Source organism: Neovison vison, chromosome 8 (assembly GCF_020171115.1).
Source record: "Neovison vison isolate M4711 chromosome 8, ASM_NN_V1, whole genome shotgun sequence".
In the NCBI taxonomy this organism is placed as follows: Eukaryota; Metazoa; Chordata; class Mammalia; order Carnivora; family Mustelidae; genus Neogale; species Neogale vison.
Genome location: NC_058098.1, coordinates 31674342 through 31813244, shown reverse-complemented (window position 1 = coordinate 31813244; position 138903 = coordinate 31674342). Strand labels below are relative to the sequence as shown.

The window sequence follows — 138903 nt, the reverse complement described above, 5'->3', positions numbered from 1 at the left end:
GGCAATGACAAAAAGCCATCACTGTTAGAATACTTAACATACCAAGTCTCTGAACTTACTATTTTGTACCTTCTTTTCTTCTCAGCCCACCTCACCACCTACCCTCAGCTGATGATTTGCAACCTGTACAAATTTGTGACCTGTACATTATAGAGCACAGTGATGTCATCAGATGGGAAGAGCCTCATCTTTTCACTCTTCATCTGTCTTCACAATGTCTTTCTTCCCTCCTGCCCCAGTTGGAAAAGCGCCTAATCCCCAGCCTTCTGGGTATTGTCCCCTCGTGACCTCCAAAGGACTTGATTCCTGAAGTTTTCCTTCTCTCTTTGGCATCATTCACTTCTCTCCATCTCCTGGGACATACCCAACCAGATTGCAAACACCTTTTCTATCTGTGGAGCTTTTAAAACATAGCTACAAATTCTTTGAGTGGCTTCCCATCAAGAGATGGGATCTATGTCCCCCTCCTCTTAAATCTGAGTAGGCTTATGGCCTTATTGGCTGATAGAGTACAGCTAAAGTAATGCTATGTGACTTATAACCTTAGGTCATAAAAAGCCATGTAGCTTCTGTTTTGTTCACAGGGTACTCCCTCTTGGAGCCCTGAGGCCACCATGCTAGGGAGGACACGTGTAGGCACTCCAACTGACCGTCTTAACAGAGCCCAGTCCTCTAGTTAGCCCATCCAGGTGCCAGACCCATGAGTAAAGCCATCCTGAAGCCTCAAAACCAGCCCATTCAACAGCTGAATATTACCAGGGATGCCAGTCAATGCATTTGGAACAAAGGAATCATCCAGCCACAGTAGGACCAAATTCCTAACCCTCAAAAATCACAGAATAGAATATAATAACCTTTTCTTTAAGCCACTAAGTTTCAGAGGTACTGATTGGGTAGCCATAGATAACTACAACAATATTTTCCACATTATAAAAGGTTCACGCTCTACTTTTCCCCATTTTCTGCTCCCACTCACAGCAAAAGTTCTCCAAATAGTTAGGAAGGCTAGTACCTATTTTCTCATGCTCTTAATTCACTCCTTTCTGGCTTCTGTCCCTCCCCCCATTAAACCCTACTCTTGTCCCCGTCATAAATATCCTCCATTACTCACTCTGTCAAAACCTGGTTGGCTGAGGTGCCTGGGTGGCTCCATAGTTAGATGTCTGCCTTCAGCTCAGGTCATGATCCCAGTGTCCTGGGATCGAGCCCCGCATTGGGCTCCCTGCTCAGCAGGAAGCCTGCTTTTCCCTCTCCCACTCCCCTGCTTGTGTTCCCTCTCTCAATGTGTCTCTCTCTGTCAAATAAATAAATAAAATCTTTAAAAACAAAACAAACAAACAAACAAAAAACCAACAACAGCCTGGTTAGCTGTGCCCTCCTTAATACAATATTGTTCTCTCCCAACTTTCATGGTTTCAAATTCTCCTGATTTTCCTCCCACCTCCCTGGCTGCTACTTCTCAGCCTGCTAGGCTGACTCCTCTTCCTCTGTTTCACCTTCAGATGCTGGTTTGGTCCTCTTCTCTTCTGTCTCTGCACACCTGCCATACGGAGTCTCAACCAGTCTGCTGGCTTTAAGCACCATCTCTGTGGGGATGCCTTCCAAATGTCACTCTCCCGTGCTAACCTCTGCCCAGAATTCCACAGTTGGATGTCCTATTATCTCCCTCAGCATCTCCCTAGGTCTAACAAACATCTCAAACTTCACATGACCAAGACAGAGTCTGTGATTTTCCTCCCCCAAATCTGTTGCTCTCTTAGGCTTCTCTTTCTGAGTAAATGGCATCTCAATCCATCCAGTCCTCAGCTCTGAGAGCCTAGGGATCATCCTTGATACCTTTTCTCTCATCCCTCATGTATTGGTTTCCTACGATCGCTATAACTAATCACCACAAATTTGGTGGCTTAAAACAACAAACAATATTATTCAGCCTTAAAAAGGAATGAGATTTTGATGAATGCTAAAACATGTTGGACCTTGGCATAAACATCATACCTAATGAAATAAGCCAACCCAGGACAAATACCACACAATTCCCCTGACAGGAAGTATCTAAAATAGATAAATATAGAGACAGAAAGTAGAAAAGAGGTTAGCAAGGGGCACCTAGTTGGCTCAGTGGGTTAAAGCCTCTGCCTTCAGCTCAGGTCATGATCCCAGGGTTCTGGGTTCAAGCCCTACATCGGGCTCTCTGCTCAGCAGGGAGCCTGCTTCCTCCTCTCTCTGCCTGCCTCTCTGCCTACTTGTGATCTCTGTCTGTCAAATAAATAAAATCTTAAAAAAAAAAAAAAAGAGGTTAGCGGGAGTTGGGGAGGGGGATTATTATTATTTAATGGGTTATTATTTAATGGGTAGAGTTTTTGTTGTGATGATGAAAATGTTTCAGGCATAGATAACAGTGATGCTTACACAACATTATGAATGTATTTAGTGTCCCTGAATCGTTCACCTAAGAAGTGGTTCAAGTAATACGGTTGTTCTTTATGTTTTACCACAATAAAAGCACCAACGATGTACCCATTTATTCTCTCAGAGTTCTGGAGGTGAGAATTCTGAAATCAGTTTCCCTGAGCCAACTACAAAGTGCCAGGAGGGCCATACTAACTCGGGAGGGGTTGGGGACAACCCCTGTGCTTGCCTTTCCAGCTCCCACACTGCATTCCTTGCATTCCCAGGCCCCTCCCTCTATCTTCAAAGCCAACGACATAGCATCTTCCTTCAGTCTCCCCATGGCCTTCTCTGTTGTAAACTCTCCCTCTGCCTTCATCTCATAAAGACACCTGTTGTGCTAGCGGGGAGCCCAACCAGATAATCCAGGATAATCTCCCCATCTCAAAATCTTCACCTTAATCCCATATGCAAATTCCTTTTGCCATATTAGTTTCTAGGAATTGAGCTATGTGTATCTCTGGGGGCCCTGATTCAGCCTACCACACCTCACTTCCAATCCATTAATGAGTCTTACAGATTCACAACATATTTCAGATGGGAACGCTTATCTACACTTTCACCATCATCACTCTTGAACTGGCATCATCTTCTCCCCCAGGGACACTTTCAACATCTCCCTCATGGAGCAGTCTAGCTTTGCTCTGGCCTACAACAGACAAAGCAACTAGAGTGACCTTTAACACAACCCACTTGTGTAATCACATCCCTGCCCTGCTATCCTCCAGCCACAAAGATCTGCTTTGTGGCTCTTTCCCTTCCAAATCTTTGCTCATGCTATTCCCTGGAACATCAGTCCCCTGGCCCTTTGCACGTCAGCTCCATCTCATCCTCAGGCCTCAGTGCAAATGAAGCAACCCTTCCCCACCACCACCCCTATACTCCTCCCCAATTCCTTTATATGACATCAGCCTTTTGATTTCTTTTATAATTCTTTTTTTTTAAAGATTTTTTATTTATTTATTTGACAGAGAAATCACAAGTAGGCAAAGAGGCAGGCAGAGAGAGAGGGAGAAGCAGGCTCCCTGCCAAGGAGAGAGCCCCACGTGAGGCTCGATTCCAGGACCCTGGGATCATGACCCAAGCTGAAGGCAAAGGCCCAACCCACTAAGCCACCCAGGCACCCCTGATTTCTTTTATAATTCTTAATTGCAATCTGTAATTATCTTATTCACTGACTTCTTGTCCATTCCCCAATACAGGCACAGCAGCAACAAGGGAGCTCCAGTCTTCCCAGGGACCCAGGCTGATACAGCAACCACCTTCCCAGATATTGCCAATGCCCAAGGGGATTGCCCTGGAGGGTCTCACACCAGCAATTAAATGCATTGTTTGAAAGTGACGCACATAGCTTCCTGTTACCACTCATTAAGCAGAACAAAATATGGAAACATTCAACAATAAGGAATCAGGAAGCACAATTCTACTGAGTGACCAGAGAGAGAAAGGTTGACATAAGTGGCAGATAGCTCTAATAACCACCACAGGGTCTTTTACAAAATAAGCCCAAGTAATGTTTCCAATGTCTTCTCCCTACACTACTCCACCATGGCCCCCACTAGCCTCCTGCCATATTGAACTGCCTGTTCCTTCAACCCACCATGTCTTGTCTGGACCATTGTACTTGGGATGCTCTTCAAAAATAACCACTGTTCTGACCATGGATTAGTTTTGCCTGTTCTTGAACTTCACATAAATGGAACCATACAGAATGTATTCTTGCGCATGCCTTCTGTTGTCCATGAGATTCATCTGGCTGGTGGTGGTTGTTGTTTTGTGACTGTGTAGTAGTCCATTGTGTGACTCTGCCACACTTTTTGTATTTACAGCCCTTTGGGTTATTTTCAGTTTGGGGCTTTTTTGAATGAAGTTGTTACAAACATTCTTTCAGTGGATTATATGCTCCTTTCTCTTGACTATAAAGAGTACATCTGGGGCGCCTGGGTGGCTCCGTGGGTTAAAGCCTCTGCCTTCAGCTCAGGTCATGATCCCAGGGTCCTGGGATCAAGCCCAGAATCGGGCTCTCTGCTCAGTGGGGAGCCTGCTTCCTCATCTCTCTCTCTGCCTACCTCTCTGCCTATTTGTGATCTCTGTCTGTCAAATAAATAAGTGAAATCTTAAAAAAAAAAAAAAAAAAAAAGAGTGCATCTGCTGAGTCATTACATAGACATATGCTTAGACATATGCTTTGGAAAACGGACAGTTTTCCAAAGTAGTTGTACCATTTGACACTGCCACCAGCCCTGTAGTTGCTCCACACCCTTCCCAAAACTTGGTACGGTCAGTCTTTTTAATTTTGGCCATTTTGGCAGGTGCATAGCAGTGTTTCACTGTGGTTTGAATTTGCGTTTCCACGGTAAGTAGCGCATGCCCATACGCTCATTGGACAGCAGGCATTTTCCTTTTCAACAAAGTCTTACCATGTGTGTAGGTCACTGCGGCAATGGGAAATAAACATCACCCAAGCTCTGCAAGATTAACTTGAACGCTTTTGCTTTGGGAAGGATTTTCTTTAACGTACTAAAAATCTACATAAATATGCAGGCAAACCATTGCTGCTCTGTGCAAAATCCTGATCAAGGAACTATAGCTGATCGGAAACCAAAGAAGGGGAGGACACAGTTAATAAACATTCATTCACTCAGCAAATATTTCTTAAAAACACGCATTGTATCCAGGCACTGCCAGGTGCTGAGGTTCAGCAGAGAACAAGCTAGACACTGAGTCAGCCTAGGCCAGAGCTTGCATCTCAGCCTCTCAGGACAAGACAGCATGCTCACGCTGCTGGTGGCCCTTCTGTCTTTGCCCGTCCTAGCCTGAGAACTGCCCATTCTAGTCCAGGTCCCGTTCATCTCTGAGTCCCCATTTCATACACTGTGTACCTGGGGCATGCTCGGTAGCTGAACCCGTCTGTTGACTTTATAGATGAAAAATAGGAGATAGAAGCTTCAGAGTACAGATACTGTACCCGATTTTAAAAGTGGCAGCATTCAAATGCTAACCCGGCATCTGGTCCCAGTTTTAGGACCTTTCCCCTCATGTGCTGCCTCAGGCTGTAATAAATTCCAGAATGTGTTTTATAATAAAGCCCAGGTACTGCCTTGTTCCACGTGCTACCTGCCAAATAAAGCGGCAGATTCAAGTCTGACCTCTCATTTCAGGCGGGATTTTTACCACTGTGGATTTTTCCAGAATCACAAATGATATATATATTTCTAATTCTAAGCATTCTACTAGTCGTTATGCTAAAAATCTAACTGCTCTTGAGGGTTGCCTCAATAGGAAAATACCATGAGTCTCAACCCATGACTATTTTTCCCTGAAGATCATTTCCTCATAGGCAGGTGGGCCACGTCAGTGGAGTCCACACGGACATCTTGGTCCCCACCACCTAAAGGCCTCTTTTCTGCATACCATTCCCTGAGAGCTGGCTGCCCCGGAGACTCAATAACCTGGTACCGACTCCTCCCTCAAGCCCCCTCCCATTCCTCCAGCTTATCTCTGCTGTCAGAGAAGAATGCAGCCTCCAGAGCTCGTAAGGGCCCTTAGCAGAGCCGTCTGGCATCTGGAAAGCGGGGCAAGGGTGGCTGGCTGAACAGTCACCTGCTGCCCAGACCAGGCCCCCTTGGGCCATCCCAGGCTGCTGCCGCTGCGAACAGAGCTGAACAGGACCCCTGGGGAAGCACCAGTTCTGGATCTCAGGGCCAACGTATATTATTGGGCTTTATTTCTGGAGTTCTGGGGATGGGAAGGGGGAGAGCAGGATCAGAACGTCCAGAAACTCTGCCTAGCAACCTGGCACTCATCAGGTGTGTTCACTTAGCCATACCTTTGAAAAGGTGAGAAAGACCCACAGTGCTAATGCCAGGGCTGGTGAGACCTGGTCCACTATGCAAATGAGCCCAGAGCCCGGTCTAGAATAATGAGAATCAGGCCACCCTTCCTTCTCACTGGATTACTGGGATTCACCTCTATGACCTCAGGCAAATCAATTGCCCTCCCTAGGGCCCAGTTTCCTCCCTCTAAAATGGACAGGGAAGAGTGGAACCAGACAAGTTGTAAAGGCACTTTTAAGGCCAAGAATCCACATGTCTGATTTTGAACTAAGTCCAGAAAACAAGTGTAGCCAAGTGTATAATTAATTGCTGGCTCTTTTCTTTTTTTTTCCCCCTGCAGGATTTGGTTTCACTAACACTCTGACCTTGTGATCTACTTCCATGAGATCTTTCCTCCCCAAATCCATAAGCGTGTGGGGAATCTGGGTTGGAAAATTCTTTATGACTCAGCTCTCTCCCTCCACCCCCATCCCACCCACCAGACCCCTTGTCCACCCTAACCTGAGATCTTTTGATGCTGGGGGGGCCTGGGAATTCAGTGTTTACTGTTTGGAGTCCTGTCCCATCCTCTCCTGGTCACTGCAGAGGACACTGTGACTCGCTGAGTAGTCTTCCTACGCATTTGTGCAATGTTTCTCACACGTGCCAGGTTCAACCCTGGGCACCAGGGCTACTGAGAAAACGTGGCTCAAGTCTCAGGAAGTTTAATGCCTATATTAAGGAGACTTGCCAACCCACCTGATGGCAGCTAGCCTGGGTCACCTGGGAGAGGCCCACCAAGGGAGAGCCTGCCTGGGCAAAATCATGAAGGGTGCTGTTGCTGACGTTGTAGACGCCCACTCCTATCAGATTTGTTCGACTCGTGCTCAGGACAAACTAGGAGTGTCAGGGACTTAAAGCCACAAGACAGAACCCTTGAGCCAACAAGAAGCAGAAGCTAGTGAGTAAATAGCCCCAATTTCTCACCACTTCCTCCTGCGGGGTGCTTCCCCTCATGTCTCTCAGGGGTTCCCAGTGGGATTGACTAAGCTGTTCATTAACACAGCTGAAGTGCCTTCCCTTCCCTGTCTCACTTCCTGCTCCCCTCCATGCTCCTCCGGATCACCTCCCAAATAAACTACCTGCCCCCAGGTCCTTATCTCAAAATCAACTCTTTTCTCTCTCTTTTTGGAAGATTTTATTTATTTATTTGAGAGAAAGGGAGAGGGAGCAAGCACTGAGGGAGAGGGAGAAGCAGACACCCCTTGGAACAGAGAGCCCCTACATGGGGCTCAATCCTAGGACCCTGCGATCATGACCTGAGCCAAAGGCAAACACTCAACTGACTGAGCCAACCAGGTGCCGCTTAAGGTCAACTCTCAAGAGAACCCACAGTAGATATAGAAGAGTAAGCTTATATGGGGAGTCAGGTGGTCAAGGAGGAGAGTATCTCGGCAGAGGGAGCCACCTGGGTAAAGTGATGGAGGACAGGACATGGCGTGGCATTTGGCATGGCATGGCAAACTTGTTGGTCTCAGGACTTTGTTTGGGACCTTAGCATCCTTGTCCGGGGGGGACGAACTCTTCAGTCATCTTTTCCTAACCTCCCAGAGGTGCTAGAAGAGAAGGGGTTGAAGAAGAAGGCCGGGGCATCCTGAGAGGTACCCAGAGCCCCTGGCCAGATGTCTGCCTCTGTCCTGGGCCCTTGAGGGTGCAAGAATCTGGCTCTGTTTCTTCTGAAAATGAGCTGCTCACCTATGAAAAGGAATTTCCCAACTGTCCTGGCTTCTTGCATGATTTGGGGCTATCTAAATATTTGGAAAATGTTCTCTTGTGCTTACAGGGCATATTACATTGTCAAATGCTGAGGCCTATGGAAGTCAATATAAAGCAGTGGTTAAGCCAGACAGACTAGGTAGTTGTGTGCTCCAGAACCTAGGCAGCACCTGTGAACCTCAGTTTCCTTATCTGTACCATGGGAATAATAGTACATGCATATGGCACTAGACTCTGACTATAGTAGATGCCGGATTTTTTTTTTTTTTTAGATGCTGGATTTTTAAAAGATGGCTGTGGTGACAAGCTGAGTGTACCCACTGGGGCAAAGCCAACTGGCCACCTGGGCAAGACCAGGAAGCAAACTCTGCCATGGAGAGTCTGCCACCAACCTCCCTAGCCCACCAAGGGTGTGTTTGCTTGGGTTGGCTATGACAAGAGCAAACCAGATGGCCAAGCTCGGACATCAAGTCATCCTGCCCAGGCCGGGCCTTTGCCACCATGGGTGAGCTAGCCAGCAAGCAGCAGGGAGAAGACATTGGCTCAGAAGGCCTGGGGTTCTGGGCAAGTACGGGGAAATTACCTCAGTGGGGTTCCTCAGCTCCCTTGGCCCACTGGTGTGCAGAGGAGGACGCAGCATTGCTCCCTGGGATCCTCTTTTATAGGCTTATGGTGGGGAGCAGCTTCCTTTCTCTTCAGGGTCTCTGTTTCAGGGTCTCAGTTTGACCCCTCTCGTCTCTCATCTGAGAGCCTTGTCTGTGCTCCCCAAACCCCTCCTGGTCTAGAGGGTTGACCTGGCTGGTTTAACTGAAAGAAGGTTGGCAGGGAGGGGCTCTGGGGCCTGGACCCTGGACTTGCATTGCCTCAGGCAGTGTTGTGTAGAACAGGCCTCTCCCCTTCCCCACCTAGGGCAGATGAAGGAATGCTTCTGAGCAGCAAGACCCGGGCTGGCACTTAGGCTGGTATTTTGAGGCTTTTAGTAGAGAAGTCCTCAAAGGAGATCCCAGGGGACTTGCAATTATCCAATTAGCACAACATGCCAGTTTCCGAAGTGTCCTGGAGTTCCTCAGGGCTGCTCAGATAAGGACTGACAGGCGGAAAGATCTATGAAGTTCTGGTCCTTGTCTGTGTACACAATGCTGGGGATGATTAACCACCGGCTGGGGCAGGGGCGGGGGTGGGGAAGGTGCAAGGAGAGAGGTCAGAAAAAGAGATGGGGGATGGAGCTCAAAGGCTCTCAGACAAAAATGACCAGTCTTGGATCTCTGGGGAAGGAGGGCTCTGTCTGCACTAAACAAAGCATATTTAACATCAGCACTGCTTTGAGGAGACCTGGGTAGCCTGGGAGACCTCTTGGTAGCCAGAATCAATCGCCCCAGCCAGGCACAGGGCAGCAACCTTCTTTCTGCATTTCCGCCATCTTTATTTCTCTTCACAAGATAAACAGAGAAACGCACATCCATGCTCTCACCAAACTGGGGCCCAGAGAAACCAATCTAACGATTCCTGGGAACGCCTGATCTGGTTTAGTTGGCGGGATTTCTCTGCCTTTAGAGTCCATGGTTCTTGGTCCCACTGCTTTGAAGAATGACGAGTTCGACCAGATGAAGTGTAGTGGGCAGCAAAGCTTACCGAGCGATAGTACAAAGCTCCCAGAGAGGGAGGGGCGGCGCCAGTGGAGTTTCCCCTTGGGGTTCCTAAGTTGAGGGGTTTTCATCAGCTGTGTTAGGGCAGGAAGATCAGATTCCTCTCCCTCACTGCACCCCTTAGCACCCTCTCCTTGGCCAGGGAGAGCTGCCTCCCCCGCTTTGTCAGGCTCTGGAAAGGCAGTGTAGGGAAAGGTAAAGATGGGGGAGGGCGGGAAGGAAGTGCCAGGCCTAGAAAGGGGCAGGCCCAGGCCCAGCGCAGGGGAGGAGGGAAACAGGCCTTGAAAGTGTTGGCTAAGAACCACAGTCTTGGTGGGGAAGGAGGAGCTGCAGGGACTGGAGTATCTCAGGCCCTCTCAGTGGGTGGGGCCCGGAGCAGGGGTACCTGGGAAACAGGCCTCCCTCTGGAATTCGGAGCAGAGCTGCTGTCTAAGTCACGGACCTCTGGAATCTATAAGACAGAGGACTGCAAAGGGGTGCAACACTCCAAAAGGACAGCTTAGGGTGAGTATGACATATTGCCAGACGCATGGACTCCTGGCCCCAGCTTCCAGGATCCTTCTCATTGCCTGGACCCGCAACTAGCAAGAAAGAAGCCCCTCCCCTGGGTGGTTGCTCAGAAACCTGGAGGTCGGCAGAGACAGTGGTAGAGGACACACACCTGCAGAGATGGGGCCATGTGAAAGGGTTTTTGATCTACCCCTACCTGATCTCCCAACTGCCCTAAGAAATTCTGAGGACTCTAGAAACTCCACACCCAGAAGGCTTCACCCACCCCTCCAGGGCAAGGGTGAGCTCAGGGGCTCTGGCTTTTGTTGCTATGACCATTGAACCCAGGTTTCCAAGCCTCCCAGCTTTCTGGGGGCTCTTTTCCTCCCAAAAGGCAACTCGGAGTACCATCTCAAGAAAGAGCCCTCTGAAGAGAAAGTTCTGCCCTCAGAACTCATTTTAAACCATGACCTGCAAACCAGGTCAAACGCAAATCCGACTCACCTGTGGCTGGCCCATTAGTTCTAAGGGGGAAAAACTGAGGCAACTGAGTTTTGTTGGAATTGACAAAATCTTCCGTAAGTCCCATGTTCCTGTTCCAGCAGAGCTTCTCCTGACTGGAACATTATTAATAGACGTTTTTGGGGCAGCATCTGTGCACCTGGGGAAAGTTTACTGCAATAAAGGACACAGTCTCTTCCCTCAAGAAGCTCATGCAATGAGGACAAGGGAGGAGGTTACCTGGAAGTTCGGGCCCGAGGGGACAGACGTAGGAGGCCTTCTGCAAGAAGTCACTCGTGGATGCTAACCCACAAGTGAATTAGAGGGAAAGGCATCTGGGAGAGGGAAAGGCATCTGGGAGCGGGAAGGGCACGAGGTGCCACAGGAGCTCCCCGCCATCCCTGCCCCGTCCTTCAGGGAACAGCCAGCCCTTGTGCTTCTCCGCAGAGCAGGAGGGTAGAGCGCCACGTCTGCCCCTTCGTTCGGGGTTTCTGCGCATTGAAGGGACTGTCTCGCTGTTCTCTCCGCAGACACGCACCATGTGGTGGGCCCTGCTGGCCCTGCCGTTTCTGCTGCCCACGGCGCTGCGCCTCTGCTTGGCAGGGCCTCCCCCGGAGAGGGGCCCTCTTTTCTGGCTGACTCGGCAGGACTCTCGGGAAAGCGGGGCCGCCAACGCCACGGTCTCGCCCTGCGAGGGGCTGCCCTCTGCGGGAGCGTCGACCTTGACCCTGGCGAACCGCAGCCTGGAGCGCCTGCCCAACTGCCTGCCGCCCGCGCTGCGTAGCCTAGACGCCAGCCACAACCTGCTGCGCGCCCTGAGCGCTCCAGAGCTCGGCGCCCTGCCGCGGCTGCAGGCGCTGACGCTGCGCCACAACCGCATCGCCGAGCTGCGCTGGGGCCCCGGAGGGCCGGCGGCGCTGCACACGCTGGACCTCAGCTACAACCAGCTGGCCACGCTGCCGCCATGCGCCGGGCCCGCGCTGCCCGGCCTCCGCTCGCTGGCGCTCGCCGGGAACCCGCTGCAGGCGCTGCAGCCCGGGGCCTTCGCCTGCCTCCCGGCGCTGCGCCTCCTCAACCTCTCCGGCACCGCGCTGGGCCGCGACCTGGGAGCGGGCATCGCCGACGGGGCCTTCGCGGGAGCGGGCGGCGCGCTCGAGGTCCTGGACCTCAGCGGCACGTTCCTGGAGCGCGGTGAGTACGGGCGGCGCCGGGAGTTGGGAGCCGGGCTGGGCGGGCGCTCCCGGGGCTGGGCCATGAGCTTCCTCCGGGGTGGGGGGTGGGACGGCGACCAGGGCACCGAGCTCCCGGTGCGGCTCAGAAAGGGCCCCACCTCGGTTTGCGGAGCGCAACAGCCCGGTTCGAAGGGCACAGGGTGGTTAACTTCTGGAGGCCCGAGAGGTGGGGAGTGTTGGTAGGGATCTCCGCTTTCCTTAGGAGGGAACCAAGGCGCGGACAGCGGAATAAGGGGCCCGCGGTTTAAGTGGTGACTCCAAATCTGAGCCCGGGCATTCGGGCCCAAAGCCCAGCCTTAGCCACTCTGATTACTGCTACCTAGCGGAGCTGACAAATGTTTGTAGGATGGGGAAGTGGGATCGCTTCGAGGCTGAGTAATGAATGAAGTTAGCACCAAACACGCAGTTAACCTGAGCATGAATTCCTTGATCTTTCTACTTCGTTTGGCTCAAGTGGTTTCTGTGAACGTTGAATCTTCAAACAAGACACATGCACTTGGCATGTTTTAATTGATTCACTAGGGTGGTTTTATTTAACAACAACAACAACACTATATATGCCTATAATCACCTATTCCACTGTGGACAGAAAAAAAAGAGCGAGAATGGAAAACAGGGAAAGTAGCACATTCTCCATTTGTTAGGGGAGCCACACAATTAGGTTTCGGCCTTGATCTCCTCTCCCCCTTCCTTACCCCTCTTAAAAACATCCCCATTTCTGGTAGCCCTCAGAGTGAAATCTGGGGTAGTTCCCTGTGAAGTTTAACAAGAGGATGGGCAACAGCGGCCTTGGAGACAGTGTCCTGGGTTCAAGTCCTCACGCCATCCCTCCCCTGCTGAGTGGCCCTGGGCCTGTCCTCCTCCTCTCTGACTTTAGCTGCCCCAGGGCTGGAAGGCAGGCAGGCAGGCAGGCAGCCTAGTGAGTGTCTAAGGGCTCTTCCAACTGAAACGGTCTATGCTTCTGAGATTCCCAAAGCTGTTAATTGTCCATGCTCATCAATGACCTTTATGACTCAGCTCGTCCGTCTCCTTCTTTCCTTAATGCTGTGCTGGCCTCACGGGTTTGTGCCTTCCTGGGTAGTGGGCAGTTTCCCCCTCTGTATTTCAGTTCGGTCAGGGTGGATCAGAGACCTGCCGAAACTCACCTCTCTCCACCTGAGGAAGATGCCCAGGCTGCGGATCCTGGAGGCGGCCGTTTTCAAGATGACCCCCAACCTGCAGCAGCTGGATTGTCAGGACTCGTCCGCCCTGACTTCTGTCCACACACAGCTCTTCCAAGACACTCCTCGCCTACAGGTCCTTCTATTCCAGAAGTAAGTGTTTTCTTTCTTCTTCTTCTTTTTTAAAAAAATATTTTATTTATTTATTTGACAGACGGAGATCACAAGTAGGCAGAAAGGCAGGCAGAGAGAGAGGAGGAAGCAGGCTCCCTGCTGAGCAGAGAGCCTGATGCGGGGCTTGGTCCTAGGACCCTGATATCATGACTTGGTCCAAAAACAGAGGCTTCACCCACTGAGCCACCTAGGCATTTCCCCAGAAGTGTTTTAGTTCTAAGACACATGTGAATTCCGTAACTGATTTCTGCCCACTACTCTAAACTGAACACATGTAACCATTTATAGTGCTAAACAGACCTTCATTCCTCTCCCTCTTCTCCTTTGCATCCTTGCTGGACTTCTGTTCTTCCTCCTCCTTTGGGTGATATCTCGGTCAGGTACCAGATAGTCCATTGGCCTAATAGCCATGCAACTCAGTCTTGTCCAGAGTAAGAGTAAAACTCCAAGCTCTCATGCGTGTAAAGTTTCCTTTAAGCCCAGGTTGAGAAACTTGCTGTGGGAAGAGGCCAGGAGGCATCAGGGTCTTCCGTTACTGGATCCATCTGCTTCCCCCCACCCACCTGCAAGGGTTTATGCAATTCGGCCCTTCCGAGGTTTGAATGGGTCTAGGGAGGAAAGGTGAGAGAATAGAAGCGTCCTACTTGCAGTTGGGACCCAGGGTCTGTCCTTTCAGGCCTGGTTGTCCAAAGTGTCACTGTATTCCCCCTCCTGACCTGACTTCCACAGGAAGGGCAGCATACATACCTTTGAAGGTGAGCCCAGACCACCTCCTTTCCTAGGGGCCCACATCTGGACCCATGAAGCACCTTTGCCCCTCATCACTTTCAAAGTAGCCACTTTTCTCTTTTCTCTGCTAGCACCAGCCATAACCGGAGTATTCACTTTGGGGTTTGGCGTGGGAACAAAGGAAACAGAACACGCAGAGCACTTAGCTCAGTGCCTGACATATTATGGTACTTGCTGTACCATTCGTGAAGTTGATATGGTGGTGAAGAAGGTGATGGGGATGATGGCCATGACAGTGATGGTGGTGACGGTGATGTTGTTGGTATTGATGGTGAATTGGGGACAGTGAGGGTAATCGTGATGGTAGTGATGTTGGTGAAAGGGATATTAGCCTCTTGGGCTCCAACTCCTCTTCTGAGCCTCAGACTCATATGGAAGGTATCAGATGTGGAGCCATGCTGCCCCGGCTCAAATCCTGACCCCATCCCTGGTCACAACACCCCGCCTTCGCAGACCCCAAGGTAAGAACACTTACACCATCCAGTCACCACATTCAGCCAAGGGGTCTGTCTAAATTATAATCTGATTGAGTCTCCTGCCAAATGAAAACCTTGTGGTGCCTTCTGTGGCCTGAAGGAGGAGGTTTAATCCCTTCTGGCTCATCTTAGGCTCCCCCACCCCCACTGTAACACCTGTGTTCCAGCCAGGGCGTGAGGAAGGAGCCAGACACTTGCTTTCTTGGTGCTCTCAAGTGTTTCCATCTGCCCTGCTGGACCCTCTCCCCCCTTTTAGCCTGGCCTACTCTCTGCTCTCCTTAGCTCACCCACAGCCTTCCCTGGGGGGCCTGTGTTAAATAGTCATATTGGGTTCCCTGGCATGGCCACCTCCCACCAGTGAGGGGATGGCCACCTTCCTGGCTGTTCTGCCCACCCAGTGTGCCCAAAGCCTTCCACGGTCCCCTCTGACATGCAGGAGGGAGGGGCAATAGTTCAGCAAAGAAGTGAAAAGAGGGGGCACCTGAGTGGCTCAGTTGGTTAAGCATCTGCCTTCAACTCAGGTCATGATCCCAGCAATCCTGGGATTGAGCCCCATGTTGGGCTCTCTGCTCGGCGGGGAGTCTGCTTCTCCCAATCCCTGCTGCCCCCCCTGCTTTTTCTCACTCTCTTTGCCAAATAAATAAATAAAATCTTAAAAGGAGGGGCACCTGGGTGACTCAGTGGGTTAAAGCCTCTGCCTTCTGCTTAGGTCATGATCCCAGGGTCCTGGGATCGAGTCCCACATCGGGCTCTCTGCTCAGCAGGGAGCCTGCTTCCTCCCCGCCCCCCCGCCTGCCTCTGCCTACTTGTGATCTCTGTCAAATAAATAAATAAAATCTAAAAAAAAAAATCAAAAATAGGTTATTTAGGAGAACAAATGAACCTTCTTTCACACTAGGGCTCTGTAAGTTACAATGTGACCCACACCAGAATGTGAGCCAGGCCCTCCTGTACCTCCATGTAGGTGGTGATTCGAATTGATTTCATCACATGCAAGCTACACTGCTGGCAGAAAGGGATGCCGGATAAGGAAAGGATTCATTTTCCTTATCTGTAGAATGAGCAGAATATCATTCTCTCACTGATTTGTCACTGAGATAATGATTGTAAAGCCCTGGGGAACCTTACCTGCTCAAAAAGATGACAATCCTTTTCCCCTCTCCCCCTTCAGGCAAAATGAAAAATATTTCCTTGGGATGCTGAAGTGCTAAGTGATCTCTGATTCTAAGATTTCCACTCTGGCTCTGTGAAATCGGCTGAAAGCAAGCATGCATATATGTATATATTCATATGTGCTTTACATTTCCATGTGGACACACCTCTTTGCAATGTGACTTGGCAGCTCCTCCCATCAAGAACTGGAGTCTATCCTCCACCTCTTGAAGCTGCACTTGGCCATGTGACTTGCTTAGGCAAGTGGGACATTAGCAAAAGTGATCCAAGCAGAGGCTTGAAAGCAGTTGAGGATTGGAGCTTTTCCCTTCCTGGGAAGCCCACCTGGGAGCCCGCCTCCCTCCCCGCCCTCCACCACCCTGTGCACTAGGCTGGGCTAGCCTCCTGAATGATGAGTATATGGAGGGAGGCCCCAGCAAACCTAGCTGAGGCTCCATATATGTGAGGCTATCCTAGATCTTCCAGCCCCAGCTGAGCTGGCTTGGACCACAAGAACCACAGAATCAGGAGAAAGAACAGATCTTTGTTGTTTTAAGCTTCTAAGTTTTGGGGAAATTTCTACTCAGCAAGAGCTTGATACACTCCAGCGAGGCATCTTCCAAAGGACTAGTGGCTGAGTACCATCAGCAACAGCTCAACTGCAATAGCCCATATTCCAGAGTGCTCTCATTAAGAACTTCTGCCATTTCTTGTGACTGGTCTATAATAATAATATCTTACTTTCAGGTAGAGATGTACACTTATAAATGGTTTCATTGTCATAGACTCTTGGTGATATAACACATGGGCAGGGGAATACTGTCTCCATTTAATAGGAGGAGCGAGAGTGACTGAGTTGGTTGGTATCTCCACTTTACAGATGACCAAAAAAAAAAAAAAAAAGGATAGTCCAAGGTCCTTAAAGAGTTTCGTCCAAAGTAGGATCCTCTAAGCCCTAACAGAATGGTTTTGCAGTGACACCACCATGGCTCTCTGGCAATAGTTTTGACTAGGTTTTTAAAGCCTGACTTGATTGTTTTATGTTTCAGCTGCAACTTGAGTTCTTTCCCTCCGTGGAGCCTGCATTCCTCCCAAGTCCTGTCCATCAGCCTCTTTGGCAACCCCCTCATTTGCAGCTGTGAATTGTCCTGGCTCCTCAGGGATGCAAAGAGGACTGTCCTAAGCAGGTAACATATTTACAAAGCAGATGACCAAGAGGTGAGCCGAAATTCTCACAGCTTATGGCTTGCCCTTCTTGAGCAGGTTGGCAGAGTGGCAGGGAGAGCATGGAGGAACAGACAGGATGGTTTTAATGGGTCGAGACAGGAGGTGGGGCCTCTCATCTCTACTCGCATCTCATTGGCCAGATGTCTGTCGCAGGCCACACCCACTACAGGGGAGGCTGGGTAATATAGTCTAGGTTTGTGCCCAGTAGGGGGGAAAATGGGCTAAGTCAACAGCTAGATTGTCTCTGCTGAGACAGGCTTATCTGTGTTCCATTTTACTGATGGGTTGGGTTGGGGCCCAAAGAGATGAAGTGCTTGCTTGGGTTCATGCAGCTGTTGGGTGGAGGAGGCAGGATCTATCTGCCTCCAAAATGGTGCTCTTAACTACTGGGCCCCACTAGTGAGTCCCCAAGATGCAGCCTGGTCCCCTGCATCATTCAGTCCAAGGCCAGTAGGCTTACAGAGCTCTTGTGGGACAGGGAAAAATAAGTCCTTCAAGGACTTCCCATTGACTGTTGGCTAGAAGGGCTGTTTTTGCCATGGGGAGCCATGCTCAGGCTGGCTTCCAGAAAACACTCAAACCAGCTCCACCAGCCCCTCTAGCTCACTTTAGGAGACACCTCCCTCCATCCTCTGCTTTTTTTTTTTTTAAATGTCCCACCCAAACCCAGCTGTGAAGTGGGGATCAGTCTACCCCCCCACCCCCTCATGTTATCTCCAAAGATAAGGACCCAGGCCCTTTGCAGGGAACGGTCTCATTACAGTATTAATGAAGAGACTGAGAATGTAACCTCTGCACACCACTACTACTCTTGATTTTGGCTGCATTACTGAACCTCTCTGCCTCTGTTCCCCACCATAAAATAGGGAGAATAGTGGCTACCTCATAAAGCTATAAAGATTAAATTAGTTGATATAGTAAAGTGCTAACAGTAGTCACTGGCATATGGCAAGAACTCAGAAAATGTTAGCTGGTATGAGTATTACTACTAGTACTCAGCCCGGAAGTAGATAGGTGAGAACAAAATGGCAGACTACACTTGGAGAATCAGAGCCACCATTCACAAACCTGCCTTGGGTTTAGGTTCTGCCACTTGCTATCTTGGGCAATTAGTTCCTTTTTTTTTTTTTTTTAAAGATCTTATTTATTTATTTGACAGACAGAGATCACAAATAGGCAGAGAGGCAGGCAGAGAGACGGGGGGAAGCAGGCTCCCCGCTAAGCAGAGAGCCCAACATGGGGCTCGATCCCAGGACCCTGAGATCATGACCTGAGCCAAAGGCAGAGGCTTAACCCACTGAGCCACCCAGGCGTCCCAGTTAGTTGCTTTTGCTGAGCTTCTGTTTCTTTCTCTGCCCAATGGAAATGATGAGGGAAGCCTACTCCACTGGTTGCCCTAGGGATCAGGGAAGTGAAGGATGGAGAGTGTGTGGCCAGTGGGACCTAGCAGACATGTTTGGGTTTGATGAGAGGGATTGTCTGCACTGAGGACTCAAACACCTTCTGACTGGTTGGTCTCCCCTCTAGGGCAGCAGACACTGTGTGTGTACCGGCTTCAGGATCCCGAGACACCTTCTCAGCCCCTCTTTCGCTGTCCCAGCTGCCCACTGTGTGTCATCTGGACCAAAGCACCACCCTCCATTCCAGCTCGCCCCAGGCTGTTCCCTTCACCCACCAACCATCAACACAGGGTCTCACCACCCCATGGAGCACAGCCCCTTCCACTCGACCTGTGGAAGCTGAACAGAGTGTCACCAAGCCCCTCTCCTTCCCCACGGATTCCGCCACACAAACCGCATGGTCCCACAGTGGCATCAAAGTGGGGACCGCCCGCTCCACAGCCATCCCCACAGCAGATTCTAGCACCTCCAGCGCTCCGCGCAGGGCTGCAAACACAGCTGGGGCAGAGCACCAAGAGCACGCTCCCATGCTGGTCCATGCGCCTCACGTGTCAGCTGCTTCCACCCCCTCGGCCAGCAAACACCCTGGGCTCTTCCCTACCCCGTGGAGCCAGGTGCGGACGCCCCAGCCCGACTACAGGGCACAGGCCACCCTGCAGGCGCCTCACCCAAGTCCTTCTGAGGGCGCAATTCCAGTCTTGCTGTTGGACGAATCTAGTGAGGAGGAGGAGGAGGGGCAGAAGGAGGAGGTGGGAGCACCTCCCCAGGATGTTCCCTGTGATTACCACCCCTGCAAGCACCTGCAGACGCCGTGCGCGGAGCTGCAAAGGCGCTCCCGGTGTCGATGCCCCGGGCTCAGCGGGGAGGACAGCCTCCCGGACCCCCCCAGGCTGCAGGCAGTGACGGAGACCACCGACACGTCGGCCCTCGTGCGCTGGTGCGCCCCCAACTCGGTGGTGCATGGCTACCAGATCCACTACTCTCCTGAGGGCTGGGCGGAAAACCAGTCGGTGACGGTGGTGGCGGACATCTATGCCACCGCCCGGCAGCACCCCCTGTATGGGCTCTCACCGGGCACCATGTACCGCGTGTGCGTCCTGGCCGCCAACCGCGCGGGCCTGAGCCAGCCTGTCCAGGCCTCGGGCTGGACGCGGGCGTGCGCCGCCTTCACCACCAAGCCCAGCTTTGTGCTGGTCTTCGCGGGGTTGTGCGCTGCCTGCGGCCTCCTGCTCGTCACCACCCTGCTGCTGGCAGCATGTCTGTGTCGCCGCAGCAGAACGGTGCGCCTGCAGCGCTACAACACGCACCTGGTGGCCTACAAAAACCCAGCCTTCGACTACCCGCTGAAGCTCCAGACGCTCAGTTAGCTCTGCGCCCCCTCCTCCACTGGAGCTTAAGAACTAGCCGCCCATGTTTAGAAAAGAAGAGACAGAGGGTCAAAGAGGACCCTGTCAGCTCAGAATGCCTCTGTGAATTTCTGGGAAGCCAGCACTCTCGCAGCACAAAGGGAACTTGCCATGCAGTTTCTCTGTCCGGGGAACCACTGCTTTCCCTGCCACCTTCTCTGTGCCCAGAAACGTTACAATTCACACCAGACCACTCCCGTTGTCACAGCGCAGCCTTGTGTGTTGTGTTTTTCAGCAGTCAGTGCTCCTTGGTGTCCAGTTGAATAGATTGGGTGTGTAAGTAGGAAGAGATAAAACAGTTCACACAAGTCAGTCTCTTTTGCCATTCTGGAAGTGACATCCTCAAGTCATTTCAGGGACGTTCCCTCTGGTCAAGCTTCTGGCTAAAGCAGGTGGTATTCAAGGAATCAACTCCTGTGGATTCTTAATCTGAGAACTGGGGTAAGGGAGAACTACTGGTTATGTTTCCTGAGGCTGCCTGGGGTTTATTGCGTCTCTTGGCAAAAAAAATGTGCTTTTAGCTTTGTAGTTAAAACTGCAGTCTTCTGGGAACCTCTGTGAAACACAAGGACAAGCTGTCCTTTTTAAAGTCATTGTCTACTGGACTTCTCCATAGTGTAAGTGGTCAAAGAAACTACGAACTCCTTTTCTTAAAAAAGCGCAATAGGATCACTTCCGGGATTTGGTCTTTTAAGAGAAGAGATGAACAAAAAAGAACGTCAAGGCTCTAGCTAGAAGCCAAAGCCATTTGCTCTCCATTGCATCAAACAGTGCCTTCATGATTTGTATCTGAGTGTGGGCAAGGCCTTTCAACATCCCTTTTCACTTGTATACCAATGTCAAAAAAGCATTTTTTATAAAATTACAATGTGTGTCATTACTTCTAGATTTTAATTTTCTAAATAGTATTTCACTTTTCTGTGACTACTGGAACAATTACCACAAACCAGGTGGGTTAAAACAACAGAAATCTGTTCTTACAGTTCAGGCCAGAAAACCACAACCAAGGTATCAGCAGGAGTGGTTTCTTCTGGAGACTCAGAACTGTTCCCTGCCTGTTCTGGTTGCTGGCTGTCCTGGGTGCTCCTTGGTTTGCAAATAAATCCGATCGATGCCTTCATTGTCTTACGGCATTCTCTGCGTCCAAATTTCCCTCTTTAAGAAAGTATTTCTCCCCCCATCTTTACAGAGATATAACTGACATATAACTTTGTGTAAGTTCATGGTGTGCAACCTGATTTGATACATGTATATATTGGGAAATGATTATAAAAAGGTTCCCTTCACTTCACATGGGTACCTTTTTGTGTGTGGTAAGAACTTTGAAGACCTACTATTTTCTAAGCAACTTTCAGATATACATTATTAACCATAATCATTGTGCTGTCTTCTGGGGATCATTATCATTTCCAGAACTTACTCATAACTGGAAGTTTGTACCCTTTGACCACATTCACCCATTGTCTCCCACTCCTATGAACCACCAATCTACTGCTGTTTCTAGGAGTTGGGTTTTTTGTTTTTAAGATTCCACATGTAAGTGGAATCATACAGAATTTGTCCTACTCTGCCTTATCTCACTTTGGTATAATGCCCTCAAGTTCCATCTACGTTGTTGCAAATGGCAGGGTTTCCATTTTTATGGCTGAATAATAAACATCACTCTGTGTCTCTATGTATTTATACCACATTTTATCCATTCATCCATTGACACTTGGGTTCCTTCCATGTCTTGGCTATTGTAAATAATGCTGTGGTGAACATAGAGTGCCTGTCTTCAAGATGATTTCATTTCCTTCCAGGATATACCCAGAAGTCAAACTTCTCTTTTTAAAATTATTTTTATTAACATATAATGTATTATGTTCCCCAGGGGTACAGGTCTGTGAATCATCAGGCTTAAACATTTCACAGCACTCACCATAGCACATACCCTCCTCCAAATTTCTGTCTTCTAATAAGGACAACAGGCACTAGATTATGGTCTACACAAATCCAGTAGGACTTCATCCTAATGTGATTACATCTGCAAAGATCCCATTTCTAAGTAAGGTCACATTCACAAGTACCAGGGCTTAGAACTTGAACATCATCTTTTGAGGAGACACAATTCAATCCCAAACACCATTTATTTCTGTTTAAAAAAAAAAAAAAATTAAGTTTGGGCACCTGGGTAGCTCAGTTGGTGAAGTGTCTGCCTTTGGCTCAGGTCATGATCTCAGGGTCCTGGCATCCAGCCCCAGGTCAGGTTCCCTGCTCAGCAGAGAGGCTGCTTCTCCCTCTCCCTCCCTCCCCGCCACCACAGGCTCATGCTCTAATAAATAAAGTCTTTAAAAAAAAATCAAGTTTGGGTACCTGGGAGGCTCAGTAAGTGTCTGCCTTTGGCTCATGTCATGATGCCAGGGTCCTGGCATTGAACCCTGTGTCTGGTTCCCTGCTCAGTGGGGAGTCTGCTTCTGCCCCTCCCCCCAGCTTGTGCTCTAATAAATAAACTCTTCAATTAAAAAAAACAAAAATCAAGCTTGATTCCCACATATCTTGCTTCCAAAATGTGCTGAGGCACAAAAACCATGCTGCAGAAACTCAATATACCCAAATCTCAACTCAATAGGTGTTTAAAGTTTTGAAAAGGCTTTCCAAAATTCTAAGATGGATCCCAAGTTTCATCAGATATGTAACCAAGAGAATTGGACTAAGCAATCTTTTAAGATACCTACCAGCTCCTGATTAAAAACTGGAAAGCAAAAGCCAAAAATGTGACTACCATAGACTTCAGACACGTAATCATCTCAATGCCTTGTTAAATTTACTATCAGGATTGAATCCATTCTATGGAGGCACCGAAATGAATTTGCCGTCCTTGGCTCCATACGAATATACACTCAAACATGCCTAGTACAGTTCCAGTGTTTTGTAAACAGAATTCACATTGTATAATAGCCCAATATCCAAAACCCTTGAGAAACTTGTACCATTTTTCTAAGGGTTGGGGTTTACTAACCAGAGCCAGATTAAGACCTTCATACTAAAGAGATTATGAGCCCAAGACACGAGTAACTCCAAATAGCATCAACACTGAACCAGGAAATAAACATAATGAAGTACAAAATTCCAATTTTTTCCCATAATTACTTTATCTTGAGTTCTCTTCTCTCATTTTAAAACACCTTTGTGCTCCCACTTTACTGGTGCCAAGATGTGTTCAATGTGCCTCTTAGGTGGGTATTCCAGCTCCAGCCTAACCGCCACCCAAGCTATGAGACTACACAGGGGGTTCCAGAAGGGGAGAATGGCCAGCCACAGGTCATCCTCCTCTTCCCTCATACACACTCCATTGGATTCAGTGACACTGTCCCTGGCTGCAGGCTTCAGTGCATTTCAAGCCTGGGAACAAGGAAGCCAGAACGAATGCAACAGAGGGGCACGCTGATCCCAGGATGCCACTACCAAGAGGCATGTATTTTGCTTATAACTTTGCGTCTTAATTTAACATAGTTTAATTTAACACAGCTTAGATAAGCTCACTGCACAATTCCACAGGACACCTGGGACAGTGGGCAGCAACAGGCCTCCACAGTTAAGAGGAAGCAACCAGCAAGAGCCACTGTCTTCCTCGTCCCTCTCTGTGTCTCCCACCCTTCCAAACAGGACGGTGGAGTTAGAGTAAGGATTTTAAGTCAGATGGTCCCAAACAAATGATTTTTACAATGCAAGTGCAAGTGATGTACTTGAATGGACTTTAGGAATCAAAAAACTTCAACAGTGAGGATCACAGCATGTTAAACAGACCACCAGCACTGAAGGCACTTTTCCAGCTCTTTTATTCCTTTAATATCTTAACAAAAGATACCCAAAATTTAAAAAACCTTTGAAAAATATACAGTTTCATATTATTTACAGAACATGTAAGTACAGGTTCCAACATCATACAAACGTTGCTATGTTAGAAACAGTGAAAGGCAGGATATAACTCACTGCCTCCTGGCTGGTGCAGCCTAATGGCCACGCTTTCCTATTTCAACCCCCTCTGTCACCTGCTAACCTGATACACAGACTGTTAGGCACCTGAGAGGCTGGAAGACTACTGAACTTGAACTTCAATACCTTCTGCTGTGACCTTATTATTTTCAAAATTTACTGCATTTTAAATCTCTTTACAAGTCTATTTCATCCACCACTAAGCTACCTTTATTGTCATTATCCTAAATAATCAAATAGTAACCACGCCAACTATTAGTGTGTACACAGTTCTAAAAATCAAACATAAGACTGTGTAGCCAAGGTGTATCCAATAGATACTTAAACCCAGTAAATTCCCTGGTGCTTTGTAAGCAATCTCAACTCTGTTGAACAGAAGTGGCATCTCTTTAGTTTCCATGCTCTGGACTATGTTTCTTAAAAAGGTATTAAAAAGTGACTGACGGTAATTGGAATAATTTGGTACCTTAGAAATTAATCTAGAACCCTAAGATACAAAATTCTAAATTATAGTTTTATTTGTATTTAAAAATACATCGGAAATTCTGCATATGCCCATGATCAAGCTTATTTTCAATGCACATTACTTAAATTTTGATGACATGGTTTGTTCTGACAAGTCCTTTTTTCAAGGTGAACCCCGAATTACGGAAACTCCTGTAGATTTCCACTTGCCCTGCCACCAATGATGTATATTGCTTCCTTGCTAATGATGATCGGTGGCTTTCATCTGCCTTTGATCACCTGAACAGTTTTTCGACCATAATGATAGTAACTGTAAGCTGATGCAGCTGTGGTGAAAGCCGTGAAACACCTTTTTTTGGAAGAAAGAAAGAAAGGTTTAGTGGTCAAGTCTGAAACACAGTAACCATGAGAATCACAAAGAATACATGTAATAGAGTTATTTAAAAAGCAAAAAGGCCATGCGTGTGATTCTTTTTTTTATCTCCAGGAATCTAAAGCTGCTGCTTTTAAGATAACTGTCAAACAGAATCTAGTTAATGAGCCCGAAAAAAAATACTAGCGATTGTCACCTTTACCCAGCCATTATTCTAGGTGTCTTCTGCCATCATTTTATGTTCACAAGAACCATCTCTTACAGAGCAGCAGACGGAGCCCCAGGTAACTTTGCTGAGGGCCACAGAACCTTGACTGAGCTCTGTCCAGAGCCCTGTGCTCTTTCCACTGCTCCATGCTGCTGATGGTACTGGGCTTTTATTTCCTGCAGAATTTGAGCATCTGAGTCATTTTAAATAAAATCCGGCTTTTTTTTTTTTTTTTAAATGATTTTTCCTTAAGTGAACTGCCAAATTCACCAGATTCTCTTGGAAGCTCCATGAGTCATGCTCATGGCTTTCTGCATGCTCGTGGCCCACCAGATTAGTTTTTGGTGCACCCATGCGTGTCTGCTCCCACCAGCTGAGCGAAGGTCACAGAGACTCTGTTTCTGTTTGATCCCAAAGCTGTCTGTGTCAGTTAGATCATCTGAATTCACACGTGAACATGGATATTTCCATGTAGGAAGTGCTAAGTGGAGAACTAAGTGGAATACTTTGGAAATAATTTATAAATCAAGGTGAGTTGCTAAGAACTACTGTCAAAGGCAATATGATTGTTGAAAGGCTAGAGAAAAATGGTCAAAATCTAGAAAGTTTCTATACTTAGATTGCTTTGTAAATGTCTTAAGTTCTTATATCACTTTAAAGAAACAGAAAATAAAAGTCAGAGAGGTTGTATTATGGATGTAGTTTAGTCAAGAAAGCGAAAACTCCCAGTTAGACTGATACTCAAAAAAAGGGGCATTGGTCCTCTATCAAAAGACGTAGCATGAATCAGAAAAAAGTATACACATATTTTAGAAAATAAAATGTTTAGCACGTGTATCACCTTTAAAGCTTCTTCAGCTGAACTGACTTTCGTTAACTAACCATTTTTGGACTCAGACTGCATCAAGTAAGGCTTTAATTAAAGTGATTAAAGTGCACTAAAATACGGTGCTTCAAGTTCAGTGTGGTGCATCTGGACTCGGACAGTTTGAATTTGATGTATTTTCAAGGAGATACATTTCAAAGCTATAAGGATAATAACATAAAAATCAAACTCCTGGGGCGCCTGGGTGGCTAGTGGGTTAAAGCCTCTGCCTTCAGCTCAGGTCATGATCCCAGGGTCCTGGGATCGAGCCCCACATCGGGCTCTCTGCTCGGCAGGGAGCCTGCTTCCTCCTCTCTCTCTCTCTGCCTGCTTCTCTGCCTACTTGTGATCTCTGTCTGTCAAATAAATCAAAAAAAAAAAAAAATCAAACTCCTTTCTCAAGTCTTCCTCCCATTATGCCCTTGCACCACTAGGCTGGATGCACTTTCCCCTCCCCACTCTCCTACACCCTACCTTGCTCGGGGTCTATCCTTCACCTCAGAGGCCTCCCCCAGTCTCCCCCTGTATAAATGACTAGGCCTCCTGCTCAAATGCCACTTCCTCCCTGAAGCTTTCCCTCTTCTCCCTACCCGGGATCAAGTATCCTATCCTTCCCTCCTCCAAAACCCCAATACTTTATACCTCTCCTTCCTTTTAATTTGCATGAAAGCTCCTGTAATTTCTATATCCCATGCATGGTACTAAACTTCAGAACAGTATCAGTCATAAAATACAGCCCCCAACTTTACCCAGCTGGTGCTCCTCAAACACGGTAAGAACCAAGTAAATTCTAAGACTGTTGCAATAAGCCATTTTGCTGACATTCTCAGAGGGTAATTCTACACTTAGCTTACCACAGTATCTGAAGATAAATGCTGTCAGCGTAATTGAAAACTGGAGCTGCCAAAGAAGCTGCTACCAAGATTAACTGGACTGCTGTGTTTACCTTAAAAAAAAAAAAAAAGTTATAAATGAGCAGTGCCAAGGAGATCCTGTTTCAAGCTCAAGAAACAAAGGCACAGCCCATCATGCAGTAACATGACATCCTCGGCATGCCCGGTGTTGGAATAGCCAAGGGGGAACTTCACTAACCAGCTCATCTGTCTGCATAGGTGCCCTTTACACTGAGGCTAAGCGGATGTCAGAAAATACTACTATCTTGAATTTCCATAGCAATTCAATAATGTTGCAATGTTCTTGGCCTTTTTTCAGTTGTCTTTAAATTAGCCCCGTGGAATAGAAATAACAAAGCTACCTATACCATTTTCACGGGTGAAAATGTCACGAGCTAAGTGACTTGCCTGCAGTCATAGCAGGTTACAGGGCCGAACCCAGAACCCAGACTTGCTAGCCCTTCATCCAGTGCCCTTGGCTTGCCCAAATGTCAAACCCTAAGAGGTCAGAAAATTGAAATGCATTCATCTCCACGAGAAGAGGCTCTGGAGGCAAGGCGTATGTTCCCCGACCCTACAAGACAGCATGGAGGACAGAAGGAAGAAAATAGAGCCAAAAAGGCGCTGGAGACTGCCTACTCATCCTGAGCTCGCTGGGGAAGAGGGTGTGAAGGATGTAGCAGGGGGACATGTGCACAGAAGCACCCCTATCGTCCATTCTGCAACCAAAAGACAAGAATCCCACTTCATCTTTAAGAAATTAAATAATAAAATTGTATCAAGAACTTCTTACACCTCTTTGAGTTCCTTTCTAAGTAGTGCTACACTCTGTTATGCTTGATACAAATGTAAATCACTGGCATCTAAAGAAAAACAGAAAAACAAAAATCCTATAATTCCACCTCAGCGAGTTTTATGTATCATGGTAACAACCCAACTGTCCCAAAGATGCTCTGTGTCCCTAACCTGTTAAAGTACTGTCACAAGGGACAGGGCAAAAGGATGATAACAACAAACTTATCAAGGCTACTAGGAAAACAAACGTGCCTTGAGAAGCATTAATGAATGGTGTGTTCTCTGTATGCAAAGACTGGCACAGTTACCGTACTGAAAGGGGCTCAGGAAAATAGACAACAGATGGACAACTAAGAGTAGGAGCTGTTTATTACTATGTACGTTTTCCTATCCTTTCCACGTAATCATCAGTGGTGAAAACGAAGGGCCTGATTTTATGGTGTTTTCCCCCACAGAAAGGAGGGTAACGAAAGGAACCTCCATAATTTCTCTGTAGCTCATCAAGAGGCAACTGTATTTCACCTCATCCACCTTCCCAAAACACTGACCCTAATACCTCCTTCGGATGCTTAAAAGCTCAGGCCACCAATGCAAAACATATGCATATACTAAGGACCCAAAAAAGCTCAAAGGACAAGAGAACTGGGTGAATGACCTCACTCTCTATCTCCTACAGTCAGCACACTGAAATAAATCTCGCTGGCAGCTGCTGCGGACTGAGGCTTATATTCATTATAATAAACATTTACAAGGGAATAACTTAAAAGGATGTGTGTGTCTTACCTTACTGATAAAGGTTGGTTTTAACCTAGCAGTGGCATAGCAAGGATTGAAATACTTAGAAAGTGTTCGCTGGAAGAGGACAAAAAAATAAAGTTGATTCAATTTCACGTTTAAAACAAACATTTTATTATTATATGTAGCTAACAGTTACTGAATATTGACCGTATTGCCTGGCTCTATGCTAGATAAGCCCTTTATCTACATCTTCTTTTATCACCCTAAATGAGCAGTGTCTATATTCCTTATAAATCATACACAGGTTACTGAAAACAGATTTTTTTTTAAATTTATAGATTACTCAATCCCTAGAAAACTCTAACACAGTAACTATCCTGAAATCTGCCTGATGACATCTGTTTTCTAAATAAACTCAATAAATCTCCCTTATTGCTATTTTCTTTCACAGACTAAAACATGAAATGAGTAAGATCCTGCTGTTTTCTCTGGATTGAGAACCAAAAGATGAGGTGATTATCCTAGGCCTATGTGCTCAAGTACCTGTACAACAGTGAACAAATCTGCAAACAAACCATTCTGCATTCATACAACTGTGATTTTATAAAAATCTAGTTCCAGACAATCCATGGTTGAGGCTAAATCAGGCAGCAGAGGGACTTGGTCACACAAACATTCCTAACAGTTTGCTGCTAGGGACAGGGCAATTCATTGTGGGTGATTCAAAGAGCAAGATGACAGTTATGTGTGGTTTTAAAAAATTCTTGAAAAAAGTATAAAAAAATTAATGGCCATAAATTACTCCCATGAAGTGAAACTCAAGATACAATAGAGTGGGTCTGTTTTTTTTTTACATTAAGTTATAAGTAATAATAAAAGAAATTATTTTTAAACAGACTCACCGGTGTTGGAAGAGTTCGATATCTGACGTAAAAAACAGCAGCAATCAGCATTACATCTCTTGAAATTATCATGTAAGTAAGTGGAACTGAAAATCAAATATAAAATAATTTTGAATGGGATTTTGAAAATTACTGATATTACACATACAATAAAACCTCATTCAGCCTTATGAGCTGGTATTTCACAGAAGCAAAAATGTTGTAAATAAATACTTATTGATGGTTTAGGGTCCTTATAGTGAACCACTGATTTTTATATTCTTCTCTAACCCACCCTCAAACCAAGTGAAGGACTACGCCTGCCTTTCAGAATGTCAATCCTCTTGCCTTTTTTTCCTTCTTGCCCATGTTTTTAAGCTGTAATTATTAATATTAGTGTCAGCCCTACTCAGCCCCTACTAACTCCTTTGTGACCTCTCAGCCTTGTGAATTTGGAAAAATGGTCACCAGGCTCACTATACTTACACGGAATTAATGAGATGGTACAGACTGGAAAAGATACTGGAAGACTCGAACTATTATGCCAACTCCGGAGCTCTGATGGCTTCCACATTCTAGGCTATTTTATAAACAGTAAAATTTGCTGTATGTAACACTTGTGAAAAAAACAAATATTTTCATTCTTGTCTGGTCAGTTCCTATCCAGGCAACTGCTATTTTTTTTCTGCTGCCCTATTCATTCAATGAATTCTAATTTTAAAAAGAATCCAATCAGTTGATAATTTTCTCATTATTCTTAAGATTCTACAGCATGGGGGTGCCTGGGTGGCTCATCAGTTAAGAGTCTAACTCTTGAGTTTAGTTCCAAGTCATGATCTCAAGGTCATGCAATGGAGCCCCATGTTAGGCTCTGTGCTGAGCCGGGAGGCTGCTTAAGATTCTCTCTCTCCTTCTCCCTCTGCTCCTCCTCACCACCTCCAAAAGATTCTATAAAATGGCCCCAAAGCCAGAGCCAGCAAAATATAGATTAATACTCAAAGAATCACTGCTCCCTTGTTGAGTAACAATGGGAGGGCAGAGGTCCTGTTTCATTTCACATCCTTCTACACTACAGGAGGTCTTAACTATGAACATATATTGCTTCTAGTAGAAAAAAAAATTTTTTTTAAAAAGAAAAAAATCCTGACAAATTGTTTCAAACTAAAATAACAGGGTCATGTGTATCCCCCTTCCATAATACTTTCAAACAGCTCTTTTATGAATTACTTTTGAGATGATATTTATGGTCCTCTCCAGTTCTGAAATTTTTTTTTAATTAAAAAAATTTTTTTTTAATTTTTTATTAACATATAATGTATTATTAGTATCAGAGGTAAAGGTCTGTGAATTTCCAGGTTTACACACTTCATAGCACTCACCATAGAACATACCTTCCCCAATGTCCATAACCCAGTTCTGACATTCTATTCAATGCAACTCCAGCAAAATCTAATTAGAGATTACAATTTAAATCTGTGTTGGTTATGGCTATGATATAAGTATAGCTCCTTGGCCTAGTCCTGGATGACAAGACTACTTGAAAGAGAAAACACTTATCTACCACTCAAGTAATAGCATTTGGAGGACACAGAAGATACAGCTGTATGAGCCAAGTAACAAAACAAGACAGCCATGATTTTTAGGAGACTTCTGTGTCTGTAAAACATATTTTTCTACAGCAGTCATTAGCTGGCAAAATCTAACCATCAGATTTTAAGATGCAGCACACTCATGCAAATTACATAGAGTAAACCTCCTAAACACAACTTTAGAAGAAATGCTTGTTAGTGTATTTCATCATCATAAGGGAAAAGAGACTAGGACTTAGTCTTAAATAAGAAGTTTCTGCAGAAGAGATGAGGCAATTCAATACACCGCAAATCCTTGAGTTCTTGTCCTAACCAATAACACCCACACTACCATTTATTGAGTATCTGGCACTGTTGTAAGCACTTCATACATACTGTCAGTTAATCTATACATCGATTCCACAAAATAGGGACCGTCATTATTGCCATTTTACAAATAAGGAAAGTAAGCCTTAGGCAGATTATATATAATCTGGCCAAGGTCGGCAGTTAGTGAGTAGTACAGCCAGTACTAGTACTGTACCACTAGTCAACAGTACAGTAAGCAGTATGGCTGGAGACCTAGGAGTGGAACCTAGGCCTATGAAATTCTCAGCCTATGCTCAGGCCAGAGTGCGAGGCTCCAGCCCAGCCATGTGAGTCATGATTAGCACCTCCAGACTCCGTTTACAATCTGTAACAGTCTGGCGGAGGAAAGAAAAGTTAACAAAAATCAAGTTTTCTCCAAACTACCCACCACAGAATCACCTTGGGAGAGCTTCACAGAAATACAGATGACAGCTCCCTGGGGGATTCGCATGCACAGCCAGGCTGGGATGGGACCCTGCCTCACCAGGTGGTCTCTAAGGCCTCTGCCAACTGACAGTATACATACAGGCTTTTACTATGGTTCTTTGGGCAATTTTATTGGGTTCCCTGACTTCTGCATTTTCTAACTGCTCCCCCTTTCTCTCCAGCCTTCCCTTTCCTTTTCTTCCAGGGCTAAAACAGCTTTCATTTTGCTTATCAGAGTATAACAGTATGCTAGTGAGGGTAGAAGGGGGTAAAATGTGTCAGGGATTGCTCCAAGGTTTTCCTCCCTTCTTGCTAACCCTATCTGAAATAGGTAATGTCTGCAACAAAGAGGCACATTACAGACTAATTTTATTAGGATTCAAGAGAAATAAATAAAACAAAGTTACTTTTATCACAAGTGGTCATTTCAATATCATAGGTTATTTCACTGAGAATAACAGAATAATTACAGAAATTGATTCAAACCAGCAATAAGAATTTTCTATACAGTAAACCAGAAATAATACAAGATACAGAAAAGAATCGTTATTTAGTAAATGTGGCAGAACAAATGCACCTAAGTACAAATTAATTTAGACTCACATCCCAGACTGCTACAAATGTAACAAACCAAATAAGTTGTTTTCATCCTTATCTCTCCTCCCATAGAGAGCAAGAAGAGCAGAATTATTTATTATCCTAATTGAGGAAAAAAGCACATTTCTTACTCTTGAGGAAACAAAGCTGTTCAAATCAAGGTGGATGGAACTTTTACAAAAATGCAGGCAGTATAAAAGTAAGAAGATGCAAGATCGCATATAAACAGCTCTCCCCCTAAAACCTGCCTAAAATGACAGTGAAGGAATGAAAAGACAAAGTCACAAAGAGAATGGGAAGAGAAGACAAATTTCCCAGTTTCACATTTGTTAATAAGAACTACTTTAATTCAAACTCATTAAAGATACCTTAAAAAGCCCAACAAATCCCAAGCAAGATAAATAAAAAAGAAACTCATATCAAAGTGATCCGAAGGGGGCATCAACAGATGAATGGATAAAGAAGATGTAGTATATATATACAATGTAATACTATGCAGCGATAAAAAAAAAACCGAAATCCTGCCATTTGCAACAACGTGGATGGAACTAGAAGGTGGTATGCTAAGCGAAATAAGTCAATCAAATATGATCTCTCTGATATGAGGAATTTGAGAGGCAGGGGAGGGGGTCCTGGGGGGAAGGGAGGAAAAAAAATGAAACAAGATGGGACTGGGGTGGGAGACAAACCATATGAGACTTAACCTCAGGAAACAAACTGAGGGCTGCTGGGAGGTGGTGGGGGAGGGACAGGGTGGCTGTGTGATGGACATCGGGGAGGGTATGTGATATGGTGAGTGCTATGAATTATGTAAGACTGATGATTCACAGACCTGTACCCCTGAAGCAAATAATATATGTTAATAAAATAAAAATAAAGAAACTCATACCAAGATATATTACTATGAAACTGCAGAAAACCCCAAAGACAAAGAGAAAATCTTAAAACCGGCCAGAGTAGAAACAGTTAATTTCAAAAAAGAAATGGATTAGCCGTTGATTTCTTTTACACCAACAACAAACATGAAAATTGAATGATATGTTAAATGTGCAGAAATGACTACCAACCAACCCAGAGTTCTAAACTCAATAAAAATATCCTTCAAGAACAAAGGCAAAATCAGAGAAAGAAATATACTGCCCAGTATCATTTATATGTAAAATTTTAAAAATAATAAAAATAAAATAGAAGTTGAAATAGAAATAGCAAGTAAAAAAGTGGCTGCCAGAAGCTGGAGGATGGGAGAGACAGGGAGAGGTTGGGAAAAGCGTGCTAACTTCCACTTTTAAGATCAGTAAAGTCTGAGGATCTAATGTATCATACGGTGACTGTAGTTGATTACACTGTATTATATTAATTGAAATCTGCTAGGAGAGTAGAACTTAATATCCTCACACATACAAAAGAATAAAATGATCTCATAATACAAAAGGATAAAGGCAAAATAAAATTATTTTCAGACAAATAAAAACAAGAATGTACCACCAGTTGCCCAATATTAAAAGGATTTCAAAGATGTACTTCAGATGAAAGTGATCCCAGATAAAAGGGTTTAAGATACACCAAACAATGTAAGCCAGAAAAAAGTAAATATGAAGATACATCTAAATGAACACTATTAAAACAATATCATGTGGGTTTAAGAAGTATATAAAATTAAAGCATGGCAACAATAACCAAAGTTAAGAAAGGAGTAAATGAAGGTCAAACACCAAACTTTGATAAGGATGAATAATTTTAAGAAAAACCAAATGGAAACAGAATATAACACAGCCAAACTGGCACACAGGGAAAACAAGTATGATGATAAAAAATCTATACAGATGTAGAAAAGCACGTATGAGCCAAATGAAACACATAAAATGGAAGACTGCTATACAAATACTAGTAATCACAGTAAATGTTAATGGATTCAATGTTCCAGCAGAAAGATTAAGTATTTTTAGACTGGATAAAAATAAAGAAAACCCAACTATCTTCATGCTATTTACAAGAAATATCTAAAATATAAAGACACAGAGAAATTGAAAGTGATTTATCCATCAGGCAAACACTGACTTGATCATTATTGAAAATATGGAGGGTCACACTTCATAATAAAACATTCAATTTATCAAAAAGACAAAAACATCTAATTTATATACACTTAACAGCAGGACTTCAAAAGACACAAAGCAAATATCAGACTACAAAGAAAAATAATGGAAAACTAAATACAAAGGAAACTAACCTACTCTTAGTAACTGACAAACAAGCAGACCAAACAAAAAAGAACTCAGTAAAGATTTAAATATCAGGATTTAAAATTTGACCAAATGGAGAACATCACACCCAACCACTACAACTTCAAAAATTCATTTGAAGCACATGTAAAATGTTTTTAAAATTTGACTGTAGGAGTGTCTGGGTGGTACTCAGTCAGTTGAGCATCTGCCTTTAGCTCAGGTGGTCCTGGGATGGAGCCCCAGGTCTGGCTCCTTGCTCAGAGGGAACCTGCTTCTCCCTCTCCCTCGCCCCTCTGCCTGCAGCTCTCCCTGCTTGTACTCTCTCACTCTCGTTTTTTTTAAAATTTTATTTATTTATTCGACAGAGAGAGACACAGCGAGAGAGGAAACATAAGCAGGAGGAGTGGGAGAGGGAGAAGCAGGCTTTCCATAGAGCAGGGAGCCTGAACTGGGGCTCGATCCCAGGACCCTGGGATCATGACCCGAACCGAAGGCAGATGCTTAACGAATGAGCCACCCAGGTGCCCCATTCTCACTCTTTCTGTCAAATAAATAAAATCTTAAAAAAAAAAAAAATTGACCCTATACTTGCCTGAAGGGCTAAAATCAGAGCATGTTCTCTGGATATAAGGTAATTATGCTTGACATTAATAATAAAAACATACCTAGAAAACCTCACAAATTAAGAAATAAATTTTTATTAACCCCCTAAGTCAAAGAAAGAATTATAATGGAAACAGAGTATTTTGAACTCAATAATGGCAAAAATACTTCTATTGACACAGGAGATTCAGTAAGAGATGCTTAAGACAAAATGTACAACCCTAAATGCTAACTAGAAAAGCTGAAAGGAATGAGTTAAATATTCATCTACAGTTGTGCTGTTGTGGGAAAATAAAGCACCTGAAATATGGCTGGTCTGAAAGAGAGATGCTGTAAAATGAAAATTATACTGGCTTTTGAGAGCATAGTATGAGGAAAAACTCACTAATTTTTTATTACACATTGAAATGATATTTTTGATCTAGTAGGTTAAATGTTATTAAAATTATTTTCACCTGTTCCCTTTTATTTTTAATATAGCTACTAGAAAATTTTAAATTAGATATATGGCTCCCATTATATTTCTACTAAACAGAACCAATCTAAATTATTTGGAAAAAGGACAGCAAGGGAAACCTGGAGAAAGAAATAAAAGAGCAAGATTTAATGAAGCAGTAAGCATATCAGACAAAGCCCAAAGTTGGTTCTTTGAAAAGATTCATAAAACTGATACACCTCTGTTAAGACAATTCAAGGGAAAAAAACAAAGAAGGGACAAATAACTAATAATCAGGATGAAAAGGGGGACAGCACTGCTACATATCCTAAGAACATCAAAAAGTTAATGTGGATACCATAAATAGTTAATGGTAAATCTTTATAAATGTTGTTGTAATGGACAAGGTCTTAGAAAAACACCACAACTTACCAAACAGACAAAAGATGAGCCAGAAAATCTGAATCATCCTATAACAAAAAAAATGAATCACCTATTTGAAAACTCTTTCCTAAACTCCAGTCCTCAGTGTTTCAGTAAGTTCTATCAAACATTTAAAGAAGGAATATTGCAATTTCACACAAATATCTCCCAAGAATGGGGGGGGAAACCCTAGACTTCCTAACTCTTATTATGTGATCAGTATAAATTTAATAGTAAAACCTAATATATCCTTGTTGGATAATCAGAAAAAAAATTCCAAACCAATCTTTTTAGTACTGATATAAATCTTCCACAAAATACTAGAAACTAAATTCAGCAATATTTTCATAATCTATCATGAGCAAATTAGATTTATACCAGGAATTTCAGGTTGATTTAACATGAGAAAAACAATAATGTAATCCGTAACACATTAAGAGCTTAAAAAAGAAAGTAAATGACTAATACATGAAGAAAAAGAATTTGATAAAATTCAATATCTAATTGTAATAAAAACTCTTAGCAAATGCCCTACAGAAGTGAACTTCCATAACCTGAAAAAATCTATATAACCCTAGGGGAAACATCTTATTTAATAGTGAAATGCTGATAACTTTCCTTTTCAAACTGGAAACAAAACACAGACACCATTCCTATTCAACACTGTACTGTGCAGTATGAAAAAGCAAGGGGAAAAAAAAGGTAAAAGAATTGGAAAAGAAGAAATACACTATCATTAATTATAGACAATACTTAATTGAGGATGTAGAATATCCAAGAAAATTTACATTATTAGAGTAAGAGTTTTTAAAAATATTTTATTTGATAGAGAGAGCAGGAATGGGGGGGAAGAGGGGCAGAGGGAGTGGGAAAAGCAGACTCCCCAATGAGCAGGGAAACCCAACATGGGGCTCAATCCCAGAATCCCAGGATCTGTTTAACTGACTAAGCTACCCAGACACCCCAAGAATAAGAGTTTAACAAGTTTTGCTAGCATAAAAATCAACAGAAATAGAACTGACTTTAGTTATTACAAAATGAAATAGTCAGAAGCTACCATTTAGAAAAGCATCAAAATTACCAAGTAATATATACCATGTAATAAATAAATCTAATAAAAAATTGTTTATTACCTCTCTGAAGAAGACTAACATTCTAACTTTTTTTTAAAAAGATTTTATTTATTTATTTGACAGAGATCACAAGTAGGCAGAGAGGTAGGTGAGAGAAGAGGGGGGAAGCAGGCTCCCTGCTGAGCAGACAGTCTGATGTGGGGCTCAATCCCAGGACCCTGAGATCATGACCTGAGCTGAAGGCAGAGCATTTAACCCACTAAGCCACCCAGGTACCCCCATTCTGACATTGTAAAAAGATTAAATAGAGTAGATGTATCATGCTCATGGACTGGAAGATCAATATTATAAAAGTAACAATTCTTTCAAATAGAGCTATAGACTCAATGCAATCCCAATTAAAATTCCAACAAGCATTTCTGGGGAACTTGAAAAGCTGATTTTAACATTTACATACAAGGGGCGCCTGGCTGGCTCAGTTGGTAGAGCTGGGGGCTCCCAATCTCAGGGTCCTGAGCTTAAGCTCCATATTGGGTGTAGAGATTACTTAAATAAATAAACTTAAAATACATTAAAAAAATAAAATTTACACACAAAATAGAAAGGGTTAAGAACATCAAAGGTGGAAGGACTTGCTCTACCAGGTATTAAGACTTTTAGCAAAGGAGTAACAATTAAGATGGTATTAGTATAAAAACAGACAAATCAATGGGGAACAACTAAGACAACCCAGAAACTGACTCATGTATATACGGACATTGCAGTGAGCCTGGAAATACAGACTTTTCCATAAAAAATGCTGGGACAGGGAACCTGGGTGGCTCAGTTGATGAAAGAGTCTGACTCTTGGTTTTTGGCTCGGGTCGTGATCTCAGGGTTGTGAAATTGAGCCCCAAGCTGGGCTCCTACACACAAGAATCCCCATGTTCTGGGGCGCCTGGGTGGCTCAGTGGGTTGAGCCTCTGCCTTCGGTTCGAGTCGTGATCTCGGGGTCCTGGGATCAAGCCCCGCATCGGGCTCTCTGCTCAGAGGGGAGCCTGCTTCCTCCTCTCTCTCTGCCTGCCTCTCTGCCTACTTGTGATCTCTGTCTGTCAAATAAATAAATTAAAAAAAAAAAAAGAATCCCCATGTTCCTCTCTCTTTTCCCCTCCCCCTGCTTACTCTCTCTCTAAAGAAAAGAAAAGAAAAAATCTGTTTTTAAAAAGTGCTGGGATAGGGCGCCTGGGTGGCTCAGTGGGTTAAGCCGCTGCCTTCGGCTCGGGTCATGATCTCAGGGTCCTGGGATCGAGTCCCGCATCGGGCTCTCTGCTCAGCGGGGAGCCTGCTTCCCTCTCTCTCTCTCTGCCTGCCTCTCTGTCTACTTGTGATTTCTCTCTGTCAAATAAATAAATAAAATCTTTTAAAAAATAAATAAATAAATAAAAATAAAAAGTGCTGGGATAATGTGATACCCACACAAATAGCTAGAAAATTAATTTTTAGGAGAGATAATTTTTTTCCAAAATATCAACTAGAAAAAATGTAAACAAACAAAAAAATCTAAAAACTTTCCAGTACAAAACAATCACATATAGGAAAAGGTACCCGAATGGCATGAGACATCTCAACAGCAAGATGGAATCTGGAAGTCTACAGAACAGGGTCTTCAGAATTCTTAGTGAAAATCATCTGCAACTGAAAATTATGTCCAATTCAAATCTCAATCAAGTATGGAGGACAGAATAAAGACATTTTAGTTGTCTTTAGAATAAAGACATCATGAACCTCTGAAACTCTGGCTGCCACAGTACATCCTTACAAAGGAAACAACAGAAGTTTGCACTCCACCAAAAGGAAACTCTCAACAAAGCAGCCACGGAAACTTGGAAAAATAGACCCAACACAGAAGAGAGACAACAGAAATTCCCAGAATAATAGCAAAAAAGAATTCTCAGCTTACAAAACAACATATACTTATTCAGGTAAATCTCACAGGAACATTATCTATTATGCTAAAACCTGGATACAACTTCTTTGTTCAAAAGGGAAATACCTGATCAACCTTTGTAAAGTAATACAACAAAATGCAAAATAACTCTAAAAAATTGGAGGCATGAAAGTATGTGCACACATGCACACACATACAAGATCATTTGGATCTTGAATAAAATCAACAGAATGTTGCTTAGGGTCCTTTCCCCTCCACAAATTATATTAGAATGAGAGTACCCTTGCCCCTTCAACATCCCCAACCGTATACAGACCAAAATTCTGAATTTCAAAGAAACACATAAATATAAACATTAATCCAGTTTATTTTTTAATTTGGCATGGGAATTTAAAAGCCTAAAAATAAAAGAGAAAAAGAGCCTCTAAATTGAGGAGACTATACTAGACTGAAATGCCATTACACTTCCTCCTATCAAATGGCAGTGACAACGTGCTATGGAAAGACCATGCGGCAGTGTTTGCTTTATTCTCAGATTCTATTTCTAACACTTGGAAATTAACAGTTTAGTCTAAACCAAGGGAGAAAAATTAACAAATACAGCTTAAGTAGAAAATGAACAACCAGAAAAGCACATGCAAAATAAAAAGCAAAAGATTGTAAAATTTAGAGAGAGTATTCAGATAATGTACAAACTATATGTATTTTAATATATATTATATATATATATGATTTCAAGTTGCATAACAATGTCTAAGTAAAACTAGTAATGTGAAGTTTTGTAAATATTTTCAGGATTTCAGAGCTCTCATTTTTTTATGATTAAACTGTACTAAATAAGCAACAGACTTAAGAAAACCTTAAATTGCTTTCAAAAACCAGGCACTAAGTAGGAATATAAAATACCATTTCAAAAAATTCTAAATATGAATTGGCAATGCGAAATAATATTTGCTTAAATTTAACTTCAAACAATCTAAAACAACAGATTCTGCTAATAAAACAAGGACATAAATTCTAAAGTAAAATAACAGCTTGACAATCAGAACAGTTCAATGGTTTAAAATCAGGGAAACAGTTTAAAGTTGAAAAATATATTTTTAAAACAAAAATTATTTGTCTCTCAATCAAGAGAAATTCTAAACTGACTAATGTTATTCTTCCCTATGCTATTTAAAAGTACGCAGGATGGCGTTCTTACCTGGAATAAGATCTGCATAGGTCAAGCTAATATATAAGATGCTGATAAGTATTTTATCAGCAAGTGGATCAAGAGCACTTCCCAAAGCTGATTTTTGATTGGCCCAGTTTCGAGCAATAAATCCATCCAACTGAAAATAGAAGTTTTTTTTTAAAACAAATGTCATAATAGATACAGAGTAGATATCTTGAAGGTTAATAGATACCAGAATAACAAGTATATTTTCATAAAATGTTAATAAAACCTCTTCTGTTTCTTACCCTCAAACCTTCTCATTCTTTCACTGGTTTGGTCTAAAAACAATTTCACTTTTCTACAGTACTTTTCTTTCTCTAGGCCTTCCAGTCTTTCTTTTATTTTCATAAGGCCCTATTGTGGGTTGAATCCAAACACAAACTTAGAGATTTAAAGGACCCCCAACAAAGCCATAGAGCGCATGGCAGACAGAACACGGACTGGCAGCCACTCCTTTGAGCCCTGGGTTATTTCACTACAGCCAAAATAGCTGCTTTTGCTTGCCAAGGACTACCTGTTAACTCTAAGACTTCGATTTTCACTCCTACCTACTTTTCTATGGTAAGAACCAACACAACAGTTCTCACTTATTTTTTGTTTAGTGCAACTATTAATTCCATGTTTGACTGTATGTGAATAAAAAACTCAATCCTCAGGGGCGCCTGGGTGGCTCAGCTGGTTCAGTGTCCAGCTTTTGGTTTTTGGCTCAGGTCATGATCCCACGGGTCATGAGATCCCAGCCCTGTACTGGGTTCCGCATTCAGCTCCACATTCAGTGGGGAATCTGCTTAGTAAGACTCTCCCTCTGTCCCTTCCCCCTCACCTGCATGTGTGTGCTTTCTCTCTCTCCTCTCAAATAAATAAATCTTAAAAACAAAACAAAACAAAAAAACAATCCTCTGTACCCGGCCTACTTGAAAATCTTCATATGAAAATTACTTACTCACTATTCCTGGAAGCCAATCATATTTTAAAGCAGAAGTCATACATGGTTATCAATGGGCCAAATGGGGCCTGCAAGCAGCTTTTTGCTTAACCTGTCCAGAGCTTTCAAAACCATAAATTAATTGCCAAAATTTAAACATTCAAGTCTTACCACAAAAGCCCAGATCTCTAATTTCATTTGAGAAATGGAAAGATCTGATTACCCTGGGGCCACAAGATGAATTGAAAGCAACTATCTATCACCTATTCCCATTAAATAAGGGAGGTTATTTTCTGGCTTTCCAAGTCTCTACCTGGCTTTCATTCACTTTATTTAATTTCAAGCTTCAACAAATGTTTGAATTTTCTAGTCCTATTTCCAAAGACAAAGAACCAAGGACAAATTAACTTAGACATAATTTAACATGTACATTTTAAGGGATAAATAAGTCCTCTGAATCTCAAGTACTCCAGTGAGTGAGTTAGAGGTCTATGGTTAAGAACTTGCCTTTGGCAGCAGAACATAACTGGGTCAAGTCCTGGCTCAGCCCTTTACTTTGTGACCTTGGGGAAATTAATTTGGCCCAAACTTCCCCTTCCTCATCTGTACAACCTACCTCAAAGAGTTTATTGTCTTCAGCACATAATGGAATTAATACTATTTAGTACTCAGTAAATCCTCAAGGAAAAAAAAAGCAGTTACTAGCTTTTACTACAGCCACTGAAAGAACCTATTTTCTTGTATACTACATGTAACAATGTCTAGAACTGGGCACTGGGGCCTTGGAGGATTCAGGTTTCAGTTCAGCTTTTGATCTCAAGGAACTTAACCCTCCACTTTTTCACTAGCATTCTGGTCTGGTCCTCCCTGTTCTTCTACTTACATTAGATTCCAAGGTGACCAACATCACCGCTCCTTTGCAGACATCTGTAACTCTCTCACTTCACTCTCTATCCTCCCTTACACAAAACTATCCATGTACTTACTCCAGGCCTGCACCTAATCAGCCGACCATTGCTCAAGAACACATAAGTGAGCTAAACTGATCTCACTTCAAATTCGGAATCATAAATCTCCCATGGGCGCTCAGTACTGCCTGGCAATCCCACACCTGCCTGTTTACCTTTTCTTTTTGCATTGTCTATTCGCACTTCAAGCCTACTCCTCCTTCACTCCCAAAGCCTCTCACTCTAACTCATGATCATATCTATACTTTCCATGAAAAACAGAAACAGATTGTTAGCACTCCCTTATATTCCCACCCACAAATCCACCACCTACCTCCTGTACCCAGACACATTCTCTGCCTTCCCTGATTCATGATCCTAGGCCCTCTCACCTTCTCTGATTTGCCTCTCTTCTCCCCCATCTCTCTTGAATCATCAATCTCCTCCCTTCTGTCTGGTCATTTAATTAACCAGGTAATTAACAACAAAAATTTCCCCAGTACTACCTTCCTTGACCCTACTTCCCTATACCCCTATAAAGCAAAACCTTCTCAAAGCCATGTGTATTGTCATCATACCTCACATTTTTTGCCAAACCACTCTGACTGTCCCCACTCCTCTAGAGATGGTGCTCATGAAGATTGCCAATGAATTCAACATTTTTGGCATACTTGACTTCAACACAATTGAAGCACTGTCTTCACTTAACTTTTGGGACACCTGATGGCCTAATTTTCTTCCTTTCTCACCAGCTCTTCTTTCTCAGTGTCCTTCACGGGCTCCTTTTCTATTGCTTCACCTACTGCTCATTTCTCTGACCCCTTCTCTTCTTTAACCCAGCCAAAAATCACTTCACCCAGACTTGACCATCCATATGCTGGTAACTCTCAAATTTATCTCTAACCCTGACTTATTCCAACTCCAAACTACTACTACCGAACTGATTACAGGCACAACTCTTGGTACTTTTCTATTCTGTCCTACCCTGAGTGTTGCTCATCACAGAAACTGTTACCTTCATGCACTAGTTGTTGAAAAGAAAACAAAAAGTAACAGCCTTTCTGAAGTATTTCTCTCACTGCACATATGCAATCCACTGACGTATCAACTCAATCTTCAAAACATATCCCAACTCACTCATTTCTCTCCAAACTCCCTCCCAGACCAAGCTACTACCACTGCCACTCCCCTAGGTAACTGTAAGCCTCCTAACCAGCCTCTCTGCTTCCATTCTTGCCTTCCTACAATCTATTTCCCATATACAACATCAATCAGGCCTTGTCATTCCCCTGCTTAAATTCCCCACGACTCCCACTATCTGCCCAGTGGCCAATCTAGAGGCATCAAAACCTCCATGAAGTAAATGTGAAATATGGTGCCAGATAGCTCAGGTTTTCACATACACTGTATATTTAGAAAAATGTAAATGAGGCCTGAGTTCAGTGAATACTACAATCTCATGTAGCAGCTAAAAAAAGGTATGAGCAAAAGAAGAGCAAATCCAGTAACTAAAAAAAGATCTTCTTACATTAAAAAAAAAATCCATTATCAATATAACGGCCTTTGACAGACTTGGAGTGTGTCTGAGTAGAGACCTTCAGGCTACAGAGATAAAAGCAAGGACAAAAAGAAAAAAAAGAGAGAGAGAAAAGAAAGAAAGAAAGAAATTGTGAGAATGGGGAGCAAGAGTGACAAATAGAGCTAAACTCTGAAAAAAAAAAAGTGGGAACCATTCTGAGATGCATATTTAGAAATGCTATATAATGCAATTGTCCTCCTTTGCTTACCCTGCAAATTCTTCACTTAATCCTGTATTGTTCACCAGTGCAGGTGGAATTTTGTGTCTGTGAACCTCAGACGGAATAGCTGACATTACAGATACTATACAACTGTTATTTATAGAAAATTAGTTTATCTTCACTCTCACTAAATAAGTATCAAGCAATACTTTCCAAACATAAATCAGTCTGAAGAGGCACCAAAACATTACTGCCTGTCTGGTGCTCACACAGATCTCAGACCAGCCTTGTATGAGGATATAATGTATTTATTTCTACATGCGAACTCTGCTCTGATCTTAAACTTCTCCTCTATCTTTCCACCACTTTCCTCAACTGCGTTTTTAGAGGACGTGTAATTTTAAAAGTCATTTTAAATCCCTTATGCAACAAGGCGGGTGATAAATACAAGTAATGTCACACATGCTGATGGCTGGTAGTCCACAGAAGCCTCTTTCACACATATGCTGCCTTCCATTATAAAATTATTTTCCAAGTTCTAATTTGCTATAACCCAAATAAATCCTCTGAAACTGACACAGTGATATAAAAGGGCTATTTTTTCATCTGTCCAACTACTGGGGGAGTGGAAGAAGGAAGGATGCCTAATGCCTGGCCCAGGGCAGGATCTTCTGCTGAGCAGAGCAGGGATCAGAAACCAAATCTGTGTGGATGCTTATAGCCTCCCACCAGCATAAACTTGAGTAGAGCTCTGACCTCTACAAGCTACCTGGTCACAATAACTGACCCACTGTTTCCGCCCCCCACAAGCTGAACCAATTGTTGTTAAAGATCAGAGTATTTCTATTACAATAAACAGAAAAATAGTCTCATAACTTCTCTCCTTTATTTCTATTCCTAAAGCAAATATTTGACTTCTTGGGAATTTCTAAGGGTTTTTCTTTAACTAAAAAGTTAAAAACCAAGAGTAAAAAGCACTCCTCCTATGCCTCCCAATACCTTTTACTTCCTTCCTTACATCACTTAAAAAATAAAGAGTTCCACATAGACGTTAAAGACAAGTCCTTATACAAAGTACTGGGTCAAACACATCTTGAGGATTTCCTTCCAGGAAAAAGCGGACTAAGTCTGTGCTATTTCAGTGTACCAGAGACCCTGGGATTTGAAAGGGGAGCAAAACAGGGGAAGTGCATTTACAACTTACCAAATCAGTTAGCCCAGCTAAAGCAAAAACTCCTAGTGCAATATTAAAATCCTCTTCAATAATCAAATAGCCCAAAACTGGGGCCAAGCCAATTCTTGTCATTGACAACATATTTGGGATTGTCCATGGGTTTTCATACTGAAACACAAAGACAACAAAATTTAAATTAAATGCTAGGAATTAATACTTTAACCATATTAGAAAAATATGCTTACACCAACTTAGGAGTCAAAAACTATATAAACTTTAAATTTAATACTTTTTTTTTTTTTAAAGATTTTATTTATTTATTTGACAGAGAGAAATCACAAGTAGATGGAGAGGCAGGCAGAGAGAGAGAGAGAGGGAAGCAGGCTCCCTGCCGAGCAGAGAGCCCGATGCGGGACTCGATCCCAGGACCCTGAGATCATGACCTGAGCCGAAGGCAGCGGCTTAACCCACTGAGCCACCCAGGCGCCCATAAATTTAATACTTTGACTTTTAAAATCCATTCTGTTGTTTACAGACCATAGCTCTAAAACTGTCAGAAATACAGAAGATGAAGATATGTCATATACCCATAAAGTATCTGCTATATATAGAGTGTGTGTATGTACACGTACACACACACACACACATTTCCTAAAGAAAGAAAAGAATATGTATTATTTACCATATAGGTCAAGGCTTTAATATAGGACTTCAGGATTAGAATTCAAACCTGACAACACTCTGCTTTTAACAGTGTAACTTCAAGAAGATCTTATACTTCAAGTAGAAAGCCTACATGAAGTGTCAGGGAAAAACAAACAAATAAACAAAAACGAGCCAAATTACCAACCCCAGGCATTTTGGCCTAAAATGCTTAGCAAATAACTTCTCTCCCTCCCCTGCACATACCATCAAAGGAAGGCTAAATGCTATATGGTATATGGACATATGATGAAGAGGGAAAAATAATTTAATTTCATGATCTCATCACTGAATGGATAATTGCTGGAAGAAAATGGAGATAGAAATAGGGATTGAGACCTTTAGGAAATAAAGAGAAATTATGTAAATCTGTTCAAAACAGCCATGAAAATGAAATGTTAAAATTTCCACCTAGAATCCGAGGGCTTTAATATTCTTTGAAACTTCATTTGGAGCCAAGCTGTTTGAAGTTGGCACTAACAAAAGGGCTCTTTGGCAGCTACTATGAAGAACATTACTTACTTGCCAAACAAAATCTGTTGCATGAGAATATTTCAACTTTAAAAAGCCCCACCCTAGTGGAGCTAAGATACCCTGCCCAACAGGATATAGAAATAATACCAAGAAAATGTCTCCCTAAAGCCTGGACTTTTTCTCTACTGGTGAAGGTTGCCAACTCCTACCCCATGGGACTATCTCCTCACAAGACTAACCCTACTCTTAATTAGTAACCAATTAATCTGAACCTTAACTTTGATTTTTTAAAACAGCGACAGTTTCCATTTCTAAAGAAATCTTTTAAAATTCCATGAACCATCCCATAAGAAAAAGCAGTTCTCTAAAGATACTAAATCTGTGTTTATAAACAAACTGGTAAGAAATGTTTACCTTAATTTGAAAAGAGAATGGGGTTGTTAGGGCAGAATACAGAAAAAACTTCAAATTCTCCGGAAACAAATCAACAAACAAGAAGCAATACAAACCTCTTCTCAAGGACCCTTTATTGAAAGTAGAACACATTATGTAATGAAATGGGAAAATTCTGGGAACATATTCCAAATTCAAGTTCAAAGGTCAGAGTGTTTCAGAACCCAAAGAAAAAACTCTGTTTACCATGGTCTGTTTACCATAATGTGGTACCAAGTAAGTCAAACACTGATCCAATATTACAGCAACTGAGAGGGGGGGAAAAAGTTCATGACTGAGAAAAAGGAATCACAAAACAAAAGGTCAAAATAGAGTCCCAAAATTAATGTCAGAAATACGCACAGGGCAAAATTAAAGACAAAGTTGCAAACAGCCAGATCATTTCATTTGGCGAACTAATCAACAGAACTATAATGTTGTTGGAACAGTGAAAGAGACTTCTTTTTAGCTCCATATAAAATATTTTGAAGTACCTCATTAATTTCTAATCATTACATTTGCAAGTTTCTAAATTACAATTAAGAGAGCTAATCTCAGATTACCCAACCAGATAACCTGTGGCATACTCGACCAACTACTGCCGCTCTGGGAAGGACTTCAGCCACCATATGGCAACCTCAAAGCATCCAGCATTCAAACCCCGACATACTTTAGCTATTAGTGGAGCTGAGACCCCGGCCAGGAGGTGGCCACCTCAACCCATGCTGTACAACTGATGAAAGCAGTACAGGGCCCACTGAAGACATAACAATTGAAGATGTAATAATTGCATGAGCCTTGCTAACATGACATCAAAAGCTCTCCCATATTCATGCTCTGGTGTCTTCTGCTTGGGCAGTATTTCAAAAGGTAAGCGGACAAATATTTCGTTCTATTACCTCAAAAAAAGAGTTGTAATCTTCTTCTATAATTAAAGAATCCTTTAATTACGATTATTTAATTATCCTTCATCTTGTAATACATAAGGTTACCAAAGGTCAAATGATAGTGAACCAAACCTGCACAAGCCAAAAAAGGCTTGTATACTCTTCTGAAGATTCCTACTGACTTGCCCTAAACATTGGGGAATGGCTTCAGAGAATTAAAAATAGACTTAATAAGACAAGTGAAGGCTATTTTTACCAATGCAATATCCTGTGGCCGATCCCGCTTAAGGTGCGGACAGAAAGCGGGTAGGGAAGGAGGAATTCTAACTTGACCGCCGAGACTAAAGGTGGACTCCGCTGGCACCTCTGAAATTCATCCCAACTGAATGACCTGCCCGTTACTCTTCAGGGAACGGTTTACAAGTTCTGGAACGGAAATGTCTGACTTGGGGCAGTCAGAGCACGTTATTTTCCTCCAAGTCCGACCTCCGTGAGGGCCCGCAATCCCGACCCAGGGCTGCCCCTCCGCCGCCTCCTCTATACCTACCAGGCTGGTGGCGCTCGCCTGGCCCCATCGGCCGCCCCGGGCCTCCGCGGCGGCGTCCTCTCCGGCTGCGGGCCCGGGAGCCGCCTTCCCCGCGCCGGAGCAGTGGCCCCGTGGGCTGGCCCCAGGCAGCCGCAGACCGAGCGCGGCGGGGCGCAGCCACCAGCGCTCCACCAGGCAGCCTAGGCAGCCAGGCACCGAGCGCAGCAGAGCCCCGCGGGCGCGCCCCTTGCCCGGCCGCACCCCTGGCGCCCATGCCGCGCTGCGAAGGAAGCCCCACGAGCCGCGGGCCACGCGCGAAGCCAGCATGGCCCTGCCGCCGCGCCGCGAGGACACAGGCGGCGAGAGCTCAGCAGCCTGGGACACCGGCGAGCCGCCTCTCCATAGAGTGCCCACAACGTCGCGGAAGCTCAGCCGCCTCCATAGCAGTTTTCAAACCCCAGCACGCTTTGCTTATACAGGTGGCCCGGAGCCGCCAAGGACGACGCCTTCGCGACGCTTTTGCGACACCGTCGGCGCTGGCCTTCCCAGCGCCCCCGGCGGTAGCAGAAGGAGCGTTGCATTAGGCCCCGTGGGCTTGCTGGGAGCCGTAGGTTCGTGGTGCTGTGGCTTTTTTTTCTGCCGTGGTCGGGAGCTGAGGTCCGCGGGGAGGGGAGCACAGGAACTAGTAGGGCTGAGTGACGGCGGGGCCGATGTGGCCCGAGAGCGTAGGAGCCGTTTCGGGTCTCGGCCTGAAGCCCTCCGAGGCCCGTGACCTGCAGAAGACCGCCCCCCCACCCCGAGGTGTGTGCGGCGCTCCGGGGGTCCTCGTGGGAGGTTTAAACATTAGTAAAGCGTCTGGTACAGAAGTCATTAATACAAGCTCCCTGCCTTTTTCCCTCTTCTGAGCGTTTAATACGCCAAAAATGTTGGTATTAGAAAATGACAGTTTACCAGGAAAGTGTTTATTACAGCTAGGTTCTAGTGCATTCTCCCGTTTAATCCTTCCAGCAACTCCAAAATAGGAAATTTAGGATGAGAGAGGTTAAGAAACTTGCTTATTAGAGGAATATCCAAAATAAGAATGAGCTCATCATTGATCAATATTATTATAGAGTAATTATTAATATTGCAATTATATTAATTGCTGACATATTTTGCATTAATGTTGCAATGTTGCAGAACTGTTTTCTTAATTGAGTTCTGTGTCAAATTGGATTTGAATGGGTCTTGCCGCCTCGGCACTGTTTCGCCCCCACTCCCCACCCCAGCCCTGTCTGTGATGACAGACCCACCTTAAAGTTGATCTTGAACTCTTAGTTCAGGTAGTTAGGAAAGGAAAAGATCACCTGAATTTGAAAATCATTGTAGATCTGAGTATTTATCAAAATAAATCTTTAATTTCTTATGTGCATATTGAAATACATTGTGAGAAAAGTTAAACTTTCTGATCTAGCAATGTGAAAATAATTTTTTAAAAAACCATAAATAAAAACATTTAGAAAAACATATTGGAATCAAATACCTACGATTCTCATAGACAGACATTGGATAATCCTGTGACGTGAGAATGGGCAGTATTTCAATCTCTCCTGTGCTTTTCACTCACTAAATTGCCTTTATTCACTCTTTCCACTTCTTCCTAATTTAAGAGTTTCTCACTGTTTCTTGGGAGGTTTCCTCTCTATGCTGCGTCTGCCTGTAATAGTTGGCACTATGTGGTCTTTTATCATGGTAATCATTTTCCAGTATATACTTGTTTCAGATCATGTTAAGTGTATGCAATGATGTATATCAATTACAGTTCAGATAAAACTGGAAGAATTTAATATGTATATATTATATATATAAAATACATAGATATTAAGCCAACTTTACTATGAACTACTGATAGTACTGTGAAATATAAAGTAGGACAGCGAAGGGTCTGGCATTTTGGCCTAAAGGACAATGACAGGCTAATACATAGGACTAAAAAGTAGGAGTGCTTGGCTGGCTTGGTCAGTGGAGCGTGCGACTCTTGATTTTGGAGCTGTGAGTTTGAGCCCCATATTGGGCATAGAGATTATTTAAAAATCTTTAAAAAATAAATAGTATGAGTAACAGTGCTTCTAGCATTGCATTTCCCTAACATTTTTTTTTAAAGATTTTATTTATTTATTTGAGAGAGAGACAGTGAGAGAGCATGAGCGAGGAGAAGGTCAGAGAGCGAAGCAGACTCCCCATGGAGCTGGGAGCCCGATGCGGGACTCGATCCCGGGACTCCGGGATCATGACCTGAGCCGAAGGCAGTCGTCCAACCAACTGAGCCACCCAGGCGTCCCTCCCTAACATTTTAAGACAGGAGAATATCCAAATATTAATCTCTGATTTCATTTTCTAGAACATGACAGGTGTCAATAAGTTAACAGGTTAATCTGGGATGAAGGATGTAGAAAATGCAGAAACCCCGGAAAACAATTTCAGGTATAAGATAGTAGGTACATAAAGTAAATGAAGAGTGTAACATATTTCCTAACATAGTTTGGAGGAGGGCAAAGGAAACCTTAAAATTCTACAGTTAGTGTTTGTTTTATAGTAAGTTCATTTTCTGTTTTATAAATCTATAATTGTTCATTTCTATCCAGTAAGATTAAATAGGTGGGCAGCTTACATGGCTGAGGGGATTGGGAATCTCTGTCACTGAACTTTTCCCCAAAATTGGGAAATAATTAGAGAAGTCTGTAACATAAATCCAAATAAGTGTCCATATGTAGGGGCGCCTGGGTGGCTCAGTCAGTTAAGCGTCTGCCTTCCACTCAAGTCATGATCTCAGGGTCCTGGGATCACACCCTGCCTATTTGGCAGGCTCCATGCTCAGCAGGGTGTCTACTTCTCCCTCTGCTTCATCCCCACTCTTTCTCTTTCTCTCTCTCTCTCAAATAAATAAAACCTTAAAAAAAAATCCACATGTAAACACTAATTCTCATGCTTGAAATTAATTTCAAATTTTTATCTCTCTACTCTTGTTACTAGAATTATTTTTTTTACAGAGCGAAAATATGCTGGTCAGGTATCTTATCCCAACTTCTCTAGTCAATCATGTAAGTGCTAACATTAAGAGAAACAAAGAATATGAAAAGAAAAAGGACTGTAAATAAATAACCTTGGATAATTAGCCAACTTGACAGTGTACTTTAGTTCTGTGAAAACATAAATGCTTTTAACAGCCTCTGCTATCTATAGTGCAATCACAGCGATACTGTGTTTGGCCCTTATCCTTTAATTGATCCTTTGCGGAGGAAGTTGTAAAAATAAAAATCCCTCCCTTAGAGAGTAGTAGTATCTTGCCAGATTTATGCTTTCCTTGGTAAGTTGCAAAGCACTAAAGGTCTGGCTGTGCTAACTATCAACACATCTGAGGCTTTTGAAAAAAACAAAAAACAAAAAAACTCTATTCCAAATCTATTAATATTTTCTATTGATAAATTGAGAAACTAGAAATATGTTTGCCCTCCCCTTATATCAGACACACGATGAGGCATAGGTTTGTTATTTATAATAATTTTTTTAGTCTGGGACACACTAAACTTGAGCCACTTTCTGTTTCTTAGGACCAGAAGAAAATAGTGATAATGCAAAGAAGTAGCTTTGCAAATGGATCTTATACAAATATAAATAATAATGATTGGAAATTAAAGCAAACCAGAAAATTGAAATTGTTTCTCTAGGAATCAAGTTAAGTCTTGTAGGAGTGAGCCATTAAGTATTGACACAAAAGCCAGTAACTAGTAAGGCACAGGTTTCAATCATTGTAATAAATACACCAACAGCCTTAAATAGGAATAAAATGATTTGATTTAGATTCAAAACACAAGAGAGGGAATTCATTGTAGGGCCAACCTCCTCAAGACTTGCAGAGGCTAGCTCCAACAAAACTCTGTAATTTAGCTCACCCTTTAATTTATTAAGAGATTAAATTATTAAGAGATCTAAACTAGGGGCACCTGGGTGGCTCAGTTGGTTAAGTGGCTGCCTCAGCTCCGGGTCCTGGCATCAAGCCCCACATCAGGTTCCCTGGTCAATGGAGAGCCTACTTCTCCCTCTCCCTCTGCCTGCTGCTCTGCCTACTTGTGCTTTCCCTCTCTCTGTCAAATAAATAAAATCTTAAAAAAAAAAAAGTGAACTAAACTATTTCTTTTTTTGTCAACTTCTAGTGCTAATTTTTTGTTACTCCTTCCTGCAAAAGTACTGTTGGTACTAAATCTATCAAGGCTTTACCTAAGAGCTTTTAGGCAGTCCATTCTTGTAGGAACCTCTAAAAGAAATAAAAATGCTCACAAAGACAGGCATTATCTACAAATAAGGAAGTAAAAAAAAGGTTGGTTTCAGTATATTTACCCTCTTCCCTTTGCAATAGTTTAAAAATAACAAAGGGATTTTTAACATTATTTGGTATATGACTTGCTTTACTTTCCATTCTAGTCCTCCTTCCTGTCAAGAATTTAAGAATCTTGTTGTCCTTTTTGTTGCTTAGGGTACCCTGTTTTAATGTTTTTATCTATCCTTTCTATTTCAGGGCAAGTGGCTGAATTTTGGAAGGTGAGAAATCACCCTCATTAACCACCAAAAAAAAATTAAACCACTGCTGTGGACCCCTTCAGTGATTTTCTTCTAAGAGAAGCCTTCAAATATGAGCGCAAGGTAAATTTTTTTCCTCCACAGAATCCTAAGCACTTTAGTTCATTTTAAAGGGGTCCATGTAGGAACACCTGGCTGGCTCAGTTGGTGGAGCAAGTGACTCTTGATTTTGGGGTCTTGAGCTCAAGCCCCACGTTGGGTGTAGAGATTACATAAGAACAAATAAAGGGGTTCATGTAATTACTGAAAATGGAATGCAAATATGAGAATTTTTCAAGTGTTTTGTGTTTTGGGGGACACTTGGGTGGCTCAGCCAGTTAAGCATCTGCCTTTAGCTCAGGTAATGATTTCAGGGTCCTGGGATTGAACTCACATTGGGCTCCCTGCTCAGTGGGCAGTCTGCTTCCCCCTCTCCCTCTACCCCTCCCCACCCGCTCCTGCAGTCTCTGTGTGTGTGCATCTCTCTCTCTCATATAAATAAATAAAATCTTTAAAAAAGTGTTTCTGAATATGGTACATATTCTTTAGCTATTAATTTTCTGCACATACTTCATAGTCCTTAAGAATTGAGCAGAATTATTATTCATATTTTTATAAACCATAGCTCTGTGTAACTCAGCATTAATTTTTTTCCGAGTTAAATCAGGTTATTTAATAACCTTATTTCTGGTGCACAGGCTGATACATAGGATAAGAGGGGACAGACCTGGGCAGCTCAGCATTAAAAACAGTTGTGTTTCTTGGCAAAATTTCAGTTAGACTAGGTCCCTTCGGACATTATGAACAAAGTACAGAGCTAGATCTCTTTTGAAATATTTTTCACTGCTTTCTTATTAAAATGCAGATTTTACCCAGTAAAACTAGATATTACCAAACTAAGGTCAACTTGTGCAGATGTCAGCCAGAGTTTGGGATGGATTTTCTGGTACTAAAGCCAACCCTCTCTTCTGTTCTTATCAATTCCAATCCCGTTTCCCGGGAGGCAAATTAGCCTTCTTTCCCTTTTCCCACAAATACTTAGAAAATTGTTGTATACCAGTCATGTCCTAGATTCTAGGCAACCCTCACATGTCTCTCTTCTTAGAGAACTTACATGATTGCACACTATCTAGACTCCAGCCCCTAAAAGATTAAAAAAAAAAATGTCTTCCAAGGAATGTTTTCCAGATCTCCTATAGAATCTGGTAAAAGCTATAAATCATCTGCAACACAAATTTTGTGTAAAATTTAAAGGATTCCTGTCACCCAGGAGACCCACTCACCAACCCCAAGGTAAGAACCACTAGGCAGTGCTCACTCAACCCTCTGAGCTCAGAGTTCAGGTGGTCTTATGAGCTGTTTGCCGTGTTCCCAGGAGTCAGGTCTTGTGCTTGGTCTCTGAAGCCCCTGATCTCATATATTAGGTGGAGAAAACACAGGGCTATCACCTCAGCTTTTCTTTTAGAGCCATTGACTTAGCAACCCAGAGGGGCACCTGGTGGCTCAGTCATTAAGCATCTGGGGAGGTTCTGGGATCAACCCCCGCATCAGGCTTCCTGCTCGGCTGGGAAGCCTGCTTCTCCCTCTCCTACTCCCCCCTGTCATGTTCCCTCTCTTGCTGTCTCTGTTTCTGTCAAATAAATAAAATCTTAAAAACAACAAAACAAAACTTAGCAACCCAGAAATTCTCCCTTTTTATTCTTGGCCTTGGTGAAGGTATGTGACCTTTCTCTGAGAACTGCCCGAGAGGCATCTGGTCCCTTTCAAGAACCTCTAGTGTTGCTGCTGTTTAGGTAACCTCTGATGGCACAGAACTACAGCCAAAGGGCAGGGGGTGGGGAGGTGGGAAGGCGGCATCTCATGGTGTCCTAGGGGAGGTGTCAATAACAAAATATTTAAAAAGCCTGGGTGCCTCAATGGGTTGAGCCTCTGCCTTCAGCTCGGGTCATGATCTTGGGGTCCTGGGGTCAAGCCCCTCATTGGGCTCTCTGCTCAGCAGGGAGCCTGCTTCCCCCTCTCTCTATGCCTTCCTCTCTTCCTGCTTGTAATCTCTCTCTGTCAAATAAATAAATAAAATCTTTTAAAATAAATGTTAAAAACTTCCACAAATGAGGGGTTGGGAGAAGGGGGGTGGGGTTATGGACATTGGGGAGGGTATGTGCTATGGTGAGTGCTGTGAAGTGTGTAAGCCTGGTGATTCACAGACCTGTACCCCTGAGGATAAAAATATATGTTTATGAAAAATAAATAAAAAATGAAAAAATAAAATAAATAAAAAAATAAAAAATAAAGAAACTTCCACAACTGAAATTTTAGCTGAGAGTTTTTTTCACTGAGCAATTATGCAACGTTCAGAGAGCAGGAGACAACAGAATGGCATGACTTGCCTTTTTTTTTTTTTTTCCTCTAGCAGGTTTTCAGCGTCATGGCTATATTTTGGCCGCTACTGTTAGAATACCATGTACGAGATATTGTATTAGTGTCCTGTTGCTACTTGCAATACATTGCCACACACTTAGTGCCTTCACACAAATTTATGACCTTAGAGCTCAGTAGGTCAGAGTTTGATTCGGGTCTCCCTGGGCTTTAAACGTCAAGGCACTGACAGGGCTGTGTTCCTCTCTAGGGGGTTGTTTCCTTGCCTCTTCCAGATTCCAGAGCCCACCCACATTCCTTGTCTGATGCCTCCGCCCTCTGTCGGAAAAGCCAGTGTGTTGCATCTGTTGTGCCTTTTTCCTGCAGTCTTCCTCTCACTGACGCTGTCATTTTGCCTCCCTCTGCCACTTTCAAGGTTACGTCTGATTATATCAGTCCTGTCTCCCAATTTTAGGGTCAGCTAACTAGCAACCTTAATTTTCCTTTGCCATGTAAGCCAACATAGTCATAGGTTCTGGGGACTAGAACCTGAGGACGATCGAAGCTGTATCTATACATGGTAACTAATTCCACCGTGGAGAAAAGCTGATGATGGAAATCAAATAGGTACACTCTACCTTTCCATCCCCAGGCCGACTCCCTAGAGCAAACTTAATACATCTTGTCTGTTTTTAGTTCTAATGGTTACCTCCATAACTTGAAATAAAACCAGTATGCAGTTTGTGTGAATTAATATTGCCTTCTAACCATAAGTATTGTGTAATGATCTCGGTGGAATGCTTTGGATAAAGATGAATCCGTGAGGGCTTAGTTGCTGGAAACACAAACGACAGTAGCCACAGTAAGGAGGAGGATTGCACAATGGAATTGGGTGCTTGTCATATTGTTGGAAGGGTGGAGGCGTGGGCGCTCTGTGCTGGGTCTCCAGAGCTGACTCCCAGGAAAAGGTTGAAGGTCTGGCTTGCTGCAGGAGCCACTACCCCCATGACAGTGAGGAAGGTGGCGAATGGGGGCTGCTGCCATCACCCCACAGCTGCTTCGCAACTACTGCTAGGATTCTGGTGCAGAGAAATTAAATGTCTCGACTGCATGTGCCATGTTGGAGGAAGACGGCTCTCTCCTGCTTCCACCTTCCAAATCCCACACAGGACATCTCATCAGTGCAAGCCAGCTCTCACTTAGAACGCTAGCTGCAAAAGGAGTGTGGAAATGTCAAGTTTCTTTGCTTCCTAGTCTCTGTGTGATAGGAAAGCCTACCAGAAGGTAGGAATGAAGGTTGGATATCAAATCGCTGTATTCACGACCTTCACCTCTTTGGCTCGGCAATATGCGTATACAAAATTCTACCCATTCATAACCTTCTGTATAACAATAGCAACTATAATACATTAATGCAAGAACTCTTTTTCACTCCTTTTTAAAAGGAGAGTTATTCACACAGGCCCATCACTGACTATGTGGTACATGTTCCTCTTCTGTTTCGGCTGCTTCTCATCTTGATAACCTCTATCCTTAGGACTAAATTGTCAAATTAATTATCACCAATCCATTTAAAACACTAGAGAAAAATAAGAAGGGAAGGTAAATTGGTTAATGTACAGTGCAGAGCTCTCCCCAACTGGTCATGAAGGCCATGAGGTTGTTGTTAATGTTTAGAATTATCTTCCTCCATTCCCATTCCTTACTCCCTTTTTGCTCAGTCAACACCTCAGCTGCTCTGAATTCTTTACCTTGTAGAGTGACACAAAGCTTCATTCCTGAGGAGTTTGAGCCTACAGAGATCTTACCTGTAGCCTTCCATCATCCCTAACTGGTGGATATGAATATAGTAGGAGCTTCCCCAGAAGATTCTTTTTGAGATTCAGAAATGTCCCCCACACCCCCATTTAGAGGAGTGACTCAGTTTCCCCCTCATTCTCAGGTAAACCCATTAATCCTCTGTTTTCTACTTTCATCTTAACTTCCAGTTCAGTGGGCCCATTGCTGTGTCCTCAGACAGACGTATTCGTCCTTTAGATAGTAAAGCCTCTAGCTAGGAAAGCCCAATTTTATGGGGATGCAAAACAAAAACTTTATGAATGGTCATTAGAAGTAACAGTAAAACTGTTCTAAAATTTGTACCTTGGTTCCTAGGCCCGTGTCTTCTGGCTGTGGGAGAAACAGAACCATAAAGTGGGCACTAGCTTGAAGAAGTTCACATAGGATGGTACCCCAGACTTGCAAGGTATTGTCACCTAGCTGGTACCATAACTGAATCTTCATGGTCCATTCCAATGTTCCGTAAAGCCAGATGCTTTGGGGTATCTGCCATAGAGACCGGAGACTTAACAGTGAAGATAAAAGTAAAAAATTCCTATCCCTTTGGAGCTTACATTCTAGCCAGACTAAAGAAACATAAAAAAGATGAATAAACTACATAGTTTATTAGATTGTATTGATTGTTACAGAGAAACAAAGCAGGAAGGAAGGTAGGGTGGTGGGGGAGGGAGCAGAGTGCAGTTTTAAACAGTGTCTAGGAAAGATGGCACCATGAAGGTGACATTTGACACTGATGAGTTGGGAGGATGAGCCATGTGGCTCTCCGGTGGAAAGCATATTGGATGGTAGAAACAGCATGTGCAAAAGCCCTCAGATAGGAAATGTGCCCAGGATGTTCTAGAACCAGCAGAGACCATAACGACTGAAGCAGACTGAGGAACAGGGGAGCAGTGGGAATCAAGGTGAGTGTGAACATGGGGTAAGATGTGAAAGGTGTTGTTCTGTTCAGTAGCTACTCCCCATAGCTCCACCACTCCACTCTAATCTACAGTGGTGTTCTGAGTTTCCCAGGATTAGAGTTAGCTTGCAGATAATACATGACATTTATTTAGGTATATCTTGCTTACAACAGTTTGTGAACCCATCTGAAAATCTTTTTGTTTCAATAGATGAGTTTATTTGCATTTATTAATGTGACATACTTAGGTTTAAGTTAACATCATGATTATGTTAGGCTCTTATTTTAAATACTTTTCATGAGGGGCGCCTGGGTGGTAGTGGGTTTAAAGCCTCTGCCTTCAGCTCAGGTCATGATCCCAGGGTCCTGGGATCAAGCCCCACATCGGGCTCTCTGCTCAGCGGGGAGCCTGCTTCCCTTCCTCTCTCTGCCTGCCTCTCTGCCTACTTGTGATCTGTCAAATAAATAAAATCTTTAAAAAAAAAAAACAACTTTTCATGATGTAATGTTTTCTTGCTGCTTTTGTTCTAAAATTTGTACCTGAGATTTGTTTTAATCAGGTATGAGTTGACAGACGAGAGACAACCACTTTTGGAAAGCATTAATTACATTTACTAAGAGAAGGGGGCATACCATGTCACAAAGGGCCACATGGGGAAGCACCCAGTTGGTCAGGAGACAAGAGTGAGTGGAACCCTAGGCCTTTATTGCTATAGTTGTGGGAAGTTTTTAGGTGGGGATGGCCTTTACTGGGGAGGAAGTGAAACACAAGTGTTGGGGTTTGTGGTTGGAGGCTGTTAGTTGCAAAAGCTGGGATCACAGAGATGTAAACAATTTTGGCTGCCAGTTTGGCCTTGTGATTAACTGAAACAAAATAAACAACACAAGATGGAAGAAAACCAGAGGAGATTCTTCTGATAATTTATTATTTTTTCCCCTATAACTTTCTCCCTATCATAGTTATCACCTTTAACTTTTTAAACAGTATTTATTTTCTTCTTCTTTGAACAATTCAATGCGTATATTTATATGGCTATATATACTATATATTCTAGTACATAGTATAGGCTATGTACTACAACTGCTCTTCATCAGTTTCTGTACTCCAGCAAGATCCTGAGAAACTGCTGCCAACCTATATGCCATATCCACACTACTGAAAACGGCTTTTTTTTTTCCTAACCCCAAAAGGTGTGTAAAGTACATTTTAAGAAATATGCTTTGTTGGTTTCTTCTACAGTATTCACCACCAGGCACCATCTCAGCCTCTTCCCCTTGGAAGGCTGTCTGGGTCATCCTGATAGCTTTTGGCAGCTTTTCCTAGTGTGTTGGGGTTTGGGGATTAGTTGTCTTCTAGTTCACAGAAGATGGGACTATATATTTTTATTTTTCAGTTTCCTTTTTGATGTGAGCAACTTCACAGGAGAGAAAGGGGAGAATGCCTCCATCTCTTGCTAGAAACCTTTTGTATTCTCTTGAAAATTTTCATATTCTTAAATCAAGTTGCTTAGCTACTTTGGTTAAGTTCTGTGTCCTCATTTATAAGGAATATAATCACCCATTTATGTGTATTGACTTCATGGTGTATGTATCAGAATCCGTTTTACCTGTTGGGGCAGCGGTTACAGAATGAAGCAAAGTCTTTGTCCTTACAAAGTGAGATGAGAGATGTGGTTTGGTCCAGGATAATGGAACTAGAAGTAATTAAAAGTGCTGAGTGAATTTTTTGATGGACTCATACAAGGGTAAGAGGAAAAAAAAGAGTAAAGATAACACCAATATTTTTGGCATAGGAAACTACCAGGATAGCTATGAAACATAATAAAATTTCAGAATACCTGGGAAAAGGGAAGATCCCAGTACCTTCTCAAGGTAAAAAAGATCACATGGCAAGAATAAAAACAATTAATGGCCTTACATTTCTAAACAGGAACACCGAAAACTAGAAATAATAGAGCAACACCTATTTTTAGTTTTACAAACTAAAATTTTATGCCCAAACTATCAATCCAGAGGGAAGGGTAGAATTTGCCTAATGAACTGTTCTCAGGAAGCTATTAGAAGATGGGTTCTACCAAAAGAAAAAGACATAAAAGTTACGAAATGAGACAGAAAATGAGAAGTCCCAAAATGACAGCGGAAAATGCTAGAACCAGGAGAAATGTCCCCAAGAAATTAAAATAGACTATTTGATTTGTTCGCATCTTTTATTTTTTTTTTTTAAAGATCTTATTTATTTGACAGAGATGGTAATTAGGCAGAGAGGCAGGCAGAGAGAGAGGAAGAAGCAGGCTCCCTGCTGAGCAGAGAGCCCAATGTGGGGCTTGATCCCAGGACCCCAGGATCATGACCTGAGCTGAAGGCAGAGGCTTTAACCCACTGAGCCACCCAGGCACCTCTTGTTTACATGTTCTAAGAGGAGACATAGACTTGCAGTGGAGCATCTGGGACAAATTAGTGGTAGATACAGAGAAAGCTAAATGGTTGAAAAAGTAATTATTAACGAACGAAAACAAAAAAGTCTGGTACAAGAAAGGAAAAGAGTAATATTCAATAGTCGTAATAATGTTGAGGCTAAATGTAGATTTAACATAAGATCATGACATATAACTAAATTGGAACGAAATGGGAAATTGTGTGCATGCAGAAGGGTTTAGAATAGCATTTTCACTTTCTGTGTAGTAAGTAAGTTAATGAGGCTGCTTGGTTTTTTAATATAAGCGTTGTACAGCTACTGACTTAAAACAGGTACATATTTAACTTTGGTAATAGAACATATTTAAAATTTTTTTTCAGTAGCTAAGATGTTAAGTTAAATATGTCAATATAAAATATTTCCAATTTGTTTTGGAAAGTTGGTTTCAATTTATTTCTGAAAGATATTCAGTATTTGTATGTCAGAACTATTTAAACTTTAAGATGTAACTTTGCAAATACTTACCCAGATGGAACACTTAATATAAAAAAAAAACAACTATGAAATATTTCTAAGAATAAAAGAGGTCAAAAATAAAACTACATATCATTTAAAAATATAAACAATTTATTTTTAATCTTTCAGAAAAGCTGTAAAAAATAAGCACCTGACTTTGTTACTTTTTAAATTAACACTCTTTTCCTATTACTTTTAGCATGTCATTTTCTAGAGAACCGTATTTTTTTTTTTAATATATTCTTTATTACTGAGATGGTTTTAAACTGCTAATAATCCCTGGAGGTGCTGGTTTGGTAGTCCTTTTACATAGTTTGAAGCTGGTAAACCTTTGGGCCTTTTTTTAAGAGGTAACCTTGGTCATTTAGTGATCCAATAAAATTTTCAAAATCAGCAACCTGGAATAAAATATAAAAAAACAGCCCATTAAGTAATATGCAAAAATATGATTTATAAAATGAATCTCTCAAACAGATATATACAAATCTCAAGTTTCTTGGGCAAATAAATTTATTTTTATTTCCTCAGAGAAAACTGCTTACATATGAGCTTTCCATTCTATTATGAGATTCCATTCTAGTTGATTAGCTAAGCCAATAAAAAATAGAAACTCCAGGATCCAAAGTATTTTTAAGATTTTATTTATTTATTTGCGAGAGAAAGCACAAGCTGGGGGAGAGGCAGAGAAAGAGGGGGAAGCAGGCTGCCCGCTGAGCAGAGAGCCCGATGCGGGGCTCAATCCCAGGACCCTGGGATCATGACCTGAGCAGAAGGCAGATGCTTAGCTGACTGAGCCACCCAGGCACCCCCAGAGTATTTTTTATTTTTGTTTTAGATTTGCTTCAAAACAAAAATTAGACTAGTTTCAATTCTGAAATCAAGTGGGCAATTTTCTGTGTAAACTTTTGTGTGCTTACATCCATTTTCACTAAAACTTTTAAGTACGTAGAGCAGGTGGAATATGTCTATTTAACAAATGAGGAAACTGAGATTCAAAGATGTTAAGATGGGGGCGCCTGGGTGGCTCAGTGGGTTAAGCCTCTGCCTTCAGCTCAGGTCATGATCTCAGGGTCCTGGGATCGAGCCCCGCATCGGGCTCTCTGCTCAGCAGAGAGCCTGCCTCCACCTCTCTCTCTGCCTGCCTCTCTGCCTACTTGTGATCTCTGTCAAATAAATAACAAAACAAACAAACAAACAAACAAACAAAAAGATGTTAACATGACTTGCCCACATGGGCCGGTCAGAGAAATATGGAAAGTGAGCCATGTTTCTCCCAATTGTCAAGATACTGAAAAAGAGGTAAGTGTGTGTTTTAGATAACAACTTTTTAAAAAAAGCTCTGGGCAGCTCATTTCATAGCTTAAATAAAGAAAATAAGCTTATATTTTGAAATTCTCCAAAAAATCCTATTCCATTCTTTTCATCCAAATATTATTTTTTTCAATCTCCATTTTATTTTTTAAATTTTAATTCCAGAAATAGTTAAGAGTGTTATATTCATTTCAGGGGTACAGTAGAGTGATTCAGCAATTCCACATATTATTTAGTCCTCTCATAATAAGTGTACTTTAAAAAAAAGGATTTTTTTTTTTCTAAAGATTTACTTATTTGAGAGAGAGAATGCACCTGTAATTGAGCACATACGGGAGTGGGAGGGACAGAGGGAAAGGGGGAGACAATCATTTTTTTTAAAAAAGAGTTTATTTATTTATTTATTTATTTGACAGAGAAGAGAGACAGACAGTGAGAGAGGGAATGCAAACAGCGGAAGTGGGAGAGGGAGAAACAGGCTTCCAGCGGAGCAGGGAGCCCAATGTGGGACTCGATCCCAGAACTCTGGGATCGTGACCTGAGCCGAAGGCAGACACTTAACGACTGAGCCACCCAGGTGCCCCAGGAGACAGAATCTTAAGCAGATTTCCTGCTGAGTGCAGAGCCAAACTTGGGGCTCAGTCTGAACACCCTGAGACCATGGCCTGTGCCAAATCAAGAGTCACATGCTTAACTGAGCCACCCAGGCTCCTAAAGATTTTTATTTTTAGGTAATCTCTACACCTAAGTGTGGGGCTTGAACTTGCAACCCTGAGATCAAGAGTTGCATCCTCCACTGACTGTGCCAGCCAGGTATACCCGGTAAAGTGTACTTTTAATTCCCTTCACCTATTTTACCCATCCCCTCCCCCCACCTCCCATCTGGTAAAATGTTCTTTATAGTTAGGAGTCTGTTTTTGGTTTGTCTTTCCTTCTCTTTTTTTTGTTTGTTTCTTAAATCCACATATGAGTGAAATCATATGGTATTTGTCTTTCTCTGACTTATTTCACTTAGCATTATAATGTCTAGCTCCATCCATGTTGCACATGGCAAGATGTCATTTTTTTAATGGCTGAGTAGTATTCCAGTGTGTGTGTGTGTATATACACATACTGTTTCTTCTTTATCCATTCATTTATAGATGGACACTTAGGTTGCTTCCATAATTTGGCTACTGTAAATAATGCTGTAATAAATATAGGGGTGCATATATCACTCTCAATTAGTGTTTTTGTATTTTTTGGATAAGTGCACAGTAGTGTGATTGTTGGATCATAGCATAATTCTATTTCTAATTTTTTGGGGAAATTTTGTAGTTTTCCACAGTCATCCAAATCCTTTGAAAAAAAATTTTTTTTAAAGATTTTACTTATTTATTTCACAGAGAGAGATCACAAATAGGCAGAGGCAGGCAGAGAGAGAGGAGGAAGGAGGCTCCCTGCTGAGCAGGGAGCCTGATGTGGGGCTTAATCCCAGGACCCTGAGACCATGACCTGAGCTGAAGGCAGAGGCATAACCCACTGAGCCACCAAATCTTTTGAAATTTAAAAGCTCAGGCCCCCCCAAATCTTTTGAAATTTAAAAGCTCTATACTTATTAAAGACCTCATGAGATTGTCATAAAAAAGATGTATTAAGGGGTGCCTGGGTGGCTCAGTGGGTTAAGCTGCTGCCTTTGGCTCAGGTCATGATCTCAGGGTCCTGGGATCGAGTCCCACATCGGGCTCTCTGCTCAGCAGGGAGCCTGCTTCCCTCTCTCTCTCTCTGCCTGCTTCTCTGTCTACTTGTGATCTCTGTCTGTCAAATAAACAAATAAAATCTTAAAAAAAAAAAAAAAAGATGTATTAAGCATTTGGTTTATCATACCTGAATGTTTAGTTCTTTGGCAATCTGCCGAAGTTGTTGAAACTGAAATAAATTATTGTAAGTTCTTTCAGCAATGTTGTTGAGAGCAGAAATAAATCTTTTTGCTGTTGACCTGTTGCTCATTCCAGAACCGTGCTGGGATCGCTCAAAATCTAGGTTTCCAAATTCATCAGAATAAGTTCCTAGCATACTTAGTGAGAGGAGAGAAAAACAAAGTTACACAATGTGGCATGGCTACAAATTTTTTGTCTCAGGTTATAAGAAGAAAAATGTGTACATAACCATGAGGCTCATGTAGCAAACATTTAAACATGTACTGACTGAATGGCCACCATTAAATTCACTATGGTTTGAACTATGTGGAGATAAAGACATTTTTAGACATAGTTACCACTTGTAAGAAACTTGTACATTTGAGAAGAGAAAAGCTTAAGAATACAAAGTTGATAAACTGTGATATAAATACCTGGAACATTCTTTTTGATTCATGAAAAAAAGAAATTCTAAACATATTAAATTTAGGCTCTAGAGGATAAAGATATGTTCCCAGTTCCTAGGGAAGCATCTGACAAATGAAAGATGTTTTAAAATACCATGGGAATGAACTAGAAGGGTTCTGCAGACTTGCAGTCACGACAGAAATGAAAGGCTCCACTAGTTCTCTGCCGCTTCCTCTTATTTTCACAGTATCATCAAAGAAAGACATATGTACTTTATAGTAGATTTTAGCCAGAAGTCTGAAAACACCAGAGATACAATTAGCCATCATCCGTAATCCACTTCTGTGGCTGATTATGGAACAGATCATGGCTTACGGCAAAAAAATGTTATTTAAATCCAGAATTGGTTAATCAAATACAAATTTGTCACCTGCTAGGCAGTAGATCTGTAATGGTGAATAAAACAGTTATAACTCCTGCCCTCAAGGAGCTTATAGCAATGAGTTTACAGGGTTTCTAAAAACATAGCTTCATTTTGATCCCTGAACAATAAGAGCCCACATGAAAGAGAAAGCTGTACAAATAGGAATGAATCTTCCAAATAAGACTGTAATAAATAATACATGTAATTTAATTAATGTAAATAAATATAATGAACTGATAAAATCTCTGTTCTGAGGTGACCAACCAATCTAGCAAAGGAGTCCCAGTCCCGGCCCCAGGGGCATTCCAGGTCTTCCCCTAGCCCCACTGGCCACAGGCTCAAGAGTGGCACAGATACGGAAGTGAAAGTGTACAAAATAACCCCTTTGTTTGTGCTTGGGGTTAAGACCTTGTGAGATTACTCTCCTCTGAGCTTGCCGGTGTAAAATAAAGCTCTGATCCTCCAAGGGTTCTGAGTTTCACTTGATTTTTTGGCCAGGATCCAGTCCGTGTTCTGTAACATTTGGTTCCCTCACTGGGAAACCCAACCGCACTGGCCCATTGTTGCCACCAGTTTGGGGGCAATGCTGTGGCAGTGACGGAACAAGGGGTTGTAACGGAGAAAGCGCACCCTGCCTAATCTTTGGTAGTCTCCCACCTGGTCACCTTGGACCGGCCCCGCTCTGCTGTTCCTGCCAGACTCAAAAGAGACTTGTCAGGTGAGGAGCTGGTCCTGCGGGCCATCAATGAGGTAGCTGTCTCCCTACAGTGGTCCCAAATCCATGCACGCTCCTCCAGTATGTGGATGACCTACTCGCCAGTGACACAAAAGAAGACTGCACAAAAGGCACAAAGGCCCTCCACAGCTCCTGTCAAACTGGGGATACCTAACCTCATGGAAGAAGGCGCACATCTGCCAACAACAGGTCCAATCTCTGTTTCCTCCTCACCAAAGAGAAGAGAGAACTAGGGCCAGAGAAAAAGAAAGTCCTCATCTATTTGCCATAGCCCTAGAAAAAAAGGGGGGCCTACAAGAATTCCTGGGGGCTGCAGGAGTCTGCTGCATCTGGATTCCTGGGTTTTCAGCAATAAGAAGACCCCTCTATGATCTCTCAGGGGGACCAAATCGAGAACCCCCTGGCTGGACTGAGGAAGCAAAGGTTGCCTTCACAGAGATAAAGGCTTCCTTGGGGTGGGATCCAGCCCTGCACCTACCAAATAAGAAAAACCCTTCAATCTCTTTATACACAAAAAAGAACTCAGGGTACCCACCCAGACTGTTGGGCCCTGGCAGAGGCCAGTTGCATATCTGTCAAAGCAACTGTACTCTGTGGCAGCAGGATAGCCACCGTGCCTCAGGGTGCTAGCAGTCACAGTCCTACTCATTAAGGAGGCAGACAAGCTCACCCCAGGGTAAGAACTTAATGTCAAGGTTCCTCATACAGTTGCGACCCTCATGAACACACAGGGACACCGCTTCCTTTCCAACTCTCAGCTAACACAATATCAAGGGCTCCTCTGCAAGAATCCAAAACAGTAAGAACATTAAACCCAGCAACCTTTCTCCCCACGGAAGAAGGGGAACCAGACCATAACTGTTCCAAAGTAACTGATAAAGTCTACGCAAGCTGTCCAGGCTTACAGGATCAAGCCATAAAAAATCCAGAGCTTGTGCTGTTCAGTGATGGCAGCAGTCTGCTACAAGAGGGTGCCCAGAAAGCAGATTATGCAGTGACCACAAGCACTGAAGTCTTAGACGCTAAGGCATTACCAGCTGCAGTCAGACCCACAGGCAGAACTATACACCTTAGTCGGAGCCCTCACCTTCAATGAAGGCAAGTGGGTCAACATCCACACTGACTCTTGGTTCGTCTTTGCTACTGTGCATATAGAAGGGGCCATCTACAAGGAGAGGGGCCTTCTAACTGTCGCAGAAAAAGCTATCAAAAACAAAGAAGAGATACTAAAACTCCTTGAAGCCATCTGGCTTCCAAGAGAAGTAGCAATCCTGCACTGTAAAGGAAACCTGAAAGGAGACAACTCCATAGCACGGGGAAATCACCTGGCAGATGAGGCTGTCAAGACCACAGCCAGTAAGGACATGGCTGAGGGGGCCACCTGGACTAAAAAGAGTTGGTGGATGATGCCAGATGGGCATGTCTTCATCTCAACAGCAACAGGAAGACATCTAGTCAAAAAATATCACAAACTCACCCACCTGGAAAAAACTGCTTTAGAAGCCCTCCAAAAAGTACTACTACATCAGCCAGCACTATGTCGAGCAGCCAGTGGGCAATACATAACATGTGCTAAAAATAATGCTCGACCTGCACCGCAGCCCCCGCCCGCCAGGTGTCCTGGGATGGAAGTAACCCCTTTCAAAGTTCTAGAAATAGACTTCACAAATGTGCAGCCAAGCAGTGGATTCACTAGCAGTGAATCCACTAGTAAAAGTATACATATTCTCTGGATGGGTCAAAATCTTCCCAACCAGGATGGAGTGAAGCCCGGAAGTAGCCAAAGTCCTCTTGTGGGAGATCGTGCCCCAGTTCAGCCTGCCATTAACAATCCATAGTGACAGTGGGCCCACACTGTAGCAGACATTGTACAGGTCTTACCCAAAGCATCACCTGGAGACTCCACACTGCCTGCGAGCCCCAAAGCTTAGGGAAAACAGCAAATGAATCACACCCTCAAGGGAACCTTAGCAAAGTTTTGTCAGGAGACTAGCCTCCCATGGCCAAATCTGCTACACCCCCTCCTACATGCCTGCTGCACACGTGGGACTCTACATTACTCCCCTTTCAAATTAGCATATGGATGGCCTCCCCCATGCCTGGGGAGCCTTCCAGGAAACTTCCATCAAATTGGAGATTAAAACAAAACAAAAAAAACCCCTTCAGGCCCTGGGACCACCTTAAATAATTACAAAGGCCCTGAGAGGGCCCCAACCTCCTTAGGGTCCCAGGTACACTCCTTCTAGGCAGTGTAGATCAAAGATAAAAAAAGGACACCCTCAAACCACAGTGGACAGGGTCTCTGTGTTCTAACCACCCTTACTACCCTTAGGGTTTCTGGTATCACCCTATGGGTCCAACACTCCAGAATGAAAAAAAGCCCATCACTCCAATGAAGAGCCACACCAGTGGAAAGTCCAGTCAAACCCTATAGATCCGCTCTGGCTTCATGTCTGACGAGACCCCACCAAATAATGAACAACTGCTTGCCGTGGTCCCTAGCTCTCATCAGCATGATATTCCTCATCCTAGGGGTTGGACTCTATACTGTTGCCCCTTCTGACTGGACTTTCCCCCAGAAACTTGCCATTATTGTTGTTTACTGAGTAATCCTAGGGTGTTTTACTGCCCTTACTTGTCCACAGGTTTTACCTGCTATCCGGCTAGCCACAATGGCTCCCTCTAACTAAGGTTGTGGACCCACAACTGAGGTCTACTCCTAAGCACCTTTCACCATGGTTTTCCTGACCCCAGTCAGTCCTGGTCTTCAGCTATGTGGTGTGCTGTTCCTCCTCACTGCCATTAGCTTGCCTGACCTGGCATTGGTGGGGGCGGGGGGGACCTCTCAACTCTTACATTACCATTACTAGCAAATGGTTCCCTTGGTTCATCCCCCTCATCGGCCCCCTCCTTATGCTCCTCCTCACAGTAGCATTTGGTCCTTGTATTTTTAATGCCCTTACCAGGCTTACCACACATTGCCAAGATCTGATTCCAGCTGCTCCTTACTACTGCCCCATAGATAATAAAAATGATGCCCTCTAAACCAGGCGCTTATAGATAATAAAAATGATGCCCTCTAAACCAGGCGTTTAAAAGGGCATCAAAGGGGGGGGATGATAAAATAAATCTGTGTTCTGAGGCGGCCGACCAATCCAGCAAGGGAATCCAAGTCTCGGCCCCAGAGCCATTCCAGGTTTTCCTCTAACCCCACCTAGCCCCACAGGCCACAGCCTTAAGAGTGGCACAGATATGGAACTAAAAGTGTATAAACTACCCCCTTTGATGGAAGTAAAAGTGTATAAACTACCCCCTTCGTTTGTGCTTGGGGCTCTGACCTGGAGAGATTACTCTCCTCTGAGCCCGCCAGCATAAATTAAACCTTCGTGATCCTTCAAGGTCTCTGAATGCTGCTTGATTTTTTTGTCCAGGATCCAGTCCCCATTCCATAACAGAACAAGAGCTTATTTCTCATAAGATACTTTACAAAAATGCTTTATGCTATTATGTTAATTATTAACAATTTATGTTCACCTTAATTATATTTAACCACCATATCCTATCCCATTTAGCTCAACAATCCTCTGATTCAGGGACTATTCTTATTCCCATTTTACAGAGGAAGAAGGAAAGTCTAGTAAGGTAAGTTATTTGCCAAAGGTTACAGAGCCAATGAGTGGCATATGTAGGATCTGAATCTGAGCTATATGGGGTCAGATGTGAAGATTTATAAATATCTGAGCCACTTTCCTGAAAGAGAAAAAAACTCAATTTTCTTTCATCTTTCAAGATGGTTCTATTCTCCCATACTTCCTAGTATATTTTTTTAAAAAGATTGATTGATTTGAGAGAGAGAGAAACAGCATGAGGGAGGAGAGGGTCAGAGGTAGAAGGAGGCTCCCTGTTGAGGCAGGAGCCCAATGCGAGACTCAATCCCGGGACCCTGGGATCATGACCTGAGCCAAAGGCAGTCGCTTAACCAACTGAGCCACCCAAGAGTGCCCCCTTCTTAGTATATTTTTAATTTTAAAGAAAACTTATGTAAACTTTTACCCATAAACATTTAGTTTTTATAGCTATGTGCTTTGATAACTATGATCAACTGTATCACAGTTTAGATTTTTCTTATTTTGACTACTGCTTCAAGTTAAAATGTAATTTTACAGGTTCAAAAACACATTAAGGGCAAACATTCAAAAACTCAAGAGAAAGAAACTCTGAAATGAAGAGTTAATGACTGAAAAATGATTACTACGGTTAACTTTACTATCAATACAGTATATTTACTGAGGGCATACTGTGTGGTAGGTATGATTCTGGATCCTGGAAGTAAGTACAACAGATAAAGTCCCTGCTCTTACAGAGTATAGACTAAGGTCAGAAAGTATGGAAAGTTTAATTCACAATCTAGTCTCAATGTGTTTAACTGAGTCTTGAAATATACTATGGAAATAACAGCAGGTAATTCCAATCACTAGGAATCAGCCTATTCTCGTTATCTGAAAATTTTTATGAAAGCCGGTAAAGCACATTCAATTCACAGAAACAACCTGGTAATGTCATGTAGGTACTGTTTATAGTTAACAACGAGGTAACCTTTTTGATGACAGCCTAAGGCTAATTCAGAGTTACCAGCAAGGCAGTTTTGAGAAGTAGAAACAAACATAAAGTTCTACAAGAAATGCCACAGAGTTCCTCTTGAATGGATAAGTACATGTAAACACTGTTCAGGATGAAGATTCAGACATGCAAAACCAATGACAAATTAGTAATATACCATTTTTATCAAAAAGGTTGAAAGAATAATTTATCTTAAGTGTAATGCTCAGATATGAGAACAAATCAGACCAGTGGATTTATTGTGGAGAAATACCAGATGGCTGCTTGAGGCAATGTCTGGAGTCTGAGGCCTCTGGAAACTAAATAAGGGTGAAGCTTCAAAAACAGAATGTTACAGGTAAAAGAAGGTGACAAGGTAGTCTGATCCCTGATTTGCTCGATAGCCAAAAGTCTATGAAGTAGAAGCACATGACACTGTTTTGCAGAGTCAGGCCAGAAGGCCCAAAGGGTGAGAGATCATTAAATGGAAAAGGAAATGTTAGCCCCACCCACACAGATGGAGAGTTTAAGAGCAAGATGCTCAGAAAGAATGTAAACAAAGAGGCAACTTTTTGTCATTAAACAAGAAGTCCCTACTGCTTGTCCTTGTTTTTAACTGGGGGAAAAAAGTTTAGAATCCAGATTTTCTGTAAGTTTGGTTAGATTCACTGACTTAGTTTTCTAGTGAGAAAAAGGATCTCTGTTAGGGCAATCTCTAGGTTTCTTACTGGTCTGGTCTATCAGAAGTCAGGCAGACCACAGGTATTTGTGGGCACTCTTCTATGTCATATGCTAGCACACTGAACCTCCAGTACACGTTGTAGGAGACAGTCTTGTAATTCCTAGACTACCTGGTTGCTTATAAATGGCAACTGGAGAGTCTCCAACACAATGAAGTCAACTGGAGAGGGAATGAAGCCAGCTTGGTAAAAATTTCATCTACAAGACCCCTCAAAACCAGTACTGAATCATGTAAAAGAGAAAATGGACAGTGCAGGCACTGTGTAATACTAAACCAACACACCAGACAAAAGATAATACGTTAGGAATTGGTTGAAAGGGTTAATAGTCATTAAGTGCTGATGATTTTACCTATTATGACGTTGCTTTTGAGCATTCTCAAAATACGTATTCTTTAATTTATTTTAGAACTATGTGAATGTATTACCCATTCAAAAAAACACATTTTAATATAAAGATTTACAGATATTTTAAACCAAGAAAGTATAGTTTGTTCAGAGAATCAAATGGGCTACATAAAAATAATTTTGCTTTGCCTAATTAAATATAAAATTTGAGATGAAAAGATGACTGGTATTTCATTTAAAACAGCAGCTAATCTTACCTATATTTCATAACTTCAACTATATCCTCAGCATCTTCTTTGGTTGCTTCCTCTCTTAATTCCAACCTTGCTCGTGCCTTTGAAAGAAAACAAGCATTTTTACATAACAAAAGTATATTTACACTGAGCAGACAGTATATCAAAGTTTATTTCATTTATTCATTTTGCACAAAAACTGATGGGGGGGACTAAAATATGAAAAGTCGGAATAAAATTATCTGAAAATTTGAGTATGAAAACAATCACTCGTTTAAAATCTGGATGAAAATCTGTTTGAATCTACTAACATATATCTTTCTAAGTGTTCATTTCAGAAAAACTGATTATGAAATACATGTGGTTTTTCCTTGCCTTTTACTTTCAGGAAATCATGCCTAACCAATCTGTTAAAACAACACAGAAGGATAATCTGATTTTAAATGCAAATGCCCAAACTCCAGCTAATTTTAATTGCCAGAGTCTCCTAGCATTCGGAATCTGTGAATAAATGTTACTGCTGTTAGAAAAATAGGTACTATCCTTATGGACCTGTCAGGTATCAAATCAAATACTGACACATTCCATGTTTCCATATATTCAACTTAGAATCTCAGAATCCTTAATTAACCTAACCACTTGTCATACTCCAAGAGTCTAAAATGTCAATAAAAGGGGGAAAAAGAAAAATTGCATGGGAGGTGCTAGTCTCATGCCTAGAAAGAAGTAGCTATACTTTGATTGGTTATGAAAGAGATATGACCAAACATTTTTTTTAAATGGTTGTGTGGAAGTTTTGTTGCCTTTTTTTTTTTTTTAAAGATTTTATTTATTTATTTGACAGACAGACAGTGAGAAAGGGAACATAAGCAGGGGGAGAGGGAGCAGGAGAAGCAGGCTTCTTGCTGAGCAGCAAGCCTGACATGGGGCTTGATCCCAGGACACCGGGATCATGACCTAGACCAAATGCAGACACTTAATGACTGAGCCGCCCAGGCGCTCTTGACCAAACATTTTTAAGAACTTATACACATCCATTTCTAATGTATTTTAGTTCGAAGAATAATTGAGTTAATTATATGCAGGAAATGGAGAGAAATCACATCACTTCTTCCCCTCGTTTTTAAGTTTAAAAAAAAAAAAGGCATGAACTTAAACCTCTGTTAGACGAATCAGAGATTCCAGCTGCCTAGTGGTGATGGGTGAGCTATTTAACCGCTGGCTCTGTTTCCGAAGCTCAAGGTAAAAATCCTGAAGAATCTGAGCAGCTTCTGTGGATAGCCTTGGATAGACATACTGCCGAGCATAACCAATGTACTTTCTCAATAGCTGGTGGGGAATTAGATCTATTGTTTCTCCAGGAACTACCTAAAGCATGATAAAAAGGCCCAACATTACAAGGATAGCAAATAAAATCTTTCTGTTAAAATAACTTGTTGAGATACATAAAAAAATTCCAAAAGACTTTCCAAATAAGACAAACACTGTAGTTCTAGCTCTGAGTCTAGCTGGCTTAGATTATTTCAATTAAAGTTTACATGAACCCTACTATTGCAATATAAAAGGCTTCAGTATGAAAGCAACATACCAAACTCTGACATTCAAATACAACCAATCTGAATGATTAAAAAGCAGAAGCTTACCTTTAATCTTTCTGATAAGGGCTTATCAGACACCACTTCAAGTACAGAAGTGTTCGAATCCTGACTATTTATGCGAGCTACGGTGGCACTGCTAACAGTTCTCTGCTTTCCAGCCCTTATTGCAATCACATGTTCAGAGAGTAAGTGATCATGATCCTCATTTGGGGTATCTAACAGGATAAAGACCAAATCAAATCGGGACAGTAGGGCGCTCCCCATTCTAAGAGGTATAAAGGAAAGAAGAAATTGATTAGAATCAAAACAAATAGAAAATGGTTTACTATTCAAGTTGTTTACTTGTTTACTATTCAAGTTCCATGTCAATAGAACTTTTTAAAAATGAAGTTTAGGTTGAAGAAACAAGCAATAGCTTTTGGACTCGATAACACGCACCAACTCTGAAGAGACACCAGGCCACACACCCTTCAACATGTAAACAAGCCATATATGTACCTACTTTTCATAAGTTGAGGTATGGTCCCTTCTCAATCTCTGTTTTTTAAAAAAATTTATTTATTTGTGTGTGTGTCTGAGAGAGAGAAAGCACAAGCTACAGGCAGAGGAGGAAGCAGGCTCCCCACTGAGCAAGGAGCCCAATGTGGGGCCCAATCCCAGGACTCCAGGATGATGACCTGAGCTGATGGCAGATGCTTAACCGACTGAGCCACCCAGGTATCCCACAGTCTCTGGTTTCCATCTTATTACCTAATGGTGAGCTTCACAATGACTTCGAATTCTAAGATACATGGTATATGATTCACCAGAGGTTTTCTAGTTGGGTAGTTTTAATCTTTTGTACTTTTTCTCTCACCAAAAGAGTCTCTCAATGCATCCATGATCACTTAGAAAAAAAGCCCACTTTTTCTTAGAAGTCATTATAATCAGGATACTTGGGTGCCTCGATTTCAGCTCAGGTCATGATTTCAGGCTGTGAGATCAAGCCCCACATCAGGCTCCATGGGCATGGAACCTGCTTAATATTCTCTCTCTCCTCCCCTCACTTAAAAAAAACACGAAGCCATTATAATCATTATAATAAAAATGCTGTGTTCTGTCTAGTCATCTTGTCATCTTCCCTGATCCCACCAATAGATAATCCTTCTATTTGAGACAAGAAAACTAAAATCCAGAGTGATTAAAGAATTGGCCAAGGCCCCAAAGCAGGTTTGGATACCTCTATAAACCAGAATCCAAGTCCTTGTTCAACAGGATCTTTCTGATTTTTCAAATATAGCAGTTTTTCATTTTATCAAGAAAAACCAATAGATGGACTTTTTTGGTGGTGGTGGTATAGCTTTTCCAAGTACAACTGTACATTTTGCTATGTATCATTTCTATAGTAAAGATATATATTATCATCAAACATTAGGCATTAGGAAATCTGTTTTTTTTCCTCTAGAATTTAAACTTCCATTTTTTTGGTCTTTTTTCCTTTTTTTAAATTAACATAGAATGTCTTATTTGTTTCAGGGGTACAAGTCTATGATTCATCAATCGTACACAATACACAGTGCTCACAACACGTACCCTCTGCAGTGTCTATCACCACGCTACCCCATCCCCTCCCCTAACCCCCTCCCCTCCAGCAGCCCTCACTTTGTTTCCTGAGATTAAGTCTCTTATGGTTTGTCTGCTCTCTGGTTTCATCTTCATTTTTTCCTCTCCTCCCCTATGATCCTCTGCATTGTTTCTCAAATTCCACGTTATCGGTGAGATCATATGATAGTTGTCTTTCTGACTGACTTATTTCAGTTAGCAATAATACCCTGTAGTTCTATCCATATCGTTGCAAATGGTAAGATTTCATTTTTGATGGCTGCATAATACTCCACTGTATGTAGCTATACCATATCTTCTTTATCTATTATCTGTCAAAGCTTCCAGTTTTTTTGTTTTTTGTGTTTTTTTTTAGATTTTATTTATTTATTTGACAGAGAGAGATCACAAGTAGGCAGAGAGGCAGGCAGAGAGAGAGGAGGAAGCAGGCTCCCTGCTGAGCAGAGAGCCCGATGCGGGACTCAATCCCAGGACCCTGAGATCATGACCTGAGCCGAAGGCAGCGGCTCAACCCACTGAGCCACCCAGGCGCCCAAAGCTTCCAGTTTTTCACATGAGGTATCCTTTTGTCCTTTTTCTCACCTCTGCATCATTTTAATCTATTTCCCCCTTCCTATACTTTTTGTCCAACGTACACAAAAGAAATTAGAAGAGAAAGCATATACAAACGTTGTTTTTGGAAGTGGGATCATACCCATTTATAAGAATATAATGTGCTTTTTTTTTTTAAATAGATTTTATTTATTTGAGAGACACAGAGAGAGAGCATGCATGCACAAACGGGATGCTCAGAGGGAGAGGGAGAAGCAGGCTCTCTGCTGAGCAGAGAGCCTGACACGGGGCTCCATCCCAGGACCCTGGGATCATGACCTGAGCTGAAGACATGCTTAACTGACTGAGCCCCCCAGGTGCCCCTATAATGTGCTCTTTTAACAGTAAAGCACAGAGCTATCAGCACATACAGAGCTACTTCCGTTTTTGTAAATGTTACTTTCCACCATACAGTCTTGCCATAGTTTAACCACTTCCTTTTCAAAGGGTATTTTAAGTTGTTTCCGATTTTTGGTTGTGATAATGCCATCATACCCCACCTGTAAATATATCTCTGTACACTTGCATGACTATTTCTGTGAGTATTTTTCCTAAAAGTAGAACTGACCAAAACAAAGTGAATGTACATTTAAAATACCGATAAACGGGGCACCTAGGTGGCTCATTTGGTTAAGCGTCCAACTCTTGATTTTTGGCTCAGGTCATGATCTCAGGGTTGTGAAATCAAGCCCTCAGTCAGGCTCTGCACTGGGCATGGAGCCTGCTTGAGCTCTCTCTCCTCCTCCCTCTGCACCCCCCACCACTTGCTCATGCTTGCTCTCTCAAGAGAAATAGTGATAAACATGCCAGTTGTCCTTCTGTATGCTAACCTGAGTATGTGAGAACCCATTTCTCCAATCCTTTGTCAATGATTATAAATATTTGAAATGTCTGACAATCTAAGAGCTATCAATGGTACTTCATTGTTTTAATTTGTGGTGCTCAAACAGGTTTTTGTACATTTACTGGAAGGTTTCATTTCTGTGAACTATTATGTCTTCTGTTATCTTTTTCTTATTGATTTATAAGGATTCACTATATTAAAGATATAAATATAAATATCTGAAGAGACTTACTTTAAATTCTCAGAAACTGTTCGGGCTTTATTGTAGTGTCCTCCAACTGGATTTGCAGCAGCAACAATGGATGTTCTTGCAGGGAGGCTACAAACCATGCCAGCCTTAGCAAGACTAATACTTTGCTGTTCCATAGCTTCTAACAAGGCTTGATGTTGATTCCCCATCTTATCAAATTCATCTATCCCACAAATACCTATAATCACAGTAAAATAATACAGACAAAAGCTTTCTTTGGTCAAGCTCCAAATCTTACAGGATGGAAACTGTTTCATAATAAAGAACTAAACTGTTCCCAGCAGTTAAAATTATGAACTGTCAGGGGTGCCTGGGTGGCTCAGTCATTAAGTAACTGCCTTCAGCTCATGTCATGATCCCAGGGTCCTGAGATCCAGCCCTGCATCGGGCTCCCCGTTCCGTGGGAAGTCTGCTTCTCCCACTCCCACTCCCCCTGCTTGTGTTCCTTCTCTGGCTGTTTCTCTCTGTCATATAAATAAATAAATAAAAGCTTTAAAAAAAATTATGAACTGTCATACACTTAAGAATTTGTGCCGGTTTTACAGCAAACAAAACACTCCTCTTAACTAACTTTTATTCAGTATTTTCTCATTCAGCATTTTCCATAGGCAAGTGTTGTGAGGGCTATAAAAATGAAGATATGAGAGTGACCCTCAAAAAGCTCAAAGACTCCGAAGAACAAATAATCCAATCAAGAAATGGGCAGAGGACATGAACAGACATTTCTGCAAAGAAGACATCCAGATGGCCAACAGACACATGAAAAAGTGCTCCCTATCACTCGGCATCAGGGAAATACAAATCAAAACCACAATGAGATATCACCTCACACCATCAGAATGGCTAAAATTAACAAGTAAGGAAATGACAGATGCTGGCGAGGATGCAGAGAAAGAGGAACCCTCCTACACTGTTGGTGGGAATGCAAGCTGGTGCAACCTCTCTGGAAAAACAACATGGAGGTTCCTCAAAATGTTGAAAATAGAACTACCCTATGACCCAGCAATAGCTCTACTGGGTATTTACCCTAAAGATACAAACGTAGTGATCCAAAGGGGCACGTGCACCCGAATGTTTATAGCAGCAATGTCCACAATAGCCAAACTATGGAAAGAACCTAGATGTCCATCAATAGATGAATGGATAACGAAGATGTGGTATAGGGGTGCCTGGGTGGCTCAGTGGGTTAAAGCCTCTGCCTTCAGCTCAGGTCATGATCCCAGGGTCCTGGGATCAAGCCCCACATCGGGCTCTCTGCTCAGCAGGGAGCCTGCTTCCTCCTCTCTCTCTGCCTGCCTCTCTGTCCACTTGTGATCTCTGCCTGTCAAATAAATAAATAAAATCTTAAAAAAAAAAAAAAAAGAAGATGTGGTATATATACACAATGGAATACTATGCAGCCATCAAAAGAAATGAAATCTTGCCATTTGCGACAACATGGATGAAACTAGAGCATATCATGCTTAGCGAAATAAGTCAAGCGGAGAAAGACAACTATCATATGATCTCCCTGATATGAGGAAGTGGTGATGCAACATGGGGGCTTAAGGGGGTAGGAGAAAATGAAACAAGATGGGATGGGGAGGGAGACAAACCATAAGTGACTCTTAATCTCACAAAACAAACTGAGGGTTGCTGGGGGGAGGGGGGTTGGGAGAAGGGGGGTGGGATTATGGACATTGGGGAGGGTATGTGCTTTGGTGAGTGCTGTGAAGTGTGTAAACCGGGCGATTCACAGACCTGTACCCCTGGGGATAAAAATATATTATATGTTTATAAAAAATAAAAAAACTTAAAAAAAAAAAAAGCTCAAAGACTTACATTCAAACAGGTGAGATAAGATACAGTCATATTCAAAAGATAGTATGATTTCAAGAACTGCAAGACATAGGCATAATTATGTAAGATCAGTTTTCTGGGTAAGGAGAGACATTTGAGCAAAAACTTCAAGGTAGAAAGGGACTAGGCCTTGCAGACCCATCTGGGGTAAAGAAAGCATGAATACAAAGGCCTAAAGTAGGAATGTGATGTGCCTGGAGTGCTGGTTGTGTTCCAGGCATAGCCAGAAGGCTATGTAGCTGGAGAATAAGAGGGGAGAAGCCGATGATGAGGCAAAAGAGGTGATTTGAAGGCCAGAATGTGAATAGCCCTGGACCACTGTCAAGCCTTGAGCTTTCACTCTGAGTGAGACAGGAAGCCACTGGAAGGTTCTGAGCAGAAGAATAACTTGATCTGAGTTTTTTTTTTTTTTTTAAGATTTTATTTATTTGACAGACAAAGATCATAAGTAGGCAGAAAGGCAGGCAGAGAGAGAGAGGAAGGGAAGCAGGCTCCCTGCCGAGCAGAGAGCCTGATGTGGGTCTCGATCCCAGGACCGTGTAATCATGACCTGAGCCGAAGGCAGAGGCTTTAACCCACTAAGCCACCCAGGCGCCCCTTGATCTGAGTTTTAATGGGATAGCTCTGCCTTGTTAAGAACAACAGGAAGGGCAAGGGTAGTCACAGGCACTATAAGATTGCACTATTAATTCATGTAAGAGATAGCAGCAGCCCTGGAGATGAGGCTGCATAGTGGACATATACAGAAGGTAGAGCCCACAGTATTTGTTGATAGACTGGATATGGGGTATGAGCAAAAATCAAGGATGAATGCACATTTTCTGATCTGAGCAAACAGAAGGATGGAATTATCACTGACTGAGATGACAAAGCCTGTAAGAAGAATCAGTTTGAAGAGGAACATTAGGATTTCAGCTTAAGACATGTTAAGTTTGAAGAAGAGATATAAATTTGGAAACTTTCAGCAAATAGCTAGGCAAAGCCATGAGACTAGATAAGATCAAGAAGGTAAACACAGACTAAGAAAATAAAGGCACAAGAAAGAGGCATCTGGAGGTGCCAACCAGTTAAGGCTGGGGAGATAAAGAACAAGACTGAGAAGGAACAGTCAATGAAATGAGAAGAAAACCAGAAGAGTATAATGTCCTGGAAACCAAGGAGGTAAAGTATCAAGGTGGGGGGGGGCAGGGGAGTGGCAGGCAGGTGAGGGTGCTGAGAGGAATCAGAAATGTGGAGGTCATTGACAAGCAAAGGAATGAAAGACCTTGACTGGAATCTGCACACTGCCTGACACATGCAAGGGAACATGCTTTTCAGTAGGGTTAGAGCGTCACCAAGAGAAACTTGGGTAACAAAGCTCAATTCTTGCTGAGCCCTCTAAGTGGATTTCTTATAAACTAGCAGTCAAATCCTGAAAAACATCCAATGAGATGGGCTAAAAATATAGCAAAACCTCTAATTATAAAGTAATAGCTCTAAATTCTTATTTTAAGTCCCGTCTGTGAGTAAAAGGGTAACATTCACCTTATCCTTGAACTATCATGATCCAGATGATATGCTGGGCAAAGTAATAGTCAGGCACTCAGCAAATATTGACTATGCACCTATGTATTGGGCAATGTGAATATGGCAGTTAATAAGATGACCAAATCCCCCCGCTTAATGTAAAGTTTTTAAAACAGGCTTTAAATAAAAGATCACAAATGTGATGGTTGTTATGAAATGGGAAGTACAAGGAGCAATATATAATTGTGTCTGTTGCAGGATTCCGAAAATGAATGACAGTAAGTACCAGTTTCAATTCTGCAGTATAAACTGTATTTCCAGTTATTCTTTTCTGGTACTCATTCTCAACTCAGTGGTTGATACAGTGCTATCCAAATGCCTCTTGAACAGAATGTAAAGAAATTAACTGGAAAGAGAAAGTCTTAAAAAAACAGCCCAAAGCTCCAGAACTACTAATTATTTAGATTTGGAATTATGCCTTTAAAACCCTTGGCTCAATTTAAAAATAGAAGCTGTAATATTAGGGAAATTAAATGTTGTCAACAGTGGAGAAAGAGTTTGGTCTCTTACCTTGATCACCAAGTACAAGGGCACCGGCTTCCAAAGCAAAATCTCCAGAGGAACTATCTTTTGAAAGAGTTACAGTCAAGCCAGAGGTGGTTGTGGTATTACCACAAACATACACACCACGGGGAGCAACGTTGCATACTGCCTAGGGAAACAGAAGGTTTAAAAGAATCAGCCAGGGGTGTCTGGGTGGTGCAATTGAACACTGGACTCTTGATTTTGGCTCAGGTCCTGATCTCAGCATTGTGAGATCAAGCCCTGCATTGGGCTGCACACTGGGCATGGGGTCTGCTTGGGATTCTCTCTCTGTCTCCCTATGGCCCTCACCCACTGTGTGCTCTTTAATAAATAAATCCTAAAAAAAAAGAAAAAGAATCAGACAAAGTAAAAGGGAAAAACAGCTAATAGTGACTGCTCACAAATGTCAGTTATATGCCAAGTACTCTTCTAACAACTTTACTGTATAATCTTTACTACCACAGTTAACAGCAAGGTATTATTACATCCCCATCTTGTGACATAGAAAACCAAGGCCTGCAGAGAGTAACTCACACTGCTATGAAGGTGTAAACCCAGGCAGCCTGCCTCTGATGTCTGTGGTCATATGAACACACACAGTTTCATTTTATGCTTCATTTTCAAGTTCAAACAGAAAATACATGAGGGCCAATTTTAATTTCAAAGGTTTCAATGCTTCTTTGTATAGCAGATAATAAAATAGCTCAATAATGCTGACCTTGTGAGTAAACAAGCTATGGCAGGTCAGAAAAGTGGTTAAATAGCATAAGAATTAAAAGCCTGGACCTCCAAAGTCAGGAAGACTGTTTAAATATTGGCTTGACTGTATACTGACTATGTTGCTCTCAGATCTCTCTGAGCCTCAGTTTATGTTTTATCACCTACACCCCTGAGGAGTAATAAGATCATGTATGTAAGGCACTTAATCTGGTACCTGACACACATACCCAATGAAAGGCAGTAAACAATTCATAACTGTTAATGTTAACCTAATTTTTAAAAACTCTGGTTTAGCAGGGCTAGAACACTTACATACAACACACTCCACTGTCTACAACATTTAATTTCTATTAATATTACAGTTTCTATTTTTAAATTAAACTAAATGGCATTATCCCAGGTTTTAAAAAACATGAAAAAACTGCCAGTGTCATTCCTTGGTATTAAATTTTTTTTCAGTACCATTAAATCTATTTTGAAACCATCATCTACCAAGAACTATTTCTTAAATTAAAAAGGAATAAGAGAGGGGTATTTGGGTGGCTCAGTTAGTTGGGCTTCCGACTCTTGATTTTGGCTTGGGTCATGATCTCGGGGGTTGCAGGATTGAGCTCCATGTCAGGCTCTGCACTTGGACAGGAGTCTGCTTGGGATTCTCTATTTCCCTCTGCCCGTCCCTGCTGTGCTAGCAGGTGCACTAGTTTGCTCTCCTCTCAAAATTTTTTTAAGTCTCACTTATGTATTTGAGGGAGTGAGCAAGAGAGAGCATAAGCAGGGGAAGGGGCAGAGGGAGAAAAAGCAGCACACCCGCCGCTGAGCAGAGAGCCTGATGCGGCGTTTGATCCTTGGACCCTGAGATCATGACCAGAGCCAAAGACAGACACTTAAGTGACTGAGTCAGCCACCCCTAAATAAGTAAAATTTTTTTTTTTAAAGATCTTATTTATTTGACAGAGAGAGTGAGAGAGAGCACAAGCAGGCAGAGCAGCAGAAAGAGAGGAAGAAACAGACTCTCCACTGAGCAGGTAGCCCGATGCAGGGCTCGATCCCAGAACCCTGGGATCAAGACTCAAGCTGAAGGACAGTGGGCTTATAAATGCAGTGATGAAGTCAAAGCTGTTTTCAATACTGGCTGCCCAGCGCAATCACCTGTGGAAGGTTATACACACACAGATATACTAGAACCCTAATCCAGAGGTTCTTAATTTTTGGACTAGGGCATGCCCCAGGATTTTCAGAGTTCCAAAGATGATTCTGATATGCAGTCAGAGTTCCCCTGAACAAAGATTCAGTAGCCACAGGACTACTTACAAAGAGATCCCTGGTTTGGTCACATTTTCCTTCCTTCCTTTTTTAAAAAAAAAAAAAAAAAAGATTTTATTTATTTATTTGACAGAGACACAGCAAGAGAGGGAACACAGCAGAGGAAATGGGAGGAGAAGCAAGCTCCCCATAGAGCAGGGAGCCTGATGCAGGCCTCAATCCCAGGACCCTGGGATCATGACCCGAGCTGAAGGCAGACGCCTAATGACTGAGCCACCCAGGTGCCCCTCTGGTCACATTTTTCTACACTGCGGATGGTCAGAAGGAATGGGACACATGGGCATTCTCAGAAAAGACATTATGACTGGCTTACCAGGTGTCATTCCCAGGCAACCACAAGAATTCCAATAAGCAGAACCTACTAGGGCCATCATAAACCCTGGTGGGAGACCGCTAAGCTCTGACTGGCAGAGGCAGAACATTCTTGGGCACCAACAAGAAGTTGGTCACAGAAGTTGCCTTACTTAAAACTCACAGAGAAGCAGTGGAGATGCACACAGATCTCTTATCTTTATCAGACGGTTCCTAAAGCGCAATACAGTGTTTATGTAGTTTTGTGAAGAAAGAAGGCATGACCCCGCTTCCCTGCTCTTTACTTTCTGAAACTATTCTGTTCATGGGTGAAGCCACACCAAAATAGACTAGCAAAGCTGATACCAAAAAAAAGGGGTTAGAGAAATGGTTAACACTTCACAATAGCTGACATCTCAACAGACCACCATATCTACACAGCCTGTATGACAGAAAGCGGACTCTATTTGAAAGGACAGCCAAAGAGAAGTGACACATTACCCACACAAACCCCAACTCACTTTTACCACCAGACTAACTCTATCCTCTGGAACACAGATATTAGAAGCTTTGAGAAAATTCACTTATTAATCAGTCATACATTTCATAAGGAATATATCAAATATTAGATGACTGATTTCCTACCTGTAGCATCTGACTCTTTCCCAAGCCTGGATCTCCAACAATAAGGACATGTGGATCTCCTCGAATCGGAATTCTGTTTTTGTCATCTGCATATTTTTGGCTTCCTCCGAAAAGTGCTAATGCCAATCCTGCTTTAACAAGCTCAAGTGTGAAAGGGGGGTGTGGGGGGAAGGAGAAAAACCTCAAAACTGAGAAAGACACAAAGATGAATAGCAAAAAAGGGATGCTTCTCCTTCCATATTTACATTTACTTGAGAATTTTTTAAAAAACATGATTGAACTTTACTTTTTTCCCTAAAGAAATTAACTTACAATATAAACTTCTATAAGGTAAATGATTAGAAAGCAAAAACTAGTAAGCACATAAAGCCAAAGAAGTACCTTTAAAAGGCAGTGAGTAAAGACCTACCTTGCAAGGCTTGAATCTACTCCACAAAACTGGGAAATACTTGCTAGCTTCTGCTTTAACACTTAGTGCCCCAAGACACTTTAAAGGTACCTCATTCCTATTAGCTCAAATTAGTAAGAAGCTTGTTCATACAATGAAGCTGTAGTTTGCTTTTCATATCATTCGCTTACCAAGAGCAATGACATATTGAAATACAAATAAATGGCTTATAAAAATTAACTCTTTTTTTTGCCAACTTTATATATTTTTGGGTAAAGATGAAATACTTACTTCATGACCAAAAATGACAGGGCAAAGTGAGCTGAAAAACAGAACACGACTTATAAATTCTTATTTATGCTTCATCAATCCATTAGAAGATCTGCTTTATAACTTGCTTAACTTGCTTTATTTAGCATCAAAAAAGGGAAAAGGCAAACATAAAATTTAAATCCCTCAAACAACTCAAGACATTTTACTCTGACAGTAAGTTTCTCGAAATTCTGGTTAATTCATAAAGGGAAGAATGCTTTAAAAATTGTGGCTGTGTAAGGGAGACAATACTTGTAAAGCATTTTACCTTTTCGAAAGAGTGAGCAACAGCAGGGGAAGGGAGGGGCAGAGAAAATCTCAAGCAGGTTCCACACCCAACATGGGCTCAATCTCAGGATGCTGAGATTATGACCTGAGCCCAAATCAAGAGCCAGATGCTTAACCATTAGGCTACACAGGTGCCCCTGTGCAAAGCATTTAAAAGTTCTACTGTGGATCTATCACCAGCCTTTAAAAGACCTCATAATCACAGTCTTCTACTTTAGGCACCATACATGGATTACCACCCCTTCTCACTCTCCCATTCCCTTACCAGTATTCCTGGGGATTACCTCCCAAATAAATGCTTACCCAAATTGTTGCTTCTGAAGAAACCTAAACTAAAACAACCTTCCACTGTCTTCTCCATTCTCCTTTCATGGTCCTCCACTTGTTAATCTAGCAAAGGTGGACAAACTTTTTCTTAAAAGACCAGGAGGATATCTTTTCAGTTTTACTGTCTGGGTCACAGCTACTTAACTTGTACGACAGTAGCTACACATCGATGAATGGAAGGCACTGTGTTCAAATAAAATTTTATTTATAAAACCAGGCAGCCTGCCTAATTTGCCATGCCCTCCAAGATTAACAAATGGACAACCATGAAGAATTCTAGTTTTAATGCTGAAATCCCAAATATAGAACTAAAGGGTAAAAACAACCTGTGGGAAAACCTTTTTAGTATGGCAGAAGGACCACTGCAAAGGTCTTTCTTATTCAAAATGGGTAAGAGGGACCAATCAAAGAGGTGTTTTGATCTTCAGCCAGGTGGCTCCTCCCCACCTGGCTCCTCCCGCTCACCACAATGTCCATGCTCCACAGATCACACTCTTACTCTAGCTAAGAGCACCCCTTCTCCCAGGGTATGTATGGATGGCTGTCTATTCAGAGAAGTCTCTGAGGGTTTAAGGACAAAGACCCCCTGAGGAACTCTATACTTTTCTCAGCTGACTAACATATTAAAGGAAGAAACGGTCAAATTCTCTTAGTGTCCTAAGCCCAAGTAAGGAAAACACAGCGGGGTTATGTGTTCTAACACAACACATTTCAAAACCTCAGTTCTTTACTACTGTTAGGTACATCTGTTTTTCAGTCTCTCTTGTTTTCCTATTTCTTCAAAATCATCCAAAAAATTGTTTAAAAGCTTTTAAAGTAACAGCATGCTGTGTTAACTGTGTTAAGTATGTTATAAAATCTCATGTAATCCTTGGAACAACCTTCTGAGGCAGGAATTATTTCTATTTTAAGATAAGAAAAATGAAGGAGGTAATAAGTAACATGCTTCCAACCACACTGGAAGTAAGTACTTGAAGTGGGATTTTAATTTAGATTTAACTAAAATTAAAAAAAAAAAAGAAAAAAAAGAAAAAAAGCTCTTAACCACTAAAGCAAAGGTTGCCTCAATTTGCATCTTTTTATAAAAGAATATTACGAATATTTACTGAATATAAGTGACTTCTATCTGAATCTCTTTCTTGCTTTTTAAAAGTAAACAACCCCTTATGTACAGCTAACTGAAATGACTGGAGTTCAAAGTCCCATGACTTCTTCTGCTCAGTAACCAACTTCTAGTGTGAGACAGTAAATTTCCTTTATGGATTAAACACGGGGATCAACAAACTTTTCCCTAGAGGTACAGACAGTAAGTATCTGTGAGCCATTCCCTGCTGCAACTACTCAGTTCTACTACTGCAGCTGGAAAGCAGCCAGGCACCTCATAAATGAATGATTATGGCTGTGTTCCAGTAAGTTTATTTGTAGGAAGTGAAATTTGAATTATATATAATTCTGTGTGTCACAAAATTGTATTTTTTTCAACTATTAAAAAATGTAAAAACCATTCTTAGCTTATGGGCCATAAAGAAATGGGCAGTGGGCTGGATTTGACCTATGAACTGTAATTTGCAACCATTTTGACTAGTTTTTGTTACTTGTAGCCAAGAGCACCCCTATGGGGTACATAACATAACAAAACCACAGATAATCTCATACATACTTGACAATGAGTTTAAACAGGTTTTCTTCAGCTTGAATCTCTTGGATGGCATAAAGGTCTTTAAGTGAGAACTCCATCAACACTCCATGCTTACACCCATCCTCAGAAGTCTTTGTTTTCTGTCCTTTGCTATTACTAACAGAATTTGCTTCAATGTACAATAGGAACATGCATTTGTCATTCTTATTTCGAGAACCTGTAAATTTCAAAGTATGAAATACAATAATTGGTATTTTCATTTTCTCTACAAAGACTTAAACAGAATGAAAAAAAAAAAAAAAGGCACACTAAGCTACAAATAAACCTTTATTTTAAAGGAAAAGTTTCACCCATGTAAGAAATAAGGAATTCCCTGTATTAGTGGAGATTCAAAGGTATCTTCAAAAAAGATGCTGGCAAATTTTTAAGAAACAATCAAAATGAGCAAAGATTTATATAATACCTTCTTCAGCATTTGAGACTTTGACAACTCCAGTAATGGTCACTGTGTCTCCTGGGACACAGCTATCCACAAGATCATGAACAAGTTCACACTCTATTGTTCGTGGAATCCGACCTGCTTCTCGCTGATCATCAGACATCAACTCCTGGATTCTAAAAATGTAAACAATTTTCAATGAGTATAGATACTGACTTTAATTTTTTCAACATGTCATCTATTCACACCCACAAGATACCAAGCTAGATAAAGAGCAGATTAGTTGGGGGGGGGCGGGAAGCTCAACGGTGTATCTAATATTACTTCAGCAGTTTCCTATTAAGGATGACAGGATGAGCATATACACTTGCCTACCCTCTCTCCAAAATGTCCACCAAAATGGCAGTTACTACATAGGTAAAGAGAAGTTTTAGGGTGTGCAGAGGTGTTACCAATAAACAAGACCTCCTGACATTTTAGAAAACAGCAAGTGGGAAAGTATAGATAAATAAAACAAAGTCCAAAATATACACAGGAAAAAGTTACAAGGGTCTAAGAGAAGTGGGAGCCTCTAGGTTGGAGTTGGCAGGAATGGAGAGTAGGGAATTCTTGTTTCTTACATAGGTGAAACATCCTTTCAGTGGCTGGCTAAAGGTAAATAGGAAAATCAACTGAAAGACAAGTAACAGAAAAGCTGTTCAGAATTCTTTGGTAAGTGGGTAGGTAAGCGAAGGAGAGCATTCCAGCAAACCAGGCTTTCCTGTTTAACAAAACCCAGAGCACTGTTCTAGAGTAATGGATTCATCCATTGTGAGGAGAGCTACAGCATCTAATGAGGGCATCAGAGCTCCAGAACAAAGCCTCCTCATTCTGGCATCTGAGAAACCCAACTCTGATTCAAAAGCATATTCACTGAGCAAAATTTGATAGTCAAAACCCCTAACTTCTTACCAGGAGGCATGCCTCATGAGGAAAAACTCTGACTTATAATATAACAAAAGAAATCTAGCCTACTTAACCCAAAAAATTTCTCATTGCTCATCAGATATTTCAGGATGAAAGGGCAATAATTCAGGGAAAAGAGAAGAACATTAGAAACAAACAAAAAGCTGCCTAAGAGTTTCTGAGAAAATCTACCATTATAAAACAGTAAGTGGCTATAAAAAGGGAACTATGAGAAAACAAGTGTGAGATCAGGAAAATTAAAAATATGTATATAGGGTTCCTGGGTGGCTCAGTGGATTAAAGCCTCTGCCTTCGGCTCAGGTCATGGTCCCAGGGTCCTGGGATCGAGCCCCACATCGGGCTCTCTGCTTAGCGGGGAGCCTGCTTCCTCCTCTCTCTGCCTGCCTCTCTGCCTTCTTGTGATCTGTGTCTGTCAAATAAACAAAATCTTTAAAAAATATATGTATATAAAAATCAAATATTTATAGGAAACAAACAAAAAAGCCAAAGAAATCTAGAAAATGGCACAGAGAAAGCAAAGGGTGAAAAAAGTTTAAAAGACAGATGAACAGTCCAATCAATGTATCTGATAGGAAGCTCAAAGACAGAAAACAGATGTTCTAGAGTCCAAGACAACTCCAGAAGAACTGATCACTGTCCAGCAGAATGAAGACTCTCATTACTTCAGAACACCACAGACAGAAATCTGATTTCAAAAGGTGGGAGGGAAAAGCGCTAAACAACACAGTCCAAATATGAAGCACACTAAAATAGGGAAGAATGCAAGCGAGTAGAAAGAGAATTTCCTTAGATTTTGACACATGGATCATTTCTTTTAAGGGAAAAAAACAAAACAACACAATTAACATAAATTACATTTCCTTTTCTTGGCATTTGACCACCTTCCTGTTTCTTTGTTAAACAAAGATGATCATAAAAATATAAATGCTCTTCTTTTTGTTAGATATGACCTATAGATTAAACAAGGAAGACAGTTATGATTGGAAAAGAGAAGTAAACCTTGACAATGTAAAATTAACATCATGCTAAAAGAAGTCTAGCAGTAGAAGGGGGAGTAGTAAAGGCACGTGCATTACCTCTAATATCCTTGGTTCAGAGAGTGAGTGAGTAAAGAGAGGGAAGCCATGAAAAGATGTCACCTAAAGTTATGTATAACACAATAAGCAGTTGTGGGAACTGTGGCCTACTACACTGATTTTTGAAAAATATTTACAGGCATTACCTTAAAACTTTTTTTTTTTTTTTTTCCACACTCACATTCCAATTTAATTATATAGCATGAGGTCAGGGGCTTAGGGCCTCTCATCCATCTTTTCACCAACTGAATTAGCATCTCCCCCCCCCCCCCCGCAAGTGCCACTTGGCCTCTAACCCCTGGGGATGGCCACCTGGAGCCCATCTGCTGAAGCCAGTGGCACATGTATTTTCTCATTCCACAGAGCCATCCTGATGGCTTCCACAGGACTTCATAAAATCTTCTGGGTCAATGGATTTTTGCTGGCATATGATGGGAACCAACGCTTTAAACCAACCATGGCTTTGAAAGCCCAATAGTTATCAGTCCAGCATTTGTGATCTGTTCCTAGCACCCCCCCTTTTTTAAAATTTTAATTCCAGAATAACATACATTGTCATATTAGTTTCAGGTGTACAACATAGTAATGCAACCATTCCATACGTGACTCAGTGCTCATCTTGATGAGCCCTATTTCACCCATCCCATTCACCTCCCCTCTGGTAACCATCTGTTTGTTCCCTATAGTTAGGACTGTTTTTTTGGTTTGTCTCTTTTTCTCTTTGATCATTTGTAATTCCACATATGAATGAAATCATATGGTATTCGTCTTTCTCTGACTGGTTTATTTCACTTAGCATTATACTCTCTCGATCCTCCATGTTGTTGCAAAAATCACATTCATTTTTATGGCTGAGTAACATTCCATTATATTTATACACACACACACAGACACCACATCCTTATCCATTCATCTATCAATGGACACAGGCCACTGTGATAATTAAATTATCTTTAATTCTCTAACTTACTTCACAATAGCAGTGAGCTGAATTATAACTCCCGAAAGATATGTCTGGAAAGTTTCTGTTCAACAATCAACTGATAGCCTTATGAGGTTTCCCTCTGTATGTAAATGTTTTCATTCTTTTCTCTCACAGCTTTTAAAACTCTCTTTATCACTATTCTTTTTTTTAACCATTTTAAAAATGTGTCTTGGACCTCCTTAATTTGATTTTTTTTAGTTCCTTCTGTGCTTCCTATTTCTTTCCTTCCCCGGATTTGGTAAGTTTGGGGTTCCTATTTCTTCAAGTAATTTTCTTCCCTTTTTTTTTTTTTTTTAAGATTTTATTTATTTATTTGACAGACAGAGATCACAAGTAGGCAGAGAGGCAGGCAGAGAGAGAGAGGAGGAAGCAGGCTCCCCGCTGAGCAGAGAGCCCAATGTGGGGCTCGATCCCAGGACCCTGGGATCATGACCTCAGCACAAGACAGAGGCTTTAACCCACTGAGCCACCCAGGTGCCCCTTCAAGTAATTTTCTGACCCCTTATATCTCTTCTCTTCTTCTGGGCCCTATAGTAAATGTTACTATGCTTGATGGTGTAACTGAATTCCGTAAGTCTATTCTCATTTTTTATTATTTTTCCTCTCTACTGTTCAGCATGCTTTTCATTACTGTCCTCCAAGTCTCCGACCTGTTCTGCTAGTCTACTATTTATTCCCACTAGTGTATTTTTAATTTCAGTTACTGAGTTTTTCATCTCTGATTTACTCTTTTCTATGTTTTCTCTTTGCTGAGGGTCTCACTGAAGTCCTCCACCCTTTTCTCTAGTACAACAAGTATCTTTATGACCATTACTTTAAACTCTCTATCAGGCATATTTATCTCCATTTCATTTAGGTCTCTTGCTGTGATTTTCTCCTGTTTTTTTCACTTGGGACATAGTCCTCTGCTTCCTTATTTTGACCTGCTCTGCTTTTGTGTTAGAAAAATCAGCTATGTCTCCCGCTCTTGAAAGTAGTGGCTTTATGAAGAAGGGGTCCTGTAATGCCCTGCAGTGCAATGGCTCCTGTTCTTAAGAACATGGCCCTTCAGGGGTATCTCCTGTGTGTGTTCTATGTGCCCTATTATGGCTGAGACACATTTTGTCTTGAGTCCAGCAGTCTATAATGGTTCTCTTTGCCTCTTGTGGGCAGGGTTTGGTCCCTGTGTTGTTAGTGGGCCAGCCTGGGCCACCCCAGGCTTGAGTTGACTGAGGCCAGGTGTTTGCCAGAGCTGCAGGAACACTAAACTGCAGGGTGCTCTCCCTGTATTATCCCCTGAGAAGCTTCTCTTGGTGGGCAGGGCCTACAGTCAGACCAGATGTCTGTTCCAGCCCACTGCTGGGGACACAGCTGGATTGGTATGAATGGTTATCTACCCCTCTCCCCGGGATAGAAGTCACTTTGGAGTGCTGCTGGCCCTTGTCAGGGCTGCTTGCTCACTGCCACACTGTGGTGCCACTCTGGATGCTCTCCTGCAGGCGAATGCACGGAGTTATGTGCACAGTGCCAGCAAGGTCCACACCAGCTGGCTGCACGAGGGGAGCTGTAGTCACTGGGAAAACTCCTGCTCTACTTGGAGGGGCTGAGTCCACAGAAAAGTATAGGGGTGGGGTGTGTCATTAGCAAGCTAGGTGGAAGGTGGAGAGTACTGCACTGTCCTGGTTCCCACAGGTGTCTCTGTATCTAGGCTGGGGATCGGGGAGGGGAGATAGCACCCACCAGCTCTTTTGTTCTTCGATAAGTCTCCCAAATACGCCTGCCCCTCCAGTACATGCTCTGAGATTAGTAAACAAATATCCCTCCTGTATAACAAGGAACTTTTTTTTTTTTTTTTAAAGATTTTATTTATTTATTTGACAGAGAGAAATCACAAGTAGATGGAGAGGCAGGCAGAGAGAGAGAGAGGGAAGCAGGCTCCCTGCTGAGCAGAGAGCCCGATGCGGGACTCGATCCCAGGACCCTGAGATCATGACCTGAGCCGAAGGCAGTGGCTTAACCCACTGAGCCACCCAGGCGCCCCACAAGGAACTTTTTTTTGAACCTCCTTTTCGTCTAGGTTTTTTTTCAATAATTTAAAAAAAATTTTATTTTTTTTAATTAACATATAATGTATTACTAGCCCCGGGGATAACCAGGAATTTTTTAAACTGCTACTTCTATGCTGCATCTTAGCAGGGCTGTTTGTTGTGCTGTCTGTTTAAAGGCAGGGACTCCGCTTCCTCTCACCATACAGCTCTCTCACAGCTGAGCCACTGATTTTTTTTTTTTTTTAAAGATTTTGTTTATTTATTTGACAGAGAGAAATCACAAGTAGGCAGAGAGGCAGGCAGAGAGAGAGAGAGGGAAGCAAGGCTCCCTGCTGAGCAGAGAGCCCGATGTGGGGCTCGATCCCAGGACCCTGAGATCAAGACCTGAGCCGAAGACAGCGGCTTAACCCACTGAGCCACCCAGGCGCCCCTGAGCCACTGATTTTTAAAGTTCAGGTGTTAAGCCCAGCTGATTGTAAGAACTCACAAAATGAAGCCCCTCTGGTTTTCAAAACCAAAGGTTATGGGTGTTTGCCTTCCCCATGCAATTTTCCTGTGCCTGGATGCCTGCTGTGGAGGTCTGCTTCTCTCCCCTCCCTACAACTGCTTCTGAGTCTCTCCCCCACAGCAGAGAGACTCCTGACCACCTCCTCACCCTTCTTATCCTCTTGTGTGCTCTTCTCTATATTTAGCTGTGGAGAGTCTCTTCTGCCAGTCTTCAGGTTGCTTTTGGGGTTATTTACACTGATGTGGGTGTTACCTACTTGTATCCATGAGACCAAGTGAGCTTAGGATCCTCCTACTCTGCCATCTTCCCCAGAAGTCTTTAAAACTTCTTTAAATAATGAATGTAAGTAAAAACCCTGAAGGTTAAAATAACAACTTTGGAATACATTCATTATACGTCTGGATTAACCTCCCAATTTAGACTCTTCTTACTAAAACAGATAAACAGAAAGAAAAATTAACAATTACTCTAGTCTCATTTCCGAGATTATCTTCTCAACATATTTTTTTATTTCTTGCCAGTTTTATCACTAAAAACACTGTACACGTTTTTAATGCCATTTCAAAATGTTCTCCTGCAACATCATATTTAATAGCTACACAATACTCTTGTACCATCCTACTTAAAACACTTTCTCCAGATGCTTAGGCTGTTCCCTATTTAAACACACACACACACACTGAAAACATACACTTTCAGCAACTATTTCTTCACATACTATGACTGTTTTCACCAGGTAAACCTTTAGAACTGGGACTGCTTCAAATGCAAAGTTTCACTTTGATGCATTCAAATATTTCAATGCACTAGCTAAGAAACAATAATTCTTTATGACCATTCCAAACTAAGCCTCAGAAAAAAAATGAAATTGAATTTACTCTAAGTGCAGGAAGACCTTTCACCTAGGGTACGTAAGCTAATACTATACTAACAAAGTGTTACTATAACTCAATCAAAATGAACTTTAGCAATACCTTACATTTAAAGATTCAAGAAAAGGGGTGCCTGGTGGGTCAGTTGGTTAGGCGTCTGCTCTCAACTCAAGCAATGATCCCGGAGACCCAGTATTGAGCCCAGCGTCGGGCTCCCCACTCAGCGGGAAATATGCTTCTCCCTCTGCCTTCACCCTGCTAATGCTCTCTCTCAAATAAATAAATAAATAAATAAATAAATAAATAAATAAAATATTTAAAAAAGAAAATGATTTAAAGATTCCAGAAAAGGATTTAAATAGCCTCCATTTTTCTTTAGTTTATTATTTTACAAGGTGGGGAGAGACCAAGGGAACTAGGAGAGAGAGAATCTCTAACAGACTTCCCAGTGAGTGTGGAACCTGACTCGGGGCTCATTCTCATGACCCTGAGATCATGACCTGAGCCAAAAACAGCTTAACCAACTGTGCCATTATGCACCCCTACATTGCCTCCCTTTCTAAATCTGATCTAATGTCAAGAGATCATCATTCAAATCCAATTAAAATACTTAAGCCTATTTTCTTGTCTGCTATTTTTACCAAAAAGCAAAAAGATTTTGTTCAAATAAATGAATTACCATGGACCTTCTATGCACCTATCCTATTGTAGCCACAGCTCCTTTGAGGCCCTTATCACTCCCTTCAGTGGTGAAAGCCCTACAGTCTTTGCACACCCTTGTGAACTAAAAGGGCACAAATCACGCTCAAGAATCTTAAACGTAGCCCTAAAAAAGAATGAAATCTTTCCATTTGCAACAACATGGATGGAGCTATCTGGTATAATGCTAAGTAAGATAAGTCAATCAGAGAAAGACAAATACCATACGATTTCACTCATATGTGGAATTTTAAAAACAAAACAAATAAACAAAGGGAAAAAAAAAAGAGAGAAACAAACCAAGAAACAGACTTATAACTATAGAGAACAAACTCTTGATTACCAGAGGGGACATGGGTGGGAGATGGGTGAAAGAGGTGAAGAGGATTAAGAATACACTTACTGTGATGAGCACTGAGCATCTCTATATCGTACATCTGAAACTAAATAGAACTGTTATCTACACTGGAACTAAAATTTTTAAAAATAAAATGTAAAAAAAATTCTCAAACATTTCTTATTTTATAAAATGGAGAATTTGTGAAGATCTCAGCATACTGTAGAATTACATATGTTGGTGTTAGTTTTTACAGAACAGAAAGAGGTGAAGGGAGGTAGGACGGGGCTTTATAGCAATCCATCTTACTTTTTCTCTAGGTTCTTAGTATTTTTAAGACCATCACCTGTTAAAACAAACAAACAAACAAACAAAAAACCATCACCTGTTTTAGCTAGGTTTCTTGGTAGCACTTGGACTTCAAAACTACCCATTATCGGGGTGCCTGGGTGGCTCAGTGGGTTAAAGCCTCTGCCTTCAGCTCAGATCACAATCCCAGGAATCTGGGATTGAGCCGCACATTGGGCTCTCTGCTCAGCAGGAAGCCTGCTTCCCTTCCTCTCTGTCTCTCTGCCTGCCTTTCTGCCTACTTGTAATCTCTGTCTCTCTGTCAAATAAATAAATAAAATCTTAAAAACAAAAACAAAAACTACCCATTATTTCATATTCAGGGATGAGTTATGGGACTATAGCCAGATAAAATGGAATAAATTATTGGGTTAAAAATAGACACACACACATCTATATGATCTGCAAAAAATAGCTTAAAAAAACCCCAAACCTATAGTAAAATGCCTCACAGAGAGTGAGAACATGAAATAAAACACATGCCCATTTCTAAGGGATTCTTTATTTTAAAACTTCTAAACAACATTTCTATCAAAGCATGGAAAGAAAATCATACAACTTTGTTGGTATACATCCAGTTCAATGAATCACATAAGTGAGAAATAAACTGAAAAAAAGTAGTAAAAGGATGTGATACTTGTACTTAAAATCTTTTTGGAATCTAATATAGAACAAATTTCAAATAAAGGCATTAATTTCAACATATAAATCCTTAACCAAATAAATCCTTTATTATATACTTTATCATTGTCTATAGATAAGACTCACTGTATAATACAGGAATATTCTAGATTTACTTGGCAGTATGAGAGATCTAAAACCTGTGTCTTATTTAGTCTGATTACTTACTTGATTGACTGCCAGTCCATCGTAACCGTAAGAGGTGAGCTACGGAGAGCAGTGAATGACCTCCCTCGACATGTGGGCACAGGACACTGCAACAAGATTAATTCACATCCAGATTTTAATAAACTACAATTACATCTCAGGAAAACGCATATTAAAATGCTTCATTTAATATTGTTTTAAGTTGGTCCCAGAAGGGTGTTATAATAAAATGCACTACAAGCTTAATGACTTTCTATAACCACCTGCACCACTTCTGTATTGTAAGCTTTTGAAGCATTTTTTCAGCTGGTCCCTCTTGATCACTGCTCTTATTCTTCCGGCTGTGGGTGTGCAAGGCTCCTCAGCCTCTCACACTGAGCACATATTCCTTCCTTTGTGTGCAGTCTCCTGATCCTTGAATGCCCTCTTGCATCCAGTCCCACATATCCAGCCCAATCCTCACCTTTTCCAAAGTCTTCCTGGGTCTCCTTTAATCCCTAGCTCTCCTATCTCACTCTCAGTTCCTTTTGCACTGTTTGTATAATATTTACTGCACACAGAGACAATCCTCAAAAAGCAAGTGAATTGTGTTCAAGTTTTTAAAAGTCACTTGTTTGCTATTTGGACCTCAAGATGCATTTACAAATTCAGAGATTGTGGTTGACTGTATTTTCCAAATATGGTTGCAATATGGTATTTTCCAAATATGGTTGCAATATGGTTGCAACAGTATCTCCCCATGAGCCTTTCTAGAACTCCCATTCCCCCATCAAGAAATGGAGTCTAATTTCCCTCTTCTGGGATCTGGACAGGCTTATGACTCACTTTGTAACCAACAGAAGTGATGTCACCTGATTTCTGAGGCTAGGTCAAAAGAGGCAAAGCCATTTTTTCATGAGAGCTGGACCCATTTCTTGAAGCTCTCAGCAGCCATGTGAGAAGACTAAGTTGCCATACTGTGTACCAGAAGCCAAAACCAGCCCAGAGAGACTCATGGAGAAGACATGGCCAGCTAGCCCCCAGCCTCTTGCTGTTCTGCTTTATCCGCCGTTTGACTACAACTCTGTAAGAGACCTAGACGCAGAACTACCCAGCCAAGCAGTTCTTCCAAACTTCAGACTAACAGAAACCATGAGAAATAATTAAATGACTGTTGTTATTTTAAGCCACTAGGTTTTAGTCTGATTTGTTATACAGTATTAATGACTAAAACATGGATCACCTAAACAACCATCTTTCTGGTCACTTCAATTCATGGAAGTTTAGACACATGCAGAACTCTTTTCACACTAGCGCTCATCTTCCCAGTCAGCATTACTACCCATTATATTGGGAGGCCTGGAAATACCTGATCAAATACAGTTAACAGAAATTACCCAGTAAGTCAGGATTGAAATTCTGGCCTCTGAACTAAAGGCAGAGCCTGAACCTTAAGCCCAGACAAATAGTAGACGACACTCATTTACCAATACCACTGATTATTCGGAAACAATAGCCAAATCTCACATACCCTGTTCTTCCTGTAAGAGAAGGAACCCTTAAAAATTTCAATTTGTGTAAAAATGTAATAAATGTAAAATTTATTAAAGTCCAAGGATGATAAAGGCAACTCTGGAAAAGAAGAATAGATATGGTAAGTCTCCCTGCCATTTCAAAAGTTTTAATGAGATCAATGTAAATAGGACTGTATAGAGCTGGTATAGGACCAGTGAAATGAAATGCATTCACATGTCTACAGGACAGTGTACCATAGAGTAAACAATACAGATCTGTAGGAATACAGGGCTTAATTAATAAATAAATGGTGACAACTGATTTTTCACTTACAAGAACAAAATTAAATCCTCAGCTTTATGCCATTCCTAAGATTAAATTCCTGATGGACAAAAATCTAAATACAAAAATGAAACTTGGGCATTTGGGTGGCTCAGTTAGTTAAGCATCTGCCTTCGGCACAGGTCATGACACTGGGGTCCCAGGATCGAGCCCCAAGTCAGGGGCTGAGCAGGGAGCCTTCTTCTCCCTCTCTCTCTGCCCCTACCCCTATTCATGTGTGTGCTCTCACTCACTCCCTCTTAAATAAATGGATAAAATCTTTAAAAATAATAATAAAAATAAAAATGAAACTTAAAAATATTAAAAGAAAATATAAGATATGTTTATAATGCTCAAGTGAAGAAGGCTTTTTAAGCAAGGCTTTTTAAAACATAAAAGTTATAAGGGAAAAAAATATGATCAATTTAACCACATCAAAATATAAAACTACAGAACAAAAAATACACCACAAGGTTAAAAGACAAAGCAAATACTGCAAGAAGACATCCATAATATATATAAACCATGGTTAGTATCTAGAATTCGTAAGGAACTCCCATCAATAGTATAAACAGAAAAATAAGATATTAAACAGAACATTCAAGAAAGAAGGAAATTCAATGGCCAATAAATATATGAAAAGATGTTCAACTACAACAGAAATTGGTATAAATACTACTTATACCAATCAGCTCGCCAAAATCTAAAGAGTCTAACAATACCAAGTGTTGATGAGAATACAGAGAAATGGCAATTGTTTAACACTACCAAGATGGGTGTAAGCTGGAACCAACAACTCTGGAAAGTTTTCTGGCAACATCTCATAGTTAACAATAAGTATATCCCACTACTGAGAAAGTCTTCTGCTAAGGAGACATGTGCAAGAATGTCTCTGCATCATCATATAACTGTAAGAAACTGGAAACAATACAAATGTCCACCAGGAGAATGGATAAATAAATAGTGGCTATTCACTCAATGGAATGAATACTCCACAATAGTAAAGATGAAAGAACTAGGTGTGTTAAGATAGGTAAAGTCCAAAATAATCAAGTGAAAAAAAAAATTGGCAGAATGTTACATTCAGTCTATCATTTTTGTAAAAACAAACACAACAAAACAAACCCTCCAGGTATATAGTCAGGTATGAGAATGCAAACTGGAAGAATTCATGCTAATTTCAGAAAAGTGGCTCCCTCTGAGGTTGGAAAAAAGTGCGTGGAACTGGGGAGGGCAACAAAGAAGAAACTTCAACTCTAATACTTGGTATTTTATGTTTGAAAATTTAAGCTAAAATTACAAAATATTAATATTTGTCAATTCAAAATGGTGGGTATACAAATATTCTCTCCACTTTTCTATGGCTTTAAGATCTATAGTCTAAAAAAAGTTAATAAAAAAGGAACACCTCATTTTCAGACAGCAGAATAAAGAAAACTTGATGTGTATACCTATTCAAGTCAAAATATAAAAATGTGAATAGAAAGAATACACATTAACTTCAGGATAATGATTACCGCTGGGAATGGTACAAGCAAGGGGTTACAAGAGACACTAACCACCATCAGTAATGCTTTATTTATATCTTTAAAAATATATCTGGAACTGGCAAAATGTAATTTCTGGGTAGTGATTAATGTTTTATTTCTTTATTTTCTATACCCTGAGGTATTTCATAATTTAAAAACTGAAAGTTAAAAATAAACTCTGTGTTCAGAAATACTGGAAAATGTTTTCTGTGAACTGATTTGCCTTCTTTACCAAAATAAATAATTAAGTTAAAGAACATATTACCTTTGTGGGAAGATTATATTTTCCATCTGGAAGAGAAAAACCTTGAACTTCTCCACATGCAGCACAAAGAAAAGCCATCTTGGTGCAAAGAGGCTTTATATTACTGACTCGAACCACTGTCCCTCTCAGAGCAATGTATTTTCCATAGTAATTTGCTCGGACATTCTTGAGCTGTGTCAACGGCTCATAGTTATAGACCCTAGAAAAAAAAACAAGAATGTATTTATCTGTGAATTTACAAATGAACCAACAGTGGACATTATCTCAATCTTCACAACTTCCTTTTAGGAGCAACTGGAGTACTCCAACCATATCATCCCTTTACATCAGAAATTTCACAAGAATTAAATCATTCTTAAAGATTAAAAAATGCTAAATCTTCCCTTTTCTTATTTCATTGGCTGTTCTCTAAGGGAAAAAAGGAAAAAAACAATACCAACAGAAAAATTTTGGCAACAAAAAAGTGACTTTTCAGTTTCTAACTTCTTTTTCAAAAACTGTTAACACAATGTCTTCTATAAATTCTGGAAAAGAAAAAATCCTGGTAACTATCTTGTTCATTTCTTCTAATGAGAATTTAAAATCTTAAAATAAAGATGAATTAAGAAAAACAAAATGTAATTTGCTCTGTGTCTAACAGAAACAGCAACAAAATATAATCACACCACTTAGTGTATTACATAGGGTACTAAATAGCAGGGACTTGATAAGTATACACCCAAAATCAATGTTTATAAAAATATGAAGATTGGGAAACCACCTTATTTAGAAAGGAAAAGTTTATTTTTGTCATGATCTCTTAAGAATGCTCAAGGGGTTCACTTGGGTGTTATAACCAATGAGATAGCAAAGAACTCATATCCTTTTTACCAATTTCTTTGGTTTTATAAAACAAGGTTCTCATTCTTGAAAGTCTTAAATGCGAGATTCTAAATAACACTTCAATACTAGCAAATCCTCACCTTGCATGAATATGTGGCACATTTACTATTGTTTCCCCATCCCTAGACAATCCTTCTTGGGCTTGTAATTCAGCTGCATGCCTTTCAAGGTCCCTCGTTAACACCTAAACAGGACAAGTATTTACTTAAAAGTTGGAAAACAAAACATCCTCTTGAAGCAGAACTCTTCTACAGAAAATACAAAGTTTATGAATATAAGCAGTTCAGAGCAGAATATTAACAGAACTCTAACAGCCCTTTAAAACTCTGATACTTAATTATGACTACTTATTTTATAGTGGATTGTTTTACCTGGGATTTTGTGGTCCCTGGACTGGAAAACTCCAGCATCCCTATCTACTACTTTCTGTCCAAACTAAGCTTAACAGTAAAAGTCGTTACAGTGGGCCCTAAAGCTATTATTACCTCCTGGACAGGCTCTGGTGAAAACATTTTTCTATTTCTTCATATTCAGCGATTTATTAAGACAGAGAAGATAAAGATGACTTTTGAAATACTCAATAACTACTCCCTTGGCATCAACATTAAATAAGTATTTAATAACCTCCTGTATATAATGCAGTATGCTGACAATCTAAGAGTGAAAATGAGATGCACATACATAGCTATGATTGTTACAAAGACCATAAAGATTTAGAGACAAAATACTATGCAAATTTTAAAGAAAAGGTCATGAGAAAGGTTTCATGGAGAGACAATAGCATCACACAAATTTTGACATGCAATGCAAGGGGCATTCCATGGTTAAGGGACAGCGTGTGTAAGAGATCAGACTATTGAAAGAATCCTGGGGAGAACTCAGCTTAGCTGAATGGTAGTGAGTGAAAGTGGAGGAGGAAGTTGAACTAGATCATGGAAGGCCTTCAATGCCTCAGAGTGGATTTAGATTTCACTTTGCAGAAAAGTCACCAGTTTCCAAAGACAGATCATGTTCTACCAGGTCTAGCAAGTTTAGGAAACATAATGAAGGTTTAAGACTAATGCAGTAAAGGCGGAAAAGAGGTGGATTTAAGAGAAGTTTCAGAAATAGAAATGAAAGAATGTGGTGACTTGGATACAGAGTACCAACGAGAGGACTCTGAAGACAACACCAAGGTTTCTGGTCTCTGGTAGCAGCAGTGTACACATCTTTGTAATGAACTATTCCTTGCACCTGGCTACCATTACTTCCTCTGCACTGTGTGCACTTCTCAGTAACCTTTAAGACCCATTGTAACTGTACCATCTCTACAGAGTCTTCCTCTGAGCTTTCCCCATTCCTTCCCACTCACTGAGGGTCTTATCTCTATCTCTGAATACAGCCAGTACTTTATCCACAGACAATACTTTATCTGTGCCTGTTCTGAGATTTACTACTCTTTACTTTGAAGCATTTACCTCTTTGGCAGCCTAAATACTTTCACATGTGTTCTGTCAACTAGCCTGAGAAAAAGTCAGGCAGACACTGCACATATTATCATTTTCAGTTTATATATGGAGACGCTCAGGGAGAGTAAGTGACTTGCCTCATGTCATAGAACCTAAATCTGAGGTTTCTCTCCAAGTTCGTAACTGATAACACGATCCTTGTCTTATCTTCCCTATGAGACTGTTTCCAAGGAGCTCTTTAATTTCTGTATTATCTTTAATAGACTAAACTAAATCAAATCAAATAAATGTTATATTTAGATAAGCTGTTGTATACAGAATGAATGGTATCTTGTAGAAAGTGTACTGTTATTGTAAAATCTTCCTTTAAAATTTTGACAGAGTCCGGACAAAATAAGTCTTTCTTTACCTGATGTATTGCCAGACCCATGCAAGCCAAGGTTTCCTCAGGTGTATCCCTCAACTCATTTGCTATATTTGGTATCAAGTCAGCCATTTCATCGTCTTCTGTCAGTTCTTTAAAATCCACCAAAATACTTCCCTTTCTTTCTATTTCATCCTAGAAAATATTAAGGCATGAAAGCAATGATGGTTTTTTTAAGTTAACTATCGTAACTAAACATTCAATTACACACTTTGAAAAAGCATGTTTATACAGTGATAACAATGAGTAAGTATAGTAAGCTTTGTACCACTTAAAGTATTTAAAATATATCAACTTATTTATGTCTTTTTTTTTGAAGATTTTATTTATTTATTTGACAGATTACAAGTAGGCAGAGAGGCAGGCAGAGAGAGAGGAAGGGAAGCAGACTCCCTGCTGAGCAGAGAGCCCAATTTGGGGCTCAATCCCAGGACCCTGGGATCATGACCTGAGCCGAAGACAGAGGCTTCAACCCACTGAGCCGCCTAGGCGCCCCTTAATTATGCCTCTTAATAACCCTTGGTGGTATTAATACTATTATGCCCAACTGATACATGAGAAAACCTAGGTACAAAGAACATAAGTAATACACTCAAGTCCACACCGCAACTAAGTGGCAGAACTGGGATCTGGATCAAAGCAGTCTGGCTGCAGCATCTACTGATCACTAGCACCTCAAATACATTGTTCAAGAAAACAACACATAAATGTGGACTAGTAGCTTTGCAGTACAGGAATCTTACCTTATCATATAGATCAATATGCTTTGTGAAAAAATGTTCAAATGCTTGAATCTTCTTAATCAAAGGAGAGCTACTGCTGTAAACTAATCCAACAAAATGGCATTAGCACTAATAATCACATGTGTACAGATATATTTTTCATGAGATGGAAGAAACGTGTATACATGCCAAGGACTTTTCCCAATTACTTTGCATTCTGATAACATTTACGTAAGAATATAGGTAAGTACTGTGTGAATAGTTAAGATTCTAAAACAAATTTAGGTCTGCATAATCTTAAACACAGATAGGAAGTGACTCTCTCTAAAAACACCAACATCTGGGAACCTCTGTACTGAACCTTTGACACTTAATAGGACCTAGTAATTCAAATAGCTTACATAATAAAGCTTAAAATTAAAATTATAACAATTATTTTATAATTATATATATTAATATATATAATTATAACAAAGCCAAAGCTAGACACATGATTAATAAATTCTTATTCAGAAACAGAGATAAAGACAGGAAGTCTTTACAAAGTAAATTCTACTAGTCCAAACTGCCACATCCTGAAATCAGGGGAGAAAGATCACTACACTTCACTCTGTTCCTAAAACCTTTACAGGGTAAAGTTCTAGAACATTTTCAAATTGGTCTTCCACAGAGAAATAATACTGTGAAGCAGTTTGTAAGTACAGATGATTAAACCTAAGGCATCCCCTGAACTCATCTTTAGGACCAGTCTAAAGATCACTTCTAGTGTTCTGGGCTAACTGCTAGGCACATATTGCAGGTGCTGGTAGCAAATGCATCCTAAAGCAACAAAAGAAAGACTACTTATGAAACACATGTGTGTATATATTAGGAAAAAAAAAAAAACAACTCTCAATACAGAAAACATTTGTAAAGTGCTTTATTCATTCACCAAATGAATACTGAATGCTTGCTATGGGCCAAGATCCTTGCCTTAAAAAAGTACACAATCTAGTGGGAAAATAACCCACAGATATATATGACCATGTAACCCATAACTAATAAAAGATATAACATAGAAACTCTGAGAATGCAGAAAAGGCTAGTCTCCAAACCAAAAAAAACAGGTAAATGATGTTAGCTGATGTTCTTGATTATTAAAAGGGAGATCCCTTAAGTGTGTTTCTACACAAACCACTGTTGATGGTCTCTCCATTCCAAACCCGCTGTTCTATTTTCTGCTCTGTGATGCTATGATCGAGATCTGCACAGTGCATTTCCCAGATTTCCTCTAGGTTCTGCCAACTGACGGCACTTTAAAGACTGGAAGGTGGCAACAAAAAAGGATTCTATTTTTGTTTCTAATTCTTTTCAGCATCTCTCCAGCTGCAGCAAATAGCTGTAGTTCCAGCCTCCAGCTCTGCACAGCAGCAGTGTAGTCCTCCCACCAGAGCTACCAGCCACAAGCAGCTTCATTCATTGCAGGGGTCTGAGCACAGGTGTGAAGGGTAACCTTCAGAGGTCCAAGCACAGCTTTGTAGGGTGCCCTCAGAGGCTGAAGTAACAGCCCTTCCTTTGAATTCCTACGTCCTAGCAACCTCAGAACTTCTTACCTTTTGTACCCTCAGCCATAAGGATGGTTGCTGCTTCCAGAAGCTACTATCATTTGGGGGCTTACCTCAGTGTTCCCCTTTTGCTCTTTTAGACTTCCATCTGTATATTCAATTCCCTGTATTACATCCTCTTTTTGAAATACTTAGAGTGGTTTCTGCTTTCCTCATATAAAACCTAAAAATATTCTTGAAATAAACATGATTTGTTTGGGTGATCTAAAATGAAAGAAGGTGGTATCTATCAGTAAGCTAAATGAATTATAATAATATGAGCTGTCCAAAGACAAGTTATGAAAATAGAACTTATGGTACTTTTTGCACTTTTAACTTTACCTTCAGAGAAATAAAGCTTCCAGCCTTTATATGGTATTAACTGGTCCAATGTTGATTGCAGTAGCAAAGACTGTGGGGTTTGTTCTGAAAAACAAACAAACAAAAAACCCTCAGAATACTATGTTAGCAGAAATAGCATATGTGCTGTCGAAGCAAGTGCTATGTCAGTAGAAATATATTACATTTTTTTCCAATTTGCTTCTCCTTCCAGCAATGAAAATCCGACAAAATATATAGTAGTTACAGGTTAAGTTACACATTTCAGTAAAAATATTTTATCTTAACATTTAAATGCTACTTTAGTGAATAACATCAAATAAGACTGAAATTTAAGTTAAACTACTTTGTAGACAGGCATAGTTTCCCTCATGAGGGAAAAAAAAAGTTGAACAATATTTGACCTCCCCTACCAGAAGTATGTTTTCTTGTGGTTTTATTCAGGTCAGGTCTACGTTCTCTCTCTCTCCATTTTCCTGTGAAACTCCCACCACCTCTTCCTCTTTTCCAGCTTTGAAATCTTCCTCGTCCAAATCCTCTGCCTCTATAGTCTCCATTCATATTTTCTAAGATTAAGAAAAAAACTTCATCAGAATAACAATGAAAACAGTGCTCAAAATGTATTAACATAGTAAATAAGAGAAAATTAATGTATTCTAAAACTTAAAAAAAAAAAGATTTTATTTATTTATTTGACAGGCAGAGATCACAAGCAGGCTGAGAGAGAGAAAGAGAGAGGGGGGGAAGCAGGCTCCCCTCCGAGAAGAGAGCCGGACACGGTGGTCAATCCTAGGACCCTAAGATCATGACTTGAGTAGAAGGCAGAGGCTCAACCCACTGAGCAACCCATGTGCCCCGAAAATTAATGTATTCTAGTTTGAGATTAGCAAACAGGCCTGCAACAGTGTACACTATGGTAATATGAGATGTAGCTTCAAACACTCTGCAGATATCCTTCTAATTCCCATCTCTCTCTCTTTTTTTTCCGTATTTATTTATTTATTTATTTGACAGATGGAGATCACAAGCAGGCAGAGAGAGAGAAGAGGAAGCAGGCTCCCTGCTGAGCAGAGAGCCCGAAGCGGGGCTCTATCCCAGGACCCTGAGACCATGACCTGAGCCAAAGGCAGAGGCTTAACCCACTGAGCCACCCAGGCGCCCCCTTTTCCTTCTTTTTAATTCCAATTAATTAACATGCAGTGTGATATGTTTCAGATGTACCACACAGTGATTCAACACTTCCATACAAGCCTGGTGCTCACCACAACAAGTGTACTCCTTAATCCCATTATCACCTATTTCACCTATCCCCTGACCCACATTCCTCAGGTAACCATCAGTTCATTCTCTCCAGTTAATATGAGTCTGTTTCTTGGTTTGTCTCTCCCCCCCGCCAATCTTCGCTCATTTGTTTCTCATTACACATATGAGTGAAATGATATTTGTCTTTCTCTGACTTACTTTGCTTAGCATTATACTAACTCTATTCATGTTATTGCACATGGCCCCATCTCTTTTTAAGGTATATCTATGATGCTTCACCAAGTATACTGAATGTTCATGGAATAAACACGAAGTACTGTACCTGTTTGCAAGGAGTGCCTACTATACAAGTGAAAATAACACAATAACTCTGAGATGACTTGTTTATAGTGTTTTAGACTTATAAAAGAGCAGCACTGGCTGAACATACCCTGACCTGTGACACTAGGAATACATCACCATCACAGTCCCTTATACATAGTCAATCCTGCATGTCGTATCCACTTTTATCAGAGATACAAGGATATTCTTACATAGGCAACTAATGTAGACCTTTCTGGAGAAGCATAGGAGTGGGACATGGTACATACACATTTCAATCTTTCCTCTCTGTAGGGGTGAAATGGAAAAGAAGTTAATTTTATGGACCTTAACTTCTTAAAAAGACAACAGAAGAAAGATCATTTCTAGGTGAATATTGACTAGACAAATTTAGTTTTTAGATAAATTTGATGAAATGCAAGTTTTTTTGATAATACATCTGTATCTGTTAATATAATCCTTTTCATTTTGCTAATTATCTCTTCACATTTTGTTTTGTACACAGCAAGATACTCTTTTTTTTTTTAACTCAAAGATAGTTCTAAGTATCAAAAATTCAAAATGTAAGTGACCTATAAAATGGGTTTTGAAATAACTCATATGGGTGGAGCATAGGGAAAATTTAGGGCCATGAGATAATTCTGTATGATCCTTTAGTGCTGGATATACAATATTATGCATTTGTCAAAGCCACGGAATTGCACTACAGAAAGAGTGAACGCTAACATAAACTCTGGACTTTAGCTAGTAATAATGCACCAATATTGGTCCATTAATTGCAGCAAATGTAGCACACTATTGCAGGGTGTTAACAAGGGGAACCCGGGCTGAGGGGAGAGAAGAGAAAATTATAAGGAATCTCTGCAATTTCTGTGCCATTATTTCTGTAAACTAAAACTGTTCTAAAAAATAAAACCTATTTTTAAAAACAGTTCCTAGGGGCGCCTGGGTGGCTCAGTGGATTAAAGCCTCTGCTTTCCGCTCAGGTCATGATCCCCGGGTCCTGAGATCGAGCCCCACATCGGGCTTTCTGCTCAGCAGGGAGCCTGCTTCCCTTCCTCTCTCTCTGCCTGCCTCTCTGCCTACTTGTGATCTCTGTCTGTCAAATAAATTTAAAAATAAAAATAAATAAAAACAGTTCCTATCCCAAGGATTTAAAAAAAAAAAAGAAAAGAAAGAAAGAAATATATCCGAACACTGGGGTGCAATTCTTCACAAAAAACTGTATCCAAATCTGTCTGGCGGGATTTAATTAAAAAATAAGTTAATACCCAAACAGTTCACGATGTTGGGACAAGACAAAACTGATAATCGTCCAGACCATATGGCAAGTTAGGAAACTGAAGCCCCCCAAATTGATCAAGGTTCAAGTTGTCTGATGGCAGTAGTGAGCTCCAAACTCCGTCTTCACACACTCAAGACGAAGCGCCCCTTCGAGAACGCTACATACCGTATCTTTCCCAAATGAGAACAGAGTGAGCACAACGAGTAAAAATCCCAACACAAACGCAAGAAATACGACTGCAGAGCTGAGTAAAGGAGCCACCCGGCGTCTGCTGTGCTTCGTTAAATATCCTACTTCATTTAGGTCTCCTCACGCTGTTCTTACTTGCAAGGAATAGAGGTCCCAGAGCTCTCTCGGTTTTCAGCTGGGCAGGGCCCTGGGTGGCAGCTGGTGCGCCCCGCCTGGCTCTCCCCTCGTTCCGGAGAAGGGTGGGGGGAGACAGACGGGGACAAGAGACTGAGGTCTGAGCTCCTCAGGTGACTTCTGCCGAAGTCCCTTCGGTCGCGGTCCTCCTGACGTCCTCGCGCAGGGGCCGAGTCTCATCTGTTGGAGCAGCTCGGGGACCTGTTTCCCCCTACACCTCAGAGGCTCGCGGGGAGATGTTTAGCTACTCAACCTGAACTCGTCGGCTTCCAAATTCTTTTTTGGCGCGTCTGTGACGCAACTTCCGTCCAAGGAACGGCGAGACGAGAGGGGCGGAACAGAGTGCAGCCAATGGAGGAGTTCGGCCAGGCGGAAGCCGTGTGGCTGCCGGAAGCCATCCGGAGGTTCCGACCGGAAAGCGGAAGCGGCGCGCAGCACGTGGGGGCGGTGCCGGTCGGAGGGTTCTGCGTCCACTTGGCTTGTGGTAGCGAGGCTGGCCGCGGCGATAGCAGAGCACGAGGGGCGGGGCGCTGGGGGCCGGAGAGACGCTGCAGAATCCGGAGACCGGCTAAGGTCCATGGAGGGCTCAGGAGAACTGCCGGGCCCACAGCCACCGCATCCCGGGGACCACCACATCCGCGACGGTGACTTCGTGGTGCTGAAACGGGAAGATGTGTTCAAAGCAGTGCAAGTCCAGCGGAGAAAGTAAGTCAGGTCGCTGGCCTTAGGGCTCCCCGTCCCCATTTTCTCGTTACTCCTTCCCTCAGGTCTTCCCACAGAGCCTCTTCCACCAGAGTCCCATTCTTGATTCTGTAGATCCCCAACCTCCTCTTTCGTTTTTTCCTTTTGGTCTTCCTACAGAGGCCTTTTCCCCCAACATCCCATTCTCGGCCCTTGGGGTCTCATCTATCACTCCTGTCTTCCCGCAGAGTGCTCCTTCCATGATTTCAATCTGGCCTTCTGCCCTCAACATCCCTGTCAATCTTTCCACAGGGTCCCTTTCCCATTCTTGCCCCTCGGGCGCTCAGGTGCCCTCCCCGCTCCCCACGCTTACATTTCCTTTTGTCCTAGAGTTCTTCCAAGTCCCTGAGATGTTCTCTCCTGTTACTCAAAGAACCCATCAATCATCCTCTGATATCCTTGCCTCTCAAGGTCCTCCCCTCCCTTGCCTTTTCCCTAAAGACCATCCTTTCTTCCTATTTCCTCAGCAGGATCAATCCCACAAAAAAATGAAAGCTCTCCGACCTTTTCTGTCCCTCAGGCTCTTCTCTCTGTCCAAACTGGAATAACTGTTAGACGTAATAATGCAGGAGAACAACTTCTCATAGCCCATAGGATCACTCTAGCGTTCCTTCACTTTACAGGAAGGGATGCCAGGTCTAGGAAAGTTACATTCCCCAAAAGCAGTTGGCTCAAGGTCTCAAAACTTGAAATTATGCTTGATTTTTGATCCTGTTGATTAGTTACAGCTCTGTTTTAATATTAGAAAAGTGGGAATTTTTTGTAGCTTCTTGGCAGGGGTGGTGAGATTGTTACATCCTAACAGCTCATTAATGCTGAAATGTATTGAGATGTTTCAGTTAATTATCTGAAAAGTGCAACCAAACTTTCTTTTGAGTTAGGTTATTACAGTACTTTTGACAATGAAATAAGTTGAGTTCAGTGTCAAGAGAACAGCTTTCTGCAGACCATAGGCCACGTAGTGGTAGATTGGGAGTTTCTAAGTGCGCACATGAGGTGAATTATTTTACTGCTCTGTGAATCAAACTGTTGATTGGTATTTAAAGTGAAACAGGTGTCATTAGAAAATAGTCAAGTAACAGTCCCCAAAGCAGCATGCTGGTGACAGCCAAGTCTTATTGCATAAGAATCAATTTAGGAGGGCGCCTGAGTGGCTCAGTTGGTTAAGCAACTGTCTTCTGCTCAGGTCATGATCCCGGAATCCTGGGATGGAGTCCCACATGTGGCTCCCAGCTCCACGGGGATTCTGCTTCTCCTTCTGATCTTCTCCCCTCTCATGCTCTCTCTCACTGTCTTTCTCTCAAATAAATAAATAAAATCTTTTAAAAAAAAAAAAAAAAGAAGAAGAATCAATTTAGTAAAGACAAAGAAATATTGGGGGGGTTCCTTTAGTCCACAAATATAATATCTGCACCATTTTCTCTTTAGAATTTCTGATTAAAAATATGGGCCAGCCTTCAAGTATATACTTTTTGGAAAGAGCCAGTGCTAATTATTTAAACTATTTAATTGAAGTACAGCGGTGCCGCACAGTCCTTGTAAGTTTGATGAAATGATACCAAAGTTTACACAGCTGTATAATGACCATGCAGGTGAAATTTTGGTTTTTCTTCCTTTTCTTTCTCATACTTTTAAGTTGCTTAATTTTAGAATGTGGTTGTTATTTATTTATTTATTTTCTAAGACAAAGGTATACCATTAACAATAAGGCAGGTAATAACATCTTCATTTCAAAAAGTACTCTGGAAGCACTCGAGACATACTTATTTGGAAATACTTTTCTTTACTTTTCTTGGCAGAAGCCAGTGCATTAGTTGCCATTTTATTTAGTATATGACCCTCTGAGCTTGTCTACATACCAGGGTAGATTCTCCCTTCACTTTTTTTGGGTCTGTATGCATCTGCCTGGGCAGAAGCAATCTGACTTTTTAAGAAGGCTCTGCAAATCCCACTCCTTCTCAGTGAAGACATGGCATCACATTCTTCTGCCTGGCCCCATTTTCCTGACTGGGACAGTGACCTCTTGCCACGCATCAGTTTGAGTGACCCACCCTTCTTTGAATATCAGACCAGCCTCGAGAAGGGTAAACCCAACCCAGCTCAGTGTTTCCTTAGCCCCAGGGTGCTCAAAGGGTGAGCGTATGGAGTGCACATCTGGGTTGAACTGAGTTTCAACTGGATTGACTGGAATTATGTCAGCAAATATTTTAAAAATCTGTTATATTCTGTTATGTTATAGAAACTGGGAACCTAGCAAAGAATAAGAATTGACCCTATCTGGATCACTTAGGATCTCACAGGAGTTCGCTCGGATGATTCAAGTGAGGAGATTTAATGAAGATGTGACACATACACATACAATGGAGTCTGGGTGATGTGGTCTATGCATCTGTCATAGACTCCTGGGACACAGAGAAAGGAGAAGAAAGTGTAGGTGGCGGACAAACAAAATTAAACAGTATGTGTCTTCCAGGATGCAGAGTTCTGTAGACATGGGTCATGTCCTAAAATTAGGCAGGGCTTTCTGAGATCCATTAGCCTTTTCTGGAGCAGACTGTGTGATATGGTAGAAGGAAGCAGGCTTTGGGGTCAGGCAGACCCGGATTTTAATCCCAGCTTCCACTTTGTAACTGTGAATCTTGGACAAGATACTTTTCCCTAAGCTCAGATTGCTCTTCTGGAAGGAGCTATGTCCTAGGATTACTGTGAGAATTAAATAAAAATATGAAACACAGTGGCACATGCTGCCTAGCCACTGGTCAACATTCAGTGGATATTAGTTTTCTTTTTGGGGAATTTTTTTGTTTTGTTTTTGTGGGATTTTCCTTTTAAATGATAATATAAAAATCCAGGTAATGGGGAAAGCTGATGTTGCCCAATCCTCAGTAGAGCATCGTCAGTGTTAAGCACCATTTCGAAATGTACAGATTGTCAGTGATATTTACTTGTAAATATAATTTGCCTTTACTAGATAATTTTGTTTGTTTGTTTGTATGTTAAGTAGGCTCTATACCCAGTGTGGGGCTTGAACCCATGACCCTGAAATCAAGAGTCTCATTCTCTACTGACTGAGCCAACTAGGCAACTCTGTTTTTACTAGATAATTTTGAAAGAAAATAGCCAGTTAGACCAGGGAATTTGCTGGATCCCTGTCATCCCAATGATAGTTCAGTTTCAAGAGTTTTCTAGTTAGAGTTGCAAGTAGTGTGACGGTGTGTGTCCAGTGGCCTGGCAGTTTCAGTGACCCTTTATGCTGTACAGGAAATTTACAAAGCTGTAAGTCTGGACATCCTGTCATTGCAAATTGGAGCCAGACCAGTGCCTCAGAAGAAGGTCTTCTGTCCTTGTTTCTCCTTCCAAATTCAGTGTTTTTATATGTTCTTACTAATTTTATGTCTCTGCCCCAACCCAGTTCTCTTTAGTTCATTTGTCAGTTTATGTTCAGGGGTAATGCTGCTGATCATTCTTTATGGAGACCAGTTTTGAAATTAATTTGATTAAACCTTTCTTTTCTATACTGAATGCAAATGAGATTCAGCTAATTGCATTTTCTTCCCTAGAAAAGTAACTTTTGAAAAACAGTGGTTCTATCTGGATAACGTCATTGGCCATAGTTATGGAACCACATTTGAAGTGACCAATGGAGGAAGCCTTCAGCCTAAGAAGAAGAAGGAAGAGCCTGCTTCAGGTGCACTACTTTGGGTATACGAAATAGGTGCTCTCGAGCTGGCTGGTCAGAAACCTGTCGACCCCATTTCTAAAATGCTAACTCAGGCTATCCCGAAAGAAATTTAAACTTGTAATCTAAGAACTGGAGCTTGGTGGAATGAAGCAAGGTCTGCCTTTGGCTTTGGGTACCTGGATTCTGGCTCCAGCCCATCATTAACTGACTTTCTGACTTTGGGACGAGTGTTTAATCCTAGAAGAATCCTTGCTACTTCAGTGTAAGGGCAGGTAGACTCCTTTCAGAGCCCCGAAGTTCCGTAACAGCTGGAGGCAGTTAAGAGTCTGGCTTCGAATTTAACTGACTAGGTTTAATTCCAGTTTCATCACTTGCCTTGTAATCTTAGGCAGGTTACTTGGTTTCTCTAGGTCTTCTATCTGCATTTGTAAAATGGAACCATAAATGCATTTAATACCTAGGCTATAGCCAGTTTCAGTCACATACATATGGGAAGTTCTTAACAGCGCCTTGCCTATAGCAAAGACCCCATAATTTTAGTGGTTATTGTTAGTTAAAATTAAGTATTTCAATATTTGTTGAAATAAATGTATGTAAAATAGTTTATTAGTAAAAATAAAAATAATTAATTTTTAAAATCAAATAACTACAATGCTGTTGAAGTTTTGGTTCATACCAGTTAATTAAGTGCTTTTAAACTAACCTCCATATTTTTATTGAGCACCAAATCTGTGCCAGGCATGATTAGGCATTGTCTAAATCATCTCATAAAGTGTACAGAGCAGTGGGGAACACCAAGAATAAGTAGAAAAGCAAACAACACACTTATAGATAGTGATGTGTGCTGTGAAGACGGTAAAGCAGGGTGGTGTACTGGAGGCTGACTGGGTGAGACGTGGTTGAGATGATGAGCTCAGTCCTGAGGGCTGGAAAGGACCTAGACCTCTGTCATGAGGGCACTCACAATTGGAGGGAGCAGCAGGTGCCAAAGCCCTGCAGTGAGCCTGTGCTTGGTGTGCGTAAGGAACAGAAGAGCAGCATGGCTGAAGCACAGGGGCCAAGAAAGGAGGTCAGAAAAGGTCATTGGGGGCCAGAGCGTGTACAGGATGGGCTGGATGTGGACATGAATTTAGAAGAAGAAAGATTTTACATAATTTCAGATCATCAATGTCATTAAGCAATTTCCTTCCTTAGAGACCAAAGAAGCAGGCACTGATAATCGAAATATAATTGATGATGGGAAATCTCAGAAACTTACTCAAGATGACATAAAAGCTTTAAAGGACAAAGGCATTAAAGGAGAGGTAATATTCAAAGGATGTTGTGTTTTGTTTTTGTTTGGTATTGAGGAAATTGCTTGGATTTTAAAGCAGGATTTACTTAAGGTGAGATGTAAAAATACTGCTTTTCTTTTAGCAATAGCTTGTCCTGTACATGCCATTCAGTAGATGAAAGATTTTATTTCTTATATACAGGAGTGTAAGTGAGTGACAACTGATATTATTAGCAAAAGAGAATTTAATAACTTAGTGACTATCAGAGCTTAACTTGGTTCATTTTCAGTAATGTTTTCAGCCAGTGTCTTCAGGAAGGACAATTTCCTTTATATCCTTTCTCCTTTTATTATGTAGTTCTGTTTTTGTTTTTTTTTTTTATCCTGTTTTAAGTACAGTTCCAAAGTACTTGTATTTTAGGTAGAGGTAAAAAAAAATGCAGTTTATTTATTTAGACTTATGTGGAAAAGGGACTGGAAAATCAGACCTTTGGATACATTCTAGGGTAAGAAACCTCTGAAGTTATCATTTCCATGGAAATAAAGTTTCAGGAAATCTGCTTGCTCCTTTTCTTATAGGAAATAGTTCAGCAGTTAATTGAAAATAGTACAACATTCCGGGACAAGACAGAATTTGCTCAAGATAAATATATAAAAAAGAAGAAAAAGAAGTAAGTGGATTTTGTTCGAAAAGGATGAAAGTGTTGTATCTTTTTATAGGTTGATAAAATGTTTATTATTAAAAATAAAGTATTTTTAAACCAGTTTTTAAAAACTGATGTCTTCTTTTTTCTTCCCCCAGGTATGAAGCCATCATTACTGTTGTGAAGCCATCCACCCGCATTCTTTCAATTATGTATTATGCAAGAGAACCTGGAAAAATTAAGTACGCTTTGTTTCCTTTCAAAAGTATAATTGGGGGAAAATATATCTTTAAGAACAGTCATGATTTTAAGTAAAATGAAAAACTTGCTCACCTGCATAAAGTGTCCTCCTACCTCATGAATTGTAAGTTCTTTTTACCGTTGCCTCCAAAACAATCTATAATCTTATCAACATAATTTTTATGAAATAAACAAACAAAACTTAAAAAAATGATTAAAATAGCTGCTTCTGCTTAGCTAAAAATAAACAAATCATTCTTTTTTCCTTAGCCACATGAGATATGATACACTAGCCCAGATGTTGACTTTGGGAAATGTCCGTGCTGGCAATAAAATGATTGTAATGGAAACCTGTGCAGGCTTGGTGCTGGGTGCAATGATGGAACGGATGGGAGGTAAGACTTACCATTTTTAGGTTCGTTAGAGCACTACCATGATGTGGGTAAAAGGGCTTAAAAATGTAAGGGTACAGAAAGTGAGGCTGAATTACTGCAAGATTCACGAAATGGCTTGGGTGGGCCCCCACCGCCCTAGTCCCTGGGACCTTCGTGCAGTCCACATCTCAGCCAGTGCTATGTCGGTGCCGCTGGATGACAGTTGCCCTTTCCCCAACTTCTGTATCAGTGGGGGTGTTTAAGAAGCCTTTGGCTGGCTTGGACCTCCAGGACAGTGATTTCAGTAAATTCTTGGATAGCTGGTTCTCATTTTATTGGCCAAAATTGAGGGGATTGGATGAGACGACTATGTGGGGTATATTTTGTCCTAGAGGAAAGCACACAGCCTGGTTTGCCTGCCCTTCCCCAACCCTGTGGCAGGTAAGAACTTCGAGCTGCCCTGATTGAGGTTCAGACTGGGGGAAAGCTGAGAGCCAATCACCAATCACGTGACACCCAAATTTGCAAGATCATACGTTTTTACCATAGCATCACGTGGAGGTTCATGTGTTCTGGAATTGTTTTTCCTTCATTGGGAATATGCATGGGCAAACGACCGCCAGGGGGAGCTGCATTATCCCGCAGCCCCTACAAAGAGTAGAGACATTCAGTCTTCTTACAGTGGAGGACCCTAAGGGTGTCCTGAGTCTAGAATCCCCTCCATCCAGCAGACCTTTATTTTTTTAATCTCTTCAGGTTTTGGTTCCATTATTCAGCTGTACCCTGGAGGTGGACCTGTTCGGGCAGCAACAGCATGTTTTGGATTCCCCAAATCTTTCCTCAGTGGTCTTTATGATTTCCCACTCAACAAAGTGGACAGTCTCCTAAATGGAACATTTTCTGCGGAGATGTTATCTTCAGAGCCTAAATACGGTGCTTCTGCTGAAGAAAGTAATGGCACCCTGGAGGAAAAACAGACTTTGGAACAGGAGAATGAAGACAACGTGGCAGAAGCGCAAGAGAGCCATCGCTCACCGGAACAGGAAACAATGGAAATCGTCTCACAAGATCCAGACTATAAGGAGTCTAAAGAGAAAGGAAGCAAAAAGGATTATGTAAGTGTTAAGAGTCCCCCTACCTTCATAATATTCCTCTCCGAGTTTCATTTGGCACGGAGATTTGGTGTGGCTTTGGAGCATCAGTGCCCAAGATAATAAATACCAGAGCAGACAGAGAAAATGTGTGCATGGATGTGCACACGTGTGTTGTGTATTCTTTGGGACGGAGCTTTGGGATTCAGGAACATTGTGTAGGTAGCTTACTGATGGTTCTATAACAAACAGGTTTGTGTGTTTCCAGCTTCCTCATGATGACCTTCTGTTGCTTTAGTCCAGGTTGATAAATACCGTTGAAATTTTTGACAGACCATCATTTCCATAAACCTGATTGAATGACTTCAGTATGCTAGTTTCTTCTTTTTCTTCTTGAAGATTCAGGAAAAGCAGAGGAGACAAGAAGAGCAAAGGAAAAGACACTTAGAGGCTGCTGCTCTGCTGAGTGAAAGAAACTCAGATGGGTACGTTGATGAAGGAATACAGATACCTGGGTATCCGTGGGCTGTGCTTCACACAGAATTCTTCATGTGTTTGCTTCGGTTATAGTGGGAGCAGAGATGATGAATCTATCTTAAGTTTTTTAAGACAGGAGGCTGCATCTGGTGGATGTGGGAAATTGTGTTGGTTTCAGAGTTCTAGAATAAATTTGAAGTGTCTCCAGTGATAGAGTATCAGATGAGTCTGTGTGGTGCTGCTATATGCAGGGGGTAGGTCATTCAAATTGATACCACTCTGGCTAATGGTAAAGGCTAAGGAAAACCTGACAGGCGACGTAGATTCTGGTATCTGCAAAGGCAGAATTACAATGTTGGATTTGTTTCCAGATGATTTTTTTAAGTCAAGAATGTCATTAAATGCTATTTAGAGTTGCCAAGCACCAAGAGAGCTTTTAGTTCATTTTGTGTTTCTTAGAAACACATGATTTTATTTTGGGGGGGAGTTTGTAGAATGTGATATTTAAAGCTCTTCCTTGTGTGAGTCATGGCAAATGAATAGATGATCATTTTTTCTGAAGATTTTACTTACTTGAGAGAGAGAGAGACTACGAGCACGGGTAGTGGCAGAGGAAGAGGGAAAAGCAGGCTCCCGGCAGAGCAGGGAATCAACATAGGACTCAATCCCAGAGCCCTGGGATCATGACCTGAGCCAAAGGCAGATGCTCAACCAACTGAGCCACCCAGGCATCCCAGTAGATGGTCATTTTAAATGCATTTTAAAGTCTATGCTCTACCTTGCCAAGGAGAGAAATAATTTGTCTAACGTTTTCTTTGCAGTTTAATTGTTGCTAGTCGTTTCCATCCCACTCCGCTCCTGCTGTCTTTGCTGGACTTCGTGGCCCCTTCAAGACCATTTGTGGTCTACTGTCAGTATAAAGAGGTAATGCTGACATGGAAGAGCTGGGAGTTCTTGCATCTGTGTGTTAATACTCAAATCACAGCCCTCACAGGCATTCTTAACAGAATTCTGTTTATGCCTTTAGCCCCTGTTGGAATGCTACACAAAACTGCGGGAAAGAGGAGGGGTCATCAACCTCAGGCTGTCGGAAACCTGGCTCAGGAATTACCAGGTATGTGTTCTTCCAGCTGGTTCCAGGGGGCTGCTCTTCTGAGTCGCTGGCTCTCTGCAGTGGTGCCAGAAGCTGTTAAATAGATGCCCGTATTTCCATCTACAGATGAAAGGATCTCCTGCTTGTAACTCAGACAAAGTGCCCTGGCTCTTCCTGACCCTTTTTCCTCCTTCACATCAGGGTCTGTTACTCTGAAACTCCAGTCCAGAGCCACTTAAAATGCAAACAGTTATGGTTTGTGTTTCTCCAAGGCCTCAAGATCACTGTGGAGGGAATAACTGATGTTAGCAAAATCCCTAGGCCAACAAGAAAGTGACTCTGCTCCCTCAGCCGAGATGTCTTTGCAGCAGATTTTTAGGATTTACTGGTGGGTCCAACATCCGTTCAGGTCCTCTGGAAGGCACATGCTAAGATGGAATTAGAAGTATAAGGGTTTTATGGGGGAAGATGCCTCTGAAAGAGGAAAAGGAGAGGGAGCAGAGCCAGGTAGGAAAGCCCTCAGACCGTGTTGGAGGTCTGACTGCTGCAAAAGGAGGGAGAGAAAGGAAGATGGGGAGGAAGAGCCTGCAGTGCTGCCTTCAGAAAGTCTCAGCCAGTATGATCGGGAACCCCAGAGCAAAGCTTGCCCAATAAAGGAGCCCTGTCTTGGGCAGAAGTGTTGCGGTCCTGGGTACCCATGCTCAGTAATCGACTTGGAGCAGCCCATGGACTCCCTGTGTATGAATGCTGCTCAGGATCCCAAAGAAGCAGCAGCGAGAGGCTTTCTGCTCCTCGAACTCCTCACAGCTGGTTCCCTCTTGAAGGGAGAACTAGGGAGTACCTCCGTGGCCGCCACAGGCCCTGCCCTGCTGCTTGCACCTCTACTGCCTTGATCCAGGATACTCAAGGCCCTGAGCAGACTCCGCCCTACATGACAGTGATCTTCTTGAGCTATGGTAACAGCAGCGAAGAAATTGTGTCCGGGTTAACAAGGTATCAGGGGAGGGAAGCTCTGGATATGTCCAGTAGCTACTTCTCCGTGGAATCACACTCCACTATTGGCTGTGAAGCTTCCTGGAGCCAGTAGGAAGAAAGCTATGTGCAGGCCCAGAGTACTACACAGACATTTGCTTGTTCACCACTAGAAACTTGCCTCTGGTTTGAGAGCAGCAGCTTCAGTTTTATTTTTCAGAAGAAAATCCTTCAAACCAGATTAAATCCTTAATCTGCACATGAAGGAAGGTGCTCTTTAGAAATTGGTCGGATTAAATCTTCAAGAGAATCTCTGTCATTTGAATTCTGATTTCTGGCATGTGTATTGTTAGCATGTGCTTTATCTGCTTAGGAAAACATGAATGTCTTTCTGTCTTGATTAGGTTTTGCCAGATCGAAGTCATCCCAAACTACTGATGAGCGGAGGTGGGGGGTACCTTCTATCAGGCTTCACTGTCGCCATGGATAACCTTAAAGCCGACCCCAGTCTCAAATCCAACGCAAGCACTTTAGAATCACACAAGACTGAAGAGCCAGCAGCTAAAAAACGGAAATGCCCGGAGTCTGACTCTTAACCTTTCAGAAATTGCTCTGATTTTTTTCCTCAGGCGCTATATAGTTAGTAATTAAACTTTAAATGCCATCACTAATTGTTTTCTCATCTTCTAAAAGTAAGTCTATACACTTGTTCCTGGGAAGGACGAGTAAGCCTTTTGTCCACCTCTGGAACAGATAAATTTGGTCTATGAGAACATCGAGCCAGAATACCCAAGCCTGGGGTATACACAGTGGACTAGTGTGTATGTGGCCAATTCTGTTTATTTCACAAAAATCCTCTAAGTGCTTGTAGTACTCTGTGAAAATATCTTGAGAATTTAGACATTCTAAAAATATCTTTATACAAGACTTCGTTTATACGTTAAACTAAGTGGAATGACACAATATATCCAAAACTTGGGTACTGAAAGCAAGAATCTGTGGAAGAGATTTCTTGTGTTCATTCCACTCTCTTCAACCGAAGCAATATGGATGTGTGAGTATATGAGATTGACAGCACCAAAAATACCCTCCTTGTTCCCTCCGTTGGAATAAACTTTTTTAAAACACTAGATTTTTTTATTTTAATAGTTGACAGCTTAGGAAAGTTCTGAGTATTTATTGTACTGCTTTTTTGGGTCAATACACAAAGGGGTAGTAGTGTACTTTTTTGCGTTAATTTGCCCATCTCCTCATTCTTTGTTCCAAGTGAAATGCTAGAATTTTTGTGTTTTATTAAGTTAAAGGAAACAGCAAAGGTTTTTTTCCCCCATCCAGAGACTTACAGAAATAGACACACACTCGTGTTTATGGCTATTGGTATATACACACATATATATTTATATATACGTATGGAAACAGAGAATGCACTATTTATAGGATCTATGACAAAGTTTAGTGCAGGGCTTTGACCAGTTCTCATTGCATTAGCGTCACTCCTTGTCAAGTGTATTTTAAAGTGCCTTTTTTGGTGATTATTAATGCTGGTCTGTTGAGCTCGGGCATGATTAGGTGGTTAGTCTTTCTAAGCTCTGAAAAATGTATAATCAAATTTGGTCATCTGCTATAGCCAAGGAGAGTATTTAGAGTAAGCTGTGGCCCTTGTCTTGCTCACTAAATATGCTCGTAATGTGTATCGTTGACATCATTATAGCATAGATGCTGATCAGCAAGGAGCATCTCAGACAAAAAGAAATTTTCCTAATAGCATGTACTATCCTGATAATGGTCAATGTGATCACCAACCAGTACAGGTTTGATTCCTTTTTCTTAAAACAATGGCTTTTAAAAAATAAAAGTGTTTCCTATTACGATTTGTCTGATTTACATTAATGATGGGGTCAGTGACACTGCATTCGCTGGCTTTCAGCTGATTGTGACACGTGGTCTATATAAGAAAACAGGCCCACATCAACACCTCACTGAACATGTCCTTACAAACAGTCGCCACCCACATACAACCTGTCCCAGTTTGTCCAGGAGAACACGTGTGCACAGACTGGATTCTGTAGTGGCTGGTCCCCACTGGTTACTCTTGTTTAAATCCTCTCCTCGGGATTCATCCAGTTTTCAAGGCTCATCTCATTTCATTCATTCTGGACGTCGGCACTATCAAGGCATGTGCCCATGGAGCCACCCCTGGAGCTGACTTGTGAACTCCTGTCCTGTACCAGCAGCAAAAGTTAACCTTAACCTGTGTTACTTCTTTTTTTCTCTTGCCTATAATGTACTTCATCTTTGAGGACTGATGCTTAATTCAATAACTTGAAAACTTAGTGTGTGCCAGAATTCCCTGGTGGGCTTATTAAATCCGGATTGGTAACACCTCCAAGTTTCTGATTCAGTAGTCTGGGGTGGGCAGAAGATTTGCATTTCTAGGAAGTTTCCAGGTGATGCTGCTGGCCCAGGAACCACTGCTTGAGAAACACTCCTGTGTGTGCACTCACGTCAAGAATGCAGCAAAATACATGATGCTGTTGTCCTGTTTGTAAAGTGGACATCCACCTTTGGAGCAGATGAATGGATAATTCTATGACTTCTGGACATCAAGAAGAGTTATGTGAGTTATGTGAAATAACACTTTAATGAGTGGCAGTCAAAAAAATAAAGACAAAAGTCATTTAGTGATGTGTACCTTATTTCTTCACTGGATTAGGATACTTGGAAATATACAGTGGTGCCAATTAGATGATTTTTTAGCTTAGAGGTACACTAAAATTGTGTGAAGCACACCCCTCCCCCCAGCTTTATTGACTTGACATGTAACATTGGATAAAGTGGGACACCTCGGTGGCTCAGTTGGTCAAACATCTGATTCTTAGTTTTGCCTCAAGTCGTGATCTCAAGAGCCTTGAGATCGAGCCCTTCGTCAGGCTCTGCACTCACTGGGGTGTCTGAGGTTCTTCCTCTCCCTCTGCCTTTGTCCCCACCCCTGCTCATGTATGCACACGTGCTCTCTCCCTCTCTAAGATAAATCTTTAAAAAAAGACAATATCATGTAAGTTTAAGGTGTATAACTTGTTATTTGTTATATTTATATATTGCCAAGTGATTACCACCGTAGCCTTAGCTAACACCTCCATCCCAGCACATAATTACCATTTCTGTTTATGGTGAGAATGTTTAAGATTTACTCTACTAGTAACTTTCAGTGTATAATGCAGTACTGTTAACTATAATCACTATGCTGTATATTAGATCTCCAGAACTTACTCATCTTATAACTAGAAGTTTATACTCTTTGATCAATATCTCTTCAGTAACCACCATTCTACTCTCCATTTTCATGAGTTTCATTTTTTTGTTTTTTGTTTTTTAAAGATTTCACATACAAGTAAGTTAGCACATTATTTGTCTTTCTCTGTCTGGCTTATTTCACATAGCACCATGCCCTCAAGGTATCCAAGTTGTTACAAATGGCAGGATTTCCTTCTCATCGAGCTAATTAGTGTTGCATTGTGTATAGATACATCTTGATTCTTTCATGAACAGACACTTAGCTTGTTTCTATATCTTGCCTATTGTGAATAAGGCTGCAGTGAACATGAGAATACAGATACCTCTTTGAGATACTGAGTTTGTTTCCTTCAGATATAATCCATATACAAAAGGTCTATATGTTTACACTCCCTGTGTTTTATTATTTTGATTGCACAATTTTTTTCATACTGTGTATATTTGTATTTACAGTTATTTTTAATCCTTTTGTCTTTGAACCTTTGTACTGGAATTATTAGTGATTTACCCACCCTCATTATAATATTGTGAATTGAACTATGTATCAGTGAGTTTCATACTGTTTTCATTTCAATTACCTGATTAGTAGCTTCCATTTTAGTTTAATGAATTCCCCTTAACCTTTCTTGTCAGGCTAGTCTAGTGCTGATGAACTTCAGCTTTTTGTCTGGAAAACTCTCTCCATTTCTGAAGGACAACTTAGAGGATTCTTAAGTAGAGTATTCCTGATTGGCAGTTTTTGGGTTTTTTTCAGCACTTTGAATATATCATCCCACTTTCTTCTGACAAGAATTGGTGCTGAAAAATCCACCAGCAGTCTTAGAGGGGTTCCTTTGTAGGTAACAATTTGCTTTTCTCTGGCTCCTTTTAAGAGTCACCATATCTTTAATTTTTAACAATTTAATTATAATGTGTCTTGGTGTAGATTCATCTTATTTGGTACTCTTTGGGTTTCTTGGATGTGGATGTCTGTTTCTTTTTCCAGGTTAGGGAAGTTTTTATCCATTATTTTTTTAAATAACTTTTCTTCCACTTTTGTCATTCCTTCTGGGACCCAGATAATGCGTATGTTTGTCCACTTAGTGATGTCTCATTAAGTCCCTTAGGCTATCTTCACTCTCTATAGTTTAAAAAAATTTTTTTGCACCCCTCATTGGATGAATTCCACTGCCCAGTCTTTGACTTATTGATCCTTTCTTCACTTTGATCTATCTGTTGTTGAACCCCTGCATTGAATATTTTAGTTCACTTACTGTGTTATTTAGCTCTATGATTTCTTTATGGTACTTACTTTTATTTTCTGTCTTCTGAAATTCTTACATTGTTCATGACCTGACCATGGTGAGCATTTTTATGACCATGATTTTGAACTCTATAAGATAAATCTCTTATCTCTGTTTCATTAAGATCTGTTTCTGGAGATTTATCTTGTTCTATTTTTTGGAACACATTCCTCTGTTTCTTTATTTTTTTCTTCACTCTGTATGTTGGTGCTTACATATTGGATATGACGGCAACCTCTCCCAGTCTTGACAAATTGGTCTTGTGTAGGAGATAAGCCTCACCAATCAGCTCAGTCTGAACTCCTGGTTGTCTGTCAACCCTTTGTGATTGTCAGGGTGCCTGGATGGCTCAGTTGGTTAAGCACCCAACTCTTGATTTCAGCTCAGGTCATTATCTCAGTGTTGTAAGATAGAGTCTCACATCATGCTCTGCACTGGGCATGGAGCATACTTAAGAGTCTCCATTTCCCAAAGAGGCAACCCACGGAATGGGAGAAGATATTTGCAAATGACAGTACAGACAAAAGGTTGATATCCAGGATCTATAATGAACTCCTCAAACTCAACACACACGAAACAGGCAAACATATAAAAAAATGGGCAGAAGATATGAACAGACACTTCTCCAATGAAGACATACAAATGGCTATCAGACACATGAAAAAATGTTCATCGTCATTAGCCCTCAGGGAGATTCAAATTAAAACCACATTGAGATATCACCTTACACCAGTTAGAATGGCCAAAATTAACAAAACAGGTAACAGCATGTATTGGAGAGGATGTGGAGAAAGGGGAACCCTCTTACACTGTTGGTGGGAATGCAAGTTGGTGCAGCCTCTTTGGAGAACAGTGTGGAGATTCCTCAAGAAATTAAAAATAGAGCTTCCCTATGACCCTGCAATTGCACTCCTGGGTATTTACCCCAAAGATACAGATGTCGTGAAAAGAAGGGCCATCTGTACCCCAATGTTTATAGCAGCAATGGCCACGGTTGCCAAGCTATGGAAAGAACCAAGATGCCCTTCAATGGACGAATGGATAAGGAAGATGTGGTCCATATACACTATGGAGTATTATGCCTCCATCAGAAAGGATGAATACCCAACTTTTGTAGCAACATGGATGGGACTGGAAGAGATTATGCTGAGTGAAATAAGTCAAGCAGAGAGAGTCAATTATCATATGGTTTCACTTATTTGTGGAGCATAACAAATAGCATGGAGGACAAGGGGTGTTAGGAGAAGGGAGTTGGGGTAAATTGGAAGGGGAGGTGAACCACGAGAGACTATGGACTCTGAAAAACAATCTGAGGGGTTTGAAGTGGTGGGGGGGTGGGAGGTTGGGGTACCAGGTGGTGGGTATTATAGAGGGCACGGCTTGCATGGAGCACTGGGTGTGGTGAAAAAAATAACGAATACTATTTTTCTGAAAATAAATAAATTGAAAAAAAAAAAGAGTCTCCATTTCCCTCTGTCCACCCCCCACCATACACACAAAAAAGGAAAAAAAAAACAAAAAAAACTTTGTGATTGTCTAAGCCACCATCTTTGTTCTTAGTGATCCCCAGTAACTGAGGGTGTGCCAAGACCTGCTAGTATCCCAAAAGGGAGAATTAAATGTGTTGTCTCACAGTCCTGGAGGCCAGAAGTTCCAAATCAAGGTGTCAGTGGGGCCATTCTCCCCCTGGCAGTTCTAGGGAAGAATCTTCCTTTGCTCTTCAAGCTTCTGCTGACCCCAGATGTTTCTTGGCTGGTGGCAACCCAGCTTCAGTCTCTGCCACCATTTTCACGTGGCCATCTTCCCTCTATGTCTTCACATGACATTGTCCTCTGTATCTATCCACATTTCCCTCCTCTTTTAAGAACACTGGTCATATTGGATAGGGGCCCACTCTAACAACTTCATCATAACTTGATTGCATCTACAGAAAATCTTCAAATAAGGTCACACTCACAGGTGCCAGGGGTTAAGTCTTCACCATGTCATTTTGGAGGACACAGTTCAACCCACTATATGCCTTTCAGGACTGCTTGATGTTTTGCCATCAACATACATGATTTTGATCAAAAGAGGAGAAAACAATGACCTGGGTAGTCCTTGAGTTCATCTTAAAGAAATGGTGGCATGGCATCCCCAGAGATCCTAATTGCACTTTGCTGGCACCGTGGGTCAGGTGGGATTTCTTGAATGTCTTCTGTATCCTTGATAGGTTATCTGTGCCTACACACTGCCCTGCCCTGAAGTGTTTGCAACTAAACCAAAAGGGTGTGTTAGTGCACGAGACATCACCAGGAGGCCAGGGCCATGCAGTGCTATGCTCCACCTGCCAGCAGCCAGCAGCAGCTTCTCGTGAGCAGGGCTGTGTTCATGTGTGCGCACGTGTGTGTGTGTGTGTGTGTGTGTGTGTGTGTTGCTTGCCAGGCTAGCATTTGGTGCATTGCAGTGTTTTGTCTTCCCTTAACCAGTGAGTAAATCGCTATTCATCTTGGGCCCTTGAATCCTTTTTATTAGGAAGCGATTTTGTTTTCTGCAGAGCTGCAATAGAAAAAAAGGAGAGATGTGTCTACTGCCATGTATTAAGCATTTCTTAGTAACGTATTAAGATGCGGTAACACAGAGGGTTATAATGGCAGTACATTAAAAACATTTGCCATAATACAAGCCTAGCTTTGGATGGTTTCTTGGCTTGGGGTCCCCCAGAAGCAGACCCTGGAATAAGAAGTTGAGGACAAGCTGTTTATTTGGGATCTGATTCCAGGAAATACCTGCTGAGATTACCAGTAAGAAGTAGTACAAGGAAACAAAGACAGCCTAGAAAGGGTATATTACCAAGCAGCTCACTGCTGTGGCACCTGGGTCTTAATCCCTTGAGAGGCACCACTGGTGAGGGATGAGATGACAAGTAAAAGGAAGGAGAAGAGGACACTTTCCAATTGTCTTGCCATAGGAAGCTAACTGTGATGTTAGTAATGGTAGCGGCTAACATTTCCTGCACCATGCCATATGCCAGGCAATATTCTAAGTGTTTTGCATACTCATTATCCTCGTAACAACCCAATAAGGCAGGTATCCTTATTTTACTGATGAACCTGAGGTCTAGAGAGGGAAAGCAACTTGTCCGAAGTCCTACAGCTACTTAGTAATAGAGCCAGAGCCCCATCTTCTTCCACATCATCAAGCAAAACATCAAGTAGTCCTGAAAGGCATATAGTGGGTTGATCTGTGTCCTCCGAAATGACTTGGTGAAAACTTACAAGAGACCGGCCCTGAGGGTCGGTCCAGGAATCTGTCTGGATCAGCCTACCTGTTCTGATTCCCAGTCCAGAGTTTTTCCCATTATCCAGACTCTCTCCTCCTTAGCCCTGAAAAATGATCTGTGGCTGGCTACTCCCAGATCTTTCCAAATAACAGGATTTTAAAATGTAAATGTCTTATGGTCATTTTTGAAATAGGTTCTTCGAGTCTATTTAATAATTTTTCTTCACCCTGGAGGAGCAGATGTCTTTTCCTGTATTCTTTTGCTGTATATCCCAGACGTTCTTTTACTTCAAAGGTTTTTTTTGTTGTTTTATTTTCTTTTTTGCCTATTCTGCATCCAAAGACCAACAAAGCCTAATGCTGTCTTTTAAAATTTACTTTAGAGAATGGGTTTGAAAATCACACTCTTCCCTGTTAGCCCAAAGGAAACTAAAAACATGAAACTTTGGCCTTAGGTGAATCTTTTATTATTTCAAACCAAGACAAATATATTTCTTTTTCAAGGATTACAGCACAGTCATTGTCACGAGCATGTTAATGTGTCTATTTTGCGAGAAAGGATATATTACAAGTCATGCTATTCATATTTTCAATAGCATTCTGGCAAAAATTAAAGCATTTCCAATTGTGTCAAACACTGAATGAACAGAAAATTGTACTTTCTGCTTTTGGGTAAATAAATGGTGCCTTTCGGTGAAATGGTGGAAAATAGATAATGTGAGGACTGCTTCTTAAAACTGCCCTTTGCTCCAATGGCCATCAGCCCCTTCGGTTACCACTGAACTTCTCAGCTATTTTCTGTAGTTCCAGATCCATCGCAGCCAAGTTCTCAAGTTCCTTTTCCTAGAAAATACAGAAAAGGAAAAGTGGAGGCATGAGGTCCCAGATTGATTAATTTTATTGTGGTTTGAGGGAGTATGAACAGAAGGGAATTTTTGATATGTTAGAAGCCATACGAGACACCCTACATCGGTGGTTCTCAAAGTGTGGTCTTCTGACCAGAGACATCAGCATCACCAAGGAACTTACCAGAAATGCATATTTTTGGGCTGCACCCAGGATCTACTCAATCAGAAACTCAGAAGCTAGGAATCTCTTGAGATTCTGCTGCACATTCACGTTTGAGAAATGCCAATCAGCATAATTTAGTATTAGGAAAAAATGATTGTTTAGGCAGGTATGGTTCTGATCATGTTAACTTTCTGAGATGTAAACTAATTTTTATAGTCTGGTAGCTGAAAAAGATAGACTAAAGCAGCAGCTAATTTCTATATCATCAGTTCCTACCCTGGGCAATAGTGATGAAAATTTAAATGAGCAAGAAGGCACCAAAAGAATGATTGTCAACCTTGGTTGAACACTGAAACCACCTGGAAGCTTGTAAAAATCCTGAGGCCCAAGTAGCACCCAGCACCAAAGATACAGAATCCCTGGAGGTGGATCCTAAACATCACTAATTACTCAAGCCCTCCAGGTGATTCGAACATGCAGCCAAGGTTGAGAAGCACTGCAGTAGGGTAAGTGGGTAGGGATATGGACAATGGAACTCCAGCCCAGAGGTGGTCGTCATTCTCTTACTAGGGCTGTATCCTCATGGTAATCAATTCCCACCAGTTTCTCCACATTACTTTCAGATAGTCTGAAGATATTAACATTAACCATTTTAATTTTAAACAAAAGCCCCGCACCGTACCTCTTCCTCTGTCAGAACTCCCTGGCCAGCCCTGTCCTTTTCATTCTCTGCTGCATGGCGTGGGGTTATCTGCTCCTCAGAATCATAGAAGTCTGGAAATTCGGCTGACTTCTTCCGGTAATGAAGAAGCTGGTCTAGTTCAGCCACTCGGTCATACTGCCTTTTCAGATCCAGTTTGGGGGACAGATTTCTCTTCTCGTATCCCCAGTTCACGTCCTCCTCAAAGGGCTTTTTCTCCCACAAGTCATAGTTGTATTCTGGGAAGAAATTCTTCTCATTCAAGGTCAGCCCATTTTCCTCTTCCCCCTCAAGAAAATTGTCATCCATGTTGTCTTTCCTCTCAAAACGGCTGGTCTTCCACTGGGAAGGGTCATAGTATGGGTTGAGCAGCTCCCCTAATCTCTTCCTCTTGTCAGTGGTGTAATGGGGACCATACTGTTTGCCTTGAAGCCTAGCTTCCTCCCTGCTTTCTGTAGCATCTTCTAGGTCCTCCTGCTGTTGCCATTTCCCTTGGGCTTCTTCCTCACCCCTTTCCTCGCCATAGCTGAGGTAATTTCTGTCCTGCTCCTTCCACTCGCCTTGTGGGTGCCTCCTTGCCTTGTCCATCTGGTTGTCTTGGACACGGTGGTGTCCTTCACCCAAGAACCGTTTTTCTTCTTTGTTGTCTGGAATGGAATATGCACCTGGTTCCCCTCCCCTGGCTCTGTGGAGATGTCCCCCCTCACGGCCCCTCTCTTCCTCACTTTCTTCGTTATATCCCCGTGCTATGTTGTCAAGCTCTGAGCTGGGGCGATTTCTCTTATCCTCCTCCTGGCTCTCCTCACTGGGAGGTCTTGGAGCCCTGTACTCCTCACTTCCTCTACCCCCATATCGTCCCTGCTCCCGATCCTTGGGAGCATGGACAGCCTGGTAACTCCTCACTTCTTCCCCATATTCAGGTTCTTCCTCTGAAGCCCGATAGTGGGCTGGATGGCGGTCCCTCTTTTCCCCTAAACTGACTGTGCCCACGTTTGAGTCCTCAGATTCCTCACGGAGGTGTCCCTTTTCCTCGGAGGGAGGTTTCCCTTCTTGAGAGGACCTGTCAGGCCTGGTCCTCCCGTGGTGGTGTCTTGGCTTCCAGCGTCGTTTGTCCACATCAGGCTCAGCATCTTCCTCACTTTCCTCAGATTCTTCCTTGCTCCCAACTTGGCTTTTAGACTCTTGAGTGTGTTTCTCCTGGCTTCTTGTATCCTCTCCACTCTCCTGGCTGTTCCTCTCCCGGCTGTGTGTCTTTTCCTCAGGGGGCCCAGCAGAGTGGAGACCATATCTGGCCTCTAACTCTTCTTTTTTCTTAGCTGTAGCCTGGTTTCTTTTGTTGAGAAAGGCAGTCTGTGTCTCTCCTAGGTCTTCCACATTTTTCTCTTCACTGCCATCTTTCCCATGCTCCCTTTTCTGATATTTCTCCCTCTCTTCTTCCTTCCTGTCCTCTTCCTCGATTTTCTCAGAATGGCGTGGGTTTGCTTCTTTGGAGACTTGTCTGTCAGAGGGGAAGAGGTCGCCTTGGGGTTCGCTCGCTCCTTCTCGGCTGTGCCCACCTTCCTCTGTGTCTGCCACTGTGGGGCCTTGGGTGTCCTCCTCTCCTGGGGCTCTTGCTTCCTCCCTCCCAGAAGGCCTATGGGCTTCTGAGGCATCAGCTGGGTCTCTTAACAATCTTACTTCAAACCGTGTGTTGTCGTTTTCACTTTTCTCTTCATCTTTGACTTCTTTTCTACCTATAATGAGAATAAAGAAGTATAAGTATAACTTCAGAATTGCTTGTGGTTCAACAAGCACCAGTGTCAGTGATCACTACAAAACCAAACGGCCTGAATTACTTGGATAATTTTTTAAGTTAAGAAAAATTATACTCAGATTCCTTTTAAAAGAAAATGGTATGAAAGTTCCTTGGTTCTGTTTAACCATAATTTTTTAAAAAACCCTCTATTCTTACTTTTGTCATAACAGCCAGCCAGCGTTTCTCATTGGTATGATTTTTTTTTTTTTAAGATTTTACTTATTTATTTGAGAGGGAGAGAATGAGAGAGCGCACAAGCAGCAGGGAGGGGCAGAGGGAAAGGGAGAAGCAGAGTCTCCACTGAGCAGGGAGCCTAATGCAGGCTCAATCCGGAGCCAAAGGTTGATATTTAACCGACTGAGCACCCAGGAGCCCCCTCACTGGTACTTTAATGATCGAATTAAAATCCAAATAGAGATTTGTGAAATGTTACTATTAAGAATTAGAAGAAACCTTAGAATTCCTCTAATTCAATCTCCCCTTTTTACAAACAAAGACATTGAGACTTAGAGAAATATAATTAGGGACACTTCTTTCCATTTTTGCTCTGAGGACAAAAAATTAGCATTATGTGAATAGTTCTCCCATCCAAGTACTAACCAGGCCCGACCCTACTTAGCTTCTGAGATCAGACAAGATCAGGTGCGTTTAGGGTAGTATGGCCGTAAACAAATAGTTCTAACTAGAATCCAGCTAAACAAAGTTAAATAGCCAAAATGGGAAGTATCAGGATTCAAAGGAGGATTTTAAATTTTTAAATTATTAGTTTATCAGCCTTTTTAATCCAATCCACTGTGTAGACTCAATGTAGCAGTGACAATATAATTTAGTAACTGGTGATAAGAAGGATGTGTATTTCTTCCCTGAGAAAACGGCACAGCAGTAAAGAAACATTTCTTCCATCACTCAGGTCCCATCTGCCCAAGCATCTCAGATGCTGAGGTTGAAGATCAGTATACTGAGTTATCTTTATGTTTCATTAGCCAACAGTACTTGGTATAACTGATACTTTAATTGAATGTGTTCTCCCCTATCTTTTCCAAATGTCAATAGCTCCTTTACTAAACCCTCCTTAATTCAAGGGCGTTTCATGAAAGGAGATATGCAGCTAGCATTGCCTGATTGTTAGCCAGAAAGGCTTGGATTTCAACTTACGTCACTGAGTTCAGAGAGAACTCCTGAAGCCAAGGTCTCAGCTCTGGGTCCAGATCTATACTGTCTGTTGTGGGAGCTGCCAGCCCTTTGTGGCTACTGAGTACTTGAAATGTGGCTGGTCCAAACTCAGATGAGCTGTAAGTCTAAGACACCCACTAGATTTTGAAGACTTTGTATGAAAAAAATAGAAATACTTCAATTTTTCAAATTGATTATATATTGAAATAATATTTTGGATGTATTAGATAATATATATTATAAATATATTGGTTGTGGGTGCATCTGGCTCAGTCAGAAAAGCATGTGACTCTTGATCTTGGGGTTGTGAGTTCAAGCCCCACATTGGGTGTAGAGATTACTAAAAAAAAAAAAAAAGATAACCTTTATAAATAAATACATAAATAAATCTATAGGTATGTATATAAGTATATAACTATAAATAAATATGTAAGTATTATATATTGAATAAAATACATTGGATACACATAAAATATACTATTAAAATTAAATTCTCCTATCTCTTTACTTTTTTAATGTGGCCACTAAGAAATCTGAAATTATATCTGTGGCTCACATTACGTTTCTACTGAATGGCACTGATGAGTCATTTTGAACTGACATTTGCAAAATGGAAAAAACTGGTCATTGTAAAAATGTCCAAGAAATAGCGGATGGTCTGTACCTTTCTCCTTAAAGGGTAGCCTGGCATGATAACATTCTCATGTTTCACAGATCAACTGAAATATCTCTAACCTTTCACCCCCAGAGACACCTGAGAGCTGGTCCCTCCCCAGTGACTTTGTCTTTTAAGAGCCATTGCAACATTGAAGCAGGTGGGGCCATCGATCCAAATAGGCACAGGTGAGCAAGGAGGCTTTGGGCAGATACTGACATCATTCTGAGAGGCAGCTGACATAGCCCTAATCATGCAGGATCTCAGCTTTCCAGGGTGGGGGCTGTGACACCCCTTTCCTACTGCCTACTGGTCAGGAACAGAGTATTTTTATTTTTTCCCAGTTAAATGTGCGCTCCCTGTAGCAGCTTGTGCGTGAGTCTTTGCACTTCTTCCTAAATTTAGCTTTAAGTTCCTGCAGGTGAGATCAGAGGACTGTGATTAGCAACACATAGTCATTGTCAGTTTGTAAAACCAAGGTGTTGAATGAAGCTCATCCTTACTTTCAAGTAAAAAAGGGGGAAATGTACCTTCCACCCTTAACTATCCATTGCCAGGATGACCAGATTAACCTGGACAAAGAGATTCTTGCACCTATTAAGAAATTGGGTTATGAATGCCCTAAGGTCTCTTCAAGCCAGAAAACAATGATTCTCCTCTATTCCCCAAGTGCTCATTCACTCAACAAGTGTATGCTTGCTCCACAGACACTCTGGAGAGAATAGAAAGTGGAGATGAAGATGCCCCAGGGGCAGGAGGGAGATTTCTCTTTCCAGCTGGCCAAAACGCTCCATCAGTATTGGGGTCAGTTTAAGACATATCAGCAGGAGAGAAAACTAGAATTGGGAAGAAGCCACAAATTGGTAGCCCAGAGGTGAGTTCTGCATGGCCTAAATAGCATATTATTATTTATACCAAATATAAATTTATTATATATATAATATATATTATTTATATAATATAAATATATTATTTATACCAAATAGCATATTATTATAGTCATTTCAAATTCAGAGGCAATACTTAAATACCAGGAGATACTGCTTACAAATCCAAATTTTAAATTCTTTTGAAAAATCCCAAATCTGATAACAACGTCTGTATTTCTCCACAGTGGGGCTAGAACTGAGAAATTACGCCACCCCTTCCAGTTTGTGAGTCACTTGCTATCCTCCTATCCTGCCTTACTCCCTATAGGGTCTGTCTGGCCTTGGCTGTTGTCTGAGTCTGCCACCAGGGGGCACTCTTAAACCCTCCCGATCTCAGCATTGTATAATTCTCTGGGTAGGGTGTCACCAGGGTCCTTCCCGAAGACAGGAGTCATTTGATTTTAACCGGCTTCCCTGGGTCTCTCTGAACAGACATCAAAAGACTCCAGGGCACAGTCAGTGTTAATCAGAGGCTAGAATCACTATGGCCTCAATCGACCTAAAGGCTGAATCTGATCTTGGCAGGCAAGCAGAGCCCTGCATTCAACAGTTCTTCCTAAGAAATCACAATTCTTCAGTGACCTACTATGGCAGACCCCACACTTTTGCATCCATCTGGTAAACGAAGGAAGGGGAAGGGAGAGAGTGAGACAGGCTTGCCCAGAGGAGCTCCCTTTAGTCTCTGCCTGAAGACTCATTCTGTCTGTGTTCATTCCCTGTAATGGCTGGAGAAGAAAGTTGGGGAGAAATTCGGAAAGACGTGTAAGCTGGGATTGGTAAGGAAGCTTCCATCCACTGTTCATGGGGTCTGTAGAGGTTCAGGTCCCCATATCTGTGATTACCCTGAAGCCCCCAACAGTGGACTGAGTCCTGCCAGGTTACTCTTTTGTTCAATTGCCAATACTTACTTTTACCATTTTATGCACAAGGGCTCATGTGTGTCACTAGCAGGAGAGTATTATCTTGCAATAAGAGATTTTGGAGGTGACAGGAAAAACAAACCTGCTATTCCCAGCCTAACTAAAAATTTAAAAGCAGAGAAGGTGTTGAAGAGAACAGTGGTTTTTGGATTCGATTGAGTCAGGTTGACTTCATGCATAAGAGACGGCAACTGATCTCAATATCAACTCCCAATGGCTACTGCTTGCATTTCTCTTCAAGTTTTGTCTTGAACAGAAGTTGATTGTATAGAGAACGCATCCCACTTTAGATGCAGAAGGTCACTACTCTGATTCACTGGCTGCTCTACTTCTACCCTCCCTCTTCTAGTTCTCTGCCATTTGGGAGTACCTCCCATTCTAATCAGCTCTAAATTAAGATGGCTTGAACAATCTGTCATGTAAAGGGGCCAGAAGTTCCCAAGTCATTCTTCAAGCTTCTAACATCTTACTGTCAGAAGAGCAGAAGGCAAAGAGAAGAATAATTTTAAGGTCTCCTTCTAACCTTTCATCCTCCAGCATTCCCAGAACAGTTCCACCCAAGTGAAAGCTGTTCTAAAAATCCAAATTCTGGAACCAAGGAATTTAAGAACTGATAGCTAACTCAAAGGCGATCATTGAGTTCAACTCCCTCATTTTACTTTGAGAAAATAAGCCCAGAAAGCAAGAGGTCCTTCCCCATAGCCACATAGCTGTGAAGTGGCAGAGTGGGACTAGAAGTCATTATCTTCGATCTCCCCAGATCCTAGTCCAGTCTGCACTCTTCCCATTGCATTATGCCCTTCCCGTGCCCTTTCATTTGGAGGTAAATTGGAAGGTAATGGAAGCAGGAGGAAGGACAAAGATTTGCTGCAGTGTAGGACACTTACTCTTTTTCAGGACTTGGCGACACTCAGGGGTGATGGGTGGAGCGTTGGACTTCGACAAGGCATTTGAGAGAACCTCAATGATGCAGTGAGTCACCTGAGGGGAAACCCAAGAGCAGGTTGGCAAAAGCTGATGTCACTGGGATGACAGACTAACTCAACCCAGAGCTGCTATCGCAAGAGGCTCGGCTCTGTGGCCTGTATTGGTGTGGGATCCTTGGGGCAGAAATGTAGATTTACAGGACTACAGTGATATTTCATAGGCTTCTCGACAGAACAATGCAAAATAGCATGGGTCGAGATTACACAAGAGAAGAGACATAAATACCCATTTCTTGCAGGTTGGAAGGAAAATGGTGATCACAGCTATCCTCAGAGGCACTGAAGACACCAGGAAGGAAGGGAGAGCCCAGAGCAGGAGGGACATTCTTTGCCTCCAATTCCCTCAGGGATAAAAACCTGGCTTTATAAGACTATATTGTAGGTTTCCTGTTGCTGTATTTGTTTTTGTTTTTGTTTGTTTGTTTGGTTGGTTGGTTTGGTTTGGTATGATAAGGAGTGGGAGAATCTAGAATCTAGGTAAAAGTCTAGATTCTGGACGTCCAATTAAACTTACCATTTCTTCATTGTGGTTCCTGTTATCCACTGGCACAGAACTGACTGCTTTGAAGGAGAAAAAGAAATGGGAAGACTTCAGTTGATTTTTGGAAGCTGGGTAGCCCCAAACTCACAAAATCACCCCCCCTTGCACATTATTTGGAGAGAGGGACAGAGTCACAGCTGAGCAGAATGGAAATAGTTGAAGAAAATTGGTCCAGGAGCCATAATTGCCTGTGCGCGTGCGCACGCGTGTGCGCGCCCGCGCGCGTGCACACACACACACACACACACACACACACAGCTGTTTTCCTTAGCAATGTCTTAAACATGATTTGGAAATGAATACCGTCTTATATAGAGTATAATTCAAATCCAGACCAAGACACAGAGAGCTTCTGAGATGTTGGCTATGTTTGCTTTCTTTCTTTCTTTCTTTATTTGAGGGAAAGAGAGAGAGGGAAGAAGTTGGGGGAGGTGCAGAAGGAGAAGAAGAGGATCTCAAGCAGACTCCCCCACTGAGCATGGAACCTAAAGTGGGGCTTGATCCCAAGACTCTGAGATCATGACTGAGCCAAAACCAAGAGGTTCATGCTCAGCCAAGGAAGCCACCCAGGCACCCTGGCAATTTCTGTTTCTTGATCAGAGTAGTGCTTACACAGATGTGCTCAATGAATGAAAAATACATTAAGCTGTGTGCTTATGATCTATGCAGTTTTCTTAATGTGTATTACACTTCAATGAAAAGTTTAAAACTTAGTTTAAATGAAACCAGCAAGAGTGAAACTCTCAGACAGCAGAGATGAAAGCTACTCAAATGCAGTTTATTTTTAACTGGCGACCTGACCTCTTCTCACGAAATGTTTGCTCTCCAGGTCTTTTTAACTGCCTGCCTCTAATCAGTTACAGATCACAGGGCTCAATCTCGAAGTACAACAACCTTGAAATACAACACCTATTTCACTCACCTTACTGAATTTTCCTTTTTCAAGCATGGCCTACGATCTACTTCAATTGTTTCGAGAAGCCCAAAGCTATCCAGCATGTTAAATTCATGTGTAAACTGTTTGAGAAGTGGTTAACAAGGTGAGAAGACCCCACAATCTTCCTGAAATGTAGTTCAGACAAGATCCGGATGGCCTACCTTTGGCACCCAGGGTCCATTATGCTAGGCCATTATTTTATCCCCCACATGGCTGTTATTTGGCAACATTTCCACTCTGGCACTTATTCTTTGGACCTAAATCTGTAAAATTCCCCAGAAAGAAATAACTGAGAGAATTACTCCTCTAATGAACTGGAATTTGCCTTTTAAAAATCTAGCTTTACTAAACCTTCTTTGTAATGCATTTTCTTGCTAATAACTTTTTTCCCCACAAATGTAAAAATAGGGGCTTTTATTAACTACTGTCGTTGCCAAAGTATTTACAGTCATCAGATTTTGGTGGAGAGAAATATCTTTCTTTATCACTCTAAACAATTTATAGCTCATGTTTGTTATTGAAGGACAGTCCTGTTTCTCTGACTAAGGTTCTTCCAACCTGTTTCTGTTGGAAAGGAGCTAAGGTCTCCTTATATAGGTGCATTATGCATCTTGGTGAGACATCTAAGTTCCACCGTATTTCTTCCAATAGAATCTGTGACAACAAAGTAATAACCGAAGATGTGTTGATCCCCCTAAGATAGTTTTGACTTATTTTTGTATAAATTAAGATTCAGGAGGCACCAAAGAAAACCCAAAGATTATGATAGAAGTGAAGTATTCAGATGGTAGAAAATCTTCAAATTGTATTGTATGATAAACCTGAGAATAACTTCCAAAGTATTCTATATCATAAGACTATCAAACTAAGGTTTGATTCCAGAATAAAAATGCAGCTATAATTTTAAAAGTTAAGCAACCTCATCTGAATGCAGAAACTATTTTACCCAGTATAATGTGGATATCACAGAGTTACTTCACTCATATTAATTTTTTAGAGTTCCCAGGAGCTACTGTAGAAAGGTATGGATCTCCCTTCAGAAGCTCTTAAGGGTAGGAAATGAACCAGATGGTTTCCTAAGGTTTTTCTTCAGCCCTATGATTTTGCTAAATAGCAAGTTTTGCTGGAAGGCTACCATGTTTCATTTCCAGGCATTTGTGGAAAGTGGGAACAGGAAATGACTGCTAACAGGTATAGGGGTTTCTTTCTGTAGTAATGAAAAACTTCTGACATTTGATAGTGATTACAGAATCTGTGAATATACTGTCACACACTTTAAAAGTGTATGGGTTTTATGGTGTGTGAATTATAGCCCAATAACTTTTAAAAAGAATATAGTGTCTCAACTTTAGCCAATATTAAAATGTGAACCCTTCTTAAAATATTCTCTTGCATAAAGGAGCTATAAATATTTTACCACTATAGTTAAATAAGTCTCACAAATGACACTGTTTTGTAGTCCAAAGTCAATGTATAGCACTTTAAGCAATCTCTTTCTGAAAATATTTTTGACTGGAAAAGACTATAAATATTCATTTAGTTTTCTTTAGATTAAGAACATTTATAGACAATTTATAAGAGTGACAAGAATGTTAGAAAATTCTGAATGTATGTAGCTTGCAGTAAGATAAATGATCATTGGTTTTCATCTTGTGTCTTTATATTTGGGATCCAGCATTTGCTGTCAATGAAAGCTTCATATTCATGGGTGGCAATACCTCAGTTCCAGTTAAGAATTGCAATCTCGGATAAGAACAATATCCTATGACGGGCGCCTGGGTGGTTCAGTGGGTTAAGCCGCTGCCTTTGGCTCAGGTCATGATCTCAGGATCCTGGGATTGAGTCCCGCATCGGGCTCCCTGCTCAGCAGGGAGCCTGCTTCCTCCTCTCTCTCTCTGCCTGCCTCTCTGCCTATTTGTGATCTCTCTCTCTGTCAAATAAATAAATAAATAATATTAAAAAAAAAGAACAATATCCTATGAGATTATTAAAACAGCCACAGAAAACCTCCAGTTTAATCTAGTAATAGCATATTTACTTCCCAATGGTCTAGTGATTTTACTTCAACACACACACACACACACACACTTTTTAAAATCTTCAGAGATTATTTCTTCAAGATCCAGAGTAGTTTGAAAGATCAATCCTATAGTCTTCCACACATCAAGAGACACTATCAAATACCTGCTACTTAAAATTTCATTCTCCCAAATTGACTGAAATGATGTTTTGGGTTTTTTTTTTAACTTCTTCAAGGATATCTTTGTAGTTATTTTATAATTGTTATTTTCCCGGAGTACAAAAGTCAAAATATCTACTGCAGTTTCCATTCATAACTTTAAAATGCATGAATTTGGGTATGGAATTACCTCTCCCCAGAAATGGAATTATAAAATGCAAAAAAAATTAAACTTGTACATACATATATGTGAACACATAGAGGAACATGTTAAGAGAAAGATATCTGATATACATATAAGACTTAATTCCATCTCATCATATTTAAATAATAATAAAGGAAATTATGCAGGTGCCAAGTAATACCATAATACACGTACTCTTGTGTCTCCATAGTCCTCTGGCTTTGAAAAACCAAACAAATTGTTAATTCCAGTTACATATTAAGATTTTAGCAGGTAGAGAGAACGTGACATATTAGAAGTGAGCACAAAATGTGGGGTTTCCTTAGAGGTACAGGCACGTTTCTCTCTATCTACAGGAAAACTCAGATACGAAAAGACTGAGACTCTTCTGGTTGGGCTAGGAAGCCCTCTGGCTTTTTCCAAGTCAGACGATGAAGCAGGGAGTTTCAGAAATTAAGACTGTCAAGCAAGAAGGAGAACGCTTTCACTCAACCTTCCTCTCTCCCGGTGTGCTTTCCCAGGGGCTAGGAAGACCGAGGCTAGCGCTGTCCACGGTGCTGAACAGCCGGCTGAGCCCACTCACCGGCCACCACCGCCGCTCCCAGGAGGCCGAGAAACACGGCCGGCTGCATGGCTCCGCTCGCTCGAATCTGCACGGAGAAGAGGATGGGAGCTGGACCGGTGAGTGAGATGCGGGCCGAAGGCGAGATAAAGGTGCTCCGGAAAAGCAGCTGCGGGTCCGGGTCCTCACGGTGTGGCGCGGCTGGCGCAGGCCCCCGCTCTTTTAAAGGGCAAGCCGGGCCGCAGGGACAGGAGGGGTGGGAACCCAGGAGGCGGCGCCCCCTCGCTCAGCCCTGACGTCACGAGGCGGTCCCCCCGGGCCGCAGCGCAAGTAGGAGGAAATTTACGCCAGTCCAGTCTCCTGGGTGCTTGGGGTCTGGAGCGGGGGTGGGGAGTAAGGCGGACATAGGAATGAAGGGCTAAGCGGGAGGTAATGCAAATCTGACGTGAAGGGAGAGACTGAGGTCCCTCTGAGATTGCTCAAGCTTATTCCTCATCTCCTCCACCCCACCTCCAAATCTGAAAGCGTGTGTTAGTGTGTATGGCTGTGTATGGTGTGCGGTTTTGCTGAGAGGGTATCTGGGACTGAGTCTGGTTTGGGTCTTCGTTACCCAGCGGAGGATAAAATTGTTAATAACTAAAGAGGACTAAAGGGGGGAGGGGGACGTGGAAAAAGGAATGATGGCTTTAAAAATAAAAGGTGCAGCTGGAGAATATGGAGCCTGCTGTTCCTTCAAATTTTTAGTCTTATATTTGTCTACCTACCCATTATTCTATCTGTGTCTACCTACCTACCTATGTGCTATTCGTGATTTTCTCTCTTTCTCTCTCTGAACACATAACATATAACACATGGTAAACAGTTTTTAAGTCAGATGGTGCAAAAGGGTTTACTATAAATGTCTCCCTTCTACTTCTATTTCCTCAAGTTTTCTAATTGCCCTCTGCAGAGTCTGTACTAC

General features: G+C 41.7%; 5 protein-coding genes across 5 annotated transcripts; 2 read left to right on the top strand and 3 right to left on the bottom strand.

The window, feature by feature from the left end:
- The first annotated feature begins 10014 nt into the window (after positions 1 to 10014).
- On the top strand, positions 10015 to 20811 carry LRRN4 (leucine rich repeat neuronal 4). The gene is made up of 5 exons (XM_044263427.1): positions 10015 to 10189; positions 11206 to 11866; positions 13016 to 13220; positions 16708 to 16845; positions 18413 to 20811. Exons 2-5 carry the CDS (start codon positions 11215 to 11217, stop codon positions 19650 to 19652), a joined length of 2235 nt encoding a protein of 744 aa, XP_044119362.1. The 5' UTR covers positions 10015 to 10189; positions 11206 to 11214; the 3' UTR covers positions 19653 to 20811.
- Positions 20812 to 23495: 2684 nt separating this feature from the next.
- On the bottom strand, positions 23496 to 48022 carry CRLS1 (cardiolipin synthase 1). The gene is made up of 7 exons (XM_044263426.1): positions 47578 to 48022; positions 44566 to 44703; positions 39736 to 39865; positions 28909 to 28994; positions 28052 to 28120; positions 26435 to 26526; positions 23496 to 24483 (listed from the first exon to the last, which is right to left on the bottom strand). The coding sequence occupies exons 1-7, from the start codon at positions 47881 to 47883 to the stop codon at positions 24396 to 24398; spliced, it is 909 nt and encodes a 302-aa protein (XP_044119361.1). The 5' UTR covers positions 47884 to 48022; the 3' UTR covers positions 23496 to 24395.
- Positions 48023 to 60266: 12244 nt separating this feature from the next.
- On the bottom strand, positions 60267 to 107218 carry MCM8 (minichromosome maintenance 8 homologous recombination repair factor). Its single transcript, XM_044263425.1, has 19 exons — positions 106907 to 107218; positions 104127 to 104279; positions 103717 to 103800; positions 101813 to 101895; positions 101055 to 101204; positions 99278 to 99381; positions 98316 to 98514; positions 94728 to 94813; positions 86085 to 86236; positions 85643 to 85838; positions 83347 to 83377; positions 82668 to 82808; positions 79674 to 79815; positions 75741 to 75936; positions 72517 to 72736; positions 72032 to 72241; positions 70898 to 70974; positions 63354 to 63543; positions 60267 to 60574 (listed from the first exon to the last, which is right to left on the bottom strand). Exons 2-19 carry the CDS (start codon positions 104272 to 104274, stop codon positions 60482 to 60484), a joined length of 2502 nt encoding a protein of 833 aa, XP_044119360.1. The 5' UTR covers positions 104275 to 104279; positions 106907 to 107218; the 3' UTR covers positions 60267 to 60481.
- A 158-nt stretch (positions 107219 to 107376) lies between these two features.
- Positions 107377 to 119914, top strand: TRMT6 (tRNA methyltransferase 6 non-catalytic subunit). The gene is made up of 11 exons (XM_044263424.1): positions 107377 to 107650; positions 111247 to 111374; positions 112563 to 112672; positions 113221 to 113312; positions 113444 to 113527; positions 113796 to 113920; positions 114656 to 115014; positions 115390 to 115475; positions 116289 to 116391; positions 116495 to 116581; positions 117937 to 119914. Exons 1-11 carry the CDS (start codon positions 107523 to 107525, stop codon positions 118126 to 118128), a joined length of 1494 nt encoding a protein of 497 aa, XP_044119359.1. The 5' UTR covers positions 107377 to 107522; the 3' UTR covers positions 118129 to 119914.
- A 5900-nt stretch (positions 119915 to 125814) lies between these two features.
- On the bottom strand, positions 125815 to 138348 carry CHGB (chromogranin B). The gene is given in 7 exon segments (XM_044262208.1): positions 125815 to 126213; positions 127064 to 128814; positions 133441 to 133534; positions 134054 to 134100; positions 137964 to 138071; positions 138074 to 138161; positions 138289 to 138348. Coding segments are annotated over 7 exon segments (2232 nt in total). The 3' UTR covers positions 125815 to 126129.
- Between the last annotated feature and the right edge of the window lie 555 nt (positions 138349 to 138903).

What these genes read in the sequence shown, in the direction of transcription:
- TRMT6 (XM_044263424.1), top strand. Translation starts at nt 107,523, where the DNA reads ATGGAGGGCTCAGGAGAACTGCCGGGCCCACAGCCACCGCATCCCGGG. An exon ending in AGAGAACCTGGAAAAATTAA is followed by an intron (nt 113,528 to 113,795) that starts GTACGCTTTGTT and finishes TTTTTTCCTTAG; the next exon opens with CCACATGAGATATGATACAC. An exon ending in AATGATGGAACGGATGGGAG is followed by an intron (nt 113,921 to 114,655) that starts GTAAGACTTACC and finishes TAATCTCTTCAG; the next exon opens with GTTTTGGTTCCATTATTCAG.
- CRLS1 (XM_044263426.1), bottom strand. Translation starts at nt 47,883, where the DNA reads ATGCTGGCTTCGCGCGTGGCCCGCGGCTCGTGGGGCTTCCTTCGCAGC. An exon ending in CTATGCAGATCTTATTCCAG is followed by an intron (nt 28,995 to 39,735) that starts GTAAGAACGCCA and finishes TTTGATTTTCAG; the next exon opens with TTCCACTTACTTACATGATA. An exon ending in AACCAACCTTTATCAGTAAG is followed by an intron (nt 26,527 to 28,051) that starts GTAAGACACACA and finishes TTTTTTTTTAAG; the next exon opens with GTAAACACAGCAGTCCAGTT.
- MCM8 (XM_044263425.1), bottom strand. Translation starts at nt 104,274, where the DNA reads ATGAATGGAGACTATAGAGGCAGAGGATTTGGACGAGGAAGATTTCAA. An exon ending in ATATTGATCTATATGATAAG is followed by an intron (nt 101,205 to 101,812) that starts GTAAGATTCCTG and finishes AATATTTTCTAG; the next exon opens with GATGAAATAGAAAGAAAGGG. An exon ending in CTGTTTAAACTCATTGTCAA is followed by an intron (nt 83,378 to 85,642) that starts GTATGTATGAGA and finishes TCTGTTTTTCAG; the next exon opens with CTCACTTTGCCCTGTCATTT.
- LRRN4 (XM_044263427.1), top strand. Translation starts at nt 11,215, where the DNA reads ATGTGGTGGGCCCTGCTGGCCCTGCCGTTTCTGCTGCCCACGGCGCTG. An exon ending in CGGCACGTTCCTGGAGCGCG is followed by an intron (nt 11,867 to 13,015) that starts GTGAGTACGGGC and finishes TCTGTATTTCAG; the next exon opens with TTCGGTCAGGGTGGATCAGA. An exon ending in CAGGTCCTTCTATTCCAGAA is followed by an intron (nt 13,221 to 16,707) that starts GTAAGTGTTTTC and finishes TTTATGTTTCAG; the next exon opens with CTGCAACTTGAGTTCTTTCC.